Raw genomic sequence first — 144,179 nt, 5'->3', positions numbered from 1 at the left:
CAGAGTGCAGACAGTGTGTTCCTAGAGAAGAGTGAATACAGTGTGTTCCTAGAGCAGAGTGAAGACAGTGTGTTCCAAATGCAGAGTTCCGGTGTATGTGCATGGAGCAGAGTGAAGACAGTATGTTCCTAAAGCAGAGTGAAACAGCATGTTTCTAGACAAGAGTGAAGACAGTGTGTGCCTAGGGCAGAGTGAAGACAGTGTTTTCCTACAGCAGAGTGAAGAATGTGTGTTCCTAGAGCAGAGTGAAGACAGTGTGTCCTAACTCAGAGTGAAGACAGTGTGTTCCTACAGCAGAGTGAAGACAGTGTGTTCCTAATGCAGAGTGAAGACAGTGCGTTCCTAGAGCAGAGTGAAGACAGTGTGTTCCTAATGCAGAGTGAAGACAGTGTGTTCCTAGAGCAGAGTGAAGACAGTGTGTTCCTAATGCAGAGTGAAGACAGTGTATTCCTAAAGCAGAGTGAGGAGAGTGTGTTCCTAAGGCAGAGTTGCGGTGTATGTGCATGGAGCAGAGTTAAGACCCTGTGTTCTTAGAGCAGAGTGAAGACAGTGTGTTCCTAACACAGAGTGAAGACAGTATGTTCCTAGATCAGAGTGAAGACAGTGTGTTCCTAGAGCAGAGTGAAGACAGTGTGTTCCTAATGCAGAGTTGCGGTGTATGTCCATGGAGGAGAGTGAAGACAGTGTGTTTCTAGATCAGAGTGAAGACAGTGTGTTGCTAACGCAGAGTTGCAGTGTATGTGCATGGAGCAGAGTGAAGACAGTATGTTCCTAGATCAGAGTGAAGACAGTGTGTTCCTAGAGCAGAGTGAAGACAGTGTGTTCCTAACGCAGCGTTGCGGTGTATGCGCATGGAGCAGAGTTAAGACAGTGTGTTCCTAATGCAGAGTGAAGACAGTGTGTTCCTAGAGCAGAGTGAAGACTGTGTGTTCCTAGAGCACAGTGAAGACAGTGTGTTCCTAACGCAGAGTGAAGACAGTGTGTTCCTCACGCAGAGTTGCCGTGTATTGCATAGAGCAGAGTGAAGACAGTGTGTTCCTAACACAGAGTGAAGACAGTGTGATTTTAGAGCAGAGTGAAGACAGTGTGTTCCTAATGCAGAGTGAAGACTGTGTGTTCCTAGAGCAGAGTGAAGACATTGTGTTCCTATTGCAGAGTGAAGACAGTGTGTTCCTAAGGCAGAGTGAAGACAGTGTGTTCCTAGAGCAGAGTGAAGACAGTGTGTTCCTAATGAATAGTGAAGACAGTGTGTTCCTAGAGCAGAGTGAAGACAGTGTATTCCTAGAGCAGAGTGAAGAGAGTGTGTTCCTAGAGCAGATTGAAGACAGTGTTCTAATACAGAGTTTCGGTGTATGTGCATGGAGCAGAGTGAAGACAGTGTGTTCCTAACGCAGAGTGAAGACACTGTGTCCCTAGAGCAGAGTGAATACAGTGTGTTACTAGAGCAGAGTGAAGACAGTGTGTTCCAAATGCAGAGTTGCGGTGTATATGCATGGAGCAGATCTAGGACAGTGTGTTCCTAAAGCAGAGTGAAACAGCATGTTCCTAGAGCAGAGTGAAGACAGTGTGTTCCTAGAGCAGAAGGAAGACAGTGTGTTCCTACAGCAGAGTGAAGACAGTGCGTTCCTAGAGCAGAGTGAAGACAGTGTGTTCCTACAGCAGAGTGAAGACAGTGCGTTCCTAGAGCAGAGTGAAAACAGTGTGTTCCTAATGCAGAGTGAAGACAGTGTATTCCTAAAGCAGAGTGAAGACAGTGTGTTCCTAAGGCAGAGTTGCGGTGTAAGTGCATGGAGCAGAATTAAGACCCTGTGTTCTTAGAGCAGAGTGAAGACACTGTGTTCCTAACGCAGAGTGAAGACAGTATGTTCCTAGGGCAGAGTGATGACAGTGTGTTCCTAGAGCAGAGTGAAGACAGTGTGTTCCTAGAGCAGAGTGAAGACAGTGTGTTCCAGAGCAGAGTGAAGACAGTGTGTTCCTAGAGCAGAGTGAAGACAGTGTGTTCCAGAGCAGAGTGAAGACAGTGTGTTCCTAACACAGAGTGAAGACAGTGTGTTCAGAAAGCAGAGTGAAGACAGTGTGTTCCTAGAGCAGAATGAAGACAGTGTGTTCCTAGAGCAGAGTGAAGACAGTGTGTTCCAGAGCAGAGTGAAGACAGTGTGTTCCTAACACAGAGTGAAGACAGTGTGTTCAGAAAGCAGAGTGAAGACAGTGTGTTCTTAATGCAGAGTGAAGACAGTGTGTTCCAAACGAAGAGTGGCGGTGTATGAGCATGGAGCAGAGTGAGACAGTGTGTTCCTAACAAAGAGTGAAACAGCATGTTCCTAGAGCAGAGTGAAGACAGTGTGTTCCTAGCGCAGAGTGAAGACAGTGTGTTCCTACAGCAGAGTGAATACAGTGTGTTCCTAGAGCAGAGTGAAGACAGTGTGTTCCTAAATCAGAATAAAGACAGTGTGTTCGTAGAGCAGAGTGAAGACAGTGTGTTCCTAATACAGAGTGCAGACAGTGTGTTCCTAGAGCATAGTGAAGACAGTGTGTTCCTAATGCAGAGTGTAGACAGTGTGTTCCTAGAGCAGAGTGAAGACATTGTGTTCCTAATGCAGAGTGAAGACAGTGTGTTCCTAGAGCAGAGTGAAGACAGTGTGTTCCTAATGCAAAGTGAAGACAGTGTGTTCCAAATGCAGAGTTTAGACTTTGTGTTTCTAGCATAGAGCTGCGGTGTATATGCTCGTAGCAGAGTGAATACAGTGTGTGCCTAGAGCAGAGTGAAGACATTGTATTCCTAGAGCAGAATGAAAACAGTGTGTTCCTAATGCAGAGAGAAGACATTGTGTTCTAGAGCAGAATGAAAACAGTGTGTTCCTAATTCAGAGTGAAGACAGTGTGTTCCGAGAGCACAGTGAAGACAGTGTGTTCCTAGAGCAGAGTGAAGACAGTGTGTTTCTAGAGCAGAGTGAAGAGAGTGTTTTCCTAGATCAGAGTGAAGACAGTGTGTTCCTAACACAGAGTTGCTGTGTATGTGCATGGAGCAGAGTGAAGACAGTGTGTTCCTAGAGCATAGTGAAGACAGTGTGTTACTAATGCAGAGTTGCTGTGTATGTGCATGGAGCAGAATGAAGACAGGGTGTTTCTAGAGCATAGTGAAGACAGTGTGTTCCTAACGCAGAGTTGCTGTTTATGTGCATGGAGCAGAGTTAAGACAGTGTGTTCCTAATGCAGAGTGAAGACAGGGTGTTCCTAACGCAGAGTGAAGACAGTGCGTTCCTAGAGCAGAATGAAGACAGTGTGTTCCTAATGCAGAGAGAAAACAGTGTGTTCCTAGAGCAGAGTGAAGACAGTGTGTTCCTAATGCAGAGTGAAGACAGTGTGTTCCTATAGCAGAGTGAAGACAGTGTGTTCCTAATGCAGACTTACGGTGTATGTGCATGGTGCAGAGTGATGTTAGTGTGTTCCTAGATCAGAGTGAAGACAGTGTGTTCCTAGAGCAGAGTTAAGACAGTGTGTTCCTACAGTAGAGTGAAGAGAGTGTGTTCATAACGCAGAGTGAAGAGAGTGGGTTCCTAACACAGAGTGAAGACAGTGTGTTCAGAAAGCAGAGTGAAGACAGTGTGTTCTTAATGCAGAGTGAAGACAGTGTGTTCCAAACGAAGAGTGGCGGTGTATGAGCATGGAGCAGAGTGAGACAGTGTGTTCCTAACAAAGAGTGAAACAGCATGTTCCTAGAGCAGAGTGAAGACAGTGTGTTCCTAGCGCAGAGTGAAGACAGTGTGTTCCTACAGCAGAGTGAATACAGTGTGTTCCTAGAGCAGAGTGAAGACAGTGTGTTCCTAAATCAGAATAAAGACAGTGTGTTCGTAGAGCAGAGTGAAGACAGTGTGTTCCTAATACAGAGTGCAGACAGTGTGTTCCTAGAGCATAGTGAAGACAGTGTGTTCCTAATGCAGAGTGTAGACAGTGTGTTCCTAGAGCAGAGTGAAGACATTGTGTTCCTAATGCAGAGTGAAGACAGTGTGTTCCTAGAGCAGAGTGAAGACAGTGTGTTCCTAATGCAAAGTGAAGACAGTGTGTTCCAAATGCAGAGTTTAGACTTTGTGTTTCTAGCATAGAGCTGCGGTGTATATGCTCGTAGCAGAGTGAATACAGTGTGTGCCTAGAGCAGAGTGAAGACATTGTATTCCTAGAGCAGAATGAAAACAGTGTGTTCCTAATGCAGAGAGAAGACATTGTGTTCTAGAGCAGAATGAAAACAGTGTGTTCCTAATTCAGAGTGAAGATAGTGTGTTCCGAGAGCACAGTGAAGACAGTGTGTTCCTAGAGCAGAGTGAAGACAGTGTGTTTCTAGAGCAGAGTGAAGAGAGTGTTTTCCTAGATCAGAGTGAAGACAGTGTGTTCCTAACACAGAGTTGCTGTGTATGTGCATGGAGCAGAGTGAAGACAGTGTGTTCCTAGAGCATAGTGAAGACAGTGTGTTACTAATGCAGAGTTGCTGTGTATGTGCATGGAGCAGAATGAAGACAGGGTGTTTCTAGAGCATAGTGAAGACAGTGTGTTCCTAACGCAGAGTTGCTGTTTATGTGCATGGAGCAGAGTTAAGACAGTGTGTTCCTAATGCAGAGTGAAGACAGGGTGTTCCTAACGCAGAGTGAAGACAGTGCGTTCCTAGAGCAGAATGAAGACAGTGTGTTCCTAATGCAGAGAGAAAACAGTGTGTTCCTAGAGCAGAGTGAAGACAGTGTGTTCCTAATGCAGAGTGAAGACAGTGTGTTCCTATAGCAGAGTGAAGACAGTGTGTTCCTAATGCAGACTTACGGTGTATGTGCATGGTGCAGAGTGATGTTAGTGTGTTCCTAGATCAGAGTGAAGACAGTGTGTTCCTAGAGCAGAGTTAAGACAGTGTGTTCCTACAGTAGAGTGAAGAGAGTGTGTTCATAACGCAGAGTGAAGAGAGTGGGTTCCTAATGCATAGTTAAGACAGTGTGTTCCTAATGCAGAGTGAAGACAGTGTGTTCCTAGAGCAGAGTGAAGACTGTGTGTTCCTAGAGCACAGTGAAGACAGTGTGTTCCTAACGCAGAGTGAAGACAGTGTGTTCCTCACGCAGAGTTGCGGTGTATTGCATAGAGCAGAGTGAAGACAGTGTGTTCCTAACACAGAAGGAAGACAGTGTGATTTTAGAGCAGAGTGAAGACAGTGTGTTCCTAATGCAGAGTGAAGACTGTGTGTTCCTAGAGCAGAGTGAAGACATTGTGTTCCTATTGCAGAGTGAAGACAGTGTGTTCCTAAGGCAGAGTGAAGACAGTGTGTTCCTAGAGCAGAGTGAAGACAGTGTGTTCCTAATGAATAGTGAAGACAGTGTGTTCCTAGAGCAGAGTGAAGACAGTGTATTCCTAGAGCAGAGTGAAGAGAGTTTGTTCCTAGAGCAGTTTGAAGACAGTGTTCTAATGCAGAGTTTCGGTGTATGTGCATGGAGCAGAGTGAAGACAGTGTGTTCCTAACGCAGAGTGAAGACACTGTGTCCCTAGAGCAGAGTGAATACAGTGTGTTCCTAGAGCAGAGTGAAGACAGTGTGTTCCAAATGCAGAGTTGCGGTGTATATGCATGGAGCAGAGTGAGGACAGTGTGTTCCTAAAGCAGAGTGAAACAGCATGTTCCTAGAGCAGAGTGAAGACAGTGTGTTCCTAGAGCAGAGTGAAGACAGTGTGTTCCTACAGCAGAGTGAAGACAGTGCGTTCCTAGAGCAGAGTGAAGACAGTGTGTTCCTAATGCTGAGTGAAGACAGTGCGTTCCTAGAGCAAAGTGAAGACAAGTGTTCCTAATGCAGAGTGAAGACAGTGTGTTCCTAGAGCAGAGTGAAAACAGTGTGTTCCTAATGCAGAGTGAAGACAGTGTATTCCTAAAGCAGAGTGAAGACAGTGTGTTCCTAAGGCAGAGTTGCGGTGTAAGTGCATGGAACAGAATTAAGACCCTGTGTTCTTAGAGCAGAGTGAAGACACTGTGTTCCTAACGCAGAGTGAAGACAGTATGTTCCTAGGGCAGAGTGATGACAGTGTGTTCCTAGAGCAGAGTGAAGACAGTGTGTTCCTAGAGCAGAGTGAAGACAGTGTGTTCCAGAGCAGAGTGAAGACAGTGTGTTCCTAGAGCAGAGTGAAGACAGTGTGTTCCAGAGCAGAGTGAAGACAGTGTGTTCCTAACACAGAGTGAAGACAGTGTGTTCAGAAAGCAGAGTGAAGACAGTGTATTCCTAGAGCAGAATGAAGACAGTGTGTTCCTAGAGCAGAGTGAAGACAGTGTGTTCCAGAGCAGAGTGAAGACAGTGTGTTCCTAACACAGAGTGAAGACAGTGTGTTCAGAAAGCAGAGTGAAGACAGTGTGTTCTTAATGCAGAGTGAAGACAGTGTGTTCCAAACGAAGAGTGGCGGTGTATGAGCATGGAGCAGAGTGAGACAGTGTGTTCCTAACAAAGAGTGAAACAGCATGTTCCTAGAGCAGAGTGAAGACATGTGTTCCTAGCGCAGAGTGAAGACAGTGTGTTCCTACAGCAGAGTGAATACAGTGTGTTCCTAGAGCAGAGTGAAGACAGTGTGTTCCTAACTCAGAGTAAAGACAGTGTGTTCGTAGAGAAGAGTGAAGACAGTGTGTTCCTAATACAGAGTGCAGACAGTGTGTTCCTAGAGCATAGTGAAGACAGTGTGTTCCTAATGCAGAGTGTAGACAGTGTGTTCCTAGAGCAGAGTGAAGACATTGTGTTCCTAATGCAGAGTGAAGACAGTGTGTTCCAAATGCAGAGTTTAGACTTTGTGTTTCTAGAGTAGAGCTGCGGTGTATATGCTCGTAGCAGAGTGAATACAGTGTGTGCCTAGAGCAGAGTGAAGACATTGTGTTCCTAGAGCAGAATGAAAACAGTGTGTTCCTAATGCAGAGAGAAGACAGTGTGTTCTAGAGCAGAATGAAAACAGTGTGTTCCTAATTCAGAGTGAAGACAGTGTGTTCCGAGAGCACAGTGAAGACAGTGTGTTCCTAGAGCAGAGTGAAGACAGTGTGTTTCTAGAGCAGAGTGAAGAGAGTGTTTTCCTAGATCAGAGTGAAGACAGTGTGTTCCTAACACAGAGTTGCTGTGTATGTGCATGGAGCAGAGTGAAGACAGTGTGTTCCTAGAGCATAGTGAAGACAGTGTGTTCCTAATGCAGAGTTGCTGTGTATGTGCATGGAGCAGAATGAAGACAGGGTGTTTCTAGAGCATAGTGAAGACAGTGTGTTCCTAACGCAGAGTTGCTGTTTATGTGCATGGAGCACAGTGAAGACAGTGTGTTCCTAATGCAGAGTGAAGACAGTGTGTTTCTAATGCTGAGTGAAGACAGTGCGTTCCTAGAGCAGAATGAAGACAGTGTGTTCCTAATGCAGAGAGAAAACAGTGTGTTCCTACAGCAGAGTGAAGACAGTGTGTTCCTAATGCAGAGTGAAGACAGTGTGTTCCTATAGCAGAGTGAAGACAGTGTGTTCCTAATGCAGACTTACGGTGTATGTGCATGGTGCAGAGTGAAGTTAGTGTGTTCCTAGATCAGAGTGAAGACAGTGTGTTCCTAGAGCAGAGTCAAGACAGTGTGTTCCTACAGTAGAGTGAAGAGAGTGTCTTCATAACGCAGAGTGAAGAGAGTGGGTTCCTAATGCATAGTGAAGACAGTGTGTTCCTAATGCAGTGTGAAGACTGTGTTCCTATAGCAAGTCAAGACAGTGTGTTCCTAGATCAGAGTGAAGACAGTGTGTTCCTAGAGCAGAGTGAAGACAGTGTATTCTAATGCAGAGTGAAGACAGTGTGTTTCTAATGCAGAGTGAAGACAGTGTGTTCTTAACGCAGAGTGAAGACAGTGTGTTCCTAGAGCAGAGTGAAGACAGTGTGTTCCTAGAGCAGAGTGAAGACAGTGTGTTCCTAGAGCAGAGTGAAGACAGTGTGTTCCCTGAGCAGAGTTTGGACAGTGTGTTCCTAGAGCAGAGTGAAGACAGTGTGTTCCTAGAGCCTAGTGAAGTCAGTGTGCTCCTCATGCAGAGTGAAGACAGTGTGATCCTAGAGCAGAGTGAAGACAGTGTGTTCCAAAGGCAGAGTTGCGCTGTACGTGCATGGAGCAGAGTGAAGACAGTGTGTTCCTAATGCAGAGTGAGACAGTGTGTTCCAAATGCAGAGTGAAGACAGTGTATTCCTAAAGCAGAGTGAAGACAGTGTGTTCCTAGAGCAGAGTGAACACAGTGTATTCCTAGAGCAGAGTGAAAACAGTGTGGTCCTAGAGCAGAATGAAGACAGTGTTCCAAATGCAGCGTTGCTGTGTATGTGCATGGAGCAGAGTTAAGAGAGTGTGTTTCTAGAGCAGAGTGAAGACAGTGTTTTCCTAAGGCAGAGTTGCGGTGCATGTGCATGGAGAAGAGTGAAGACAGTTTGTTCCTAACGCAGAGTGAAGACAGTGTGTTCCTAGAGCAGAGTGAATACAATGTGTTCCTAGAGCAGAGTGAAGACAGTGTGTTCCAAATGCAGAGTTGCGGTGTGTGTGCATGGAGCAGAGTGAAGACAGTGTGTTCCTAAAGCAGAGTGAAACAGCATGTTCCTAGAGCAGAGTGAAGACAGTGTGTTCCTAATGCAGAGTGAAGATAGTGCGTACCTAGAGCAGAGTGAAGACAGTGTGTTCCTAACGCAGAGTGAATACAGTATGTTCCTAGAGCAGAGTGAAGACAGTGTGTTCCTAGAGCAGAGTGAAGACAGTTTGTTCCTAGAGCAGAGTGAAGACAGTGTGTTCCTAGCGCAGAGTGAAGACAGTGTGTTCCTAGCGCAGAGTGAAGACAGTGTGTTCCTACAGCAGAGTGAATACAGTGTGTTCCTAGAGCAGAGTGAAGACAGTGTGTTCCTAAATCAGAATAAAGACAGTGTGTTCGTAGAGCAGAGTGAAGACAGTGTGTTCCTAATACAGAGTGCAGACAGTGTGTTCCTAGAGCATAGTGAAGACAGTGTGTTCCTAATGCAGAGTGTAGACAGTGTGTTCCTAGAGCAGAGTGAAGACATTGTGTTCCTAATGCAGAGTGAAGACAGTGTGTTCCTAGAGCAGAGTGAAGACAGTGTGTTCCTAATGCAAAGTGAAGACAGTGTGTTCCAAATGCAGAGTTTAGACTTTGTGTTTCTAGCATAGAGCTGCGGTGTATATGCTCGTAGCAGAGTGAATACAGTGTGTGCCTAGAGCAGAGTGAAGACATTGTATTCCTAGAGCAGAATGAAAACAGTGTGTTCCTAATGCAGAGAGAAGACATTGTGTTCTAGAGCAGAATGAAAACAGTGTGTTCCTAATTCAGAGTGAAGACAGTGTGTTCCGAGAGCACAGTGAAGACAGTGTGTTCCTAGAGCAGAGTGAAGACAGTGTGTTTCTAGAGCAGAGTGAAGAGAGTGTTTTCCTAGATCAGAGTGAAGACAGTGTGTTCCTAAAGCAGAGTGAAACAGCATGTTCCTAGAGCAGAGTGAAGACAGTGTGTTCCTAATGCAGAGTGAAGATAGTGCGTACCTAGAGCAGAGTGAAGACAGTGTGTTCCTAACGCAGAGTGAATACAGTATGTTCCTAGAGCAGAGTGAAGACAGTGTGTTCCTAGAGCAGAGTGAAGACAGTTTGTTCCTAGAGCAGAGTGAAGAGAGTGAGTTCCTAGATCAGAGTAAAGACAGTGTGTTCCAAACACAGAGTGAAGACAGTGTGTTCCTAAAGCAGAATTGCGGTGTATGTGCATGGAGCAGAGTAAAGACAGTGTGTTCTTATGCAGAGTGAAGACAGTGTGTTCCTAGAGCAGAGTGAAGACAGTGTGTTCCTAGAGCAGAGTGAAGAGAGTGTGTTCCTAGAGCAGAGTGAAGACAGTGTGTTCCAAACACAGAGTGAAGACCGTGTGTTCCTAAAGCAGAGTTGCGGTGTATGTGCATGGAGCAGAGTAAAGACAGTGTGTTCCTAATGCAGAGTGAAGACAGTGTGTTCCTAGAGCAGAGTGAAGACAGTGTGTTCCTAGTGCAGAGTGAAGACTGTGTTTCTAGAGAAGAGTGAAGACAGTGTGTTCCTAATGCAGAGTGAAGACAGTGTGTTCCTAGAGCAGAGTGAATACAGTGGGTTCCTAATGCAGAGTTGCAGTGTTGGTGCATGGTGCAGAGTGAAGACAGTGTGTTTCTAGAGCAGAGTGAAGACAGTGTGTTCCTAGAGCAGAGTGAAGACAGTGTGTTCCTAATGCAGAGTTGCTGTGGATGTGCATGGAGAAGAGTGAAGACAGTGTGTTCCTAATGCAGATAAAGACAGTGTGTTCCTAATGCAGAGTGAAGACAGTGTGTTCCTAATGCAGAGTGAAGACTGTGTTCCTAGAGCATAGTGAAGACAGTGTGTTGCTAACGCAGATTCAAGACAGTGTGTTCCTAGAGCAGAGTGAAGACAGTGTGTTCTTAATGCAGAGTGAAGACAGTGTGTTCCAAACGCAAGTGGCGTTGTTGTGCATGTAGCAGTGTGAGACAGTGTGTTCCTTAAGCAGAGTAAAACAGCATGTTCCTAGAGCAGAATGAAGTCAGTGTGTTCCTAGAGCAGAGTGAAGACAGGGTGTTCTTACAGCAGAGTGAAGACAGTGTGTTCCTAGAGCAGAGTGAAGACAGTGTGTTCCTAACTCAGAGTGAAGACAGTGTGTTCCTAGAGCAGAGTGAAGACAGTGCGTTCCTAATGCAGAGTGCAGACAGTGTTTTCCTAGAGCAGATTGAAGACAGTGTGTTCCGAATGCGGAGTGAAGACAGTGCGTTCCTTGAGCAGAGTGAAGACAGTGTGTTCCTAATGCTGAGTGAAGACAGTGTGTTCCTAGAGCAGAGTGAAGACAGTGTGTTCCTAATGCAGAGTTTCGGAGTATATGCATGGAGCAGAGTGAAGGCAGAATGTTCCTAACGCACAGTGAACACTGTGTGTTACTAGAGCAGAATGACGACAGTGTGGTCCTAACGCAGAGTGAAGACAGTGTGTTCATAACGCAGAGTTCCGGTGTATGTGCATGGAGCAGAGTGAAGAAAGTGTGTTCCTAGAGCAGAGTGAAGACAGTGTGTTCCTAACCCAGAATTGCTGTGGATGTGCATGCAGAAGAGTGAAGACAGTGTGTTCCTAACACAGATGAAGACAGTGTGTTCCTAATGCAGAGTGAAGACAGTGTGTTCCTACTGCAGAGTGAAGACTGTGTTCCTAGAGCATAGTGAAGACAGTGTGTTGCTAACGCAGAGTCAAGTCAGTGTGTTCCTAGAGCAGAATGAAAACAGTGTGTTCCAAATTCAGAGTGAAAACAGTGTGTTCCTAGAGCACAGTGAAGACAGTGTGTTCCTAGAGCAGAGTGAAGACAGTGTGTTCCTAATGCATAGTTGCTGTGTATGTGCATGGAGCAGAATGAAGACAGGGTGTTTCTAGAGCATAGTGAAGACAGTGTGTTCCTAACGCAGAGTTGCTGTTTATGTGCATGGAGCAGAGTGAAGGTAGTGTGTTTCTAGAGCACAGTGAAGACAGTGTATTCCTATGCAGAGTTGCGGTGTATGCGCATGGAGCAGAGTGAAGACAGTGTGTTCCTCATGAAGAGTGAAGACAGTGTGTTCCTAATGCAGAGTGAAGACAGTGCGTTCCTAGAGCAGAATGAAGACAGTGCGTTCCTAATGCAGAGAGAAGACAGTGTGTTCCTAGAGCAGAGTGAAGACAGTGTGTTCCTAATGCAGAGTGAAGACAGTGTGTTCCTATAGCAGAGTGAAGACAGTGTGTTCCTAATGCAGACTTGCGGTGTATGTGCATGGTGCAGTGTGAAGTTAGTGTGTTCCTAGATCAGAGTGAAGACAGTGTGTTCCTAGAGCAGAGTCAATACAGTGTGTTCCTACAGTAGAGTGAAGAGAGTGTGTTCAAAACACAGAGTGAAGAGAGTGGGTTCCTAATGCAGAGTGAAGACTGTGTGTTCCTAATGCAGAGTGAAGACTGTGTTCCTATAGCAAGTCAAGACAGTGTGTTCCTAGATCAGAGTGAAGACAGTGTGTTCCTAGAGCAGAGTGAATACAGTGTGTTCTAATGCAGAGTGAAGACAGTGTGTTTCTAATGCAGAGTGAATACAGTGTGTTCTCAATGCAGAGTGAACACAGTGTGTTCCTAACTCAGAGTGAAGACAGTGTGTTCCTAGAGCAGAGTGAAGACAGTGTGTTCCTAGAGCAGAGTGAACACAGTGTGTTCCCTGAGCAGAGTGAAGACAGTGTGTTCCTAGAGCAGAGTGAAGACAGTGTGTTCCTAGAGCCTAGTGAAGTCAGTGTGCTCCTCATGCAGAGTGAAGACAGTGTGATCCAAGAGCAGAGTGAAGACAGTGTGTTCCAAAGGCAGAGTTGCGCTGTACGTGCATGGAGCAGAATGAAGACAGTGTGTTCCTAATGCAGAGTGAGACAGTGTGTTCCTAATGCAGAGTGAAGACAGTGTATTCCTAAAGCAGTGTGAAGACAGTGTGTTCCTAGAGCAGAATGAAGACAGTGTTCCAAATGCAGAGTTGCTGTGTATGTGCATGGAGCAGAGTGAAGAGAGTGTTTCTAGAGCAGAGTGAAGACAGTGTTTTCCTAAGGCAGAGTTGTGGTGCATGTGCATGGAGCAGAGTGAAGACAGTGTGTTCCTATCGCAGAGTGAAGACAGTGTGTTCCTAGAGCAGAGTGAATACAATGTGTTCCTAGAGCAGAGTGAAGACAGTGTGTTCCAAATGCAGAGTTGCGGTGTGTGTGCATGGAGCAGAGTGAAGACAGTGTCTTCCTAAAGCAGAGTGAAACAGCATGTTCCTAGAGCAGAATGAAGACAGTGTGTTCCTAATGCAGAGTGAAGATAGTGCTTTCCTAGAGCAGAGTGAAGACAGTGTGTTCCTAACGCAGAGTGAATACAGTATGTTCCTAGAGCAGAGTGAAGACAGTGTGTTCCTAGAGCAGAGTGAAGACAGTTTGTTCCTACAGCAGAGTGAAGAGAGTGTGTTCCTAGAGCAGAGTGAAGACAGTGTGTTCCAAACACAGAGTGAAGACAGTGTGTTCCTAAAGCAGAATTGCGGTGTATGTGCTGGAGCAGAGTAAAGACAGTGTGTTCCTATTGCAGAGTGAAGACAGTGTGTTCCTAGAGCAGGGTGAAGACAGTGTGTTCCTAGAGCAGAGTGAAGAGAGTGTGTTCCTAGAGCAGAGTGAAAACAGTGTGTTCCAAACACAGAGTGAAGAAAGTGTGTTCCTAAAGCAGAGTTGCGGTGTATGTGCATGGAGCAGAGTAAAGACAGTGTGTTCCTAATGCAGAGTGAAGACATGTATTCCTAGAGCAGAGTGAAGACAGTGTGTTCCTAGTGTAGAGTGAAGACTGTGTTCCTAGAGAAGAGTGAAGACAGTGTGTTCCTAATGCAGAGTGAAGACAGTGTGTTCCTAGAGCAGAGTGAATACAGTGGGTTCTTAAGGCAGAGTTGCAGTGTAGGTGCATGGTGCAGAGTGAAGACAGTGTGTATCTAGAGCAGAGTGAAGACAGTGTGTTCCTAGAGCAGAGTGAAGACAGTGTGTTCCTAATGCAGAGTTGCTGTGGATGTGCATGGAGAAGAGTGAAGACAGTGTGTTCCTAACGCAGATGAAGACAGTGTGTTCCTAATGCAGAGTGAAGACAGTGTGTTCCTATTGCAGAGTGAAGACTGTGTTCCTAGAGCATAGTGAAGACAGTGTGTTGCTAACGCAGATACAAGACAGTGTGTTCCTAGAGCAGAATGAAAACAGTGTGTTCCTAATGCAGAGAGAAGACAGTATGTTCCTAGAGCAGAGTGAAGACAGTGTGTTCTTAGTGCAGAGTGAAGACAGCATGTTCCAAATGCAAGTGGCGTTGTTGAGCATGTAGCAGTGTGAGACAGTGTGTTCCTAACGCAGAGTGAAACAGCATGTTCCTAGAGCAGAATGAAGTCAGTGTGTTCCTAGAGCAGAGTGAAGACAGGGTGTTCTTACAGCAGAGTGAAGACAGTGTGTTCCTAGAGCAGAGTGAAGACAGTGTGTTCCTAACTCAGAGTGAAGACAGTGTGTTCCTAGAGCAGAGTGAAGACAGTGCGTTCCTAATGCAGAGTGCAGACAGTGTTGTCCTAGAGCAGAGTGAAGACAGTGTGTTCCTAATGCGGAGTGAAGACAGTGCGTTCCTAGAGCAGAGTGAAGACAGTATGTTCCTAATGCTGAGTGAAGACAGTGTGTTCCTAGAGCAAAGTGAAGACAGTGTGTTCCTAACGCAGAGTTGCTGTGTATGTGCATGGTGCAGAGTGAAGTTAGTGTGTTCCTAGATCAGAGTGAAGACAGTGTGTTCCTAGAGCAGAGTCAAGACAGTGTGTTCCTACAGTAGAGTGAAGAGAGTGTGTTCCTAAGGAAGAGTGAAGAGAGTGGGTTCCTAACGCAGAGTGAAGACTGTGTGTTCCTAATGCAGAGTGAAGACTGTGTTCCTAGATCAAGTCAAGACAGTGTGTTCCTAGATCAGAGTGAAGACAGTGTGATCCTAGAGCAGAGTGAAGACAGTGTGTTTCTAATGCAGAGTGAAGACAGTGTGTTTCTAATGCAGAGTGAAGACAGTGTGTTCTTAACGCAGAGTGAAGACAGTGTGTTCCTAATGCAGAGTGAATACAGTGTGTTCCTAGAGCAGAGTGAAGACAGTGTTCCTAGAGCAGAGTGAAGACAGTGTGTTCCCTGCGCAGAGTGAAGACAGTGTGTTCCTAATGCAGAGTGAAGACAGTGTGTTCCTAATGCAGAGTGAAGACAGTGTATTCCTTAAGCAGAGTGAAGACAGGGTGTTCCTAGAGCAGAGTGAACACAGTGTATTCCTAGAGCAGAGTGAAAACAGTGTGTTCCTAGAGCAGAATGAAGACAGTGTTCCAAATGCAGAGTTGCTGTGTATGTGCATGGAGCAGAGTGAAGAGAGTGTGTTTCCAGAGCAGAGTGAAGACAGTGTTTTCCTAAGGCAGAGTTGCGGTGCATGTGCATGGAGTAGAGTGAAGACAGTGTGTTCCTAATGCAGAGTGAAGACAGTGTGTTCCTAGAGCAGAGTGAATACAGTGTGTTCCTCGAGCAGATTGAAGACAGTGTGTTCCAAATGCAGAGCTGCAGTGTGTGTGCATGGAGCAGAGTGACGACAGTGTGTTCCTAAAGCAGAGTGAAACAGCATGTTCCTAGAACAGAGTCAAGACAGTGTTTTCCTAACTCAGAGTGAAGACAGTGTGTTCCTAGAGCAGAGTGAAGACAGTGTGTTCCTAATGCACAATGAAGACAGTGTGTTCCTAGAGCAGAGTGAAGACAGTGTGTTTTTAATGCACAATGAAGACAGTGTATTCCTAAAGCAGAGTGAGGAGAGTGTGTTTCTAATGCAGAGTTGCGGTGTATGTGCATGGAGCAGAGTTAAGACCCTGTGTTCTTAGAGCAGAGTGAAGACAGTGTGTTCCTAACGCAGAGTGAATACAGTATGTTCCTAGAGCAGGGTGAAGACAGTGTGTGCCTAGAGCAGAGTGAAGACAGTTTGTTCCTAATGAAGAGTTGTGGTGTATGTGCATGGTGCAGAGTGAAGACAGTGTGTTCCTAGAGTATAGTGAAGACAGTGTGTTCCTAGAGCAGAGTGAAGAGAGTGTGTTCCTAGAGCAGACTGAAGACACTGTGTTCCTAACACAGAGTGAAGACAGTGTGTTCCTAAAGCAGAGTTGCGGTGTATGTGCATGGAGCAGAGTAAAGACAGTGTGTTCCTAATGCAGAGTGAAGACAGTGTGTTCCTAGAGCAGAGTGAAGACAGTGTGTTCAGAAAGCAGAGTGAAGACAGTGTGTTCTTAATTCAGAGTGAAGACAGTGTGTTCCAAACTCAAGTGGCGGTGTTGTGCATGTAGCAGAGTGAGACAGTGTGTTCCTTACGCAGAGGGAAACAGCATGTTCATAGAGCAGAATGAAGACAGTGTGTTCCTAGAGCACAGTGAAGACAGGGTGTTCTTACAGCAGAGTGAAGACAGTGTGTTCCTAATGCAGAGTGAAGAGAGTGCGTTCCTAGAGCAGAGTGAAGACAGTGTGTTCCTAATGCTGAGTGAAGACAGTGTGTTCCTAGGGCAGAGTGAAGACAGTGTGTTCCTAATGCAGAGTGAAGACAGTGTGTTCCTAATGCAGTGTTTAGACAGTGTGTTCCTAGAGCAGAGCTGCAGTGCATATGCTCGTAGCAGAGTGAAGACAGTGTGTTCTTAGAGCAGAGTGAAGACAGTGTGTTCCTAGAGCAGAGTGAAGACAATATGTTCCTAATGCAGAATGAAGAATGTGTGTTCCTAGAGAAGAGTGAAGTCAGTGTGTTCCAAAAGCAGAGTTGCGGTGTATGTGCATAGAGCAGAGTGAAGACAGTGTGTTCCTAACACAGAGTGAAGACAGTGTGTTCTTAATGCAGAGTGAAGACAGTGTGTTACTAGAGCAGAGTGAAGACAGTGTGTTCCTAATGCAGAGTGAAGACAGTGTGTTCCTAGAGCAGAGTGAAGACAGTGTGTTCCTAACGCAGATGAAGACAGTGTGTTCCTACAGCAGAGTCAAGACAGTGTGTTCCTAGAGAAGAGTGCAGACAGTGTTTTCCTATTTCAGAGTGAAGACAGTGTGTTCCTAGAGCAGAGTGAAGACAGTGTGTTCCTAATGCAGAGTGCAGACAGTGCGTTCCTAATGCAGAGTGAAGACAGTGCGTTCCTAGTGCAGAGTGAAGACAGTGTGTTCCTAATGCAGAGTGAAGACAGTGTGTTCCAAGAGCTTAGTGAAGATAGTGTGTTCCTAATGCAGAGAGAAGACAGTGTGTTCCTAACGCAGATTGAAGACAGTGTGTTCCTAGAGCAGAGTGAAGACAGTGTGTTCCTAATGCAGTGTGAAGACAGTGCGTTCCTAGAGCAGAGTGAAGACAGTGTGTTCCTAATGCACAATGAAGACAGTGTGTTCCTAGAGCAGAGTGAAGACAGTGTGTTCCTAATGCAGACTGAAGACAGTGTGTACCTAATGCAGAGTGAAGACAGTGCGTTCCTAAAGCAGAGTGAGGAGAGTGTGTTCCTAATGCAGTGTTGCGGTGTATGTGCATGGAGCAGAGTTAAGACCCTGTGTTCTTAGAGCAGAGTGAAGACAGTGTGTTCCTAACGCAGAGTTAATACAGTATGTTCCTAGAGCAGAGTGAAGACAGTGTGTGCCTAGAGCAGAGTGAAGAAAGTTTGTTCCTAATGCAGAGTTGTGGTGTATGTGCATGGAGCAGAGTAAAGACAGTGTGTTCCTAATGCAGAGTGAAGACTGTGTGTTCCTAGAGCAGAGTGAAGAGAGTGTGTTCCTAGAGCAGACTGAAGACAGTGTGTTCCCAACACAGAGTGAATTCAGTGTGTTCCTAAAGCAGAGTTGCGGTGTATGTGCATGGAGCAGAGTAAAGACAGTGTGTTCCTAATGCAGAGTGAAGACAGTGTGTTCAGAAAGCAGAGTGAAGACAGTGTGTTCTTAATTCAGAGTGAAGACAGTGTGTTCCAAACTCAAGTGGCGGTGTTGTGCATGTAGCAGAGTGAGACAGTGTGTTCCTTACGCAGAGTGAAACAGCATGTTCATAGAGCAGAATGAAGACAGTGTGTTCCTAGAGCACAGTGAAGACAGGGTGTTCTTACAGCAGAGTGAAGACAGTGTGTTCCTAGGGCAGAGTGAAGACTGTGTGTTCCTAACTCAGAGTGAAGACAGTGTGTTCCTAGAGCAGAGTGAAGACAGTGTGTTCCTAATGCAGAGTGCAGACAGTGTGTTCCTAGAGCAGAGTGAAGACAGTGTGTTCCTAATGCAGTGTTTAGACAGTGTGATCCTAGAGCAGAGCTGCACTGTATATGCTCGTAGCAGAGTGAAGACAGTGTGTTCCTAGAGCAGAGTGAAGACAATATATTCCTAATGCAGAATGAAGACTGTGTGTTCCTAGAGCAGAGTGAAGACAGTGTGTTCCAAAAGCAGAGTTGCGGTGTATGTGCATAGAGCAGAGTGAAGACAGTGTGTTCCTAGAGCAGAGTGAAGACAGTGTGTTCCTAATGCAGAGTGAAGACAGTGTGTTCCTAGAGCAGAGTGAAGACAGTGTGTTTCTAATGCAGAGTGAAGACAGTGTGTTGATAGAGCAGAGTGAAGACAGTGTGTTCCTAAACAAGAGTGAAGACAGTGTGTTTCTAGAGCAGTGTGAAGACAGTGTGTTCCTAATGCAGATTGAAGACAGTGTGTTCCTAAGCAGAGTGAAGAGAGTGTGTTCCTAATGCAGAGTGAAGACAGTGTGTTCTCAATGCAGAGTGAACACAGTGTGTTCCTAACTCAGAGTGAAGACAGTGTGTTCCTAGAGCAGAGTGAAGACAGTGTGTTCCTAGAGCAGAGTGAAGACAGTGTGTTCCTAATGCAGTGTTTAGACAGTGTGATCCTAGAGCAGAGCTGCACTGTATATGCTCGTAGCAGAGTGAAGACAGTGTGTTCTTAGAGCAGAGTGAAGACAGTGTGTTCCTACAGCAGAGTGAAGACAATATATTCCTAATGCAGAATGAAGACTGTGTGTTCCTAGAGCAGAGTCAATACAGTGTGTTCCTACAGTAGAGTGAAGAGAGTGTGTTCATAACACAGAGTGAAGAGAGTCGGTTCCTAATGCAGAGTGAAGACTGTGTGTTCCTAATGCAGAGTTAAGACTGTGTTCCTATAGCAAGTCAAGACAGTGTGTTCCTAGATCAGAGTGAAGACAGTGTGTTCCTAGAGCAGAGTGAATACAGTGTGTTCTAATGCAGAGTGAAGACAGTGTGTTTCTAATGCAGAGTGAAGACAGTGTGTTCTCAATGCAGAGTGAACACAGTGTGTTCCTAACTCAGAGTGAAGACAGTGTGTTCCTAGAGCAGAGTGAAGACAGTGTGTTCCTAGAGCAGAGTGAACACAGTGTGTTCCCTGAGCAGAGTGAAGACAGTGTGTTCCTAGAGCAGAGTGAAGACAGTGTGTTCCTAGAGCCTAGTGAAGTCAGTGTGCTCCTCATGCAGAGTGAAGACAGTGTGATCCTAGAGCAGAGTGAAGACAGTGTGTTCCAAAGGCAGAGTTGCGCTGTACGTGCATGGAGCAGAATGAAGACAGTGTGTTCCTAATGCAGAGTGAGACAGTGTGTTCCTAATGCAGAGTGAAGACAGTGTATTCCTAAAGCAGTGTGAAGACAGTGTGTTCCTAGAGCAGAATGAAGACAGTGTTCCAAATGCAGAGTTGCTGTGTATGTGCATGGAGCAGAGTGAAGAGAGTGTTTCTAGAGCAGAGTGAAGACAGTGTTTTCCTAAGGCAGAGTTGTGGTGCATGTGCATGGAGCAGAGTGAAGACAGTGTGTTCCTATCGCAGAGTGAAGACAGTGTGTTCCTAGAGCAGAGTGAATACAATGTGTTCCTAGAGCAGAGTGAAGACAGTGTGTTCCAAATGCAGAGTTGCGGTGTGTGTGCATGGAGCAGAGTGAAGACAGTGTGTTCCTAAAGCAGAGTGAAACAGCATGTTCCTAGAGCAGAATGAAGACAGTGTGTTCCTAATGCAGAGTGAAGATAGTGCTTTCCTAGAGCAGAGTGAAGACAGTGTGTTCCTAACGCAGAGTGAATACAGTATGTTCCTAGAGCAGAGTGAAGACAGTGTGTTCCTAGAGCAGAGTGAAGACAGTTTGTTCCTACAGCAGAGTGAAGAGAGTGTGTTCCTAGAGCAGAGTGAAGACAGTGTGTTCCAAACACAGAGTGAAGACAGTGTGTTCCTAAAGCAGAATTGCGGTGTATGTGCTGGAGCAGAGTAAAGACAGTGTGTTCCTATTTCAGAGTGAAGACAGTGTGTTCCTAGAGCAGAGTGAAGACAGTGTGTTCCTAGAGCAGAGTGAAGAGAGTGTGTTCCTAGAGCAGAGTGAAAACAGTGTGTTCCAAACACAGAGTGAAGAAAGTGTGTTCCTAAAGCAGAGTTGCGGTGTATGTGCATGGAGCAGAGTAAAGACAGTGTGTTCCTAATGCAGAGTGAAGACATGTATTCCTAGAGCAGAGTGAAGACAGTGTGTTCCTAGTGTAGAGTGAAGACTGTGTTCCTAGAGAAGAGTGAAGACAGTGTGTTCCTAATGCAGAGTGAAGACAGTGTGTTCCTAGAGCAGAGTGAATACAGTGGGTTCTTAAGGCAGAGTTGCAGTGTAGGTGCATGGTGCAGAGTGAAGACAGTGTGTATCTAGAGCAGAGTGAAGACAGTGTGTTCCTAGAGCAGAGTGAAGACAGTGTGTTCCTAACGCAGAGTTGCTGTGGATGTGCAAGGAGAAGAGTGAAGACAGTGTGTTCCTAACGCAGATGAAGACAGTGTGTTCCTAATGCAGAGTGAAGACAGTGTGTTCCTATTGCAGAGTGAAGACTGTGTTCCTAGAGCATAGTGAAGACAGTGTGTTGCTAACGCAGATACAAGACAGTGTGTTCCTAGAGCAGAATGAAAACAGTGTGTTCCTAATGCAGAGAGAAGACAGTATGTTCCTAGAGCAGAGTGAAGACAGTGTGTTCTTAGTGCAGAGTGAAGACAGCATGTTCCAAATGCAAGTGGCGTTGTTGTGCATGTAGCAGTGTGAGACAGTGTGTTCCTAACGCAGAGTGAAACAGCATGTTCCTAGAGCAGAATGAAGTCAGTGTGTTCCTAGAGCAGAGTGAAGACAGGGTGTTCTTACAGCAGAGTGAAGACAGTGTGTTCCTAGAGCAGAGTGAAGACAGTGTGTTCCTAACTCAGAGTGAAGACAGTGTGTTCCTAGAGCAGAGTGAAGACAGTGCGTTCCTAATGCAGAGTGCAGACAGTGTTGTCCTAGAGCAGAGTGAAGACAGTGTGTTCCTAATGCGGAGTGAAGACAGTGCGTTCCTAGAGCAGAGTGAAGACAGTATGTTCCTAATGCTGAGTGAAGACAGTGTGTTCCTAGAGCAAAGTGAAGACAGTGTGTTCCTAACGCAGAGTTGCGGTGTATGTGCATGGTGCAGAGTGAAGTTAGTGTGTTCCTAGATCAGAGTGAAGACAGTGTGTTCCTAGAGCAGAGTCAAGACAGTGTGTTCCTACAGTAGAGTGAAGAGAGTGTGTTCCTAAGGAAGAGTGAAGAGAGTGGGTTCCTAACGCAGAGTGAAGACTGTGTGTTCCTAATGCAGAGTGAAGACTGTGTTCCTAGATCAAGTCAAGACAGTGTGTTCCTAGATCAGAGTGAAGACAGTGTGATCCTAGAGCAGAGTGAAGACAGTGTGTTTCTAATGCAGAGTGAAGACAGTGTGTTTCTAATGCAGAGTGAAGACAGTGTGTTCTTAACGCAGAGTGAAGACAGTGTGTTCCTAATGCAGAGTGAATACAGTGTGTTCCTAGAGCAGAGTGAAGACAGTGTTCCTAGAGCAGAGTGAAGACAGTGTGTTCCCTGCGCAGAGTGAAGACAGTGTGTTCCTAGAGCAGAGTGAAGACAGTGTGTTCCTAGAGCCAAGTGAAGACAGTGTGCTCCTCATGCAGAGTGAAGACAGTGTGATCCTAGAGCAGAGTGAAGACAGTGTTTTCCAAAGACAGAGTTGCGCTGTATGTACATGGAGCAGAGTGAAGACAGTGTGTTCCTAATGCAGAGTGAAGACAGTGTGTTCCTAATGCAGAGTGAAGACAGTGTATTCCTTAAGCAGAGTGAAGACAGGGTGTTCCTAGAGCAGAGTGAACACAGTGTATTCCTAGAGCAGAGTGAAAACAGTGTGTTCCTAGAGCAGAATGAAGACAGTGTTCCAAATGCAGAGTTGCTGTGTATGTGCATGGAGCAGAGTGAAGAGAGTGTGTTTCCAGAGCAGAGTGAAGACAGTGTTTTCCTAAGGCAGAGTTGCGGTGCATGTGCATGGAGTAGAGTGAAGACAGTGTGTTCCTAATGCAGAGTGAAGACAGTGTGTTCCTAGAGCAGAGTGAATACAGTGTGTTCCTCGAGCAGATTGAAGACAGTGTGTTCCAAATGCAGAGCTGCAGTGTGTGTGCATGGAGCAGAGTGACGACAGTGTGTTCCTAAAGCAGAGTGAAACAGCATGTTCCTAGAACAGAGTCAAGACAGTGTTTTCCTAACTCAGAGTGAAGACAGTGTGTTCCTAGAGCAGAGTGAAGACAGTGTGTTCCTAATGCACAATGAAGACAGTGTGTTCCTAGAGCAGAGTGAAGACAGTGTGTTTTTAATGCACAATGAAGACAGTGTATTCCTAAAGCAGAGTGAGGAGAGTGTGTTTCTAATGCAGAGTTGCGGTGTATGTGCATGGAGCAGAGTTAAGACCCTGTGTTCTTAGAGCAGAGTGAAGACAGTGTGTTCCTAACGCAGAGTGAATACAGTATGTTCCTAGAGCAGGGTGAAGACAGTGTGTGCCTAGAGCAGAGTGAAGACAGTTTGTTCCTAATGAAGAGTTGTGGTGTATGTGCATGGTGCAGAGTGAAGACAGTGTGTTCCTAGAGTATAGTGAAGACAGTGTGTTCCTAGAGCAGAGTGAAGAGAGTGTGTTCCTAGAGCAGACTGAAGACAGTGTGTTCCTAACACAGAGTGAAGACAGTGTGTTCCTAAAGCAGAGTTGCGGTGTATGTGCATGGAGCAGAGTAAAGACAGTGTGTTCCTAATGCAGAGTGAAGACAGTGTGTTCCTAGAGCAGAGTGAAGACAGTGTGTTCAGAAAGCAGAGTGAAGACAGTGTGTTCTTAATTCAGAGTGAAGACAGTGTGTTCCAAACTCAAGTGGCGGTGTTGTGCATGTAGCAGAGTGAGACAGTGTGTTCCTTACGCAGAGGGAAACAGCATGTTCATAGAGCAGAATGAAGACAGTGTGTTCCTAGAGCACAGTGAAGACAGGGTGTTCTTACAGCAGAGTGAAGACAGTGTGTTCCTAATGCAGAGTGAAGAGAGTGCGTTCCTAGAGCAGAGTGAAGACAGTGTGTTCCTAATGCTGAGTGAAGACAGTGTGTTCCTAGGGCAGAGTGAAGACAGTGTGTTCCTAATGCAGAGTGAAGACAGTGTGTTCCTAATGCAGTGTTTAGACAGTGTGTTCCTAGAGCAGAGCTGCAGTGCATATGCTCGTAGCAGAGTGAAGACAGTGTGTTCTTAGAGCAGAGTGAAGACAGTGTGTTCCTAGAGCAGAGTGAAGACAATATGTTCCTAATGCAGAATGAAGAATGTGTGTTCCTAGAGAAGAGTGAAGTCAGTGTGTTCCAAAAGCAGAGTTGCGGTGTATGTGCATAGAGCAGAGTGAAGACAGTGTGTTCCTAACACAGAGTGAAGACAGTGTGTTCTTAATGCAGAGTGAAGACAGTGTGTTCCTAGAGCAGAGTGAAGACAGTGTGTTCCTAATGCAGAGTGAAGACAGTGTGTTCCTAGAGCAGAGTGAAGACAGTGTGTTCCTAACGCAGATGAAGACAGTGTGTTCCTACAGCAGAGTCAAGACAGTGTGTTCCTAGAGAAGAGTGCAGACAGTGTTTTCCTATTTCAGAGTGAAGACAGTGTGTTCCTAGAGCAGAGTGAAGACAGTGTGTTCCTAATGCAGAGTGCAGACAGTGCGTTCCTAATGCAGAGTGAAGACAGTGCGTTCCTAGTGCAGAGTGAAGACAGTGTGTTCCTAATGCAGAGTGAAGACAGTGTGTTCCAAGAGCTTAGTGAAGATAGTGTGTTCCTAATGCAGAGAGAAGACAGTGTGTTCCTAACGCAGATTGAAGACAGTGTGTTCCTAGAGCAGAGTGAAGACAGTGTGTTCCTAATGCAGTGTGAAGACAGTGCGTTCCTAGAGCAGAGTGAAGACAGTGTGTTCCTAATGCACAATGAAGACAGTGTGTTCCTAGAGCAGAGTGAAGACAGTGTGTTCCTAATGCAGACTGAAGACAGTGTGTACCTAATGCAGAGTGAAGACAGTGCGTTCCTAAAGCAGAGTGAGGAGAGTGTGTTCCTAATGCAGTGTTGCGGTGTATGTGCATGGAGCTTAGTTAAGACCCTGTGTTCTTAGAGCAGAGTGAAGACAGTGTGTTCCTAACGCAGAGTTAATACAGTATGTTCCTAGAGCAGAGTGAAGACAGTGTGTGCCTAGAGCAGAGTGAAGAAAGTTTGTTCCTAATGCAGAGTTGTGGTGTATGTGCATGGAGCAGAGTAAAGACAGTGTGTTCCTAATGCAGAGTGAAGACTGTGTGTTCCTAGAGCAGAGTGAAGAGAGTGTGTTCCTAGAGCAGACTGAAGACAGTGTGTTCCCAACACAGAGTGAAGACAGTGTGTTCCTAAAGCAGAGTTGCGGTGTATGTGCATGGAGCAGAGTAAAGACAGTGTGTTCCTAATGCAGAGTGAAGACAGTGTGTTCAGAAAGCAGAGTGAAGACAGTGTGTTCTTAATTCAGAGTGAAGACAGTGTGTTCCAAACTCAAGTGGCGGTGTTGTGCATGTAGCAGAGTGAGACAGTGTGTTCCTTACGCAGAGTGAAACAGCATGTTCATAGAGCAGAATGAAGACAGTGTGTTCCTAGAGCACAGTGAAGACAGGGTGTTCTTACAGCAGAGTGAAGACAGTGTGTTCCTAGGGCAGAGTGAAGACTGTGTGTTCCTAACTCAGAGTGAAGACAGTGTGTTCCTAGAGCAGAGTGAAGACAGTGTGTTCCTAATGCAGAGTGCAGACAGTGTGTTCCTAGAGCAGAGTGAAGACAGTGTGTTCCTAATGCAGTGTTTAGACAGTGTGATCCTAGAGCAGAGCTGCACTGTATATGCTCGTAGCAGAGTAAAGACAGTGTGTTCTTAGAGCAGAGTGAAGACAGTGTGTTCCTAGAGCAGAGTGAAGACAATATATTCCTAATGCAGAATGAAGACTGTGTGTTCCTAGAGCAGAGTGAAGACAGTGTGTTCCAAAAGCAGAGTTGCGGTGTATGTGCATAGAGCAGAGTGAAGACAGTGTGTTCCTAGAGCAGAGTGAAGACAGTGTGTTCCTAATGCAGAGTGAAGACAGTGTGTTCCTAGAGCAGAGTGAAGACAGTGTGTTTCTAATGCAGAGTGAAGACAGTGTGTTGATAGAGCAGAGTGAAGACAGTGTGTTCCTAACCAAGAGTGAAGACAGTGTGTTTCTAGAGCAGTGTGAAGACAGTGTGTTCCTAATGCAGATTGAAGACAGTGTGTTCCTAAGCAGAGTGAAGACAGTGTGTTCCTAATGCAGAGTGAAGACAGTAAGTTCCTAGAGCAGAGTGAAAACAGTGTGTTCCAAACGCAGAGTTGCGTTGTATGTGCATGGAGCAGAGTGAAGACAGTTTGTTCCTAACACAGAGTGAAGGCAGTGTGTTCCTAGAGCAGAGTGAAGACAGTTTGTTCCTAAAGCAGAGTGAAGACAGTGTCTTTCTAGAGCTGAATGAAGACAGTGTGTTCCTATGGCAGTGTGAAAACAGTGTGTTCCTAACCCAGAGTTGCTGTGTATGTGCATGGAGCAGAGTGAAGACAGTATGTTCCTAGAACAGAGTGAAGACAGTGTGTGCCTAGAGCAAAGTGAAGACAGTGTGTTCCTAACGCAGAGTGAAGACAGTATGTTGCTAGAGCAGAGTGAAAATAGTGTGTTCCTAACACAGAGTTGTGGTGTATGTCCATGGTGCAGAGTGAAGACTGTGTGTTCCTAGAGCAGAGTGAAGACAGTGTGTTCCTAATGTAGAGTGAAGACAGTGTGTTCCTAGAGCAGAGTGAAGACAGTGTGTTCCTAGTGCAGAGTGAAGACTGTGTTCCTAGAGAAGAGTGAACACAGTGTGTTCCTAATGCAGAGTGAAGACAGTGTGTTCCTAGAGCAGAGTGAAGACAGTGTGTTCAGAAAGCAGAGTGAAGACAATGTGTTCTTAATGCAGAGTGAAGACAGTGTGTTCCAAACGCAGAGTTGCTGTATATGTGCATGGAGCAGAGTGAGACTGTGTGTTTCTAACACAGAGTGAAACAGCATGTTCCTAGAGCAGAGTGAAGACAGTGTGTTCCTAGAGCAGAGTGGAGACCGTGTGTTCCTACAGCAGAGTGAAGACAGTGTGTTCCTAGAGCAGAGTGAAGACAGTATGTTCCTAACTCAGAGTGAAGACAGTGTGTTCCTAGAGCAGAGTGAAGACAGTGTGTTCCTAATGCAGAGTGAAGACAGTGTGTTCTTAATGCAGAGTGAAGACAGTGAGTTCCTAGAGCAGAGTGAAAACAGTGTGTTCCTAACGCAGAGTTGTGGTGTATGTGCAGGGAGCAGAGTGAAGACAGTGTGTTCCTAGAGCTGAGTGAAGACAGTTTGTTCCTAAGCAGAGTGAAGACAGTGTCTTCCTAGAGCAGAATGAAGACAGTGTGTTCCTAGAGCAGTGTGAAGACAGTGTTTTCCTAACGCAGAGATTCTGTGTATATGCATGGAGCAGAGTGAAGACAGTGTGTTCCTAGAACAGAGTGAAAACAGTATGTTCCTAATGCAGAGTGAAGATAGTGTGTTCCTAACACAGAGTTTAGGTGCATGTGCATGTGCATGGAGCAGACTAAAGACACTGTGTTCCTAATGCAGAGTGAAGACAGTGTGTTCCTAGAGCAGAGTGAAGACAGTGTGTTCCTAATGCAGAGTAAAGACTGTGTTCCTAGAGCAGAGTGAAGACAGTGTGTTATTAATGCAGAGTGAAGACAGTGTGTTCCTAGAGCAGAGTGAAGACAGTGTGTTCCAAACGCAGAGTGAAGACAGTGAATTCATAATGCAGAGTGAAGACAGTGTGTTCCCAAGGCAGAGTGAAGACTGTGTGTTCCTAGAGCAGAGTGAAGACTGTGTGTTCCTAGAGCAGAGTGAAGACTGTGTGTCCCTAGAGCAGAGTGACGAGAGTGTGTTCCTAACACAGAGTGAAGACAGTGTGTTCCTAAGGCAGAGTTGCAGTGTATGTGCATGGAGCAGAGTGAAGACAGTGTGTTCCTAGAGCAGAGTGAAGACAGTGTGTTCCTAATGTAGAGTGAAGACAGTGTGTTCCTAGAGCAGAGTGAAGACAGTGTGTTCCTAGTGCAGAGTGAAGACTGTGTTCCTTGAGAAGAGTGAACACAGTGTGTTCCTAATGCAGAGTGAAGACAGAGTGTTCCTAGAGCAGAGTGAAGACAGTGTGTTCAGAAAGCAGAGTGAAGACAGTGTGTTCATAATGCAGAGGGAAGACAGTGTGTTCCAAACACAGAGTGGCTGTATATGTGCATGGAGCAGAGTGAGACTGTGTGTTTCTAACGCAGAGTGAAAGAGCATGTTCCTAGAGCTGAAAGAAGACAGTGTGTTCCTAGAGCAGAGTGAAGAGAGTGTGTTTCTACAGCAGAGTGAAGACAGTGTGTTCCTAGAGCAGAGTGAAGACAGTGTGTTCCTAATGCAGAGCGAAGAAAGTGTGTTCTTAATGCATAGTGAAGACAGTGAGTTCCTAGAGCAGAGTGAAAACAGTGTTTTCCTAACGCAGAGTTGTGGTGTATGTGCAGGGAGCAGAGTGAAGACAGTGTGTTCCTAGAGCAGAGTGAAGACAGTGTCTTCCTAGAGCAGAATGAAGACAGTGCGTTCCTAGAGCAGTGTGAAGACAGTGTGTTCCTAACGCAGAGTCCTCTGTATGTGCATGGAGCAGAGTGAAGACAGTGTGTTCCTAGAACAGAGTGAAGACAGTGTGTTCCTAATGCAGAGTGAAGATAGTGTGTTCCTAAAGCAGAGTTTCGGTGCATGTGCATGGAGCAGACTAAAGACACTGTGTTCCTAATGCAGAGTGAAGACAGTGTCTTTCTAGAGCAGAGTGAAGACAGTGTGTTCCTAATGCAGAGTGAAGACTGTGTTCCTAGAGCAGAGTGAAGACAGTGTGTTCCTAATGCAGAGTGAAGACAGTGTGTTCCTAGACAGAGTGAGGACCGTGTGTTCCTAATGCAGAGTGAAGACAGTGTTTTCCTAGAACAGAGTGAAGACAGTGTGTTCCTAACGCAGAGTTGAAGTATATGTACATGGAGCACAGTGAAGACAGTGAGTTCCTAATGGAGAGTGAAGACACTTTGCTACTAGAGCAGAGTGAAGACACTATGTTCCTAATGTAGAGTGAAGACAGTGTGTTCCTAATGGAGAGTGAAGACACTTTGCTACTAGAGCAGAGTGAAGACACTATGTTCCTAATGCAGAGTGAAGACAGTGTGTTCCTAACACAGAGTTGCGGTGTATATGCATGGAGCAAAGTGAAGACAGTGTGTTCCTAATGCAGAGTGAAGACAGTTGTTCCTAGAGCAGAATGAAGACAGTGTGTTCCTAAAGCAGAGTTGCTGTGTATGTTCATGAAGAAGAGTTAAGACAGTCTGTTCCTAACGCAGATGAAGACAGTGTGTTCCTAGAGCAGTGTGAAGACAGTGTGTTCCTAACGCAGAGTTTCTGTGTATGTGCATGGAGCAGGGTGAAGACAGTGTATTCCTAGAGCAGAGGGAAGACAGTGTGTTCCTAATGCAGAGTGAAGACAGTGTGTTCCTAATGCAGAGTTTAGACAGTGTGTTCCTAGAGCAGAGCTGCGGTGTATATTCTCGGAACAGAGTGAAGACAGTGTGTTCCTTAGGCAGAGTTGCTGTGTATGTGCATGGAGGAGAGTGAAGACAGTGTGTTCCTAGAGCAAAGTGAAGACAGTATGTTCCTAATGCAGTGTGAAGACACTATGTTCATAGAGCAGAGTGAAGACAGTGTATTCCTAAAGCAGAGTTGCGGTGTATGTGCATGGAGCAGATTGAAGACAGTGTGTTCCTAATGCAGAGTGAAGACAGTGTGTTCCTAATGCAGAGTGAAGACAGTGTGTTCCTAGAGCAGAGTGAAGACAGTGTGTTCCTAATGCAGAGTGAAGACAGTGTGTTCCTAGAGCAGAGTGAAAACACTTTGTTCCTAACGCAGAGTGAAGACAGTGTCTTGCTAGAGTAGAATGAAGATAGTGTGTTCCTAGAGCAGTGTGCAGACAGTGTGTTCCTAACGGAGAGTTGCTGTGTATGTGCATGGAGCAGACTGAAGACAGTGTGTTCCTAGACAGAGTGAAGACAGTGTGTTCCTAACGCAGAGTTGAAGTATATGTGCATGGAGCACAGTGAAGACAGTGTGTTCCTAATGGAGAGCGAAGACACTGGGTCCTAGAGCAGAGTGAAGACACTATGTTCCTAATGCAGAGTGAAGACAGTGTGTTCCTATAGCAGAGTGAAGACAGTGTGTTCCTAAGGCAGAGTTGCGGTGTATATGCATGGAGCAAAGTGAAGACAGTGTGTTCCTAGGGCAGAGTGAAGACATTTTTTTCCTAGAGTAGAATGAAGATAGTGTGTTCCTAGCCCAGTGTGAAGACAGTGTGTTTCTAATGCAGAGTGAAGACACTGTGTTCCAAATGCAGAGTGAAAACAGTGTGTTCCAAACGCAGAGTTACGGTGTATGTGCATGGAGCAGAGTGAAGACAGTTTGTTCCTAACACAGAGTGATGACAGTGTCTTCCTAGAGCAGAATGAAGACAGTGTGTTCGTAATGCAGAGTGAAGACAGTGTGTTCCTAACGTAGAGTGAAGACAGTGTGTTCCTAATGCAGAGTGAAGACAGTGAGTTCCTAGAGCAGAGTGAAAACAGTGTGTTCCAAACGCAGAGTTGTGGTGTATGTGCATGGAGCAGAGTTAAGACAGTGTGTTCCTAGAGCAGAGTAAAGACAGTTTGTTCCTAACGCAGAGTGAAGACAGTGTCTTCCTAGTGCAAAATTAAGACAGTGTGTTCCTAGAGCAGAATGAAGACAGTTTGTTCCTAAAGCAGAGTTGCTGTGTATCTGCATGGAGCAGAGTGAAAACAGTGTGTTCCTAAAGCAGAGTTGCGGGGTATGTGCATGGAGCAGAGTGAAGACAGTGTGTTCCTAATGCAGAGTGAAGACAATGTGTTCCTAATGCAGAGTGAAGACAGTGTGTTCCTAGAGCATAGTGAAGACAGTGTGTTCCTAATGCAGAGTGAAAACAGTGTGTTCCTCGAGCAGAGTGAAAACAGTTTGTTCCTAACACAGAGTGAAGACAGTGTCTTCCTAGAGTAGAATGAAGATAGTGTGTTCCTAGAGCAGCGTGAAGACAGTGTGTTCCTAACACAGAGTTGCTGTGTATGTGCATGGAGCAGACTGTAGACAGTGTGTTCCTAGACAGAGTGAAGACAGTGTGTTCCTAATGCAGAGTGAAGACAGTGTGTTCCTAGAGCAGAGTGAAGACAGTGTGTTCCTAAGGCAGATTTGCTGTGTATGTTCATGGAGCAGAGTGAAGACAGTGTGTTCCTAACGCAGATGAAGACAGTGTGTTCCTAGAGCAGAGTGAAGACAGTGGGTTACTAATGCAGAGTGAAGACTGTGTTCCTAGAGCATAGTGAAGACAGTGTTTTCTTAATGCAGAGTCAAGACAGTGTGTTCTTAGAGCAGAGTGAAGACCATGTGTTCCTAATGCAGAGAAAAGACAGTGTGTTCCTAATGCAGATTGAAAACAGTGTGTGCCTAGAGAAGAGTGAAGACAGTGTGTTCCTAGAGCAGAGTGAAGACAGTGTGTTTCTAGATCAGAGTGAGGATAGTGTGTTCCTAGAGCAGAGTGAAGACAGTGTGTTCCTAACGCAGAGTTGCGGTGTATGCGCATGGAGCAGAGTGAAGACAGTGCGTTCCTAATGCAGAGTGAAGAGAGTGTCTTCATAATGCAGAATGAAGACAGTGCGTTCCTAGAGCAGAGTGAAGACATGGTGTTCCTAATGCAGAGAGAAGACAGTGTGTTCCTATAGCAGAGTGAAAACAGTGTGTTCCAAACGCAGAGTTGTGGTGTATGTGCATGGAGCAGATATAAGACAGTGTGTTCCTATAGCAGAGTTAAGACAGTTTGTTCCTAACGCAGAGTGAAGACAGTGTCTTCCTAGTGCAAAATTAAGACAGTGTGTTCCTAGAGCAGAATGAAGACAGTTTGTTCCTAACGCAGAGTTGCTGTGTATCTGCATGGAGGAGAGTGAAAACAGTGTGTTCCTAAAGCAGAGTTGCGGGGTATGTGCATGGAGCAGAGTGAAGACAGTGTGTTCCTAATGCAGAGTGAAGACAGTGTGTTCCTCGAGCAGAGTGAAAACAGTTTGTTCCTAAAGCAGAGTTGCGGGGTATGTGCATGGAGCAGAGTGAAGACAGTGTGTTCCTAGAGCATAGTGAAGACAGTGTGTTCCTAATACAGAGTGAAAACAGTGTGTTCCTCGAGCAGAGTGAAAACAGTTTGTTCCTAACGCAGAGTGAAGACAGTGTCTTCCTAGAGTAGAATGAAGATAGTGTGTTCCTAGAGCAGTGTGAAGACAGTGTGTTCCTAACACAGAGTTGCTGTGTATGTGCATGGAGCAGACTGTAGACAGTGTGTTCCTAGACAGAGTGAAGACAGTGTGTTCCTAAAGCAGAGTTGCGGTATATGTGCATGGAGCAGGTTAAAGTCAGTGTGTTCCTAGAGCAGAGTGAAGACAGTGTTTTCCTAAATCAGAGTTGATGTGTTGTGCATGGAGCAGAGTGAAGACAGTGTGTTCCTAACGCAGAGTCAAGACAGTGTGTTCCTAATGCAGAGTGAAGATAGTGTGTTAATAGAGCAGAGTGAAGACAGTGTGTTCCTAACGCAGAGTGAAGACAGTGTGTTCCTAGAGCAGTGTGAAGACAGTGTGTACCTAATGCAGATTGAAGACAGTGTGTTCCCAAGCAGAGTGAAGACAGTGTGTTCCTAATGCAGAGTGAAGACAGTAAGTTCCTAGAGCAGAGTGAAAACAGTGTGTTCCAAACGCAGAGTTGCGTTGTATGTGCATGGAGCAGAGTGAAGACAGTTTGTTCCTAACACAGAGTGAAGGCAGTGTGTTCCTAGAGCAGAGTGATGACAGTTTGTTCCTAAAGCAGAGTGAAGACAGTGTCTTTCTAGAGCAGAATGAAGACAGTGTGTTCCTAGAGCAGTGTGAAAACAGTGTGTTCCTAACCCAGAGTTGCTGTGTATGTGCATGGAGCAGAGTGAAGACAGTAGGTTCCTAGAGCAGAGTGAAGACAGTGTGTGCCTAGGGCAAAGTGAAGACAGTGTGTTCCTAATGCAGAGTGAAGACAGTATGTTGCTAGAGCAGAGTGAAGATAGTGTGTTCCTAACACAGAGTTGTGGTGTATGTCCATGGTGCAGAGTGAAGACTGTGTGTTCCTAGAGCAGAGTGAAGACAGTGTGTTCCTAATGTAGAGTGAAGACAGTGTGTTCCTAGAGCAGAGTGAAGACAGTGTGTTCCTAGTGCAGAGTGAAGACTGTGTTCCTAGAGAAGAGTGAACACAGTGTGTTCCTAATGCAGAGTGAAGACAGTGTGTTCTAGGAGCAGAGTGAAGACAGTGTGTTAAGAAAGCAGAGTGAAGACAGTGTGTTCTTAATGCAGAGTGAAGACAGTGTGTTCCAAACGCAGAGTGGCTGTATATGTGCATGGAGCAGAGTGAGACTGTTGTTTCTAACGCAGAGTGAAACAGCATGTTCCTAGAGCACAGTGAAGACCGTGTGTTCCTACAGCAGAGTGAAGACAGTGTGTTCCTAGAGCAGAGTGAAGACAGTATGTTCCTAACTCAGAGTGAAGACAGTGTGTTCCTAGAGCAGAGTGAAGACAGTGTGTTCCTAATGCAGAGTGAAGACAGTGTGTTCTTAATGCAGAGTGAAGACAGTGAGTTCCTAGAGCAGAGTGAAAACAGTGTGTTCCTAACGCACAGTTGTGGTGTATGTGCAGGGAGCAGAGTGAGACAGTGTGTTCCTAGAGCAGAATGAAGACAGTGTGTTCCTAGAGCAGTGTGAAGACAGTGTGTTCCTAACGCAGAGATTCTGTGTATATGCATGGAGCAGAGTGAAGACAGTGTGTTCCTAGAACAGAGTGAAAACAGTATGTTCCTAATGCAGAGTGAAGATAGTGTGTTCCTAACGCAGAGTTTCGGTGCATGTGCATGTGCATGGAGCAGACTAAAGACACTGTGTTCCTAATGCAGAGTGAAGACAGTGTGTTCCTAGAGCAGAGTGAAGACAGTGTGTTCCTAATGCAGAGTAAAGACTGTGTTCCTAGAGCAGAGTGAAGACAGTGTGTTATTAATGCAGAGTGAAGACAGTGTGTTCCTAGAGCAGAGTGAAGACAGTGTGTTCCAAACGCAGAGTGAAGACAGTGAATTCATAATGCAGAGTGAAGACAGTGTGTTCCCAAGGCAGTGTGAAGACTGTGTGTTCCTAGAGCAGAGTGAAGACTGTGTGTTCCTAGAGCAGAGTGAAGACTGTGTGTTCCTAGAGCAGAGTGACGAGAGTGTGTTCCTAACACAGAGTGAAGACAGTGTGTTCCTAAGGCAGAGTTGCAGTGTATTTGCATGGAGCAGAGTGAAGACAGTGTGTTCCTAGAGCAGAGTGAAGACAGTGTGTTCCTAATGTAGAGTGAAGACAGTGTGTTCCTAATGCAGAGTGAAGACAGTGTGTTCCTAGAGCAGAGTGAAGACAGTGTGTTCCTAAGGCAGATTTGCTGTGTATGTTCATGGAGCAGAGTGAAGACAGTGTGTTCCTAACGCAGATGAAGACAGTGTGTTCCTAGAGCAGAGTGAAGACAGTGGGTTACTAATGCAGAGTGAAGACTGTGTTCCTAGAGCATAGTGAAGACAGTGTGTTCTTAATGCAGAGTCAAGACAGTGTGTTCTTAGAGCAGAGTGAAGACCATGTGTTCCTAATGCAGAGTAAAGACAGTGTGTTCCTAATGCAGATTGAAAACAGTGTGTGCCTAGAGAAGAGTGAAGACAGTGTGTTCCTAGAGCAGAGTGAAGACAGTGTGTTTCTAGATCAGAGTGAGGATAGTGTGTTCCTAGAGCAGAGTGAAGACAGTGAGTTCCTAACGCAGAGTTGCGGTGTATGCGCATGGAGCAGAGTGAAGACAGTGCGTTCCTAATGCAGAGTGAAGAGAGTGTCTTCATAATGCAGAATGAAGACAGTGCGTTCCTAGAGCAGAGTGAAGACATGGTGTTCCTAATGCAGAGAGAAGACAGTGTGTTCCTATAGCAGAGTGAAAACAGTGTGTTCCAAACGCAGAGTTGTGGTGTATGTGCATGGAGCAGATATAAGACAGTGTGTTCCTATAGCAGAGTTAAGACAGTTTGTTCCTAACGCAGAGTGAAGACAGTGTCTTCCTAGTGCAAAATTAAGACAGTGTGTTCCTAGAGCAGAATGAAGACAGTTTGTTCCTAACGCAGAGTTGCTGTGTATCTGCATGGAGGAGAGTGAAAACAGTGTGTTCCTAAAGCAGAGTTGCGGGGTATGTGCATGGAGCAGAGTGAAGACAGTGTGTTCCTAATGCAGAGTGAAGACAGTGTGTTCCTCGAGCAGAGTGAAAACAGTTTGTTCCTAAAGCAGAGTTGCGGGGTATGTGCATGGAGCAGAGTGAAGACAGTGTGTTCCTAGAGCATAGTGAAGACAGTGTGTTCCTAATACAGAGTGAAAACAGTGTGTTCCTCGAGCAGAGTGAAAACAGTTTGTTCCTAACGCAGAGTGAAGACAGTGTCTTCCTAGAGTAGAATGAAGATAGTGTGTTCCTAGAGCAGTGTGAAGACAGTGTGTTCCTAACACAGAGTTGCTGTGTATGTGCATGGAGCAGACTGTAGACAGTGTGTTCCTAGACAGAGTGAAGACAGTGTGTTCCTAAAGCAGAGTTGCGGTATATGTGCATGGAGCAGGTTAAAGTCAGTGTGTTCCTAGAGCAGAGTGAAGACAGTGTTTTCCTAAATCAGAGTTGATGTGTTGTGCATGGAGCAGAGTGAAGACAGTGTGTTCCTAACGCAGAGTCAAGACAGTGTGTTCCTAATGCAGAGTGAAGATAGTGTGTTAATAGAGCAGAGTGAAGACAGTGTGTTCCTAACGCAGAGTGAAGACAGTGTGTTCCTAGAGCAGTGTGAAGACAGTGTGTACCTAATGCAGATTGAAGACAGTGTGTTCCCAAGCAGAGTGAAGACAGTGTGTTCCTTATGCAGAGTGAAGACAGTAAGTTCCTAGAGCAGAGTGAAAACAGTGTGTTCCAAACGCAGAGTTGCGTTGTATGTGCATGGAGCAGAGTGAAGACAGTTTGTTCCTAACACAGAGTGAAGGCAGTGTGTTCCTAGAGCAGAGTGATGACAGTTTGTTCCTAAAGCAGAGTGAAAACAGTGTCTTTCTAGAGCAGAATGAAGACAGTGTGTTCCTAGAGCAGTGTGAAAACAGTGTGTTCCTAACCCAGAGTTGCTGTGTATGTGCATGGAGCAGAGTGAAGACAGTAGGTTCCTAGAGCAGAGTGAAGACAGTGTGTGCCTAGGGCAAAGTGAAGACAGTGTGTTCCTAACGCAGAGTGAAGACAGTATGTTGCTAGAGCAGAGTGAAGATAGTGTGTTCCTAACACAGAGTTGTGGTGTATGTCCATGGTGCAGAGTGAAGACTGTGTGTTCCTAGAGCAGAGTGAAGACAGTGTGTTCCTAATGTAGAGTGAAGACAGTGTGTTCCTAGAGCAGAGTGAAGACAGTGTGTTCCTAGTGCAGAGTGAAGACTGTGTTCCTAGAGAAGAGTGAACACAGTGTGTTCCTAATGCAGAGTGAAGACAGTGTGTTCCAGGAGCAGAGTGAAGACAGTGTGTTCAGAAAGCAGAGTGAAGACAGTGTGTTCTTAATGCAGAGTGAAGACAGTGTGTTCCAAACGCAGAGTGGCTGTATATGTGCATGGCGCAGAGTGAGACTGTTGTTTCTAACGCAGAGTGAAACAGCATGTTCCTAGAGCACAGTGAAGACCGTGTGTTCCTACAGCAGAGTGAAGACAGTGTGTTCCTAGAGCAGAGTGAAGACAGTATGTTCCTAACTCAGAGTGAAGACAGTGTGTTCCTAGAGCAGAGTGAAGACAGTGTGTTCCTAATGCAGAGTGAAGACAGTGTGTTCTTAATGCAGAGTGAAGACAGTGAGTTCCTAGAGCAGAGTGAAGACAGTGTGTTCCTAGAGCAGTGTGAAGACAGTGTGTTCCTAACGCAGAGATTCTGTGTATATGCATGGAGCAGAGTGAAGACAGTGTGTTCCTAGAACAGAGTGAAAACAGTATGTTCCTAATGCAGAGTGAAGATAGTGTGATCCTAATGCAGAGTTTCGGTGCATGTGCATGTGCATGGAGCAGACTAAAGACACTGTGTTCCTAATGCAGAGTGAAGACAGTGTGTTCCTAGAGCAGAGTGAAGACAGTGTGTTCCTAATGCAGTGTAAAGACTGTGTTCCTAGAGCAGAGTGAAGACAGTGTGTTATTAATGCAGAGTGAAGACAGTGTGTTCCTAGAGCAGAGTGAAGACAGTGTGTTCCAAACGCAGAGTGAAGACAGTGAATTCATAATGCAGAGTGAAGACAGTGTGTTCCCAAGGCAGAGTGAAGACTGTGTGTTCCTAGAGCAGAGTGAAGACTGTGTGTTCCTAGAGCAGAGTGAAGACTGTGTGTTCCTAGAGCAGAGTGACGAGAGTGTGTTCCTAACACAGAGTGAAGACAGTGTGTTCCTAAGGCAGAGTTGCAGTGTATGTGCATGGAGCAGAGTGAAGACAGTGTGTTCCTAGAGCAGAGTGAAGACAGTGTGTTCCTAATGTAGAGTGAAGACAGTATGTTCCTAGAGCAGAGTGAAGACAGTGTGTTCCTAGTGCAGAGTGAAGACTGTGTTCCTTGAGAAGAGTGAACACAGTGTGTTCCTAATGCAGAGTGAAGACAGTGTGTTCCTAGAGCAGAGTGAAGACAGTGTGTTCAGAAAGCAGAGTGAAGACAGTCTGTTCTTAATGCAGAGTGAAGACAGTGTGTTCCAAACACAGAGTGGCTGTATATGTGCATGGAGCAGAGTGAGACTGTGTGTTTCTAACGCAGAGTGAAAGAGCATGTTCCTAGAGCTGAAGGAAGACAGTTTGTTCCTAGAGCAGAGTGAAGAGAGTGTGTTCCTACAGCAGAGTGAAGACAGTGTGTTCCTAGAGCAGAGTGAAGACGGTATGTTCCTAACTCAGAGTGAAGTCAGTGTGTTCCTAGAGCAGAGTGAAGACAGTGTGTTCCTAATGCAGAGTGAAGACAGTGTGTTCTTAATGCAGAGTGAAGACAGTGAGTTCCTAGAGCAGAGTGAAAACAGTGTGTTCCTAACGCAGAGTTGTGGTGTATGTGCAGGGAGCAGAGTGAAGACAGTGTGTTCCTAGAGCAGAGTGAAGACAGTTTGTTCCTAAAGCAGAGTGAAGACAGTGTCTTCCTAGAGCAGAATGAAGACAGTGTGTTCCTAGAGCAGTGTGAAGACAGTGTGTTCCTAACGCAGAGTCCTGTGTATGTGCATGGAGCAGAGTGAAGACAGTGTGTTCCTAGAACAGAGTGAAGACAGTGTGTTCCTAATGCAGAGTGAAGATAGTGTGTTCCTAAACAAGAGTTTCGATGCATGTGCATGGATCAGACTAAAGACACTGTTTTCCTAATACAGAGTGAAGACTGTGTTCCTAGAGCAGAGTGAAAACAGTGTGTCCCTAATGCAGAATGAAGACAGTGTGTTCCTAGACAGAGTGAGGACCGTGTGTTCCTAATGCAGAGTGAAGACAGTGTTTTCCTAGAACAGAGTGAAGACAGTGTGTGCCTAACGCAGAGTTGAAGTATATGTGCATGAAGCACAGTGAAGACAGTGAGTTCCTAATGGAGAGTGAAGACACTTTGCTACTAGAGCAGAGTGAAGACACTATGTTCCTAATGCAGAGTGAAGACAGTGTGTTCCTATAGCAGAGTGAAGACAGTGTGTTCCTAACGCAGAGTTGCGGTGTATATGCATGGAGCAAAGTGAAGACGGTGTGTTCCTAATGCAGAGTGAAGACAGTTGTTCCTAGAGCAGAATGAAGACAGTGTGTTCCTAATGCAGAGTTGCTGTGTATGTTCATGAAGAAGAGTGAAGACAGTGTGTTCCTAACGCAGATGAAGACAGTGTGTTCCTAGAGCAGTGTGAAGACAGTGTGTTCCTAACGCAGAGTTTCTGTGTATGTGCATGGAGCAGAGTGAAGACAGTGTTTTCCTAGAGCAGAGGGAAGACAGTGTGTTCATAATGCAGAGTGAAGACAGTGTGTTCCTAATGCAGAGTTTAGACAGTGTGTTCCTAGTGCAGAGCTGCGGTGTATATTCTCGGAACAGAGTGAAGACAGTGTGTTCCTAAGGCAGAGTTGCTGTGTATGTGCATGGAGGAGAGTGAAGACAGTGTGTTCCTAGAGCAAAGTGAAGACAGTATGTTCCTAATGCAGTGTGAAGACACTATGTTCATAGAGCAGAGTGAAGACAGTGTGTTCCTAAAGCAGAGTTGCGGTGTATGTGCATGGAGCAGATTGAAGACAGTGTGTTCCTAATGCAGAGAGAAGACAGTGTGTTCCTAGAGCAGAGTGAAGACAGTGTGTTCCTAATGCAGAGTGAAGACAGTGTGTTCCAAGCGCAGAGTGAAAACACTTTGTTCCTAACGCAGAGTGAAGACAGTGTCTTGCTAGAGTAGAATGAAGATAGTGTGTTCCTAGAGCAGTGTGCAGACAGTGTGTTTCTAACGCAGAGTTGCTGTGTATGTGCATGGAGCAGACTGAAGACAGTGTGTTCCTAGACAGAGTGAGAACCGTGTGTTCCTAATGCAGTGTGAAGACAGTGTTTTCCTAGAGCAGAGTGAAAACAGTGTGTTCCTAATGCAGAGTTGCGGTGTATGTGCATGGAGCAGAGTGAAGACAGTGGGTTACTAATGCAGAGTGAAGACTGTGTTCCTAGAGCATAGTGAAGACAGTGTGTTCTTAATGCAGAGTCAAGACAGTGTATTCTTAGAGCAGAGTGAAGACCATGTGTTCCTAATGCAGAGTAAACACAGTGTGTTCCTAATGCAGATTGAAAACAGTGTGTGCCTAGAGAAGAGTGAAGACAGTGTGTTCCTAGAGCAGAGTGATGACAGTGTGTTCCTAACGCAGAGGGAATACATTGTGTTCCCTTGCAGATTGAAGACAGTGTGTTACTAATGCAGATTGAAGACAGTGTGTTCCAAATCAGAGTGAAGACAGTGTGTTCCTAATGCAGAGTAAATACAGTATGTTCCTAGAGCAGAGTGAAAACAGTGTGTTCCTAAAGGAGAGTTGCAATGTATGTGCATGGGGCAGAGTGAAGACAGTGTGTTCCTAACGCAGAGTGAAACAGTGTGTTCCTAGAGCAGAGTGAAGACAATGTGTTTCTAGAGCAGAGTGAAGACAATGTGTTCCTAACACAGAGTTGCGGAGTATGTGCATGGATCAGTGTGAAGAAAGTGTGATCGTAATACAGAGTGAAGACAGTGTGTTCCTAGAGCAGAGTCAAGACAGTTTGTTCCTAAAGCAATTGCGGTGTATGTGCATGGAGCAGAGTGAAGACAATGTTTTACTAAGGCCCAGTGAAGACAGGGTGTTCCTAGAGCAGAGTGAAGGCAGTGTGTTCCTAAAGCAGATTGCGGTGTATGTCTTCACTCTGCGTTAGGAGCACACTGTCTTCACTCTGCTCTAAAAACACACTGTCTTCACTCTGCATTAGGAACATGCTGTCTGGACTCTGCATCAGGAACACACTGTCTTCACTCTGCTCTAGGAACAGACTGTCTTCCCTCTGCATTAGGAACACACTGTCTTCATTCTGCTCTAGGAACACACTGTCTTCACTCTCCATTAGGAACACACTGTCTTCACTCTGCTCCATGTGCATACACCGCAACTCTGTTTTAGGAACTCACTGCCTTCACTCTGCTCCATGCACATACACCGCAACTCTGCATTTGGAACACACTGTCTTCACTCTGCTCTAGAAACACACTGTCTGCCCTCTGCATTAGGAACACACTGTCTTCACTCTGCTATAGGAACACAGTCTTCTCTCTGCCTTAGGAACACACTGTCTTCACTCTGCCCTAGTAACACACTGTCTTCACTCTGCGTTACGAACACACTGTCTTCACTCTGCATTAGGAACACAGTGTCTTCATTCTGCATTAGGAACACACTGTCTTCTCTCTGCTCTAGGAACACACTGTCTTCACTCTGCGTTACGATCACAGTGTCTGCACTATGCATTAGGAACACACTGTCTCACTCTGCTCTAGGAACACACTGTCTTCACACTGCATTAGGAACACACAGTCTTCACTCTGCTCTAGGAACACAGTGTCTTCATTCTGCATTAGGAACACACTGTCTTCTCTCTGCTCTAGGAACACACTGTCTTCCCTCTGCATTAGGAACACACTGTCTTCATTCTGCTCTAGGAACACACTGTCTTCACTCTCCATTAGGAACACACTGTCTTCACTCTGCTCCATGTGCATACACCGCAACTCTGCCTTAGGAACACACTGTCTTCACTCTGCTCCATTCACATACACCGCAACTCTGCATTAGGAACACACTGTTTTCACCCTGCTTTAGGAACACACTGTCTTCACTCTGCATTAGGAACACACTGTCTTCACTCTGCTCCATGCACATACTCCGCAACTCTGCGTGAGGAACACACTGTCTTCACTCGGCATTTGGAACACACTGTCTTCACTCTGCTCTATGCAAACACTGCCTTTAATCTGCATTAGGAACTCACTGCCTTCACTCTGCTCCATGCACATACACCGCAACTCTGCATTTGGAACACACTGTCTTCACTCTGCTCTAGAAACACACTGTCTGCCCTCTGCATTAGGAACACACTGTCTTCACTCTGCTATAGGAACACAGTCTTCTCTCTGCCTTAGGAACACACTGTCTTCACTCTGCCCTAGGAACACACTGTATTCACTCTGCGTTATGAACACACTGTCTTCACTCTGCATTAGGAACACACTGTCTTCACTCTGCATTAGGAACACAGTGTCTTCATTCTGCATTAGGAACACACTGTCTTCTCTCTGCTCTAGGAACACACTGTCTTCACTCTGCGTTACGATCACAGTGTCTTCACTCTGCATTAGGAACACACTGTCTTCACTCTGCTCTAGGAACACACTGTCTTCACTCTGCATTAGGAACACACAGTCTTCACTCTGCTCTAGGAACACACTGTCTTCACTCAGCGTTAGGAACACACTGTCTTCACTCTGCTCTAGGAACACACTGTCTTCACTCTGCCTCATGCACATACACCGCAACTCTGCTCTAGGAACATACTGTCTTCAATCTGCTCTAGGAACACACTGTCTTTACTCTGAGTTAGGACACACTGTCTTCCCTCAGCATTAGGAACACACTGTGTTCACTCTGCTCTAGGATCAAACTGTCTTCACACTGCTCTAGGAACACACTGTCTTCACTCTGCTCCATGCATATACTCCACAACTGTGCGTTAGGAACACACTGTCTTCACTCTGCTCCAAGCAAATACACCACAACTCTGCTCTAGGAACACACTGTCTTCACTCTGAATTAAGAACACTCTGTCTTCACTCTGCACTATGAACACACTGTCTTCACTCTGCATCAGGAACACACTGTCTTCACTCTTCATCAGGAACACCCTGTCTTCACTCTGCATCAGGAACACACTGTCTTCACTCTGCTCCATGCACATACTCCGCAACTCTGTTTAGGAACACACTGTCTTCACTCTGCTCTAGGAACACACTGTCTTCTCTCTGCTCTAGGAACACATGTCTTCATTCTGCATTAGGAACACACTGTCTTCACTCTGCTCTAGGAACACACTGTCTTCACTCTGCATTAGGAACACACTGTCTTCACTCTGCTCTAGGAAACCACTGTCTTCACTCTGCATTAGGAACACACTGTCTTCACTCTGCTCTAGGAACACACTGTCTTCTCTCTGCTCTAGGAACACATGTCTTCATTCTGCATTTGGAACACACTGTCTTCACTCTGCTCTAGGCAAACACTGTCTTCAATCTGCATTAGGAACTCACTGCCTTCACTCTGCTCCATGCACATACAACGCAACTCTGCATTTGGAACACACTGTCTTCATCTGCTCTAGGAACACACTGTCTGCCCCCTGCATTAGGAACACACTGTCTTCACTCTGCTATAGTAACACAGTCTTCTCTCTGCCTTAGGAACACACTGTCTTCACTCTGCCCTAGGAACACACTGTCTTCACTCTGCGTTACGAACACACTGTCTTCACTCTGCATTAGGAACACACTGTCTTCACTCTGCATTAGGAACACAGTGTCTTCATTCTGCATTAGGAACACACTGTCTTCTCTCTGCTCTAGGAACACACTGTCTTCACTCTGCCTTACGAACACAGTGTCTTCACTCTGTGTTAGGAACACACTGTCTTCACTCTGCTCTAGGAACACAATGTCTTCACTCTGCATTAGGAACACACAGTCTTCACTCTGCTCTAGGAACACACTGTCTTCACTCAGCGTTAGGAACACACTGTCTTCACTCTGCTCTAGGAACACACTGTCTTCACTCTGCTCCATGCACATACACCGCAACTCTGCTCTAGGAACATACTGTCTTCACTCTGCTCTAGGAACACACTGTCTTTACTCTGAGTTAGGAACAAACTGTCTTCAATCAGCATTAGCAACACACTGTATTCACTCTGCTCTAGGATCACACTGTCTTCACACTGCTCTAGGAACACACTGTCTTCACTCTGCTCCATGCATATACTCCACAACTGTGCGTTAGGAACACACTGTCTTCACTCTGCTCCAAGCAAATACACCACAACTCTGCTCTAGGAACACACTGTCTTCACTCTGAATTAAGAACACTCTGTATTCACTCTGCACTATGAACACACTGTCTTCACTCTGCATCAGGAACACACTGTCTTCACTCTGCTCCATGCACATACTCCGCAACTCTGTTTAGGATCACACTGTTTTCACTCTGCTCTAGGAACACACTGTCTTCTCTCTGCTCTAGGAACACACTGTCTTCATTCTGCATTAGGAACACACTGTCTTCACTCTGCACTAGGAACACACTGTCTTCACTCTGCATTAGGAACACACTGTCTTCACTCTGCTCTAGGAACACACTGTCTTCACTCTGCGTTAGGAACACAGTGTCTTCACTCTGCTCTAGGAACACACTGTCTTCACTCTGCAATAGGAACTCACTCTCTTCACTCTGGGTTATTAATACACTGTCTTCACTCTGCTCCATTCACATACCCCGCAACTCTGCGTTAGGAACACACTGTCTTCACTCTGCTCTAGGAACACACTGTCTTCACTCTGCTCTAGGAACACACAATCTTCACTCTGCATTAGGAACACACTGTCTTCACCCTGTATTAGGAACACACTATCTTCACTCTGCTCCATGCACATACACCGCAACTCTGCTTTAGGAACACATTGTCTTCACTCTGCTCTGAGGAAAGACTGTCTTCACTCTGCATTAGGAACACACTGTCTTCACTCTCCTCTAGGAACACAGTCTTCACTCTGCATTAGGAACACACTGTCTTCACTCTGCCCTAGGAACACACTGTCTTCACTCTGCATTAGGACACACTGTCTTCATTCTGCTCCAGGAACACACCGTCTTCACTCTGCTCTACGAACACTGTCTTCACTCTGCATTAGGAACATACTGGCTTCACTCTGCTCTAGGAAGACACTGTCTTCAATCTGCTTCATGCATATGCACCGCAACTCTGCCTTATGAACACACTGTCTTCACTCTGCATTAGGAACACACTGTCTTCACTCTGCATTAGGAACAAACTGTCTTTTCTCTGCACTAGGAACACACTGTCTTCACTCTGATTTAGAAACACAATGTCTTTACTCTGCTCTAGGAACTAACTGTCTTCACTCTGCATTAATATCACACTGTCTTCACTATCCTCCAGGAACACACCGTCTTCACTCTGCTCTAGGAACACACTGTCTACTCTTTGCATTAGGAATGCACTGTCTTCACTCTGCATTAGGAACACACTGTCTTAACTCTGCTTTAGAGACATACTGTCTTCACACTGCTCTAGGTAGACAGTGTCTTCACTCTGCTCCATGCACATACACTGCAACTCTGCATTAAGAATACACTGTCTTCACTCTGCCTTAGGAACACACTGTCTTCACTCTGCATTAGGAACACACTGTCTTCACTCTGCTCTAGAAACACACTGCCTTCACTCTGCATTAGGAACACAGTGTCTTCACTCTGCTCTAGGAACACACTGTCTTCACTCTGCATTAGGAACTCACTTTATCCACTCTGCGTTATTAACACACTGTCTTCAATCTGCTCCATGCACATACACCACAACTCTGCATTAGGAACACACTGTCTTCACTCTCCTCTAGGAACACACTGTCTTCACACTGCTCTAGGAACACACTGTCTTCACTCTGCTCTAGGAACACACTGTCTTCACTCTGCTCTAGGAACACACTGTCTTCACTCTGCGTTAGGAACACACTGTCTTCACTCTGCTCCATGTACATACACCGCAACTCTGTATTAGGAACACACTGTCTTCATCTGCTTCAGGAACACACTGTCTTCACTCTGCTCTAGGAACACACTATCTCTACTCTGCATTAGGAACACACTGTTTTCACTCTGCTCTAGGAACACACTGTCTTCACTCTTCATAAGGAACACACTGTCTAAACACTGCTCTAGGAACACACTGTCTTCACACTGCTCTAGGAACACACTGTCTTCACACTTCATAAGGAACACACTGTCTTCACACTGCTCCTGGAACACACTGTCTTCACTCTGCGTTAGGAACACACCATCTTCACTCTGCTCAAGGAACATACTGTCTTCACTTTGCGGTAGGAACACACTGTCTTCTCTCTGCTCTAGGAACACGCTGTCTTCACTCTCCATTAGGAACACACTGTGTTCACTCTGCATTAGGAACACACTGTCTTCACTCTGCATAAGGAACACACTGTATTCACTATGCATTAGTAACACACTGTCTTCACTCTGCTCCAGGAACACACCGTCTTTACTCTGCTCTAGAAACACACTGTCTTCACTTTGCATTAGGAACGCACTCTCTTCACGCTATTCTAGGAACACACTGTCTTCATTCTGCCTTAGGAATATACTGTCTTCACTCTGCTCTAGGATGACACTGTCTTCACTCTGCTCCATGCACATAAGCCACAACTCTGTGTTAAGAACACACTGTCTTCACTCTACGTTAGGAACACACTGTCTTCACTCTGCTCTAGGAACACTGTCTTCACTCTGCATAAGGAACATGCTGTCTTCACTCTGCTATAGGAACACAGTCTTCATTCTGCATTAGGAACACACTGTCTTCACTCTCCTCTAAGAACACACTGTGTTCACTCTGCCTTAGGAACACACTGACTTCACTCTCCTCCATGCTCATACACCGCAACTCTGCTTTAGGAACAAATGGTCTTCACTCTGCTCTAGGAACTCATTGTCTTCACACTGCTCTATGAACACACTGTCTTCACTTTGCATTAGGAAAGAACTGTCTTCACTGTGCTCTAGGAACACACTGTCTTCACTCTGCTCCATGCACATACACTGCAAATCTGCGTTAGGAACACACTGTCTTCACTCTGCGTTAGGAACACACTGTCTTCACTCTGCATTAGGAACACACTGTCTTCATTCTGTTCTAAGAACACACTGTTTTCACATTGTGTTTGGAACACAGTGTCTTCACTCTGCTCTAGGAACACACTGTCTTCACTAGGCATTAGGAACTCACTTTTTTCACTCTGCATTTTTAACACACTGTCTTCACTCTGCTCCATGCACATACACCGCAACTCAGCTTTAGGAACACACTGCCTTCACTCTGTTCTTGGAGCACACTCCCTTCACTCTGCTCCATGCACATACACTGCAACTCCGCGTTAGGAACACACTGTCTTCAATCTGCTCTAGGAACATACTGTCTGCACTCTGCATTAAGAACACACTGTCTTCACTCTGCATTAGGAACACACCTTATTCACTCTGCTCTAGGAACACACTGTCTTCACTCTGCATTAGGAACACACTGTCTTCACTCTTCTCTAGGTACACACTGTCTTCACTCTGCTCTAGGAACATACTGTCTTCACTCTGCGTTACGATCACAGTGTCTGCACTATGCATTAGGAACACACTGTCTCACTCTGCTCTAGGAACACACTGTCTTCACTCTGCAATAGGAACTCACTCTCTTCACTCTGGGTTATTAATACACTGTCTTCACTCTGCTCCATTCACATACCCCGCAACTCTGCATTAGGAACACACTGTCTTCACTCTGCTCTAGGAACACACTGTCTTCACTCTGCTCTAGGAACACACTGTCTTCACTCTACTCCATGCATATACTCCGGCACTCTGCCTTTGGAACACACTGTGTTCACTATGCATTAGGAACACACTGTATTCACTTTGTTTTAGGAACGCACTGTCTTCCCTCTGCTCAAGGAAAACACTGTCTTACTTCTGCTCTAGGAAAACACTGTCTTCCCTCTGCTCTAGGAACACACTGTCTTCACTCTGCTCTATGAACACACTGTCTTCACTCTGCATTAGGATCACACTGTCTTCACTCTGCTCTAGGTACACACTGTCGTCACTCTGCGTTAGGAACACACTGTCTTCACTCTGCTCTAGGAACACACTGTCTTCACTCTGCATTAGGATCACACTGTCTTCACTCTGCTCTAGGAACACACTGTCTTCACTCTGCGTAAGGAACACACTGTCTTCACTCTGCTCAATGCACATACACAGCAACTCTGCATTAGGAACACACTGTCTTAACTCTTCGTTAGGAACACACTGTCTTCACTCTCCTCTAGGAACGCACTGTCTTCACTCTGCTCTAGGAACACAATGTCTTCACTCTGCTCCATGCACATGCACTGGAACTCTGCCTTAAGAAAACACTGTCTTCACTCTGCGTTAGGAACACACTGTCTTCATTCTGCTCTAGGAACACACTGTCTTCATTCTGCTCTAGGAAAACACTATCTTCACTCTGCGTTAGGAACATTCTGTCTTCACTCTGCTCTAGGAAGACACTGTCTTCACTCTGCTACATGCATATGCACCGCAACTCTGCCTCAGAAACACACTGTCTTCACTCTGCATTAGGAACACACTGTCTTCACTCTGCTCTAGGAACACACTGTCTTCACTCTGCATTAGGAACACACTGTCTTCACTCTGCATTAGGAACACACTGTTTTCACTCTGCATTAGGAACACGCTGTTTCACTCTGTGTTAGGAAAACACTGTCTTCACTCTGCTTCATGCACATACACCGCAACTCTGCTTTAGGAACAAATGGTCTTCACTCTGCTCTAGGAACACATTGTCTTCACTCGGCTCTAGGAACACCCTGTCTTCACTCTGCATAAGGAACACACTGTCTTCGCTCTTCATTAGGAACCCACTGTCTTCACTCTGCTTTAGGAGCACACTGTCTTCACTCTGCTCTAGGAACATACAGTCGTCACTCTGTTCCATGCACATACACCGCAACTCTGCATTAGGAACACACTGTCTTCACTCTGCTCTAGGAACACATTGTCTGCACTCTGCATAAGAACAACCTGTCTTCACTCTGCTCTAGGAACACACTGTTCACTCTGCATTAGGAACACACTGTCTTCACTCTGCATTAGTAACACACTGTCTTCACTCTGCTCCAGGAACACACCATCTTCACTCTGCTCTAGGAACAGACTGTCTTCACTTTGCGTTAGGAAAGCACTGTCTTCTCTCTGCTCTAGGAACACACTGTCTTCACTCTGCATTAGGAACAAACAGTGTACACTCTGCATTAGGAACACACTGTCTTCACTCTGCATAAGGAACACACTGTACTCACTATGCATTAGTAACACACTCTCTTCACTCTGCTCTAGGAACACACTGTCTTCGCTTTGCATTAGGAAAGCACTGTCTTCACGCTATTCTAGGAACACACTGTCTTCACTCTGCTCTAGGATGACACTGTCTTCACTCTGCTCCATGCACATAAGCCACAACTCTGTGTTAAGAACACACTGTCTTCACTCTGCATTAGGAACACACAGTCTTCAAACTGCTCCATGCACATAAACCGCAATTCTGTGTTAGGAACAAACTGTCTTCACTCTGCTCTAGGAACACTGTCTTCATTCTGCATTAGGAACACACTGTCTTCACTCTGCTCTAGGAACACACTGTCTTCACTCTGCCTTAGGAACACACTGACTTCTCTCTGATCCATGCACATACACCGCAACTCTGCTTTAGGAACAAATGGTCTTCACTCTGCTCTAGGAAAACATTGTCTTCACTCTGCTCTATGAACACACTTTCTTCACTTTGCATTAGGAAAGCACTGTCTTCACTGTGCTCTAGGAACACACTGTCTTCACTCTGCTCCATGCACATACACTGCAACTCTGCGTTAGGAACACACTGTCTTCACTCTGCATTAGGAACACACTGTCTTCACTCTGCTCTAGGAACACACTGTTTTCACACTGTGTTAGGAACACAGTGTCTTCACTCTGCTCTAGGAACACACTGTCTTCACTCTGCATTAGGAACTCACTTTCTTCACTCTGCGTTATTAACACACTGTCTTCACTCTGCTCCATGCACATACACCGCAACTCTGCCTTAGGAACACACTGCCTTCACTCTGCTCTAGGAACACACTGTCTTCACTCTGCTCCATGCACATACACCGTAACTGCGCGTTAGGAACACACTGTCTTCACTCTGCTCTAGGAACATACTGTCTGCACTCTATATTAAGAACACACTGTCTTCACTCTGCATTAGGAACACACTGTATTCACACTGCTCTAGGAACACACTGTCTTCACTGTGCATTTAGAACACACTGTCTTCACTCAACTCTAGGATCACACTGTCTTCACTCTGCTCTAGGAACACACTGTCTTCACTCTGCGTTAGGAACACCCTGTCTTCACTCTGCATTAGGAACACACTGTCTTAACTCTGCTCCATGCACATACACTGCAACTCTGCGTTAAGAACACACTGTCTTCAATCTGCATTAGGAACACAGTGTCTTCACTCTGCATTAGGAACAAACTGTCTTCACTCTGCTCTAGGAACACACTGTCTTCACTCTGTGTTAGGAACACAGTGTCTTCACTCGTCTCTAGGAACACACTGTCTTTACTCTGCATTAGGAAGTCAATTTCTTCACTCTGCATTATTAACACACTGTCTTCACACTGCTCCATGCACATACACCGAAACTCTTCGTTAGGAACACTCTGCCTTCACTCTTCTCTAGGAACACACTGTCCTCACTCTGCTCCAGGAACACACTGTCTTCACTCTGCTCTAGGAACACACTGTCTTCACTCTACTCCATGCATATACTCCGGCACTCTGTCTTAGGAACACACTGTCTTCACTCTGCATTAGGAACACACTGTCTTCACTTTGCATTAGGAACGCACTGTCTTCCCTCTGCTCTAGGAAAACACTGTCCTACTTCTGCTCTAGGAAAACACTGTCTTCCCTCTGCTCTAGGAACACACTGTCGTCACTCTGTTCCATGCACATACACCGCAACCCTGCTTTAGGAAAAAATGGTCTTCACTCTGCTCTAGGAACACATTGTCTTCACTCGGCTCTAGGAACACACTGTCTTCACTCTGCTCCATGCACATACACTGCAACTCTGCGTTAGGAACACACTATCTTCACTCTGCATTAGGAACACACTGTCTTCACTCTGCAATAGGAACACACTGTCTTCATTTGCTCTAAGAACACACTGTCTTCACTCTGTGTTAGGAACACAGTGTCTTCACTCTGCTCTAGGAACACACTGTCTTCACTCTGCATTAGGAACTCACTTTCTTCACTCTGCATTATTAACACACTGTCTTCACTCTGCTCGATGCACATACACAGCAACTCTGCATTAGGAACATACTGCCTTCACTCTGCTCTAGGAAATCACTGTCTTCACTCTGCTCAAGGAACACACTGTCTTCACTCTGCGTTAGGAACACAGTGTCTTCACTCGTCTCTAGGAACACACTGTCTTTACTCTGCATTAGGAAGTCAATTTCTTCACTCTGCATTATTAACACACTGTCTTCACACTGCTACATGCACATACACCGAAACTCTGCTTTAGGAACACACTGCCTTCACTCTGCTCTAGGAACACACTGTCCTCACTCTGCTCCAGGAACACACTGTCTTCCCTCTGCTCTAGGAAAACACTGTCTTACTTCTGCTCTAGGAAAACACTGTCTTCCCTCTGCTATAGGAACACACTGTCTTCACTCTGCTCTAGGAACACACTGTCTTCACTCTGCATTAGGATCACACTGTCTTCACTCTGCTCTAGGAACACACTGTCTTCACTCTGCGTAAGGAACACACTGTCTTCACTCTGCTCAATGCACATACACAGCAACTGTGCATTAGGAACACACTGTCTTAACTCTTCGTTAGGAACACACTGTCTTCACTCTCCTCTAGGAACGCACTGTCTTCACTCTGCTCTACTAACACAATGTCTTCACTCTGCTCCATGGACATACACTGGAACTCTACCTTAGGAAAACACTGTCTTCACTCTGCGTTAGGAACACACTGTCTTCATTCTGCTCTAGGAACACACTGTCTTTACTCTGCGTTAGGAACATACTGTCTTCCCTCTGCTCTAGGAAGACACTGTCTTCACTCTGCTACATGCATATGCACCGCAACTCTGCGTTAGGAACACACTGTTTTCACTCGGCATTAGTAACACATTGTCTTCAGTCAGCATTAGAAACACACTGTCTTCACTCTGCATTAGGAACAATCTGTCTTCACTCTGCTCTAGGAACACACTGTCTTCACTCTGCATTAGGAACACACTGTCTTCACTCTGCATTAGGAACACACTGTTTTCATTCTGCATTAGGAATACGCTGTTTCACTCTTTGTTAGGAAAACACTGTCTTCACTCTGCTTCATGCACATACACCGCAACTCTGCTTTAGGAACATATGGTCTTCACTCTGCTCTAGGAACACATTGTCTTCACTTGGCACTAGGAACACCCTGTCTTCACTCTGCATAAGGAACACACTGTCTTCGCTCTTCATTAGGAACCCACTGTCTTCACTCTGCTTTAGGAACATACAGTCGTCACTCTGTTCCATGCACATACACTGCAACTCTGCATTAGGAACACACTGTCTTCACTCTGCTCTAGGAACACATTGTCTGCACTCTGCATAAGAACAACCTGTCTTCACTCTGCTCTAGGAACACACTGTTCACTCTGCATTAGGAACACACTCTCTTCACTCTGCATTTGTAACACACTGTCTTCACTCTGCTCCAGGAACACACCATCTTCACTCTGCTCTAGGAACAGACTGTCTTCACTTTGCGTTAGGAAAGCACTGTCTTCTCTCTGCTCTAGGAAACACTGTCTTCACTCTGCGTTAGGAACACAGTGTCTTCACTCGTCTCTAGGAACACACTGTCTTTACTCTGCATTAGGAAGTCAATTTCTTCACTCTGCATTATTAACACACTGTCTTCACACTGCTACATGCACATACACCGAAACTCTGCGTTAGGAACACACTGCCTTCACTCTGCTCTAGGAACACACTGTCCTCACTCTGCTCCAGGAACACACTGTCTTCCCTCTGCTCTAGGAAAACACTGTCTTACTTCTGCTCTAGGAAAACACAGTCTTCCCTCTGCTATAGGAACACACTGTCTTCACTCTGCTCTAGGAAAACACTGTCTTCACTCTGCATTAGGATCACACTGTCTTCACTCTGCTCTAGGAACACACTGTCTTCACTCTGCGTAAGGAACACACTGTCTTCACTCTGCTCAATGCACATACACAGCAACTGTGCATTAGGAACACACTGTCTTAACTCTTCGTTAGGAACACACTGTCTCCACTCTCCTCTAGGAACGCACTGTCTTCACTCTGCTCTAGGAACACAATGTCTTCACTCTGCTCCATGCACATACACTGGAACTCTGCCTTAGGAAAACACTGTCTTCACTCTGCTCTAGGAACACACTGTCTTTACTCTGCCTTAGGAACATACTGTCTTCACTCTGCTCTAGGAAGACACTGTCTTCACTCTGCTACATGCATATGCACCGCAACTCTGCGTTAGGAACACACTGTTTTCACTAGGCATTAGTAACACACTGTCTTCAGTCTGCATTAGAAACACACTGTCTTCACTCTGCATTAGGAACAATCTGTCTTCACTCTGCTCTAGGAACACACTGTCTTCACTCTGCATTAGGAACACACTGTCTTCACTCTGCATTAGGAACACACTGTTTTCACTCTGCATTAGGAACACGCTGTTTCACTCTGTGTTAGGAAAACACTGTCTTCACTCTGCTTCATGCACATACACCGCAACTCTGCTTTAGGAACAAATGGTCTTCACTCTGCTCTAGGAACACATTGTCTTCACTCGGCACTAGGAACACCCTGTCTTCACTCTGCATAAGGAACACACTGTCTTCGCTCTTCATTAGGAACCCACTGTCTTCACTCTGCTTTAGGAACATACAGTCGTCACTCTGTTCCATGCACATACACCGCAACTCTGCATTAGGAACACACTGTCTTCACTCTGCTCTAGGAACACATTGTCTGCACTCTGCATAAGAACAACCTGTCTTCACTCTGCTCTAGGAACACACTGTTCACTCTGCATTAGGAACACACTCTCTTCACTCTGCATTTGTAACACACTGTCTTCACTCTGCTCCAGGAACACACCATCTTCACTCTGCTCTAGGAACAGACTGTCTTCACTTTGCGTTAGGAAAGCACTGTCTTCTCTCTGCTCTAGGAACACACTGTCTTCACTCTGCATTAGGAACAAACTGTGTACACTCTGCATTAGGAACACACTGTCTTCACTCTGCATAAGGAACACACTGTATTCACTATGCATTAGTAACACACTGTCTTCACTCTGCTCTAGGAACACACTGTCTTCGCTTTGCATTAGGAAAGCACTGTCTTCACGCTATTCTAGGAACACACTGTCTTCATTCTGCGTTATGAACATACTGTCTTCACTCTGCTCTAGGATGACACTGTCTTCACTCTGCTCCATGCACATAAGCCACAACTCTGTGTTAAGAACACACTGTCTTCAATCTGCATTAGGAACACACAGTCTTCAAACTGCTCCATGCACATAAACCGCAATTCTGCATTAGGAAGAAACTGTCTTCACTCTGCTCTAGGAACACTGTCTTCATTCTGCATAAGGAACACACTGTCTTCACTCTGCTATAGGAACACACTGTCTTCACTCTGCCTTAGGAACACACTGACTTCTCTCTGATACATGCACATACACCGCAACTCTGCTTTAGCAACAAATGGTCTTCACTCTGCTCTAGGAACACATTGTCTTCACTCTGCTCTATGAACACACTTTCTTCACTTTGCATTAGGAAAGCACTGTCTTCACTGTGCTCTAGGAACACACTGTCTTCACTCTGCTCCATGCACATACACTGCAACTCTGCGTTAGGAACACACTGTCTTCACTCTGCATTAGGAACACACTGTCTTCATTCTGCTCTAGGAACACACTGTTTTCACACTGTGTTAGGAACACAGTGTCTTCACTCTGCTCTAGGAACACACTGTCTTCACTCTGAATTAGGAACTCACTTTCTTCGCTCTGCGTTATTAACACACTGTCTTCACTCTGCTCTAGGAACACACTGTCTTCACTCTGCTCCATGCACATACACCGCAATTCCGCGTTAGGAACACACTGTCTTCACTCTGCTCTAGGAACATACTGTCTGCACTCTACATTAAGAACACACTGTCTTCACTCTGCATTAGGAACACACTGTATTCACACTGCTCTAGGAACACACTGTCTTCACTGTGCATTTAGAACACACTGTCTTCACTCTGCTCTAGAGACACACTGTCTTCACTCTGCTCTAGGAACACACTGTCTTCACTCTGCGTTAGGAACACCCTGTCTTCACTCTGCATTAGGAACACAATGTCTTAACTCTGCTCCATGCACATACACTGCAACTCTGCGTTAAGAACACACTGTCTTCACTCGGCTCTAGGAACACACTGTCTTCACTCTGCTCTAGGAACACACTGTCTTCACTGTGCTCTAGGAACACACTGTCTTCACTCTGCGTTAGGAACACAGTGTCTTCACTCGTCTCTAGGAACACACTGTCTTTACTCTGCATTAGGAAGTCAATTTCTTCACTCTGCATTATTCACACACTGTCTTCACACTGCTCCATGCACATACACCGAAACTCTTCGTTACGAACACTCTGCCTTCACTCTGCTCTAGGAACACACTGTCCTCACTCTGCTCCAGAACACACTGTCTTCACTCTGCTCTATGAACACACTTTCTTCACTTTGCATTAGGAAAGCACTGTCTTCACTGTGCTCTAGGAACACACTGTCTTCACTCTGCTCCATGCACATACACTGCAACTCTGCGTTAGGAACACACTGTCTTCACTCTGCATTAGGAACACACTGTCTTCATTCTGCTCTAGGAACACACTGTTTTCACACTGTGTTAGGAACACAGTGTCTTCACTCTGCTCTAGGAACACACTGTCTTCACTCTGAATTAGGAACTCACTTTCTTCGCTCTGCGTTATTAACACACTGTCTTCACTCTGCTCCATGCACATACACCGCAACTCTGCGTTAGGAACACACTGCCTTCACTCTGCTCTAGGAACACACTGTCTTCACTCTGCTCCATGCACATACACCGCAATTCCGCGTTAGGAACACACTGTCTTCACTCTGCTCTAGGAACATACTGTCTGCACTCTACATTAAGAACACACTGTCTTCACTCTGCATTAGGAACACACTGTATTCACACTGCTCTAGGAACACACTGTCTTCACTGTGCACTTAGAACACACTGTCTTCACTCTGCTCTAGAGACACACTGTCTTCACTCTGCTCTAGGAACACACTGTCTTCACTCTGCGTTAGGAACACCCTGTCTTCACTCTGCATTAGGAACACAATGTCTTAACTCTGCTCCATGCACATACACTGCAACTCTGCGTTAAGAACACACTGTCTTCACTCGGCTCTAGGAACATACTGTCTTCACTCTGCTCTAGGAACACACTGTCTTCACTGTGCTCTAGGAACACACTGTCTTCACTCTGCGTTAGGAACACAGTGTCTTCACTCGTCTCTAGGAACACACTATCTTTACTCTGCATTAGGAAGTCAATTTCTTCACTCTGCATTATTCACACACTGTCTTCACACTGCTCCATGCACATACACCGAAACTCTTCGTTAGGAACACTCTGCCTTCACTCTGCTCTAGGAACACACTGTCCTCACTCTGCTCCAGAACACACTGTCTTCACTCTGCTCTAGGAACACACTGTCTTCACTCTACTCCATGCATATACTCCGGCACTCTGTCTTAGGAACACACTGTCTTCACTCTGCATTAGGAACACACTGTCTTCACTTTGCATTAGGAACGCACTGTCTTCCCTCTGCTCTAGGAAAATACTGTCTTACTTCTGCTCTAGGAAAACACTGTCTTCCCTATGCTCTAGGAACACACTGTCATCACTCTGCTATAGGAACACACTGTCTTCACTCTGCATTAGTATCACACTGTCTTCACTCTGCTCTAGGAACACACTGTCTTCACTCTGCGTTAGGAACACACTGTCTTCACTCTGCTCAATGCACATACACAGCAACTCTGCGTTAGGAACACACTGTCTTAACTCTTCGTTAGGAACACACTGTCTTCACACTCCTCTAGGAATGCACTGTCTTCACTCTGCTCTAGGAACACAATGTCTTCACTCTGCTCCATGCACATACACTGGAACTCTGCCTTGGTAAAACACTGTCTTCACTCTGCGTTAGGAACACACTGTCTTCATTCTGCTCTAGGAACACACTGTCTTTACTCTGCGTTAGGAACATACTGTCTTCACTCTGCTCTAGGAAGACACTGTCTTCACTATGCTACATGCATATGCACAGCAACTCTGCCTTAGGAACACACTGTTTTCACTCGGCATTAGTAACACACTCTCTTCAGTCTGCATTAGAAACACACTGTCTTCACTCTGCATTAGGAACACACTGTCTTCACTCTGCTCTAGGAACACACTGTCTTCACTCTGCATTAGGAACACACTGTCTTCACTCTGCTCTAGGAACACACTGTTTTCACTCTGCATTAGGAACACACTGTCTTCACTCTGCTCTAGGAACACACTGTCTGCACTCTGCATTAAGAACAACCTGTCTTCACTCTGTTCCATGCGCATACACCGCAACCCTGCTTTAGGAACACATGGTCTTCACTCTGCTCTAGGAACACATTGTCTTCACTCGGCTCTAGGAACACACTGTCTTCACTCTGCTCCATGCACATACACTGCAACTCTGCGTTAGGAACACACTGTCTTCACTCTGCATTAGGAACACACTGTCTTCACTCTGCAATAGGAACACACTGTATTCATTCTGCTCTAAGAACACACTGTCTTCACTCTGTGTTAGGAACACAGTGTCTTCACTCTGCTCTAGGAACACACTGTCTTCACTCTGCATTAGGAAGTCAATTTCTTCACTCTGCGTTATTAACACACTGTCTTCACTCTGCTCCATGCACATACACCGCAATTCTGCATTAGGAACACACTGCCTTCACTCTGCTCTAGGAACACACTGTCTTCACTCTGCTCGATGCACATACACCGCAACTCTGCATTAGGAACATACTGCCTTCACTCTGCTCTAGGAACACACTGTCATCACTCTGCTCTAGGGACATACTGTCTGCACTCTGCATTAAGAACACACTGTCTTCACTCTGCATTAGGAACACACTGTATTCACTCTGCTCTAGGAACACACTGTCTTCACTCTGCATTAGGAACACACTGTCTTCACTCTGCTCTAGGAACACACTGTCTTCACTCTGCTCTAGGAACACACTGTCTTCACTCTGAGTTAGGAACATCCTATCTTCACTCTGCACTAGGAACACACTGTCTTAACTCTGATCCATGCACATACACCGCAACTCTGCGTTAAGATCACACTGTCTTCAATCTGCATTAGGAACACACTGTCTTCACACTGCATTAGGAACACACTGTCTTCACTCTGCTCTAGGAACACACTGTCTTCACTCTGCATTAGGACGTCAATTTCTTCACTCTGCGTTATTAACACACTGTCTTCACATTGCTCCATGCACATACACCGCAACTCTGCATTAGGAACACACTGCCTTCACTCTGCTCTATGAACACACTGTCCTCAATCTGCTCCATGCACATACACCGCAACTCTGCGTTAGGAACACACTGTCTTCAGTCTGCTCTAGGAACATTCTGTCTGCACACTGCTTTAAGAATACACTGTCTTCACTCTGCATTAGGAACACACTGTCTTCACTCTGCTCCAGAAACACACTGTCTTCACTCTGCTCTAGGAACACACTGTCTTCACTCTACTCCATGCATATACTCCGGCACTCTGCCTTAGGAACACACTGTCTTCACTCTGCATTAGGAACACACTGTCTTCACTTTGCGTTAGGAACGCACTGTCTTCCCACTGCTCTAGGAAAACACTGTCTTACTTCTGCTCTAGGAAAACACTGTCTTTCCTCTGCTCTAGGAACACACTGTCTTCACTCTGCTCTAGGAACACACTGTCTTCACTCTGCATTAGGATCACACTGTCTTCACTCTGCTCTAGGAAAACACTGTCTTCACTCTGCGTTAGGAACACAGTGTCTTCACTCTGCATTAGGAACACACTGTCTTCACTCTGCTCTAGGAACACACTGTCTTCACTCTGCGTTAGGAACACAGTGTCTTCACTCGTCTCTAGGAACACACTGTCTTTACTCTGCATTAGGAAGTCAATTTCTTCACTCTGCATTATTCACACACTGTCTTCACACTGCTACATGCACATACACCGAAACTCTGCGTTAGGTACACACTGCCTTCACTCTGCTCTAGGAACACACTGTCCTCACTCTGCTCCAGGAACACACTGTCTTCACTCTGCTCTAGGAACACACTGTCTTCACTCTACTCCATGCTTATACTCCGGCACTCTGTCTTAGGAACACACTGTCTTCACTCTGCATTAGGAACACACTGTCTTCACTCTACTCCATGCATATACTCCGGCACTCTGTCTTAGGAACACACTGTCTTCACTCTGCATTAGGAACACACTGTCTTCACTTTGCATTAGGAACGCACTGTCTTCCCTCTGCTCTAGGAAAATACTGTCTTACTTCTGCTCTAGGAAAACACTGTCTTCCCTCTGCTCTAGGAACACACTGTCATCACTCTGCTATAGGAACACACTGTCTTCACTCTGCATTAGTATCACACTGTCTTCACTCTGCTCTAGGAACACACTGTCTTCACTCTGCGTGAGGAACACACTGTCTTCACTCTGCTCAATGCACATACACAGCAACTCTGCGTTAGGAACACACTGTCTTAACTCTTCGTTAGGAACACACTGTCTTCACACTCCTCTAGGAATGCACTGTCTTCACTCTGCTCTAGGAACACAATGTCTTCACTCTGCTCCATGCACATACACTGGAACTCTGCCTTAGGAAAACACTGTCTTCACTCTGCGTTAGGAACACACTGTCTTCATTCTGCTCTAGGAACACACTGTCTTTACTCTGCGTTAGGAACATACTGTCTTCACTCTGCTCTAGGAAGACACTGTCTTCACTATGCTACATGCATATGCACAGCAACTCTGCCTTAGGAACACACTGTTTTCACTCTGCTCTAGGAACACACTGTCTTCACTCTGCATTAGGAACACACTGTCTTCACTCTGCTCTAGGAACACACTGTTTTCACTCTGCATTAGGAACACACTGTCTTCACTCTGCTCTAGGAACACACTGTCTGCACTCTGCATTAAGAACAACCTGTCTTCACTCTGTTCCATGCGCATACACCGCAACCCTGCTTTAGGAACACATGGTCTTCACTCTGCTCTAGGAACACATTGTCTTCACTCGGCTCTAGGAACACACTGTCTTCACTCTGCTCCATGCACATACACTGCAACTCTGAGTTAGGAACACACTGTCTTCACTCTGCATTAGGAACACACTGTCTTCACTCTGCAATAGGAACACACTGTATTCATTCTGCTCTAAGAACACACTGTCTTCACTCTGTGTTAGGAACACAGTGTCTTCACTCTGCTCTAGGAACACACTGTCTTCACTCTGCATTAGGAAGTCAATTTCTTCACTCTGCGTTATTAACACACTGTCTTCACTCTGCTCCATGCACATACACCGCAATTCTGCATTAGGAACACACTGCCTTCACTCTGCTCTAGGAACACACTGTCTTCACTCTGCTCGATGCACATACACCGCAACTCTGCATTAGGAACATACTGCCTTCACTCTGCTCTAGGAACACTCTGTCATCACTCTGCTCTAGGGACATACTGTCTGCACTCTGCATTAAGAACACACTGTCTTCACTCTGCATTAGGAACACACTGTATTCACTCTGCTCTAGGAACACACTGTCTTCACTCTGCATTAGGAACACACTGTCTTCACTCTGCTCTAGGAACACACTGTCTTCACTCTGCTCTAGGAACACACTGTCTTCACTCTGAGTTAGGAACATCCTATCTTCACTCTGCACTAGGAACACACTGTCTTAACTCTGATCCATGCACATACACCGCAACTCTGCGTTAAGATCACACTGTCTTCAATCTGCATTAGGAACACACTGTCTTCACACTGCATTAGGAACACACTGTCTTCACTCTGCTCTAGGAACACACTGTCTTCACTCTGCATTAGGACGTCAATTTCTTCACTCTGCGTTATTAACACACTGTCTTCACATTGCTCCATGCACATACACCGCAACTCTGCATTAGGAACACACTGCCTTCACTCTGCTCTAGGAACACACTGTCCTCAATCTGCTCCATGCACATACACCGCAACTCTGCGTTAGGAACACACTGTCTTCAGTCTGCTCTAGGAACATTCTGTCTGCACTCTGCTTTAAGAATACACTGTCTTCACTCTGCATTAGGAACACACTGTCTTCACTCTGCTCCAGAAACACACTGTCTTCACTCTGCTCTAGGAACACACTGTCTTCACTCTACTCCATGCATATACTCCGGCACTCTGCCTTAGGAACACACTGTCTTCACTCTGCATTAGGAACACACTGTCTTCACTTTGCGTTAGGAACGCACTGTCTTCCCACTGCTCTAGGAAAACACTGTCTTACTTCTGCTCTAGGAAAACACTGTCTTTCCTCTGCTCTTGGAACACACTGTCTTCACTCTGCTCTAGGAACACACTGTCTTCACTCTGCATTAGGATCACACTGTCTTCACTCTGCTCTAGGAAAACACTGTCTTCACTCTGCGTTAGGAACACAGTGTCTTCACTCTGCATTAGGAACACACTGTCTTCACTCTGCTCTAGGAACACACTGTCTTCACTCTGCGTTAGGAACACAGTGTCTTCACTCGTCTCTAGGAACACACTGTCTTTACTCTGCATTAGGAAGTCAATTTCTTCACTCTGCATTATTCACACACTGTCTTCACACTGCTACATGCACATACACCGAAACTCTGCGTTAGGTACACACTGCCTTCACTCTGCTCTAGGAACACACTGTCCTCACTCTGCTCCAGGAACACACTGTCTTAACTCTGCTCTAGGAACACACTGTCTTCACTCTACTCCATGCTTATACTCCGGCACTCTGTCTTAGGAACACACTGTCTTCACTCTGCATTAGGAACACACTGTCTTCACTTTGCATTAGGAACACACTGTCTTCCCTCTGCTCTAGGAAAACACTGTCTTACTTCTGCTCTAGGAAAACACTGTCTTCCCTCTGCTCTAGGAACACACTGTCTTCACTCTGCTCTAGGAACACACTGTCTTCACTCTGCATGAGGATCATACTGTGTTCACTCTGCTCTAGGAACACACTATCTTCACTCTGCGTTAGGAACACACTGTCTTCACTCTGCTCAATGCACATACACAGCAAATCTGCGTTACGAACACACTGTCTTAACTCTTCGTTAGGAACACACTGTCTTCACACTCCTCTAGGAATGCACTGTCTTCACTCTGCTCTAGGAACACAATGTCTTCACTCTGCTCCATGCACATACACTGGAACTCTGCCTTAGGAAAACACTGTCTTCACTCTGCGTTAGGAACACACTGTCTTCATTCTGCTCTAGGAACACACTGTCTTTACTCTGCGTTAGGAACATACTGTCTTCACTCTGCTCTAGGAAGACACTGTCTTCACTCTGCTACATGCATATGCACCGCAACTCTGCCTTAGGAACACACTGTTTTCACTCGGCATTAGTAAAACACTGTCTTCAGTCTGCATTAGAAACACACTGTCTTCACTCTGAATTAGGAACACACTGTCTTCACTCTGCTCTAGGAACACACTTTCTGCACTCTGCATTAAGAACAACCTGTTTTCACTCTGCTCCATGCACAAGCATCGCAACTCTGCTTTAGGAACAAATGGTCTTCACTCTGCTCTAGGAACACATTGTCTTCACTCTGCTCTAGGAACACACTGTCTTCACTCTGCTCCATGCACATACACTGCAACTCTGCATTAGGAACACACTGTCTTCACTCTGCATTAGGAACACACTGTCTTCACTCTGCAATAGGAACACACTGTCTTCATTCTGCTCTAAGAACACACTGTCTTCACTCTGTGTTAGGAACACAGTGTCTTCACTCTGCTCTAGGAACACACTGTCTTCACTCTGCATTAGGAACTCACTTTCTTCACTCTGCATTATTAACATACTGTCTTCACTCTGCTCCATGCACATACACAGCAACTCTGCGTTAGGAACACACTGCCTTCACTCTGCTCTAGGAACACACTGTCTTCACTCTGCTCCATGCACATACACCGCAACTCCGCGTTAGGAACACACTGTCTTCACTCTGCTCTAGGAACATACTGTCTGCACTCTGCATTAAGAACACACTGTCTTCACTCTGCATTAGGAACACACTGTATTCACTCTGCTCTAGGAACACACTGTCTTCACTCTGCATTAGGAACACACTGTCTTCACTCTGCTCTAGGAACACACTGTCTTCACTCTGCTCTAGGAACACACTGTCTTCACTCTGAGTTAGGAACATCCTATCTTCACTCTGCATTAGGAAACACTGTCTTAACTCTGATCCATGCACATACACCGCAAATATGCGTTAAGATCACACTGTCTTCAATCTGCATTAGGAACACACTGTCGTCACACTGCATTAGGAACACACTGTCTTCACTCTGCTCTAGGAACACACTGTCTTCACTCTGCATTAGGAAGTCAATTTCTGTACTCTGCGTTATTAACACACTGTCTTCAAACTGCTTATGCACATACACCAAAACTCTGCATTAGGAACACACTGCCTTCACTCTGCTCTAGGAACACACTGTCCTCACTCTGCTCCATGCACATACACCGCAACTCTGCTTTAGGAACACACTGTCTTCACTCTGCTCTAGGAACATACTGTCTGCACTCTGCTTTAAGAACACACTGTCTTCACTCTGTAATAGGAACACACTGTCTTCACTCTGCTCTAGGAACACACTGTCTTCACTCTGCTCTAGGAACACACTGTCTTCACTTTACTCCATGCATATACTCCGGCACTCTGCCTTAGGAACACACTGTCTTCACTCTGCATTAGGAACACACTGTCTTCACTTTGCGTTAGGAACGCACTGTCTTCCCTGTGCTCTAGGAAAACACTGTCTTACTTCTGCTCTAGGAAAACACTGTCTTCCCTCTGCTCTAGGAACACACTGTCTTCACTCTGCTCTAGGAACACACTGTCTTCACTCTGCATTAGGATCACACTGTCTTCACTCTGCTCTAGGAACACACTGTCTTCAATCTGCGTTAGGAACACACTGTCTTCACTCTGCTCCATGCACATACACCGCAACTCTGCGTTAGGAACACACTGTCTTCACTGTGCTCTAGGAACACATTGTCTTCACTCTGCTCTATGAACACACTGTCTTCACTTTGCATTAGGAAAGCACTGTCTTCACTGTGCTCTATGAACACACTGACTTCACTCTGCTCCATGCACATACACCACAACTCTGCGTTAAGAACACACTGTCTTTACTCCTCTCTAGGAACACACTGTCTTCACTCTGCGTTAGGAACATACTGTCTTCATTCTCCTCTAGGAAGGCACTGTCTTCACTCTGCGTTAGGAACACTGTCTTCACTCTGCTCTAGGAACACACTGTCTTCACTCTGCATAAGGAACACACTGTCTTCACTCTGCTCTAGGAACACACTGTCTTAACTCTGCTCTAGGAACAAACTGTCTTCACTGTGCTCTAGGAACACACTGTCTTTACTCTGCGTTAGGAACATACTGTCTTCACTCTGCATTAGGAACACACTGTTTTCACTATGCATTAGGAACACACAGTCTTCACTCTGCTCCATGCACATATACCGCAACTCTGCATTAGGAACACACTGTCTTCACTCTGCTCTAGGAACACACTGTCTTCACTCTGTTCCATGCACATAGATCGCAACTCTGCATTAGGAACACACTGTCTTCACTCTGCTCTAGGAACACACTGTCTGCACTCTGCATTAAGAACAAACTGTCTTCACTCTGCTCTAGGAACACACTGTCTTCACTCTGCATAAGGAACACACTGTATTCACTATGCATTAGTAACACACTGTCTTCACTCTGTTCTAGGAACACACTGTCTTCACTTTGCATTAGGAACACACTGTCTTCACTCCGCTCTAGGAACATACTGTCTTCATTCTGCTCTAGGATGGCACTGTCTTCACTCTGCTCCATGCACATACGCCACAACTCTGTGTTAGGAACACACTGTCTTCACTCTGCGTTAGGAACACACTGTCTTCAAACTGCTCCATGAACATAAACCGCAATTCTGCCTTAGGAACACACTGTCTTCACTCTGCTCTATTAATAAACAGTCTTCACTCTGCTCTAAAAACAAATTGTCTTCACTCTGCTATAGGAACACAGTCTTCATTCTTCATTAGGAACACACTGTCTAAACTCTGTTCTAGGAACACACTGTCTTCACTCTGCCTTAGGGACACATTGGCTTCACTCTGCTCCATGCACATACACCGCAACTCTGCCTTAGGAACAAACGGTATTCACTCTGCTCTAGGAACACATTGTATTCACTCTGCTCTATGAAGACACTGTCTTCACTTTGCGATAGGAAAGCACTGTCTTCACTGTGCTCTAGGAACACACTGTCTTCACTCTGCTCCATGCACATACACTGCAACCCTGCATTAGGAACACACTGTCTTCACTCTGCCTTAGGAACACAGTGTCTTCACTCTGCTCTAGGAACACACTGTCTACACTCTCAATTAGAACTCACTTTCTTCACTCTGCGTTATTAACACACTGTCTTCAATCTGCTCCATGTACATACACCGCAACTCTGCCTTAGGAACACACTGCCTTCACTCTGCTCTCGGAACACACTGTCATCACTCTGCTCCATGCACATACACTGCAACTCCGCATTAGGAACACACTGTCTTCACTCTGCTCTAGGAACATTCTGTCTGCACTCTGCATTAAGAACACACTGTCTTCACTCTGCATTAGGAACACACTGTATTCACTCTTCTCTAGGAACACACTGTCTTCACTCTGCATTAGGAACACACTGTCTTCACTCTGCTCTAGGAACACACTGTCTTCACTCTGCTCTAGGAACACACTGTCTTAACTCTGCTTCATGCATATACACCACAACTCTTCGTTAAGAACACACTGTCTTCAATCTGCCTTAGGAACACACAGTCTTCACTCTGCATTAGGAACACAATGTCTTTACTCTGCTCTAGGAACACACTGTCTTCACTCTGGGTTAGGAAGTCAATTTCTTCACTCTGCATTATTAACACACAGTCCTCACTCTGCTCCATGCACATACACCGCAACTCTGCGTTAGGAACACACTGCCTTCACTCTGCTCTAGGAACACACTGTCTTCACTCTGCTCTAGGAACACACTGTCTTCACTCTGCTCCATGCACATACACCGCAACTCTGCCTTAGAAACACACTGTCTTCACTCTGCATTAGTAACACACTGTGTTCACTTTGCTTTAGGAAAGCACGGTCTTCCCTCTGCTCTAGGAAAACACTGTCTTACCTCTGCTCTATGAAAACACTGTCTTCCCTCTGCTCTAGGAACACACTGTCTTCATTCTGCTCTAGGAAGACACTGTCTTCACTCTGCATTAGGATCACACTGTCTTCACTCTGCTCTAGGAACACACTGTCTTCACTCTGCGTTAGGAACACACTGCCTTCACTCTGCTCAAGGCACATACACAGCAACTCTTCGTTAGGAACACACTGTCTTAACTCTTCGTTAGGAACACACTGTTTTCACTCTCCTCTAGGAACGCATTGTTTTCACTCTGCTCTAGGAACACAATGTCTTCACTCTGCTCCATGCACATACACTGGAACTCTGCCTTAGGAAAACACTGTCTTCACTCTGCGTTAAAAACACACTGTCTTCATTCTGCTCTAGGAACACACTATCTTCACTCTGCGTTAGGAACATACTGTCTTCACTCTGCTCTAGGAAGACACTGTCTTCACTCTGCTACATGCATATGCACCGCAACTCTACGTTAGGAACACACTGTCTTCACTCTGCATTAGGAAAACACTGTCTTAACTCTGCTCCATGCACATACACTGCAACTCTGCGTTAAGAACACACTGTCTTCAATATGCATTAGGAACACACTGTCTTCATTCTGCTCCAGGAACACACCGTCTTCACTCTGCTCTAGGAACACACTGTCTTCACTTTGTCTTAGGAACGCACTGTCTTCACTCCGCTCTAGGAACACACTGTCTTCATTCTGCGTTAGGAACATACTGTCTTCACTCTGCTCTAGGATGACACTGTCTTCACTCTGCTCCATGCACATACACCACAACTCTGTGTTAGGAACACACTATCTTCACTCTGCGTTAGGAACACAGTGTCTTCACTCTGCTCTAGGAACACACTGTCTTCACTCTGCATTAGGAACTCACTTTCTACACTCTGCTTTATTAACACACTGTCTTCAATCTGCTCCATGTACATACACAGCAACTCCTCGTTAGGAACACACTGCCTTCACTCTGCTCTAGGAACACACTGTCTTCACTCTGCTCTAGGAACATACTGTCTGCACTCTGCAATAAGAACACACTGTCTTCACTCTGCCTTAGGAACACACTGTATTCACTCTGCAATAGGAACACACTGTCTTCACTCTTCTTCATGCATATACTCCGCAACTCTGTGTTAGGAACACACTGTCTTCACTCTGCTCCATGCAAATACACCGCAACTCTGCTCTAGGAACACACTGTCTACACTCTGCATTAAGAACACACTGTCTTCACTCTGCATTAGGAACACAATGTCTTCACTCTGCATCAGGAACACACTGTCTTCACTCTGCATTAGGAACACACTGTCTTCACTCTGCTCCATGCACATACTCCGCAACTCTGCATTAGGAACACACTGTCTTCACTCTGCTCCAGGAACATACAGCTTTAACTCTGCTCTAGGCAAACACTGTATTCAATCTGCATCAGGAACACACTGTCTTCACTCTGTATTAGGAACACAATATCTTCACTCTGCTCCATGCACATACTCTGCAACTCTGCGTTAGGAACACACTGTCTTCCATCTGCTCTAGGAACACACTTTCTTAACTCTGCTCTAGGAATACACTGTCTTCACTCTGCTCCAGCAACACACTGTCTTCACTCTGCATAAGAACCACACTGTCTTCACTCTGCTCTAGGAACACACATTCTTCACTCTGCTCTAGGAACACACTATCTTCATTCTGTGTTAGGAACATACTGTCTTCATTCTGCTCTAGGATGACACTGTCTTCACTCTGCTCCATGCACATACGCCACAACTCTGTGTTAAAAACACACTGTCTTCACTCTGCGTTAGGAACACACTGTCTTCAAACTGCTCCATGCACATAAACCGCAATTCTGCATTAGAAACACACTGGCTTCACTCTGCTCCATGCACATATACCGCAACTCTGCCTTAGGAACAAACGGTCTTCACTCTGCTCTAGGAACACATTGTATTCACTCTGCTCTATGAAGACACTGTCTTCACTCTGCTTTAGGAAAGCACTGTCTTCAGTGTGCTCTAGGAACATACTGTCTTCACTCTGCTCCATGCACATACACCGCAACTCTGCGTTAGGAACACACTATCTTCACTCTGCGTTAGGAACAGATTGTCTTCACTCTGCTCTAGGAACACACTGTCTTCACTCTGCATTAGGATCTCACTTTCTACACTCTGCGTTATTAACACACTGTCTTCAATCTGCTCCATGTACATACACAGCAACTCTGCGTTAGGAACACACTGCCTTCACTCTGCTCTAGGAACACACTGTCTTCACTCTGCTCTAGGAACATACTGTCTGCACTCTGCATTAAGAACACACTGTCTTCACTCTGCCTTAGGAACACACTGTATTCACTCTGCTCTAGGAACACACTGTCTTCCCTCTGCATTAGGAACACACTGTCTTCACTCTGCTCTAGGAACACACTGTCTTCACTCTGCTCTAGGAACACACTGTCTTCACTCTGCGTTAGGAACACACTGTCTTCACTCTGCGTTAGGAACACACTGTCTTAACTCTCTTCCATGCATATACACCGCAACTCTGCGTTAAGAACACACTGTCTTCAATTTGCGTTAGGATCACACTGTCTTCATTCTGCATTAGGAACACAATGTCTTCACTCTGCTCAAGGAACACACTGTCTTCACTCTGGGTTAGGAACACAGTGTTTTCACTCTGCTCTAGGAACACACTGTCTTCACTCTGCATTAGGAAGTCAATTTCTTCACTCTGCGTTATTAACACACAGTCCTCACTCTGCTCCATGCACATACACTGCAACTCTGCGTTAGGAACACACTGCCTTCACTCTGCACTATGAACAAAATATCTTCACTCTGCTCCATGGACATACACCGCAACTCTGCCTTAGGAACACACTGTCTTCACTCTGCTCTAGGAACATACTGTCTGCACTCTGCTTTAAGAACACACTGTCTTCACTCTGCAATAGGAACACACTGTCTTCACTCTGCTCCAGAAACACACTGTCTTCACTCTGCTCTAGGAACACACTGTCTTCACTCTACTCCATGCATATACTCCGGCACTCTGCCTTAGGAACACACTGTCTTCACTCTGCATTAGGAACACACTGTCTTCACTTTGCGTTAGGAACGCACTGTCTTCCCACTGCTCTAGGAAAACACTGTCTTACTTCTGCTCTAGGAAAACACTGTCTTTCCTCTGCTCTAGGAACACACTGTCTTCACTCTGCTCTAGGAACACACTGTCTTCACTCTACTCCATGCATATACTCCGGCACTCTGCCTTAGGAACACACTGTCTTCACTCTGCATTAGGAACACACTGTCTTCACTCTGCATTAGGATCACACTGTCTTCACTCTGCTCTAGGAAAACACTGTCTTCACTCTGCGTTAGGAACACAGTGTCTTCACTCTGCATTAGGAACACACTGTCTTCACTCTGCTCTAGGAACACACTGTCTTCACTCTGCGTTAGGAACACAGTGTCTTCACTCGTCTCTAGGAACACACTGTCTTTACTCTGCATTAGGAAGTCAATTTCTTCACTCTGCATTATTCACACACTGTCTTCACACTGCTACATGCACATACACCGAAACTCTGCGTTAGGTACACACTGCCTTCACTCTGCTCTAGGAACACACTGTCCTCACTCTGCTCCAGGAACACACTGTCTTCACTCTGCTCTAGGAACACACTGTCTTCACTCTACTCCATGCTTATACTCCGGCACTCTGTCTTAGGAACACACTGTCTTCACTCTGCATTAGGAACACACTGTCTTCACTTTGCATTAGGAACACACTGTCTTCCCTCTGCTCTAGGAAAACACTGTCTTACTTCTGCTCTAGGAAAACACTGTCTTCCCTCTGCTCTAGGAACACACTGTCTTCACTCTGCTCTAGGAACACACTGTCTTCACTCTGCATGAGGATCATACTGTCTTCACTCTGCTCTAGGAACACACTATCTTCACTCTGCGTTAGGAACACACTGTCTTCACTCTGCTCAATGCACATACACAGCAAATCTGCGTTACGAACACACTGTCTTAACTCTTCGTTAGGAACACACTGTCTTCACACTCCTCTAGGAATGCACTGTCTTCACTCTGCTCTAGGAACACAATGTCTTCACTCTGCTCCATGCACATACACTGGAACTCTGCCTTAGGAAAGCACTGTCTTCACTCTGCGTTAGGAACACACTGTCTTCATTCTGCTCTAGGAACACACTGTCTTTACTCTGCGTTAGGAACATACTGTCTTCACTCTGCTCTAGGAAGACACTGTCTTCACTCTGCTACATGCATATGCACCGCAACTCTGCCTTAGGAACACACTGTTTTCACTCGGCATTAGTAAAACACTGTCTTCAGTCTGCATTAGAAACACACTGTCTTCACTCTGAATTAGGAACACACTGTCTTCACTCTGCTCTAGGAACACACTTTCTGCACTCTGCATTAAGAACAACCTGTTTTCACTCTGCTCCATGCACAAGCATCGCAACTCTGCTTTAGGAACAAATGGTCTTCACTCTGCTCTAGGAACACATTGTCTTCACTCTGCTCTAGGAACACACTGTCTTCACTCTGCTCCATGCACATACACTGCAACTCTGCATTAGGAACACACTGTCTTCACTCTGCATTAGGAACACACTGTCTTCACTCTGCAATAGGAACACACTGTCTTCATTCTGCTCTAAGAACACACTGTCTTCACTCTGTGTTAGGAACACAGTGTCTTCACTCTGCTCTAGGAACACACTGTCTTCACTCTGCATTAGGAACTCACTTTCTTCACTCTGCATTATTAACATACTGTCTTCACTCTGCTCCATGCACATACACAGCAACTCTGCGTTAGGAACACACTGCCTTCACTCTGCTCTAGGAACACACTGTCTTCACTCTGCTCCATGCACATACACCGCAACTCCGCGTTAGGAACACACTGTCTTCACTCTGCTCTAGGAACATACTGTCTGCACTCTGCATTAAGAACACACTGTCTTCACTCTGCATTAGGAACACACTGTATTCACTCTGCTCTAGGAACACACTGTCTTCACTCTGCATTAGGAAACACTGTCTTAACTCTGATCCATGCACATACACCGCAAATATGCCTTAAGATCACACTGTCTTCAATCTGCATTAGGAACACACTGTCGTCACACTGCATTAGGAACACACTGTCTTCACTCTGCTCTAGGAACACACTGTCTTCACTCTGCATTAGGAAGTCAATTTCTGCACTCTGCGTTATTAACACACTGTCTTCAAACTGCTTATGCACATACACCAAAACTCTGCATTAGGAACACACTGCCTTCACTCTGCTCTAGGAACACACTGTCCTCACTCTGCTCCATGCACATACACCGCAACTCTGCTTTAGGAACACACTGTCTTCACTCTGCTCTAGGAACATACTGTCTGCACTCTGCTTTAAGAACACACTGTCTTCACTCTGTAATAGGAACACACTGTCTTCACTCTGCTCTAGGAACACACTGTCTTCACTCTGCTCTAGGAACACACTGTCTTCACTCTGCTCTAGGAACACACTGTCTTCACTTTACTCCATGCTTATACTCCGGCACTCTGCCTTAGGAACACACTGTCTTCACTCTGCATTAGGAACACACTGTCTTCACTTTGCGTTAGGAACGCACTGTCTTCCCTGTGCTCTAGGAAAACACTGTCTTACTTCTGCTCTAGGAAAACACTGTCTTCCCTCTGCTCTAGGAACACACTGTCTTCACTCTGCTCTAGGAACACACTGTCTTCACTCTGCATTAGGATCACACTGTCTTCACTCTGCTCTAGGAACACACTGTCTTCAATCTGCGTTAGGAACACACTGTCTTCACTCTGCTCTAGGAACACACGGTCTTCACTCTGCATTAGGATCACACTGTCTTCACTCTGCTCTAGGAACACACTGTCTTCACTCTGCATTAGGAACACACTGTCTTCACTATGCTCAATGCACATACACAGCAACTCTGCGTTAGGAACACACTGTCTTAACTCTTCGTTAGAAACACACTGTCTTCACTCTCCTCTAGGAACGCAATGTCTTCACACTGCTATAGGAACACAATGTTTTCACTCTGCTCCATGCACATACACTGGAACTCTTCCTTAGGAAAACACTGTCTTCACTCTGCGTTAGGAACACACTGTCTTCATTCTGCTCTAGGAACACACTGTCTTTACTCTGCTTTAGGAAAGCACTGTCTTCACTCTGCGTTAGGACCATACTGTCTTTACTCTGCTCTAGGAACACACTGTCTTCAATCTGAGTTAGGAACACACAGTCTTCACTCTGCATTAGGAACACACTGTCTTTACTCTGCTCTAGGAACACACTGTCTTCAATCTGAGTTAGGAACACACAGTCTTCACTCTGCATTAGGAACACACTGTCTTCACTCTGCTCTAGGAACACACTGTCTTCACTCTGCTCTAGGAACACACTGTCTTCACTCTTCTTCATGCATATACTCCGCAACTCTGTGTCAGGAACACACTGTCTTCACTCTGCTCCATGCAAATACACCGCAACTCTGCTCTAGGAACACACTGTCTTCACTCTGCATTAAGAACACACTGTCTTCACTCTGCATTAGGAACACAATGTCTTCACTCTGCATCAGGAACACACTGTCTTCACTCTGCATTAGGAACACACTGTCTTCACTCTGCTCCATGCACATACTCCGCAACTCTGCTTTAGGAACACACTGTCTTCACTCTGCTCCAGGAACACACAGCTTTAACTCCGCTCTAGGCAAACACTGTATTCAATCTGCATCAGGAACACACTGTCTTCACTCTGTATTAGGAACACACTGTCTTCACTCTGCTCCATGCACATACTCTGCAACTCTGTGTTAGGAACACACTGTCTTCACTCTGCTCTAGGAACACACTTTCTTAACTCTACTTTAGGCATACACTGTCTTCATTCTGCATTAGGAACACACTGTCTTCACTCTGCTATAGGAATAAAGGCTTCACTCTGCATTAGGAACACACTGTTTTCACTCTGCTCTAGGAACAAATTGTCTTCACTCTGCGTTTGGAACACACTGGCTTCACTCTCCTCCATGCACATACACTGCAACTCTGCGTTAGGAACACACGATCTTCACTCTGTGTTAGGAACACACTGTCTTCTCTCTGCTCTAGGAACACACTGTCTTCTCTCTGCCCTAGGAACGCACTGTCTTCACTCTGCATTAGGAACACACTGTCTTTCCTCTGCTATAGGAATACACTGTCTTCACTCTGCTCCAGCAACACACTGTCTTCACTCTGCATAAGAAACACACTGTCTTCACTCTGCTCTAGGAACACACATTCTTCACTCTGCTCTAGGAACACACTGTCTTGATTCTGCGTTAGGAACATACTGTCTTCACTCTGCTCTAGGATGACACTGTCTTCACTCTGCTCCATGCACATACGCCACAACTCTGTTTTAGGAACACACTGTCTTCACTCTGCATTAGGAACACACTGTCTTCAAACTGCTCCATGCACATAAACCGCAATTCTGCATTAGAAACACACTGTATTCACTCTGCTCTAGGAACACACTGTCTTCACTCTGCTCTAAAAACAAATTGTCTTCACTCTGCTATAGGAACACAGTCTTCATTCTTCATTAGGAACACACTGTCTTCACTCTGCTCTAGGAACACACTGTCTTCACTCTGCCTTAGGAACACACTGGCTTCACTCTGCTCCATGCACATACACCGCAACTCTGCATTAGGAACAAACGGTCTTCACTCTGCTCTAGGAACACATTGTCTTCACTCTGCTCTATGAAGACACTGTCTTCACTCTGCGTTAGGAAAGCACTGTCTTCACTGTGCTCTAGGAACACACATTCTTCACTCTGCTCTAGGAACACACTGTCTTGATTCTGCGTTAGGAACATACTGTCTTCACTCTGCTCTAGGATGACACTGTCTTCACTCTGCTCCATGCACATACGCCACAACTCTGTTTTAGGAACACACTGTCTTCACTCTGCATTAGGAACACACTGTCTTCAAACTGCTCCATGCACATAAACCGCAATTCTGCATTAGAAACACACTGTATTCACTCTGCTCTAGGAACACACTGTCTTCACTCTGCTCTAAAAATAAATTGTCTTCACTCTGCTATAGGAACACAGTCTTCATTCTTCATTAGGAACACACTGTCTTCACTCTGCTCTAGGAACACACTGTCTTCACTCTGCCTTAGGAACACACTGGCTTCACTCTGCTCCATGCACATACACTGCAACTCTGCATTAGGAACAAACGGTCTTCACTCTGCTCTAGGAACACATTGTCTTCACTCTGCTCTATGAAGACACTGTCTTCACTCTGCGTTAGGAAAGCACTGTCTTCACTGTGCTCTAGGAACATACAGTCTTCACTCTGCTCCAAGCACATACACCGCAACTCTGCCTTAGGAACACACTATCTTCACTCTGCGTTAGGAACACAGTGTCTTCACTCTGCTCTAGGAACACACTGCCTTCACTCTGCATTAGGAACTCACTTTCTTCACTCTGCGTTATTAACACACTGTCTTCAATCTGCTCCATGTACATACACCTCAACTCTGCGTTAGGAACACACTGCCTTCACTCTGCTCTAGGAACACACTGTCTTCACTCTGCTCCATGCACATACACCGCAACTCTGCGTTAGGAACACACTATCTTCACTCTGCGTTAGGAACAGAGTGTCTTCACTCTGCTCTAGGAACACACTGTCTTCACTCTGCATTAGGATCTCACTTTCTACACTCTGCGTTATTAACACACTGTCTTCAATCTGCTCCATGTACATACACAGCAACTCTGCGATAGGAACACACTGCCTTCACTCTGCTCTAGGAACACACTGTCTTCACTCTGCTCTAGGAACATACTGTCTGCACTCTGCATTAAGAACACACTGTCTTCACTCTGCCTTAGGAACACACTGTATTCACTCTGCTCTAGGAACACACTGTCTTCACTCTGCATTAGGAACACACTGTCTTCACTCTGCTCTAGGAACACACTGTCTTCACTCTGCTCTAGGAACACACTGTCTTCACTCTGCGTTAGGAACACACTGTCTTCACTCTGCGTTAGGAACACACAGTCTTAACTCTCCTCCATGCATATACACCACAACTCTGCGTTAAGAACACACTGTCTTCAATCTGCGTTAGGAACACACTGTCTACATTCTGCATTAGGAACACAATGTCTTCACTCTGCTCAAGGAACACACTGTCTTCACTCTGCGTTAGGAACACAGTGTCTTCACTCTGCTCTAGGAACACACTGTCTTCACTCTGCATTAGGAAGTCAATTTCTTCACTCTGCGTTATTAACACACAGTCCTCACTCTGCTACATGCACATACACCGCAACTCTGCGTTAGGAATACACTGCCTTCACTCTGCTCTAGGAACACACTGTCTTCACTCTGCTCTAGGAACATAGTGTCTGCACTCTGCTTTAAGAACACACTGTCTTCACTCTGCAATAGGAACACACTGTCTTCACTCTGCTCTAGGAACACACTGTCTTCACTCTGCTCTAGGAACACACTGTCTTCACTCTACTCCATGCATATACTCCGCAACTCTGCCTTAGGAACACACTGTCTTCACTCTGCATTAGGAACACACTGTCTTCACTTTGCTTTAGGAAAGCACTGTCTTCCCTCTGCTCTAGGAAAACACTGTCTTACCTCTGCTCTATGAAAACACTGTCTTCCCTCTTCTCTAGGAACACACTGTCTTCATTCTGCTCTAGGAACACACTGTCTTCACTCTGCATTAGGATCACACTGTCTTCATTCTGCTCTAGGAACATACTGTTTTCACTCTGTCTTAGGAACACACTGTCTTAACTCTTCGTTAGCAACACACTGTCTTCACTCTCCTCTAGGAACGCACTGTCTTCACTCTGCTCTAGGAACACAATGTCTTCACTCTGCTCCATGCACATACACTGGAACTCTGCCTTAGGAAAACACTGTCTTCCCTCTGCTCTAGGAACACACTGTCTTCACTCTGCTCTAGGAACACACTGTCTTCACTCTGCATTAGGAAAACACTGTCTTCACTCTGCTCTAGGAACACACTGTCTTCACTCTGCTTTAGGAACACACTGTCTTCACTCTGCTCCATGCACACACACAGCAACTCTGTGTTAGGAACACACTGTCTTCACTCTTCGTTAGGAACACATTGTCTTCACTCTGCTCTAGGAACACACTGTCTTTAGTCTGCATTAGGAACATACTGTCTTCACTCTGCTCTAGGAAGACACTGTCTTCAGTCTGCAGTAGGAACACACTGTCTACATTCTGCATTAGGAACACACTGTCTTCACTCTGCATTAGGAACACACAGTCTTAACTCTGCTCTAGGAACACACTGTCTTCACTCTGTGTTAGGAACACACAGTCTTCACTCTGCTCTAGGAACACACTGTCTTCACTCTGCATTAGGATCACACTGTCTTCACTCTGCATTAGTAACACACTGTTTTCACTCTGCTCAAGCAACACACTGTCTTCACTCTGCTCTAGGAACACATTGTCTTCACTTTGCGTTAGGAACGCACTGTCTTCACTCTGCTCTAGGAACACACTGTCTTCACTCTGCGTTAGGAACATACTGTATTCATTCTGCTCTAGGAAGACATTGTCTTCACTATGCTCCATGCTCATAGGCCACAACTCTGCGTTAGGAACACACTGTCTTAACTCTGCGTTAGGAACACACTGTCTTCACTCTGCTCTAGGAACACACTGTCTTCCATCTACTCTGGGAAAACACTGTCTTCACTCTGCCTTAGGAACACACTGTCTTCACTCTGCTCTAGGGACACACTGTCTTCACTCTACTTTAAGAACACACTGTCTTCACTCTGCTCCATGCACACACACAGCAACTCTGTGTTAGGAACACACTGTCTTCACTCTTCGTTAGGAACACACTGTTTTCACTCTGCTCTAGGAACACACTGTCTTCAGTCTGCATTAGGAACATACTGTTTTCACTCTGCTCTAGGAAGACACTGTCTTCACTCGGCAGTAGGAACACACTGTCTACATTCTGCATTAGGAACACACTGTCTTCACTCTGCATTAGGAACACACTGTCTTAACTCTGCTCCAGGAACACACTGTCTTCACTCTGCATTAGGATCACACTGTCTTCACTCTGCATTAGTAACACACTGTTTTCACTCTGCTCCAGCAACACACTGTCTTCACTCTGCTCTAGGAACATATTGTCTTCACTTTGCGTTAGGAACGCACTGTCTTCACTCTGCTCTAGGAACACACTGTCTTCACTCTGCCTTAGGAACATACTGTCTTCATTCTGCTCTAGGAAGACATTGTCTTCACTCTGGTACATGCTCATATGCCACAACTCTGCGTTAGGAACACACTGTCTTAACTCTGCGTTAGGAACACTCTGTCTTCACTTTGCTCTAGGAACACACTCTCTTCACTCTGCATAAGAAACACACTGTCTTCACTCTGCTCTAGGAACACACTGTCTTCACTCTGCTCTAGGAACACACTGTCTTCACTCTACTCCATGCATATACTTCGCAACTCTGCCTTATGAACACACTGTCTTCACTCTGCATTAGGAAAACTGTCTTCACTTTTCGTTAAGAACGCACTGTCTTCCCTCTGCTCTAGGAACACACTGTCTTCCCTCTGCTGTAGGAACCCACTGTCTTCACTCTGCTCTGGGAACATACTGTCTGCACTCTGCATTAAGAACACACTGTCTTCACTCTGCCTTAGGAACACACTGTATTCACTCTGCTCTAGGAACACACTGTCTTCACTCTGCATTAGGAACACACTGTCTTCACTCTGCTCTAGGAACACACTGTCTTCACTCTGCTCTAGGAACACACTGTCTTCACTCTGCGTTAGGAACACACTGTCTTCACTCTGCGTTAGGAACACACAGTCTTAACTCTCCTCCATGCTTATACACCACAACTCTGCGTTAAGAACACACTGTCTTCAATCTGCGTTAGGAACACACTGTCTACATTCTGCATTAGGAACACAATGTCTTCACTCTGCTCAAAAAACACAATGTCTTCACTCTGCGTTAGGAACACAGTGTCTTCACTCTGCTCTAGGAACACACTGTCTTCACTCTGCATTAGGAAGTCAATTTCTTCACTCTGCGTTATTAACACACAGTCCTCACTCTGCTCCATGCACATACACTGCAACTCTGCGTTAGGAATACACTGCCTTCACTCTGCTCTAGGAACACACTGTCTTCACTCTGCTAGATGCACATACACCGCAACTCTGCGTTAGGAACACACTGTCTTCACTATGCTCTAGGAACATAGTGTCTGCACTCTGCTTTAAGAACACACTGTCTTCACTCTGCAATAGGAACACACTGTCTTCACTCTGCTCCATGCACACACACAGCAACTCTGTGTTAGGAACACACTGTCTTCACTCTTCGTTAGGAACACACTGTCTTCACTCTGCTCTAGGAACACACTGTCTTCAGTCTGCATTAGGAACATACTGTTTTCACTCTGCTCTAGGAAGACACTGTCTTCACTCTGCAGTAGGAACACACTGTCTACATTCTGCATTAGGAACACACTGTCTTCACTCTGCATTAGGAACACACAGTCTTAACTCTGCTCTAGGAACACACTGTCTTCACTCTGTGTTAGGAACACACAGTCTTCACTCTGCTCTAGGAACACACTGTCTTCACTCTGCATTAGGATCACACTGTCTTCACTCTGCATTAGTAACACACTGTTTTCACTCTGCTCAAGCAACACACTGTCTTCACTCTGCTCTAGGAACACATTGTCTTCACTTTGCGTTAGGAACGCACTGTCTTCACTCTGCTCTAGGAACACACTGTCTTCACTCTGCGTTAGGAACATACTGTCTTCATTCTGCTCTAGGAAGACATTGTCTTCACTCTGCTCCATGCTCATAGGCCACAACTCTGCGTTAGGAACACACTGTCTTAACTCTGCGTTAGGAACACACTGTCTTCACTTTTCTCTAGGAACACACTCTCTTCATTATGCATAAGAAACACAGTGTCTTCACTCTGCTCTAGGAACACACTGTCTTCACTCTGCATTAGGAACACACTGTCTTCACTCTGCTCTAGGAACACACTGTCTTCCATCTACTCTAGGAAAACACTGTCTTCACTCTGCTCTAGGAACACACTGTCTTCACTCTGCCTTAGGAACACACTGTCTTCACTCTGCTCTAGGGACACACTGTCTTCACTCTACTTTAAGAACACACTGTCTTCACTCTGCTCCATGCACACACACAGTAACTCTGTGTTAGGAACACACTGTCTTCACTCTTCGTTAGGAACACACTGTTTTCACTCTGCTCTAGGAACACACTGTCTTCAGTCTGCATTAGGAACATACTGTTTTCACTCTGCTCTAGGAAGACACTGTCTTCACTCGGCAGTAGGAACACACTGTCTACATTCTGCATTAGGAACACACTGTCTTCACTCTGCATTAGGAACACACTGTCTTAACTCTGCTCCAGGAACACACTGTCTTCACTCTGCGTTAGGAACACACTGTCTTCACTCTGCTCTAGGAACACACTGTCTTCACTCTGCATTAGGATCACACTGTCTTCACTCTGCATTAGTAACACACTGTTTTCACTCTGCTCCAGCAACACACTGTCTTCACTCTGCTCTAGGAACATATTGTCTTCACTTTGCGTTAGGAACGCACTGTCTTCACTCTGCTCTAGGAACACACTGTCTTCACTCTGCCTTAGGAACATACTGTCTTCATTCTGCTCTAGGAAGACATTGTCTTCACTCTGGTACATGCTCATATGCCACAACTCTGCGTTAGGAACACACTGTCTTAACTCTGCGTTAGGAACACTCTGTCTTCACTTTGCTCTAGGAACACACTCTCTTCACTCTGCATAAGAAACACACTGTCTTCACTCTGCTCTAGGAACACACTGTCTTCACTCTGCTCTAGGAACACACTGTCTTCACTCTACTCCATGCATATACTTCGCAACTCTGCCTTATGAACACACTGTCTTCACTCTGCATTAGGAAAACTGTCTTCACTTTTCGTTAAGAACGCACTGTCTTCCCTCTGCTCTAGGAACACACTGTCTTCCCTCTGCTGTAGGAACCCACTGTCTTCACTCTGCTCTTGGAACACACTGTCTTCACTCTGCATTAGGAACACACTGTCTTCACTCTGCTCTGGGAACATACTGTCTGCACTCTGCATTAAGAACACACTGTCTTCACTCTGCCTTAGGAACACACTGTATTCACTCTGCTCTAGGAACACACTGTCTTCACTCTGCATTAGGAACACACTGTCTTCACTCTGCTCTAGGAACACACTGTCTTCACTCTGCTCTAGGAACACACTGTCTTCACTCTGCGTTAGGAACACACTGTCTTCACTCTGCGTTAGGAACACACAGTCTTAACTCTCCTCCATGCTTATACACCACAACTCTGCGTTAAGAACACACTGTCTTCAATCTGCGTTAGGAACACACTGTCTACATTCTGCATTAGGAACACAATGTCTTCACTCTGCTCAAAAAACACAATGTCTTCACTCTGCTTTAGGAACACAGTGTCTTCACTCTGCTCTAGGAACACACTGTCTTCACTCTGCATTAGGAAGTCAATTTCTTCACTCTGCGTTATTAACACACAGTCCTCACTCTGCTCCATGCACATACACTGCAACTCTGCATTAGGAATACACTGCCTTCACTCTGCTCTAGGAACACACTGTCTTCACTCTGCTAGATGCACATACACCGCAACTCTGCGTTAGGAACACACTGTCTTCACTCTGCTCTAGGAACATAGTGTCTGCACTCTGCTTTAAGAACACACTGTCTTCACTCTGCAATAGGAACACACTGTCTTCACTCTGCTCCATGCACACACACAGCAACTCTGTGTTAGGAACACACTGTCTTCACTCTTCGTTAGGAACACACTGTCTTCACTCTGCTCTAGGAACACACTGTCTTCAGTCTGCATTAGGAACATACTGTTTTCACTCTGCTCTAGGAAGACACTGTCTTCACTCTGCAGTAGGAACACACTGTCTACATTCTGCATTAGGAACACACTGTCTTCACTCTGCATTAGGAACACACTGTCTTAACTCTGCTCTAGGAACACACTGTCTTCACTCTGCGTTAGGAACACACTGTCTTCACTCTGCTCTAGGAACACACTGTCTTCACTCTGCATTAGGATCACACTGTCTTCACTCTTCATTAGTAACACACTGTTTTCACTCTGCTCCAGCAACACACTGTCTTCACTCTGCTCTAGGAACATATTGTCTTCACTTTGCGTTAGGAACGCACTGTCTTCACTCTGCTCTAGGAACACACTGTCTTCACTCTGCATTAGTAACATACTGTCTTCATTCTGCTCTAGGAAGACATTGTCTTAACTCTGCTACATGCTCATATGCCACAACTCTGCGTTAGGAACACACTGTCTTCACTTTGCTCTAGGAACACACTCTCTTCACTCTGCATAAGAAACACACTGTCTTCACTCTGCTCTAGGAACACACTGTCTTCACTCTGCTCTAGGAACACACTGTCTTCACTCTACTCCATGCATATACTTCGCAACTCTGCCTTATGAACACACTGTCTTCACTCTGCATTAGGAAAACTGTCTTCACTTTGCGTTAAGAAAGCACTGTCTTCCCTCTGCTCTAGGAACACACTGTCTTCCCTCTGCTGTAGGAACCCACTGTCTTCACTCTGCTCCTGGAACACACTGTCTTCACTCTGCATTAGGAACACACTGTCTTCACTCTGCTCTGGGAACATACTGTCTGCACTCTTCATTAAGAACACACTGTCTTCACTCTGCCTTAGGAACACACTTATTCACTCTGCTCTAGGAACACACTGTCTTCACTCTGCATTAGGAACACACTGTCTTCACTCTGCTCTAGGAACACACTGTCTTCACTCTGCTCTAGGAACACACTGTCTTCACTCTGAGTTAGGAACATCCTATCTTCACTCTGCATTAGGAAACACTGTCTTAACTCTGATCCATGCACATACACCGCAAATATGCGTTAAGATCACACTGTCTTCAATCTGCATTAGGAACACACTGTCGTCACACTGCATTAGGAACACACTGTCTTCACTCTGCTCTAGGAACACACTGTCTTCACTCTGCATTAGGAAGTCAATTTCTGTACTCTGCGTTATTAACACACTGTCTTCAAACTGCTTATGCACATACACCAAAACTCTGCATTAGGAACACACTGCCTTCACTCTGCTCTAGGAACACACTGTCCTCACTCTGCTCCATGCACATACACCGCAACTCTGCTTTAGGAACACACTGTCTTCACTCTGCTCTAGGAACATACTGTCTGCACTCTGCTTTAAGAACACACTGTCTTCACTCTGTAATAGGAACACACTGTCTTCACTCTGCTCTAGGAACACACTGTCTTCACTCTGCTCTAGGAACACACTGTCTTCACTTTACTCCATGCATATACTCCGGCACTCTGCCTTAGGAACACACTGTCTTCACTCTGCATTAGGAACACACTGTCTTCACTTTGCGTTAGGAACGCACTGTCTTCCCTGTGCTCTAGGAAAACACTGTCTTACTTCTGCTCTAGGAAAACACTGTCTTCCCTCTGCTCTAGGAACACACTGTCTTCACTCTGCTCTAGGAACACACTGTCTTCACTCTGCATTAGGATCACACTGTCTTCACTCTGCTCTAGGAACACACTGTCTTCAATCTGCGTTAGGAACACACTGTCTTCACTCTGCTCCATGCACATACACCGCAACTCTGCGTTAGGAACACACTGTCTTCACTGTGCTCTAGGAACACATTGTCTTCACTCTGCTCTATGAACACACTGTCTTCACTTTGCATTAGGAAAGCACTGTCTTCACTGTGCTCTATGAACACACTGACTTCACTCTGCTCCATGCACATACACCACAACTCTGCGTTAAGAACACACTGTCTTTACTCCTCTCTAGGAACACACTGTCTTCACTCTGCGTTAGGAACATACTGTCTTCATTCTCCTCTAGGAAGGCACTGTCTTCACTCTGCGTTAGGAACACTGTCTTCACTCTGCTCTAGGAACACACTGTCTTCACTCTGCATAAGGAACACACTGTCTTCACTCTGCTCTAGGAACACACTGTCTTAACTCTGCTCTAGGAACAAACTGTCTTCACTGTGCTCTAGGAACACACTGTCTTTACTCTGCGTTAGGAACATACTGTCTTCACTCTGCATTAGGAACACACTGTTTTCACTATGCATTAGGAACACACAGTCTTCACTCTGCTCCATGCACATATACCGCAACTCTGCATTAGGAACACACTGTCTTCACTCTGCTCTAGGAACACACTGTCTTCACTCTGTTCCATGCACATAGATCGCAACTCTGCATTAGGAACACACTGTCTTCACTCTGCTCTAGGAACACACTGTCTGCACTCTGCATTAAGAACAAACTGTCTTCACTCTGCTCTAGGAACACACTGTCTTCACTCTGCATAAGGAACACACTGTATTCACTATGCATTAGTAACACACTGTCTTCACTCTGTTCTAGGAACACACTGTCTTCACTTTGCATTAGGAACACACTGTCTTCACTCCGCTCTAGGAACATACTGTCTTCATTCTGCTCTAGGATGGCACTGTCTTCACTCTGCTCCATGCACATACGCCACAACTCTGTGTTAGGAACACACTGTCTTCACTCTGCGTTAGGAACACACTGTCTTCAAACTGCTCCATGAACATAAACCGCAATTCTGCCTTAGGAACACACTGTCTTCACTCTGCTCTATTAATAAACAGTCTTCACTCTGCTCTAAAAACAAATTGTCTTCACTCTGCTATAGGAACACAGTCTTCATTCTTCATTAGGAACACACTGTCTAAACTCTGTTCTAGGAACACACTGTCTTCACTCTGCCTTAGGGACACATTGGCTTCACTCTGCTCCATGCACATACACCGCAACTCTGCCTTAGGAACAAACGGTATTCACTCTGCTCTAGGAACACATTGTATTCACTCTGCTCTATGAAGACACTGTCTTCACTTTGCGATAGGAAAGCACTGTCTTCACTGTGCTCTAGGAACACACTGTCTTCACTCTGCTCCATGCACATACACTGCAACCCTGCATTAGGAACACACTGTCTTCACTCTGCCTTAGGAACACAGTGTCTTCACTCTGCTCTAGGAACACACTGTCTACACTCTCAATTAGAACTCACTTTCTTCACTCTGCGTTATTAACACACTGTCTTCAATCTGCTCCATGTACATACACCGCAACTCTGCCTTAGGAACACACTGCCTTCACTCTGCTCTCGGAACACACTGTCATCACTCTGCTCCATGCACATACACTGCAACTCCGCATTAGGAACACACTGTCTTCACTCTGCTCTAGGAACATTCTGTCTGCACTCTGCATTAAGAACACACTGTCTTCACTCTGCATTAGGAACACACTGTATTCACTCTTCTCTAGGAACACACTGTCTTCACTCTGCATTAGGAACACACTGTCTTCACTCTGCTCTAGGAACACACTGTCTTCACTCTGCTCTAGGAACACACTGTCTTAACTCTGCTTCATGCATATACACCACAACTCTTCGTTAAGAACACACTGTCTTCAATCTGCCTTAGGAACACACAGTCTTCACTCTGCATTAGGAACACAATGTCTTTACTCTGCTCTAGGAACACACTGTCTTCACTCTGGGTTAGGAAGTCAATTTCTTCACTCTGCATTATTAACACACAGTCCTCACTCTGCTCCATGCACATACACCGCAACTCTGCGTTAGGAACACACTGCCTTCACTCTGCTCTAGGAACACACTGTCTTCACTCTGCTCTAGGAACACACTGTCTTCACTCTGCTCCATGCACATACACCGCAACTCTGCCTTAGAAACACACTGTCTTCACTCTGCATTAGTAACACACTGTGTTCACTTTGCTTTAGGAAAGCACGGTCTTCCCTCTGCTCTAGGAAAACACTGTCTTACCTCTGCTCTATGAAAACACTGTCTTCCCTCTGCTCTAGGAACACACTGTCTTCATTCTGCTCTAGGAAGACACTGTCTTCACTCTGCATTAGGATCACACTGTCTTCACTCTGCTCTAGGAACACACTGTCTTCACTCTGCGTTAGGAACACACTGCCTTCACTCTGCTCAAGGCACATACACAGCAACTCTTCGTTAGGAACACACTGTCTTAACTCTTCGTTAGGAACACACTGTTTTCACTCTCCTCTAGGAACGCATTGTTTTCACTCTGCTCTAGGAACACAATGTCTTCACTCTGCTCCATGCACATACACTGGAACTCTGCCTTAGGAAAACACTGTCTTCACTCTGCGTTAAAAACACACTGTCTTCATTCTGCTCTAGGAACACACTATCTTCACTCTGCGTTAGGAACATACTGTCTTCACTCTGCTCTAGGAAGACACTGTCTTCACTCTGCTACATGCATATGCACCGCAACTCTACGTTAGGAACACACTGTCTTCACTCTGCATTAGGAAAACACTGTCTTAACTCTGCTCCATGCACATACACTGCAACTCTGCGTTAAGAACACACTGTCTTCAATATGCATTAGGAACACACTGTCTTCATTCTGCTCCAGGAACACACCGTCTTCACTCTGCTCTAGGAACACACTGTCTTCACTTTGTCTTAGGAACGCACTGTCTTCACTCCGCTCTAGGAACACACTGTCTTCATTCTGCGTTAGGAACATACTGTCTTCACTCTGCTCTAGGATGACACTGTCTTCACTCTGCTCCATGCACATACACCACAACTCTGTGTTAGGAACACACTATCTTCACTCTGCGTTAGGAACACAGTGTCTTCACTCTGCTCTAGGAACACACTGTCTTCACTCTGCATTAGGAACTCACTTTCTACACTCTGCTTTATTAACACACTGTCTTCAATCTGCTCCATGTACATACACAGCAACTCCTCGTTAGGAACACACTGCCTTCACTCTGCTCTAGGAACACACTGTCTTCACTCTGCTCTAGGAACATACTGTCTGCACTCTGCAATAAGAACACACTGTCTTCACTCTGCCTTAGGAACACACTGTATTCACTCTGCAATAGGAACACACTGTCTTCACTCTTCTTCATGCATATACTCCGCAACTCTGTGTTAGGAACACACTGTCTTCACTCTGCTCCATGCAAATACACCGCAACTCTGCTCTAGGAACACACTGTCTACACTCTGCATTAAGAACACACTGTCTTCACTCTGCATTAGGAACACAATGTCTTCACTCTGCATCAGGAACACACTGTCTTCACTCTGCATTAGGAACACACTGTCTTCACTCTGCTCCATGCACATACTCCGCAACTCTGCATTAGGAACACACTGTCTTCACTCTGCTCCAGGAACATACAGCTTTAACTCTGCTCTAGGCAAACACTGTATTCAATCTGCATCAGGAACACACTGTCTTCACTCTGTATTAGGAACACAATATCTTCACTCTGCTCCATGCACATACTCTGCAACTCTGCGTTAGGAACACACTGTCTTCCATCTGCTCTAGGAACACACTTTCTTAACTCTGCTCTAGGAATACACTGTCTTCACTCTGCTCCAGCAACACACTGTCTTCACTCTGCATAAGAACCACACTGTCTTCACTCTGCTCTAGGAACACACATTCTTCACTCTGCTCTAGGAACACACTATCTTCATTCTGTGTTAGGAACATACTGTCTTCATTCTGCTCTAGGATGACACTGTCTTCACTCTGCTCCATGCACATACGCCACAACTCTGTGTTAAAAACACACTGTCTTCACTCTGCGTTAGGAACACACTGTCTTCAAACTGCTCCATGCACATAAACCGCAATTCTGCATTAGAAACACACTGGCTTCACTCTGCTCCATGCACATATACCGCAACTCTGCCTTAGGAACAAACGGTCTTCACTCTGCTCTAGGAACACATTGTATTCACTCTGCTCTATGAAGACACTGTCTTCACTCTGCTTTAGGAAAGCACTGTCTTCAGTGTGCTCTAGGAACATACTGTCTTCACTCTGCTCCATGCACATACACCGCAACTCTGCGTTAGGAACACACTATCTTCACTCTGCGTTAGGAACAGATTGTCTTCACTCTGCTCTAGGAACACACTGTCTTCACTCTGCATTAGGATCTCACTTTCTACACTCTGCGTTATTAACACACTGTCTTCAATCTGCTCCATGTACATACACAGCAACTCTGCGTTAGGAACACACTGCCTTCACTCTGCTCTAGGAACACACTGTCTTCACTCTGCTCTAGGAACATACTGTCTGCACTCTGCATTAAGAACACACTGTCTTCACTCTGCCTTAGGAACACACTGTATTCACTCTGCTCTAGGAACACACTGTCTTCCCTCTGCATTAGGAACACACTGTCTTCACTCTGCTCTAGGAACACACTGTCTTCACTCTGCTCTAGGAACACACTGTCTTCACTCTGCGTTAGGAACACACTGTCTTCACTCTGCGTTAGGAACACACTGTCTTAACTCTCTTCCATGCATATACACCGCAACTCTGCGTTAAGAACACACTGTCTTCAATTTGCGTTAGGATCACACTGTCTTCATTCTGCATTAGGAACACAATGTCTTCACTCTGCTCAAGGAACACACTGTCTTCACTCTGGGTTAGGAACACAGTGTTTTCACTCTGCTCTAGGAACACACTGTCTTCACTCTGCATTAGGAAGTCAATTTCTTCACTCTGCGTTATTAACACACAGTCCTCACTCTGCTCCATGCACATACACTGCAACTCTGCGTTAGGAACACACTGCCTTCACTCTGCACTATGAACAAAATATCTTCACTCTGCTCCATGGACATACACCGCAACTCTGCCTTAGGAACACACTGTCTTCACTCTGCTCTAGGAACATACTGTCTGCACTCTGCTTTAAGAACACACTGTCTTCACTCTGCAATAGGAACACACTGTCTTCACTCTGCTCCAGAAACACACTGTCTTCACTCTGCTCTAGGAACACACTGTCTTCACTCTACTCCATGCATATACTCCGGCACTCTGCCTTAGGAACACACTGTCTTCACTCTGCATTAGGAACACACTGTCTTCACTTTGCGTTAGGAACGCACTGTCTTCCCACTGCTCTAGGAAAACACTGTCTTACTTCTGCTCTAGGAAAACACTGTCTTTCCTCTGCTCTAGGAACACACTGTCTTCACTCTGCTCTAGGAACACACTGTCTTCACTCTACTCCATGCATATACTCCGGCACTCTGCCTTAGGAACACACTGTCTTCACTCTGCATTAGGAACACACTGTCTTCACTCTGCATTAGGATCACACTGTCTTCACTCTGCTCTAGGAAAACACTGTCTTCACTCTGCGTTAGGAACACAGTGTCTTCACTCTGCATTAGGAACACACTGTCTTCACTCTGCTCTAGGAACACACTGTCTTCACTCTGCGTTAGGAACACAGTGTCTTCACTCGTCTCTAGGAACACACTGTCTTTACTCTGCATTAGGAAGTCAATTTCTTCACTCTGCATTATTCACACACTGTCTTCACACTGCTACATGCACATACACCGAAACTCTGCGTTAGGTACACACTGCCTTCACTCTGCTCTAGGAACACACTGTCCTCACTCTGCTCCAGGAACACACTGTCTTCACTCTGCTCTAGGAACACACTGTCTTCACTCTACTCCATGCTTATACTCCGGCACTCTGTCTTAGGAACACACTGTCTTCACTCTGCATTAGGAACACACTGTCTTCACTTTGCATTAGGAACACACTGTCTTCCCTCTGCTCTAGGAAAACACTGTCTTACTTCTGCTCTAGGAAAACACTGTCTTCCCTCTGCTCTAGGAACACACTGTCTTCACTCTGCTCTAGGAACACACTGTCTTCACTCTGCATGAGGATCATACTGTCTTCACTCTGCTCTAGGAACACACTATCTTCACTCTGCGTTAGGAACACACTGTCTTCACTCTGCTCAATGCACATACACAGCAAATCTGCGTTACGAACACACTGTCTTAACTCTTCGTTAGGAACACACTGTCTTCACACTCCTCTAGGAATGCACTGTCTTCACTCTGCTCTAGGAACACAATGTCTTCACTCTGCTCCATGCACATACACTGGAACTCTGCCTTAGGAAAGCACTGTCTTCACTCTGCGTTAGGAACACACTGTCTTCATTCTGCTCTAGGAACACACTGTCTTTACTCTGCGTTAGGAACATACTGTCTTCACTCTGCTCTAGGAAGACACTGTCTTCACTCTGCTACATGCATATGCACCGCAACTCTGCCTTAGGAACACACTGTTTTCACTCGGCATTAGTAAAACACTGTCTTCAGTCTGCATTAGAAACACACTGTCTTCACTCTGAATTAGGAACACACTGTCTTCACTCTGCTCTAGGAACACACTTTCTGCACTCTGCATTAAGAACAACCTGTTTTCACTCTGCTCCATGCACAAGCATCGCAACTCTGCTTTAGGAACAAATGGTCTTCACTCTGCTCTAGGAACACATTGTCTTCACTCTGCTCTAGGAACACACTGTCTTCACTCTGCTCCATGCACATACACTGCAACTCTGCATTAGGAACACACTGTCTTCACTCTGCATTAGGAACACACTGTCTTCACTCTGCAATAGGAACACACTGTCTTCATTCTGCTCTAAGAACACACTGTCTTCACTCTGTGTTAGGAACACAGTGTCTTCACTCTGCTCTAGGAACACACTGTCTTCACTCTGCATTAGGAACTCACTTTCTTCACTCTGCATTATTAACATACTGTCTTCACTCTGCTCCATGCACATACACAGCAACTCTGCGTTAGGAACACACTGCCTTCACTCTGCTCTAGGAACACACTGTCTTCACTCTGCTCCATGCACATACACCGCAACTCCGCGTTAGGAACACACTGTCTTCACTCTGCTCTAGGAACATACTGTCTGCACTCTGCATTAAGAACACACTGTCTTCACTCTGCATTAGGAACACACTGTATTCACTCTGCTCTAGGAACACACTGTCTTCACTCTGCATTAGGAAACACTGTCTTAACTCTGATCCATGCACATACACCGCAAATATGCCTTAAGATCACACTGTCTTCAATCTGCATTAGGAACACACTGTCGTCACACTGCATTAGGAACACACTGTCTTCACTCTGCTCTAGGAACACACTGTCTTCACTCTGCATTAGGAAGTCAATTTCTGCACTCTGCGTTATTAACACACTGTCTTCAAACTGCTTATGCACATACACCAAAACTCTGCATTAGGAACACACTGCCTTCACTCTGCTCTAGGAACACACTGTCCTCACTCTGCTCCATGCACATACACCGCAACTCTGCTTTAGGAACACACTGTCTTCACTCTGCTCTAGGAACATACTGTCTGCACTCTGCTTTAAGAACACACTGTCTTCACTCTGTAATAGGAACACACTGTCTTCACTCTGCTCTAGGAACACACTGTCTTCACTCTGCTCTAGGAACACACTGTCTTCACTCTGCTCTAGGAACACACTGTCTTCACTTTACTCCATGCTTATACTCCGGCACTCTGCCTTAGGAACACACTGTCTTCACTCTGCATTAGGAACACACTGTCTTCACTTTGCGTTAGGAACGCACTGTCTTCCCTGTGCTCTAGGAAAACACTGTCTTACTTCTGCTCTAGGAAAACACTGTCTTCCCTCTGCTCTAGGAACACACTGTCTTCACTCTGCTCTAGGAACACACTGTCTTCACTCTGCATTAGGATCACACTGTCTTCACTCTGCTCTAGGAACACACTGTCTTCAATCTGCGTTAGGAACACACTGTCTTCACTCTGCTCTAGGAACACACGGTCTTCACTCTGCATTAGGATCACACTGTCTTCACTCTGCTCTAGGAACACACTGTCTTCACTCTGCATTAGGAACACACTGTCTTCACTATGCTCAATGCACATACACAGCAACTCTGCGTTAGGAACACACTGTCTTAACTCTTCGTTAGAAACACACTGTCTTCACTCTCCTCTAGGAACGCAATGTCTTCACACTGCTATAGGAACACAATGTTTTCACTCTGCTCCATGCACATACACTGGAACTCTTCCTTAGGAAAACACTGTCTTCACTCTGCGTTAGGAACACACTGTCTTCATTCTGCTCTAGGAACACACTGTCTTTACTCTGCTTTAGGAAAGCACTGTCTTCACTCTGCGTTAGGACCATACTGTCTTTACTCTGCTCTAGGAACACACTGTCTTCAATCTGAGTTAGGAACACACAGTCTTCACTCTGCATTAGGAACACACTGTCTTTACTCTGCTCTAGGAACACACTGTCTTCAATCTGAGTTAGGAACACACAGTCTTCACTCTGCATTAGGAACACACTGTCTTCACTCTGCTCTAGGAACACACTGTCTTCACTCTGCTCTAGGAACACACTGTCTTCACTCTTCTTCATGCATATACTCCGCAACTCTGTGTCAGGAACACACTGTCTTCACTCTGCTCCATGCAAATACACCGCAACTCTGCTCTAGGAACACACTGTCTTCACTCTGCATTAAGAACACACTGTCTTCACTCTGCATTAGGAACACAATGTCTTCACTCTGCATCAGGAACACACTGTCTTCACTCTGCATTAGGAACACACTGTCTTCACTCTGCTCCATGCACATACTCCGCAACTCTGCTTTAGGAACACACTGTCTTCACTCTGCTCCAGGAACACACAGCTTTAACTCCGCTCTAGGCAAACACTGTATTCAATCTGCATCAGGAACACACTGTCTTCACTCTGTATTAGGAACACACTGTCTTCACTCTGCTCCATGCACATACTCTGCAACTCTGTGTTAGGAACACACTGTCTTCACTCTGCTCTAGGAACACACTTTCTTAACTCTACTTTAGGCATACACTGTCTTCATTCTGCATTAGGAACACACTGTCTTCACTCTGCTATAGGAATAAAGGCTTCACTCTGCATTAGGAACACACTGTTTTCACTCTGCTCTAGGAACAAATTGTCTTCACTCTGCGTTTGGAACACACTGGCTTCACTCTCCTCCATGCACATACACTGCAACTCTGCGTTAGGAACACACGATCTTCACTCTGTGTTAGGAACACACTGTCTTCTCTCTGCTCTAGGAACACACTGTCTTCTCTCTGCCCTAGGAACGCACTGTCTTCACTCTGCATTAGGAACACACTGTCTTTCCTCTGCTATAGGAATACACTGTCTTCACTCTGCTCCAGCAACACACTGTCTTCACTCTGCATAAGAAACACACTGTCTTCACTCTGCTCTAGGAACACACATTCTTCACTCTGCTCTAGGAACACACTGTCTTGATTCTGCGTTAGGAACATACTGTCTTCACTCTGCTCTAGGATGACACTGTCTTCACTCTGCTCCATGCACATACGCCACAACTCTGTTTTAGGAACACACTGTCTTCACTCTGCATTAGGAACACACTGTCTTCAAACTGCTCCATGCACATAAACCGCAATTCTGCATTAGAAACACACTGTATTCACTCTGCTCTAGGAACACACTGTCTTCACTCTGCTCTAAAAACAAATTGTCTTCACTCTGCTATAGGAACACAGTCTTCATTCTTCATTAGGAACACACTGTCTTCACTCTGCTCTAGGAACACACTGTCTTCACTCTGCCTTAGGAACACACTGGCTTCACTCTGCTCCATGCACATACACCGCAACTCTGCATTAGGAACAAACGGTCTTCACTCTGCTCTAGGAACACATTGTCTTCACTCTGCTCTATGAAGACACTGTCTTCACTCTGCGTTAGGAAAGCACTGTCTTCACTGTGCTCTAGGAACACACATTCTTCACTCTGCTCTAGGAACACACTGTCTTGATTCTGCGTTAGGAACATACTGTCTTCACTCTGCTCTAGGATGACACTGTCTTCACTCTGCTCCATGCACATACGCCACAACTCTGTTTTAGGAACACACTGTCTTCACTCTGCATTAGGAACACACTGTCTTCAAACTGCTCCATGCACATAAACCGCAATTCTGCATTAGAAACACACTGTATTCACTCTGCTCTAGGAACACACTGTCTTCACTCTGCTCTAAAAATAAATTGTCTTCACTCTGCTATAGGAACACAGTCTTCATTCTTCATTAGGAACACACTGTCTTCACTCTGCTCTAGGAACACACTGTCTTCACTCTGCCTTAGGAACACACTGGCTTCACTCTGCTCCATGCACATACACTGCAACTCTGCATTAGGAACAAACGGTCTTCACTCTGCTCTAGGAACACATTGTCTTCACTCTGCTCTATGAAGACACTGTCTTCACTCTGCGTTAGGAAAGCACTGTCTTCACTGTGCTCTAGGAACATACAGTCTTCACTCTGCTCCAAGCACATACACCGCAACTCTGCCTTAGGAACACACTATCTTCACTCTGCGTTAGGAACACAGTGTCTTCACTCTGCTCTAGGAACACACTGCCTTCACTCTGCATTAGGAACTCACTTTCTTCACTCTGCGTTATTAACACACTGTCTTCAATCTGCTCCATGTACATACACCTCAACTCTGCGTTAGGAACACACTGCCTTCACTCTGCTCTAGGAACACACTGTCTTCACTCTGCTCCATGCACATACACCGCAACTCTGCGTTAGGAACACACTATCTTCACTCTGCGTTAGGAACAGAGTGTCTTCACTCTGCTCTAGGAACACACTGTCTTCACTCTGCATTAGGATCTCACTTTCTACACTCTGCGTTATTAACACACTGTCTTCAATCTGCTCCATGTACATACACAGCAACTCTGCGATAGGAACACACTGCCTTCACTCTGCTCTAGGAACACACTGTCTTCACTCTGCTCTAGGAACATACTGTCTGCACTCTGCATTAAGAACACACTGTCTTCACTCTGCCTTAGGAACACACTGTATTCACTCTGCTCTAGGAACACACTGTCTTCACTCTGCATTAGGAACACACTGTCTTCACTCTGCTCTAGGAACACACTGTCTTCACTCTGCTCTAGGAACACACTGTCTTCACTCTGCGTTAGGAACACACTGTCTTCACTCTGCGTTAGGAACACACAGTCTTAACTCTCCTCCATGCATATACACCACAACTCTGCGTTAAGAACACACTGTCTTCAATCTGCGTTAGGAACACACTGTCTACATTCTGCATTAGGAACACAATGTCTTCACTCTGCTCAAGGAACACACTGTCTTCACTCTGCGTTAGGAACACAGTGTCTTCACTCTGCTCTAGGAACACACTGTCTTCACTCTGCATTAGGAAGTCAATTTCTTCACTCTGCGTTATTAACACACAGTCCTCACTCTGCTACATGCACATACACCGCAACTCTGCGTTAGGAATACACTGCCTTCACTCTGCTCTAGGAACACACTGTCTTCACTCTGCTCTAGGAACATAGTGTCTGCACTCTGCTTTAAGAACACACTGTCTTCACTCTGCAATAGGAACACACTGTCTTCACTCTGCTCTAGGAACACACTGTCTTCACTCTGCTCTAGGAACACACTGTCTTCACTCTACTCCATGCATATACTCCGCAACTCTGCCTTAGGAACACACTGTCTTCACTCTGCATTAGGAACACACTGTCTTCACTTTGCTTTAGGAAAGCACTGTCTTCCCTCTGCTCTAGGAAAACACTGTCTTACCTCTGCTCTATGAAAACACTGTCTTCCCTCTTCTCTAGGAACACACTGTCTTCATTCTGCTCTAGGAACACACTGTCTTCACTCTGCATTAGGATCACACTGTCTTCATTCTGCTCTAGGAACATACTGTTTTCACTCTGTCTTAGGAACACACTGTCTTAACTCTTCGTTAGCAACACACTGTCTTCACTCTCCTCTAGGAACGCACTGTCTTCACTCTGCTCTAGGAACACAATGTCTTCACTCTGCTCCATGCACATACACTGGAACTCTGCCTTAGGAAAACACTGTCTTCCCTCTGCTCTAGGAACACACTGTCTTCACTCTGCTCTAGGAACACACTGTCTTCACTCTGCATTAGGAAAACACTGTCTTCACTCTGCTCTAGGAACACACTGTCTTCACTCTGCTTTAGGAACACACTGTCTTCACTCTGCTCCATGCACACACACAGCAACTCTGTGTTAGGAACACACTGTCTTCACTCTTCGTTAGGAACACATTGTCTTCACTCTGCTCTAGGAACACACTGTCTTTAGTCTGCATTAGGAACATACTGTCTTCACTCTGCTCTAGGAAGACACTGTCTTCAGTCTGCAGTAGGAACACACTGTCTACATTCTGCATTAGGAACACACTGTCTTCACTCTGCATTAGGAACACACAGTCTTAACTCTGCTCTAGGAACACACTGTCTTCACTCTGTGTTAGGAACACACAGTCTTCACTCTGCTCTAGGAACACACTGTCTTCACTCTGCATTAGGATCACACTGTCTTCACTCTGCATTAGTAACACACTGTTTTCACTCTGCTCAAGCAACACACTGTCTTCACTCTGCTCTAGGAACACATTGTCTTCACTTTGCGTTAGGAACGCACTGTCTTCACTCTGCTCTAGGAACACACTGTCTTCACTCTGCGTTAGGAACATACTGTATTCATTCTGCTCTAGGAAGACATTGTCTTCACTATGCTCCATGCTCATAGGCCACAACTCTGCGTTAGGAACACACTGTCTTAACTCTGCGTTAGGAACACACTGTCTTCACTCTGCTCTAGGAACACACTGTCTTCCATCTACTCTGGGAAAACACTGTCTTCACTCTGCCTTAGGAACACACTGTCTTCACTCTGCTCTAGGGACACACTGTCTTCACTCTACTTTAAGAACACACTGTCTTCACTCTGCTCCATGCACACACACAGCAACTCTGTGTTAGGAACACACTGTCTTCACTCTTCGTTAGGAACACACTGTTTTCACTCTGCTCTAGGAACACACTGTCTTCAGTCTGCATTAGGAACATACTGTTTTCACTCTGCTCTAGGAAGACACTGTCTTCACTCGGCAGTAGGAACACACTGTCTACATTCTGCATTAGGAACACACTGTCTTCACTCTGCATTAGGAACACACTGTCTTAACTCTGCTCCAGGAACACACTGTCTTCACTCTGCATTAGGATCACACTGTCTTCACTCTGCATTAGTAACACACTGTTTTCACTCTGCTCCAGCAACACACTGTCTTCACTCTGCTCTAGGAACATATTGTCTTCACTTTGCGTTAGGAACGCACTGTCTTCACTCTGCTCTAGGAACACACTGTCTTCACTCTGCCTTAGGAACATACTGTCTTCATTCTGCTCTAGGAAGACATTGTCTTCACTCTGGTACATGCTCATATGCCACAACTCTGCGTTAGGAACACACTGTCTTAACTCTGCGTTAGGAACACTCTGTCTTCACTTTGCTCTAGGAACACACTCTCTTCACTCTGCATAAGAAACACACTGTCTTCACTCTGCTCTAGGAACACACTGTCTTCACTCTGCTCTAGGAACACACTGTCTTCACTCTACTCCATGCATATACTTCGCAACTCTGCCTTATGAACACACTGTCTTCACTCTGCATTAGGAAAACTGTCTTCACTTTTCGTTAAGAACGCACTGTCTTCCCTCTGCTCTAGGAACACACTGTCTTCCCTCTGCTGTAGGAACCCACTGTCTTCACTCTGCTCTGGGAACATACTGTCTGCACTCTGCATTAAGAACACACTGTCTTCACTCTGCCTTAGGAACACACTGTATTCACTCTGCTCTAGGAACACACTGTCTTCACTCTGCATTAGGAACACACTGTCTTCACTCTGCTCTAGGAACACACTGTCTTCACTCTGCTCTAGGAACACACTGTCTTCACTCTGCGTTAGGAACACACTGTCTTCACTCTGCGTTAGGAACACACAGTCTTAACTCTCCTCCATGCTTATACACCACAACTCTGCGTTAAGAACACACTGTCTTCAATCTGCGTTAGGAACACACTGTCTACATTCTGCATTAGGAACACAATGTCTTCACTCTGCTCAAAAAACACAATGTCTTCACTCTGCGTTAGGAACACAGTGTCTTCACTCTGCTCTAGGAACACACTGTCTTCACTCTGCATTAGGAAGTCAATTTCTTCACTCTGCGTTATTAACACACAGTCCTCACTCTGCTCCATGCACATACACTGCAACTCTGCGTTAGGAATACACTGCCTTCACTCTGCTCTAGGAACACACTGTCTTCACTCTGCTAGATGCACATACACCGCAACTCTGCGTTAGGAACACACTGTCTTCACTATGCTCTAGGAACATAGTGTCTGCACTCTGCTTTAAGAACACACTGTCTTCACTCTGCAATAGGAACACACTGTCTTCACTCTGCTCCATGCACACACACAGCAACTCTGTGTTAGGAACACACTGTCTTCACTCTTCGTTAGGAACACACTGTCTTCACTCTGCTCTAGGAACACACTGTCTTCAGTCTGCATTAGGAACATACTGTTTTCACTCTGCTCTAGGAAGACACTGTCTTCACTCTGCAGTAGGAACACACTGTCTACATTCTGCATTAGGAACACACTGTCTTCACTCTGCATTAGGAACACACAGTCTTAACTCTGCTCTAGGAACACACTGTCTTCACTCTGTGTTAGGAACACACAGTCTTCACTCTGCTCTAGGAACACACTGTCTTCACTCTGCATTAGGATCACACTGTCTTCACTCTGCATTAGTAACACACTGTTTTCACTCTGCTCAAGCAACACACTGTCTTCACTCTGCTCTAGGAACACATTGTCTTCACTTTGCGTTAGGAACGCACTGTCTTCACTCTGCTCTAGGAACACACTGTCTTCACTCTGCGTTAGGAACATACTGTCTTCATTCTGCTCTAGGAAGACATTGTCTTCACTCTGCTCCATGCTCATAGGCCACAACTCTGCGTTAGGAACACACTGTCTTAACTCTGCGTTAGGAACACACTGTCTTCACTTTTCTCTAGGAACACACTCTCTTCATTATGCATAAGAAACACAGTGTCTTCACTCTGCTCTAGGAACACACTGTCTTCACTCTGCATTAGGAACACACTGTCTTCACTCTGCTCTAGGAACACACTGTCTTCCATCTACTCTAGGAAAACACTGTCTTCACTCTGCTCTAGGAACACACTGTCTTCACTCTGCCTTAGGAACACACTGTCTTCACTCTGCTCTAGGGACACACTGTCTTCACTCTACTTTAAGAACACACTGTCTTCACTCTGCTCCATGCACACACACAGTAACTCTGTGTTAGGAACACACTGTCTTCACTCTTCGTTAGGAACACACTGTTTTCACTCTGCTCTAGGAACACACTGTCTTCAGTCTGCATTAGGAACATACTGTTTTCACTCTGCTCTAGGAAGACACTGTCTTCACTCGGCAGTAGGAACACACTGTCTACATTCTGCATTAGGAACACACTGTCTTCACTCTGCATTAGGAACACACTGTCTTAACTCTGCTCCAGGAACACACTGTCTTCACTCTGCGTTAGGAACACACTGTCTTCACTCTGCTCTAGGAACACACTGTCTTCACTCTGCATTAGGATCACACTGTCTTCACTCTGCATTAGTAACACACTGTTTTCACTCTGCTCCAGCAACACACTGTCTTCACTCTGCTCTAGGAACATATTGTCTTCACTTTGCGTTAGGAACGCACTGTCTTCACTCTGCTCTAGGAACACACTGTCTTCACTCTGCCTTAGGAACATACTGTCTTCATTCTGCTCTAGGAAGACATTGTCTTCACTCTGGTACATGCTCATATGCCACAACTCTGCGTTAGGAACACACTGTCTTAACTCTGCGTTAGGAACACTCTGTCTTCACTTTGCTCTAGGAACACACTCTCTTCACTCTGCATAAGAAACACACTGTCTTCACTCTGCTCTAGGAACACACTGTCTTCACTCTGCTCTAGGAACACACTGTCTTCACTCTACTCCATGCATATACTTCGCAACTCTGCCTTATGAACACACTGTCTTCACTCTGCATTAGGAAAACTGTCTTCACTTTTCGTTAAGAACGCACTGTCTTCCCTCTGCTCTAGGAACACACTGTCTTCCCTCTGCTGTAGGAACCCACTGTCTTCACTCTGCTCTTGGAACACACTGTCTTCACTCTGCATTAGGAACACACTGTCTTCACTCTGCTCTGGGAACATACTGTCTGCACTCTGCATTAAGAACACACTGTCTTCACTCTGCCTTAGGAACACACTGTATTCACTCTGCTCTAGGAACACACTGTCTTCACTCTGCATTAGGAACACACTGTCTTCACTCTGCTCTAGGAACACACTGTCTTCACTCTGCTCTAGGAACACACTGTCTTCACTCTGCGTTAGGAACACACTGTCTTCACTCTGCGTTAGGAACACACAGTCTTAACTCTCCTCCATGCTTATACACCACAACTCTGCGTTAAGAACACACTGTCTTCAATCTGCGTTAGGAACACACTGTCTACATTCTGCATTAGGAACACAATGTCTTCACTCTGCTCAAAAAACACAATGTCTTCACTCTGCTTTAGGAACACAGTGTCTTCACTCTGCTCTAGGAACACACTGTCTTCACTCTGCATTAGGAAGTCAATTTCTTCACTCTGCGTTATTAACACACAGTCCTCACTCTGCTCCATGCACATACACTGCAACTCTGCATTAGGAATACACTGCCTTCACTCTGCTCTAGGAACACACTGTCTTCACTCTGCTAGATGCACATACACCGCAACTCTGCGTTAGGAACACACTGTCTTCACTCTGCTCTAGGAACATAGTGTCTGCACTCTGCTTTAAGAACACACTGTCTTCACTCTGCAATAGGAACACACTGTCTTCACTCTGCTCCATGCACACACACAGCAACTCTGTGTTAGGAACACACTGTCTTCACTCTTCGTTAGGAACACACTGTCTTCACTCTGCTCTAGGAACACACTGTCTTCAGTCTGCATTAGGAACATACTGTTTTCACTCTGCTCTAGGAAGACACTGTCTTCACTCTGCAGTAGGAACACACTGTCTACATTCTGCATTAGGAACACACTGTCTTCACTCTGCATTAGGAACACACTGTCTTAACTCTGCTCTAGGAACACACTGTCTTCACTCTGCGTTAGGAACACACTGTCTTCACTCTGCTCTAGGAACACACTGTCTTCACTCTGCATTAGGATCACACTGTCTTCACTCTTCATTAGTAACACACTGTTTTCACTCTGCTCCAGCAACACACTGTCTTCACTCTGCTCTAGGAACATATTGTCTTCACTTTGCGTTAGGAACGCACTGTCTTCACTCTGCTCTAGGAACACACTGTCTTCACTCTGCATTAGTAACATACTGTCTTCATTCTGCTCTAGGAAGACATTGTCTTAACTCTGCTACATGCTCATATGCCACAACTCTGCGTTAGGAACACACTGTCTTCACTTTGCTCTAGGAACACACTCTCTTCACTCTGCATAAGAAACACACTGTCTTCACTCTGCTCTAGGAACACACTGTCTTCACTCTGCTCTAGGAACACACTGTCTTCACTCTACTCCATGCATATACTTCGCAACTCTGCCTTATGAACACACTGTCTTCACTCTGCATTAGGAAAACTGTCTTCACTTTGCGTTAAGAAAGCACTGTCTTCCCTCTGCTCTAGGAACACACTGTCTTCCCTCTGCTGTAGGAACCCACTGTCTTCACTCTGCTCCTGGAACACACTGTCTTCACTCTGCATTAGGAACACACTGTCTTCACTCTGCTCTGGGAACATACTGTCTGCACTCTTCATTAAGAACACACTGTCTTCACTCTGCCTTAGGAACACACTTATTCACTCTGCTCTAGGAACACACTGTCTTCACTCTGCATTAGGAACACACTGTCTTCACTCTGCTCTAGGAACACACTGTCTTCACTCTGCTCTAGGAACACACTGTTTTCACTCTGCGTTAGGAACACACTGTCTTCACTCTGCGTTAGGAACACACAGTCTTAACTCTCCTCCATTCATATACACCACAACTCTGCGTTAAGAACACACTGTCTTCAATCTGCGTTAGGAACACACTGTCTACATTCTGCATTAGGAACACAATGTCTTCACTCTGCTCAAGGAACACACTGTCTTCACTCTGCGTTAGGAACACAGTGTCTTCACTCTGCTCTAGGAACACACTGTCTTCACTCTGCATTAGGAAGTCAATTTCTTCACTCTGCGTTATTAACACACAGTCCTCACTCTGCTCCATGCACATACACTGCAACTCTGCGTTAGGAATACACTGCCTTCACTCTGCTCTAGGAACACACTGTGTTCACTCTGCTAGATGCACATACACCGCAACTCTGCGTTAGGAACACACTGTCTTCACTCTGCTCTAGGAACATAGTGTCTGCACTCTGCTTTAAGAACACACTGTCTTCACTCTGCAATAGGAACACACTGTCTTCACTCTGCTCTAGGAACATACTGTCTTCACTCTGCGTTAGGAACACACTGTCTTAACTCTTCGTTAGCAACACACTTTCTTCACTCTCCTCTAGGAACGCACTGTCTTCACTCTGCTATAGGAACACAATGTCTTCACTCTGCTCCATGCACATACACTGGAACTCTGCCTTAGGAAAACACTGTATTACTCTGCGTTAGGAACATACTGTCTTCACTCTGCACTTGGAAGACACTGTCTTCACTCTGCTACATGCATATGCACGGCAACTCTGCGTTTGGAACACACTGTCTTCACTCTGCATTAGGAAAACACTGTCTTCCCTCTGCTATAGGAACACACTGTCTTCACTCTGCTTTAGGAACACACTGTCTTCACTCTGCATTAGGAAAACACTGTCTTCACTCTCCTCTAGGAACACACTGTCTTCACTCTGCTTTAGGAACACACTGTCTTCACTCTGCTCCATGCACACACACAGCAACTCTGTGTTAGGAACACACTGTCTTCACTCTTCGTTAGGAACACATTGTCTTCACTCTGCTCTAGGAACACACTGTCTTCAGTCTGCATTAGGAACATACTGTCTTCACTCTGCTCTAGGAAGACACTGTCTTCAGTCTGCAGTAGGAACACACTGTCTACATTCTGCATTAGGAACACACTGTCTACATTCTGCATTAGGAACACAAAGTCTTAACTCTGCTCTAGGAACACACTGTCTTCACTCTGCATTAGGAACACACAGTCTTCACTCTGATCTAGGAACACACTGTCTTCACTCTGCATTAGGATCACACTGTCTTCACTCTGCATTAGTAACACACTGTTTTCAATCTGCTCAATCAACACACTGTCTTCACTCTGCTCTAGGAACACATTGTCTTCACTTTGCGTTAGGAACGCACTGTCTTCACTCTGCTCTAGGAACACACTGTCTTCACTCTGCCTTACGAACATACTGTCTTCATTCTGCTCTAGGAAGACATTGTCTTCACTCTGCTAAATGCTCATATGCCACAACTCTGCGTTAGGAACACACTGTCTTAACTCTGCGTTAGGAACACACTGTCTTCACTCTTCGTTAGGAACACATTGTCTTCACTCTGCATAAGAAACACACTGTCTTCACTCTGCTCTAGGAACACACTGTCTTCACTCTGTGTTAGGAACACACTGTCTTCACTCTGCTCTAGGAACACACTGTCTTACATCTACTCTAGGAAAACACTGTCTTCACTCTGCTCTAGGAACACACTGTCTTCACTCTGCTCTAGGAACACACTGTCTTCACTCTGCCTTAGGAACACACTGTCTTCACTCTGCTCTAGGGACACACTGTCTTCACTCTGCTTTAAGAACACAATGTCTTCACTCTGCTCCATGCACACACACAGCAACTCTGTGTTAGGAACACACTGTCTTCACTCTTCGTTAGGAACACACTGTCTTCACTCTGCTCTAGGAACACACTGTCTTCAGTCTGCATTAGGAACATACTGTTTTCACTCTGCTCTAGGAAGACACTGTCTTCACTCTGCAGTACGAACACACTGTCTACATCTGCATTAGGAACACACTGTCTTCACTCTGCATTAGGAACACACTGTCTTAACTCTGCTCTAGGAACACACTGTCTTCACTCTGCGTTAGGAACACACTGTCTTCACTCTGCTCTAGGAACACACTGTCTTCACTCTGCATTAGGATCACACTGTCTTCACTCTGCATTAGTAACACACTGTTTTCACTCTGCTCCAGCAACACACTGTCTTCACTCTGCTCTAGGAACATATTGTCTTCACTTTGCGTTAGGAACGCACTGTCTTCACTCTGCTCTAGGAACACACTGTCTTCACTCTGCCTTAGGAACATAATGTCTTCATTCTGCTCTAGGAAGACATTTTCTTCACTCTGCTACATGCTCATATGCCACAACTCTGCGTTAGGAACACACTGTCTTAACTCTGCGTTAGGAACACACTGTCTTCACTTTGCTCTAGGAACACACTCTCTTCACTCTGCATAAGAAACACACTGTGTTCACTCTGCTCTAGGAAGACATTGTCTTAACTCTGCTACATGCTCATATGCCACAACTCTGCGTTAGGAACACACTGTCTTAACTCTGCGTTAGGAACACACTGTCTTCACTTTGCTCTAGGAACACACTCTCTTCACTCTGCATAAGAAACACACTGTCTTCACTCTGCTCTAGGAACACACTGTCTTCACTCTGCTCTAGGAACACACTGTCTTCACTCTACTCCATGCATATACTTCGCAACTCTGCCTTATGAACACACTGTCTTCACTCTGCATTAGGAAAACTGTCTTCACTTTGCGTTAAGAAAGCACTGTCTTCCCTCTGCTCTAGGAACACACTGTCTTCCCTCTGCTGTAGGAACCCACTGTCTTCACTCTGCTCCTGGAACACACTGTCTTCACTCTGCATTAGGAACACACTGTCTTCACTCTGCTCTGGGAACATACTGTCTGCACTCTTCATTAAGAACACACTGTCTTCACTCTGCCTTAGGAACACACTGTATTCACTCTGCTCTAGGAACACACTGTCTTCACTCTGCATTAGGAACACACTGTCTTCACTCTGCTCTAGGAACACACTGTCTTCACTCTGCTCTAGGAACACACTGTTTTCACTCTGCGTTAGGAACACACTGTCTTCACTCTGCGTTAGGAACACACAGTCTTAACTCTCCTCCATTCATATACACCACAACTCTGCGTTAAGAACACACTGTCTTCAATCTGCGTTAGGAACACACTGTCTACATTCTGCATTAGGAACACAATGTCTTCACTCTGCTCAAGGAACACACTGTCTTCACTCTGCGTTAGGAACACAGTGTCTTCACTCTGCTCTAGGAACACACTGTCTTCACTCTGCATTAGGAAGTCAATTTCTTCACTCTGCGTTATTAACACACAGTCCTCACTCTGCTCCATGCACATACACTGCAACTCTGCGTTAGGAATACACTGCCTTCACTCTGCTCTAGGAACACACTGTGTTCACTCTGCTAGATGCACATACACCGCAACTCTGCGTTAGGAACACACTGTCTTCACTCTGCTCTAGGAACATAGTGTCTGCACTCTGCTTTAAGAACACACTGTCTTCACTCTGCAATAGGAACACACTGTCTTCACTCTGCTCTAGGAACATACTGTCTTCACTCTGCGTTAGGAACACACTGTCTTAACTCTTCGTTAGCAACACACTTTCTTCACTCTCCTCTAGGAACGCACTGTCTTCACTCTGCTCTAGGAACACAATGTCTTCACTCTGCTCCATGCACATACACTGGAACTCTGCCTTAGGAAAACACTGTATTACTCTGCGTTAGGAACATACTGTCTTCACTCTGCACTAGGAAGACACTGTCTTCACTCTGCTACAAGCATATGCACGGCAACTCTGCGTTAGGAACACACTGTCTTCACTCTGCATTAGGAAAACACTGTCTTCCCTCTGCTATAGGAACACACTGTCTTCACTCTGCTTTAGGAACACACTGTCTTCACTCTGCATTAGGAAAACACTGTCTTCACTCTCCTCTAGGAACACACTGTCTTCACTCTGCTTTAGGAACACACTGTCTTCATTCTGCTCCATGCACACACACAGCAACTCTGTGTTAGGAACACACTGTCTTCACTCTTCGTTAGGAACACATTGTCTTCACTCTGCTCTAGGAACACACTGTCTTCAGTCTGCATTAGGAACATACTGTCTTCACTCTGCTCTAGGAAGACACTGTCTTCAGTCTGCAGTAGGAACACACTGTCTACATTCTGCATTAGGAACACACTGTCTTCACTCTGCATTAGGAACACAAAGTCTTAACTCTGCTCTAGGAACACACTGTCTTCACTCTGCATTAGGAACACACAGTCTTCACTCTGATCTAGGAACACACTGTCTTCACTCTGCATTAGGATCACACTGTCTTCACTCTGCATTAGTAACACACTGTTTTCACTCTGCTCAAGCAACACACTGTCTTCACTCTGCTCTAGGAACACATTGTCTTCACTTTGCCTTAGGAACGCACTGTCTTCACTCTGCTCTAGGAACACACTGTCTTCACTCTGCCTTACGAACATACTGTCTTCATTCTGCTCTAGGAAGACATTGTCTTCACTCTGCTAAATGCTCATATGCCACAACTCTGCGTTAGGAACACACTGTCTTAACTCTGCGTTAGGAACACACTGTCTTCACTCTTCGTTAGGAACACATTGTCTTCACTCTGCATAAGAAACACACTGTCTTCACTCTGCTCTAGGAACACACTGTCTTCACTCTGTGTTAGGAACACACTGTCTTCACTCTGCTCTAGGAACACACTGTCTTACATCTACTCTAGGAAAACACTGTCTTCACTCTGCTCTAGGAACACACTGTCTTCACTCTGCTCTAGGAACACACTGTCTTCACTCTGCCTTAGGAACACACTGTCTTCACTCTGCTCTAGGGACACACTGTCTTCACTCTGCTTTAAGAACACAATGTCTTCACTCTGCTCCATGCACACACACAGCAACTCTGTGTTAGGAACACACTGTCTTCACTCTTCGTTAGGAACACACTGTCTTCACTCTGCTCTAGGAACACACTGTCTTCAGTCTGCATTAGGAACATACTGTTTTCACTCTGCTCTAGGAAGACACTGTCTTCACTCTGCAGTAGGAACACACTGTCTACATCTGCATTAGGAACACACTGTCTTCACTCTGCATTAGGAACACACTGTCTTAACTCTGCTCTAGGAACACACTGTCTTCACTCTGCGTTAGGAACACACTGTCTTCACTCTGCTCTAGGAACACACTGTCTTCACTCTGCATTAGGATCACACTGTCTTCACTCTGCATTAGTAACACACTGTTTTCACTCTGCTCCAGCAACACACTGTCTTCACTCTGCTCTAGGAACATATTGTCTTCACTTTGCGTTAGGAACGCACTGTCTTCACTCTGCTCTAGGAACACACTGTCTTCACTCTGCCTTAGGAACATAATGTCTTCATTCTGCTCTAGGAAGACATTTTCTTCACTCTGCTACATGCTCATATGCCACAACTCTGCGTTAGGAACACACTGTCTTAACTCTGCGTTAGGAACACACTGTCTTCACTTTGCTCTAGGAACAAACTCTCTTCACTCTGCATAAGAAACACACTGTGTTCACTCTGCTCTAGGAACACACTGTCTTCACTCTGCTCTAGGAACACAATGTCTTCACTCTACTCCATGCATATACTTCGCAACTCTGCCTTATGAACACACTGTCTTCACTCTGCATTAGGAACACTGTCTTCACTTTGCGTTAAGAACGCACTGTCTTCCCTCTGCTCTAGGAACACACTGTCTTCCCTCTGCTGTAGGAACCCACTGTCTTCACTCTGCTCTTGGAACACACTGTCTTCACTCTGCATTAGGATCACACTGTCTTCACTCGGCTCTAGGAACACACTGTCTTCGCTCTGTATTAGGAACACCCTGTCTTCACTCTGCTCCATGCACATACACAGCAACTCTGCGTTAGGAACACACTGTCTTCACTCTGCATTAGGAACACACTGTCTTCACTCTGCTTTAGGAACACACTGTCTTCACTCTGCTCCATGCACATACACAGCAACTCTGCGTTAGGAACCACTGTCTTCACTCTGCTCTAGGAACACACTGTCTTCACTCTACTCCATGCATATACTTCTCAACTCTGCCTTATGAACACACTGTCTTCACTCTGCTCTAGGAACACTGTCTTCACTTTGCGTTAAGAACACACTGTCTTCCCTCTGCTCTAGGAACACACTGTCTTCCCTCTGCTGTAGGAACCCACTGTCTTCACTCTGCTCTTGGAACACACTTTCTTCACTCTGCATTAGGATCACACTGTCTTCACTCGGCTTTAGGAACACACTGTCTTCACTCTGTATTAGGAACACACTGTCTTCACTCTGCTCCATGCACATACATCAGCAACTCTGCGTTAGGAACACACTGTCTTCACTCTGCATTAGGAACACACTGTCTTCACTCTGCTTTAGGAACACACTGTCTTCACTCTGCTCTAGGAACACGCTGCCTTCACTCTGCTGCATGCACATACATGCCAACTCTGCGTTAGGAACACACTGTCTTCACTCTGCTCTAGGAACACACTGTCTGCACTCTGCATTAAGAACACACTGTCTTCCCTCTGCTCTAGGAACACACTGTCTTCACTCTGAGTTAGGAACACACAGTCTTCACTCTGCATTAGGAACACACTGTTTTCTCTCTGCTCTAGGAACACACTGTCTTCACTCTGCTCTAGGAACACACACTCTTCACTCTTCTTCATGCATATACTCTGCAACTCTGTGTTAGGAACACACTGTCTTCACTCTGCTCCATGCAAATACACCGCAACTCTGCTCTACGAACACACTGTGTTCACACTGCATTAGGAACACACTGTCTTCACTCTGCATTAGGAACACAATGTATTCACTGTGCATCAGGAACACACTGTCTTCACTCTGCATCAGGAACACACTGTCTTCACTCTTCATTTGGAACACACTGTCTTCACTCTGCTCCAGGAACACACTGTCTTCACTCTGCATTAGGAACACACTGTCTTCACTCTTCTCCATGAACATACTCTGGAACTTTGCGTTAGGAACACACTGTCTTCACTCTGCTCTTGGAACACACTTTCTTAACTCTGCTATAGGAACACAGTCTTCAATCTGCATTAGGAACACACTGTCTTCACTCTGCTCTAGGAACAAACAGTCTTCAATCTGCATTAGGAACACACTGTCTGCACTCTGCATTAAGAACACACTGTCTTCACTCTGCTCTAGGAACACACTGTCTTCACTCTGCTCTAGGAAAACATTGTCTTCACTCTGCTTCATGCATATGCACTGTAGGAGTGAAGACAGTGTGTTCTTAATGCAGAGTGCAGACAGTATGTTCCTAGAGCAGAGTGAAGACAGTGTGTTCCTAATGCGGAGTTGCGGTGTATGTGCATGGAGCAGAGTAAAGACAGTGTGTTCCTAGAGCAGAGTGAAGGCAGTGTGTTCCTAAGGCAGAGTTGCGGTGTATGTACATGGAGCAGATTGAAGACAGTGTGTTAATAACGCAGAGTGAAGAAAGTGAGTTCCTAATGGAGAGTGAAGACAGTGTGTTCCTAGAGCAGAGTGAAGACACTGTGTTCCTAACGCAGAGTGAAGACAGTGTGTTCCTATTGCAGGGTTGCAGTGTATGTGCATGGGGCAGAGTGAATACAGTGTGTTCCTAGAGCACAGTGAAGACAGTGATTTCCTATCGCAAAGTGAAGACAGTGTCTTCATAGAGCAGAGTGAATACAATGTATTCCTAGAGCAGAGTGAAGACCGTTTGTTCCTAAGGCAGAGTTGCGGTGTATGTGCATGGAGCAGAGTGAAGCCAGTGTGTCCCTAAGGCAGAGTGAAGACAGTGTGTTCCTAGAACAGAGTTTAGACAGTGTGTTCCTAATGAAGAATGAAGACTGTGTTCCTATAGCAGAGTGAAGACAATTTGTTTTTAGAGCAGAGTGAAGACTTTGTTAATAGAGCAGAGTGAAGACAGTGTGTTCCTAACGCAGAGTGAAGAGAGTGTGTTCCTAGAGCAGAGTGAAGACAGTGTGATACTAATGCAGAGTGAAGACAGTGTGTTCCTAGAGCAGAGTGAAGACAGTGTGTTCCTAGAGCAGAGGGAATACAGTGTTTTCCTTGAGCAGAAGTAAGATAGTGTTTTCCTAGAGCAGAGGGAATACAGTGCGTTCCTAATGCAAAGTGAAGACAGTGTGTTCCTAATGCAGAGTGAAGACAGTGTGTTCCTAAGACAGAGTGCCGGAGTATATGCATGGAGTAGAGTGAAGACAGTGTGTTCCTAGAGCAGAGTGAAGACAGTGTGTTCCTGGAGCAGAGTGAGGACAGTGTGTTCCTAGAGCAGAGTGAAGTCATTGTGTTCCTAACGAAGAGTTTCAGTGTATGTGCATGGAGCAGTGTGAAGACAGTGTTTTAATAATGCAGAGTGAAGAAATTGACTTCCTAATGCAGAGTAAAGACAGTGTGTTCCTAGAGACGAGTGAAGACACTGTGTTCCTAATGCAGAGTGAAGACAGTGTGTTCCTAGAGCAGAGTGAAGACAGTGTGTTCCTAATGCAGAGTGAAGACACTGTGTTCCTAACGCAGAGTGAAGACAGTGTGTTCCTAGAGCAGAGTGAAGACAGTGTGATCCTAATGCAGAGTGAAGACAGTGTGTTCCTAGAGCAGAGTGAAGACAGTGTGTTCCTAGAGCAGAGGGAAGACAGTGTTATCCTAGAGCAGAAGTAAGACAGTGTTTTTCTAGAGCAGAGGGAAGACAGTGCGTTCCTAATGCAGAGTGAAGACAGTGTGTTCCTAAGGCAGAGTGCCGGAGTATATGCATGGAGCAGAGTGAAGACAGTGTGTTCCTAGAGCAGAGTGAAGACAGTGTGTTCCTAGAGCAGAGTGAAAACAGTGTGTTCCTATTGCAGAGTGAAGACAGTGTGTTCTTAAAGCAGAGTGCAGACAGTATGTTCCTAGAGCAGAGTGAAGACAGTGTGTTCCTAATGCAGAGTTGCAGTGTATGTGCATGGAGCAGTGTGAAGACAGTGTGTTAATAACGCAGAGTGAAGAAATTGACTTCCTAATGCAGAGTGAAGACAGTGTGTTCCTATAGCAGAGTGAAGACAGTGTGTTCCTAATGCAGTGTGAAGACAGTGTGTTCCTAATGCAAAGTGAAGACAGTGTGTTCCTAGAGCAGAGTGAAGACAGTGTGTTACTAATGCATAGTGAATACAGTGTGTTCTTTATGCAGAGTGAAGACAGTGTGTTCCTAGAGCTGCGTGAAGTCATTTTGTTCTAGAGAAGATTGAAGACAGTGTGTTCCTAACGCAGAGTGAAGAGAGTGTGTTCCAAATGCAGAGTGAAGACAGTGTGTTCCTAGACCAGAGTGAAGACAGTGTGTTCCTAATGCAGAGTCTAGACAGTGTGTTCCTAGAGCAGAGTTGCGTTTTATATGCATGGAGCAGAGTGAAGACAGTGTGTTCCTAAGGCAGAGTTGCGGAGTATATGCGTGGAGTAGAGTGAAGACAGGGTTTTCTTAGGGCAGAGTGAAGACAGTGTGTTCCTAGAGAAAAGTGAAGACAGTGTGTTCCTTATGCAGAGTGAAGACAGTGTGTTCCTAGTGCAGAGTGAAGACAGTTTGTTCCTAGAGAAGATTGAAGACAGTGTGTTCCTAATGCAGAGTGAAGACAGTGTGTTCCTTATGCAGAGTGAAGACAGTGTGTTCCTAATGCAGAGTGAAGACAGTGTGTTCCTAATGCAGAGTGAAGACAGTGTGTTAATAATGCAGTGTGAAGACAGTGTGTTCCTAATGCAGAGTGAAGACAGTGTGTTCCTAGAGCAGCGTGAATACAGTGTTTTCTTAGATCAGAGTGAAGACAGTGTGTTCCCAATGCAGAGGGAAGACAGTGTGTTCCTAAGGCAGAGTGAAAACAGTGTGTTCCTAATGCTGAGTGAACAGTGAGTTCCTAATGCAGAGTGAACACAGTGTGTTCCTAATGCAGAGTGAAGGCAGTGTGTTCCTAGAAGAGAGTGAAGACAGTTTGTTCCTAATACAGAGTGAAGAAAGTGTGTTCCTAACGCAGAGTGAAGACAGTGTGCTCCTAGAGCAGAGTGAAAACAGTGTTTTCTTAATGCAGAGTGACGACAGTTTGTTCCTAGAGCAGAGTGAAGACAGTGTGCTCCTAAAGCAGAGTGAAGATAGTGAGTTCCTAATGAAGAGTGAAGACAGTGTGTTTCTACCACAGAGTAAAGACGGTGTGTTCCTAGAGCAGAGTTAAGACAGTGTGTTCCTAAAGCAGAGTGAAGACAGTGTGTTTCTAATGCAGAGTGAAGACAGTGTGTTCCTAGAGCAGAGTGAAGACAGTGTGTTCCTAACACAGAGTTACGGTGTATGTGCATGGAGCAGAGTGAAGACAGTGTGTTATTAGAGCAGAGTGAAGACAGTGTGTTACTAATGCAGAGTTGCGTTGTATGTGCATTGAGCAGAGTGAAGATAGTGTATTCGTAACGCAGAGTGAAAGAGCGTGTTCCTAATGCAGACTGAAGACAGTGTATTCCTAGAGGAGAGTGAAGACAGTGTGTTCCTAATGCAGAGTGAAGACAGTATGTTCCTAGAGTAGAGTGAAAACAGTGTGTTCCTAAAGCAGAGTTGCGGTGTATGTGCATGGGGCAGAGTGAAGACAGTGAGTTCCTAAAGCAGAGTGAAGTCAGTGTGTTCCTAGAGCAGAGTGAAGACAATCTGTTCCTAGAGCAGAGTGAAGGCAATGTATTCCTAGAGCAGAGTAAAGACAGTGTGTTCCTAGAGCAGAGTGAAGACAGTGTGTTCCTAATGCAGAGTTGCTGTGTATGTGCATGGAGCAGAGTGAAGACAGTGTGTTCCTAATGCAGAGTGAAGACAGTATGTTCCTAGAGCAGAGTGAAGAGACTGTGATCCTAATACAGAGTGCAGACAGTGTGTTCCTAATGCAGAGTTGCAGTGTATGTGCATGGAACAGAGTGAAGACAGTGTGTTCCTAGAGCAGAGTGAAGACAGTGTGTTCCTAATGCAGAGTTGCGGTGTATGTGCATGGAACAGAGTGAAGACACTGTGTTCCTAATGCAGAGAGAAAACAGTGTGTTCCTAATGCAGAGTGAAGACAGTGTGTTCCTAGAGCAGAGTGAAGACTGTGTGTCCTAACGCAGATTGAAGACAGTGTGTTCCTACAGTAGAGTGAAGACATTGTGTTCCTAATTCAGAGTGAAGACAGTGTGTTCCTATTGCAGAATGTAGATAGTGTGTTCCTAATGCAGAGTGAAGACAGTGTGTTCCTAACGCAGAGTTGTGGTGCATATGCATGAAGCAGAGTGAAGACAGTGTCTTTCTAGTGCAGAATGAAGACAGTATGTTCCTAATGCAGACTGAAGACAGTGTGTTCCTAGAGCAGAGTGAAGACAGTTTTTTCCTATAGAAGATTGAAGACAGTGTGTTCCTAATGCAGAGTGAAGACAGTGTGTTCCAAATGCAGAGTGAAGACAGTGTGTTCCTAGAGCAGAGTGAAGACAGTGTGTTCCTAACGAAGAGTGAAGACAGTGTGTTCCTAATGCAGAGTGAAGACAGTGTGTTCCTAATGCAGAGTGAAGACAGTGTGTTCCTAATGCAGAGTCTAGACATGTGTTCCTAGAGCAGAGTTGCGTTGTATATGCATGGAATAGAGTGAAGACAGTGTGTTCCTAACGCAGAGTGAAGACAGTGTGTTCCTAATGCAGAGTGAAGACAGTGTGTTCCTAGAGCAGAGTGAAGACAGTGTGTTCCTAATGCAGAGTGAAGACAGTGTGTTCCTAGAGCAGAGTGAAGACATTGTGATACTAATGCAGAGTGAAGACAGTGTGTTCCTAGAGCAGAGTGAAGATAGTGTGTTCCTAACGCAGAGTTGCTGTGTATGTGCATGGAGCAGAGTGAAGACAGTGTGTTCCTAGAGGAGAGTGAAGACAGTTTGTTCCTTGAGCAGAGGGAAGACAGTGTTTTCCTAGAGCATAGGAAAGATAGTGTGTTCCTAGAGCAGAGTGAAGACAGTGGGTTCCTAACACAGAGTGAAGACAGTGTTTTCCTATAGCAGAGTAAAGACAGTGTTTTCCTAATGCAGAGTGAAGACAGTGTGTTCCTAATGCAGAGTGAAGACAGTGTGTTAATAATGCAGTGTGAAGACAGTGTGTTCCTAATGCAGAGTGAAGACAGTGTGTTCCTAGAGCAGAGTGAATACAGTGTTTTCTTAGATCAGAGTGAAGACAGTGTGTTCCCAATGCAGAGGGAAGACAGTGTGTTCCTAATGCAGAGTGAAAACAGTGTGTTCCTAATGCTGAGTGAACAGTGAGTTCCTAATGCAGAGTGAAGACAGTGTGTTCCTAATGCAGAGTGAAGGAAGTGTGTTCCTAGAAGAGAGTGAAGACAGTTTGTTCCTAATACAGAGTGAAGAAAGTGTGTTCATAACGCAGAGTGAAGACAGTGTGCTCCTAAAGCAGAGTGAAGATAGTGAGTTCCTAATGAAGAGTGAAGACAGTGTGTTTCTAAGGCAGAGTAAAGACAGTGTGTTCCTAGAGCAGAGTTAAGACAGTGTGTTCCTAAAACAGAGTGAAGACAGTTTGTTCCTAATGCAGAGTGAAGACAGTGTGTTCCTAGAGCAGAGTGAAGACAGTGTGTTCCTAACACAGAGTTACGGTGTATGTGCATGGAGCAGAGTGAAGACAGTGTGTTATTAGAGCAGAGTGAAGACAGTGTGTTACTAATGCAGAGTTGCATTGTATGTGCATTGAGCAGAGTGAAGAAGTGTATTCGTAACGCAGAGTGAAAGAGCGTGTTCCTAATGCAGAGTGAAGACAGTGTGTTCCTAGAGCAGAGTGAAGACATTGTGATACTAATGCAGAGTGAAGACAGTGTGTTCCTAGAGCAGAGTGAAGATAGTATGTTCCTAACGCAGAGTTGCTGTGTATGTGCATGGAGCAGAGTGAAGACAGTGTGTTCCTAGAGCAGAGTGAGACAGTGTGTTCCTACAGCAGAGTGAATACAGTGTGATCCTAATGCAGAGGGAAGACAGTGTGTTCCTAGACGAGAGTGAAGACAGTGAGTTCCTAGAGCAGAGGGAAGACAGTGTTTTCCTAGAGCATAGGAAAGATAGTGTGTTCCTAGAGCAGAGTGAAGACAGTGGGTTCCTAACACAGAGTGAAGACAGTGTTTTCCTATAGCAGAGTGAAGACAGTGTGTTCCTAATGCAGAGTGAATACAGGTGTTCCTAATGCAGAGTGAAGACAGTGTGTTCCTAACGCAGAGTAGCATTAGGAACACACTGTATTCACTCTGCTCTAGGAACACACTGTCTTCACTCTGCATTAGGAACACACTGTCTTCACTCTGCTCTAGGAACACACTGTCTTCACTCTGTTCTAGGAACACACTGTCTTCACTCTGCATTAGGAACACACTGTCTTAACTCTGCTTCATGCATATACACCACAACTCTTCTTAAGAACACACTGTCTTCAATCTGCGTTAGGAACACACAGTCTTCACTCTGCGTTAGGAACACACTACCTTCACTCTGCTCTAGGAACACACTGTCTTCACTCTGCTCCATGCACATACACCGCAACTCTGCCTTAGGAACACACTGTCTTCACTCTGCTCTAGGAACATACTGTCTGCACTCTGCTTTAAGAACACACTGTATTCACTCTGCAATAGGAACACACTGTCTTAACTCTGCTCTAGGAACACACTGTCTTCACTCTGCTCTAGGAACACACTGTCTTCACTCTACTCCATGCATATACTCCGCAACTCTGCCTTAGGAACACACTGTCTTCACTCTGCATTAGGAACACACTGTCTTCACTTTGCGTTAGGAAAGCACTGTCTTCCCTCTGCTCTAGGAACACACTGTCTTCACTCTGCGTTAAAAACACACTACCTTCACTCTGCTCAATGCACATACACAGCAACTCTGCGTTAGGAACACATTGTCTTAACTCTTCGTTAGGAACACACTGTTTTCACTCTCCTCTAGGAACGCATTGTCTTCACTCTGCTCTAAGAACACAATGTCTTCACTCTGCTCCATGCACATACACTGGCACTCTGCCTGAGGAAAACACTGTCTTCACTCTGCTTTAGGAACACACTGTCTTCATTCTGCTCTAGGAACACACTATCTTCTCTCTGCGTTAGGAACATACAGTCTTCACTCTGCTCTAGGAAGACACTTTCTTCACTCTGCTACATGCATATGCACCGCAACTCTGCGTTAAGAACACACTGTCTTCACTCTGCATTAGGAAAACACTGTCTTAACTCTGCTCCATGCACATACACTGCAACTCTGCGTTAAGAACACACTGTCTTCAATCTGCATTAGGAACACACTGTCTTCACTCTGCTCCAGGAACACACCGTCTTCACTCTGCTCTAGGAACACACTGTCTTCACTCTGCTGTAGGATGACACTGTCTTCACTCTGCTCCATGCACATATGCCACAACTCTGTATTAGGAACACACTGTCTTCACTCTGCATTAGGAACACACTGTCTTCAAATTGCTCCATGCACATAAACCGCAATTCTGCCTTAAGAACACACTGTCTTCACTCTGCTCTAGGAACACACTGTTTTCACTCTGCTCTAAAAACACATTGTCTTCACACTGCTCCATGCACATACATACACCGCAACTCTGCGTTAGGAACACACTGTATTCACTCTGCTCTAGGAACACACTGTCTTCACTCTGCATTAGGAACACACTGTCTTCACTCTGCTCTAGGAACACACTGTCTTCACTCTGCTCTAGGAACACACTGTCTTCACTCTGCTTTAGGAACACACTGTCTTCACTCTGCATCAGGAACACACTGTCTTAACTCTGCTCCATGCACATACACTGCAACTCTGCGTTAAGAACACACTGTCTTCAATCTGCGTTAGGAACACACTGTCTTCACTCTGAATTAGGAACACACTGTCTTCACTCTGCCCTAGGTACACACTGTCTTCACTCTGCGTTAGGAACACAGTGTCTTCACTCTGCTCTAGGAAAACACTGTCTTCACTCTGCATTACGAAGTCAATTTCTTCACTCTGCGTTATTAACACACAGTCCTCACTCTACTCCATGCACATACACCGCAACTCTGCCTTAGGAACACACTGCCTTCACTCTGCTCTAGGAACACACTGTCTTCACTCTGCTCCATGCATATACACTGCAACTCTGCGTTAGGAACACACTGTCTTCACTCTGCTCTAGGAAGATACTGTCTGCACTCTGCTTTAAGAACACACTGTCTTCACTCTGCAATAGGAACACGCTGTCTTCACTCTGCTCTAGGAACACACTGTCTTCACTCTGCTCTAGGAACACACTGTCTTCACTCTACTCCATGCATATACTCCGCAACTCTGCCTTAGGAACACACTCTTCTTCACTCTGCATTAGGAACACACTGCCTTCACTTTGCGTGAGGATCGCACTGTCTTCCCTCTGTTCTAGGAAAACATTGTCTTACCTCTGCTCTATGAAAACACTGTCTTCCCTCTGCTGTAGGAACACACTGTCTTCACTCTGCTCTAGGAACACACTGTCTTCACTCTGCATTAGTATCGCATTGTCTTAACTCTGCTCTAGGAACACACTGTCTTCACTCTGCATTAGGAACACACTGTCTTCACTCTGCTCAATGCACATACACAGCAACTCTGCGTTAGGAACACACTGTCTTCATTCTGCTCTAGGATCACACTGTCTTCACTCTGCGTTAGGAACATACTGTCTTCACTCTGCTCTAGGAACACACTGTCTTCAATCTGAGTTACGAACACACAGTCTTCACTCTGCATTAGGAACACACTGTCTTCACTCTGCTCTAGGAACACACTGTCTTCACTCTGCTCTAGGAACACACTGTCTTCACTCTGCTTTAGGAACACACTGTCTTCACTCTGCATTAGGAACACACTGTCTTAACTCTGCTCCATGCACATACACTGCAACTCTGCGTTAAGAACACACTGTCTTCAATCTGCGTTAGGAACACACTGTCTTCACTCTGAATTAGGAACACACTGTCTTCACTCTGCCCTAGGTACACACTGTCTTCACTCTGCCTTAGGAACACAGTGTCTGCACTCTGCTCTAGGAACACACTGTCTTCACTCTGCATTAGGAAGTCAATTTCTTCACTCTGCATTATTAACACACAGTCCTCACTCTACTCCATGCACATACACCGCAACTCTGCCTTAGGAACACACTGCCTTCACTCTGCTCTAGGAACACACTGTCTTCACTCTGCTCCATGCACATACACTGCAACTCTGTGTTAGGAACACACTGTCTTCACTCTGCTCTAGGAAGATACTGTCTGCACTCTGCTTTAAGAACACACTGTCTTCACTCTGCAATAGGAACACACTGTCTTCACTCTGCTCTAGGAACACACTGTCTTCACTCTGCTCTAGGAACACACTGTCTTCACTCTACTCCATGCATATACTCCGCAACTCTGCCTTAGGAACACACTCTTCTTCACTCTGCATTAGGAACACACTGTCTTCACTTTGCGTGAGGATCGCACTGTCTTCCCTCTGTTCTAGGAAAACATTGTCTTACCTCTGCTCTATGAAAACACTGTCTTCCCTCTGCTGCAGGAACACACTGTCTTCACTCTGCTCTAGAAAAACACTGTCTTCACTCTGCTCTAGGAACACACTGTCTTCACTCTTCTTCATGCATATACTCCCCAACTCTGTGTTAGGAACACACTGTCTTCCCTCTGCTCCATGCAAATACACCGCAACTCTGCTCTAGGAACAGGCTGTCTTCACTCTGCATTAAGAACACACTGTCTTCACTCTGCATTAGGAACACACTGTCTTCACTCTGTGTTAGGAACACACTGTCTTCACTCTGCTCTAGGAACACACTGTCTTCACTCTGCATTAGGAACACACTGTCTTCAATCTGCTCCAGCAACACACTGTCTTCACTCTGCTCTAGGAACACACTGTCTTCACTCTGCTCCATGCACATACACTGCAACTCTGCATTAGGAACACACTGTCTTCACTCTGCATTAGGAACACACTGTCTTCACTCTGCAATAGGAACACACTGTCTTCATTCTGCTCTAAGAACACACTGTCTTCACTCTGTGTTAGGAACACAGTGTCTTCACTCTGCTCTAGGAACACACTGTCTTCACTCTGCATTAGGAACTCACTTTCTTCACTCTGCATTATTAACATACTGTCTTCACTCTGCTCCATGCACATACACAGCAACTCTGCGTTAGGAACACACTGCCTTCACTCTGCTCTAGGAACACACTGTCTTCACTCTGCTCCATGCACATACACCGCAACTCCGCGTTAGGAACACACTGTCTTCACTCTGCTCTAGGAACATACTGTCTGCACTCTGCATTAAGAACACACTGTCTTCACTCTGCTCTAGGAACACACTGTTTTCACTCTGCTCTAAAAACACATTGTCTTCACACTGCTCCATGCACATACATACACCGCAACTCTGCGTTAGGAACACACTGTATTCACTCTGCTCTAGGAACACACTGTCTTCACTCTGCATTAGGAACACACTGTCTTCACTCTGCTCTAGGAACACACTGTCTTCACTCTGCTCTAGGAACACACTGTCTTCACTCTGCTTTAGGAACACACTGTCTTCACTCTGCATCAGGAACACACTGTCTTAACTCTGCTCCATGCACATACACTGCAACTCTGCGTTAAGAACACACTGTCTTCAATCTGCGTTAGGAACACACTGTCTTCACTCTGAATTAGGAACACACTGTCTTCACTCTGCCCTAGGTACACACTGTCTTCACTCTGCGTTAGGAACACAGTGTCTTCACTCTGCTCTAGGAAAACACTGTCTTCACTCTGCATTACGAAGTCAATTTCTTCACTCTGCATTATTAACACACAGTCCTCACTCTACTCCATGCACATACACCGCAACTCTGCCTTAGGAACACACTGCCTTCACTCTGCTCTAGGAACACACTGTCTTCACTCTGCTCCATGCACATACACTGCAACTCTGCGTTAGGAACACACTGTCTTCACTCTGCTCTAGGAAGATACTGTCTGCACTCTGCTTTAAGAACACACTGTCTTCACTCTGCAATAGGAACACGCTGTCTTCACTCTGCTCTAGGAACACACTGTCTTCACTCTGCTCTAGGAACACACTGTCTTCACTCTACTCCATGCATATACTCCGCAACTCTGCCTTAGGAACACACTCTTCTTCACTCTGCATTAGGAACACACTGCCTTCACTTTGCGTGAGGATCGCACTGTCTTCCCTCTGTTCTAGGAAAACATTGTCTTACCTCTGCTCTATGAAAACACTGTCTTCCCTCTGCTGTAGGAACACACTGTCTTCACTCTGCTCTAGAAAAACACTGTCTTCACTCTGCTCTAGGAACACACTGTCTTCACTCTTCTTCATGCATATACTCCCCAACTCTGTGTTAGGAACACACTGTCTTCCCTCTGCTCCATGCAAATACACCGCAACTCTGCTCTAGGAACAGGCTGTCTTCACTCTGCATTAAGAACACACTGTCTTCACTCTGCATTAGGAACACACTGTCTTCACTCTGTGTTAGGAACACACTGTCTTCACTCTGCTCTAGGAACACACTGTCTTCACTCTGCATTAGGAACACACTGTCTTCACTCTGCTCCAGCAACACACTGTCTTCACTCTGCATAAGAAACACACTGTCTTCACTCTGCTCTAGGAACACACATTCTTCACTCTGCTCTAGGAACACACTGTCTTCATTCTGCGTTAGGAACATACTGTCTTCACTCTGCTCTAGGATGACACTGTCTTCACTCTGCTCCATTCACATACGCCACAACTCTGTGTTAGGAACACACTGTCTTCACTCTGCGTTAGGAACACACTGTCTTCAAACTGCTCCATGCTCATAAACCGCAATGCTGCATTAGGAACACACTGTATTCACTCTGCTCTAGGAACACACTGTCTTCACTCTGCTCTAAAAACAAATTGTCTTCACTCTGCTATAGGAACACAGTCTTCATTCTTCATTAGGAACACACTGTCTTCACTCTGCCTTAGGAACACACTGGCTTCACTCTGCTCCATGCACATACACCGCAACTCTGCCTTAGGAACAAAAGGTCTTCACTCTGCTCTAGGAACACATTGTATTCACTCTGCTCTATGAAGACACTGTCTTCACTTTGCGTTAGGAAATCACTGTCTTCACTGTGCTCTAGGAACACACTCCTCTTCACTCTGCTCCATGCACATACACCGCAACTCTGCGTAAGGAACACATTATCTTCACTCTGCTTTAGGAACACAGTGTCTTCACTCTGCATTAGGAACTCACTTTCTTCACTCTGCTCTAGGAACACACTGTCTTCACTCTGCATTAGGATCACACTGTGTTCACTCAGCTCTAGGAACATACTGTCTTCACTCTGCGTTAGGAACACACTGCCTTCACTCTGCTCAATGCACATACACAGCAACTCTGCCTTAGGAACACACTGTCTTAACTCTTCGTTAGCAACATGCTGTCTTTACTCTCCTCTAGGAACGCACTGTCTTCACTCTGCTCTAGGAACACAATGTCTTCACTCTGCTCCATGCACATACACTGGAACTGTGCCTTAGGAAAACACTGTCTTCACTCTGCGTTAGTAACAAACTGTCTTCATTCTTCTCTAGGAACACACTGTCTTCACTCTGCGTTAGGAACATACTGTCTTCACTCTGCTCAAGGAAAACAATGTCTTCACTGTGCTACATTCATATGCACGGCAACTCTGCATTAAGAACACACTGTCTTCACTCTATATTAGGAAAACACTGTCTTCCCTCTGCTCTAGGAACACACTGTCTTCACTCTGCTCTAGGAACACACTGTCTTCACTCTGCATTAGGATCACAATGTCTTCACTCTGCCCTAGGACCACACTGTCTTCACTCTGCGTTAGGAACACACTGTCTTCACTCTGCTCCATGCACATACACGGCAACTCTGTGTTAGGAACACACTGTCTTCACTCTTCGTGAGGAACACACTGTCTTCACTCTGCTCTAGGAACACACTGTCTTCACTCTGCTTCATGCATATGCACCGCAACTCTGCCTTAGGAACACAATGTCTTCACTCTGCATTAGGAACACACTGTCTTCACTCTGCTCTAGGAACACACTATCTGCACTCTGCATTAAGAACAACCTGTCTTCACTCTGCTCTAGGAACACACTGTTCACTCTGCATTAGGAACACACTGTCTTAACTCTTCGTTAGCAACACACTGTCTTCACTCTCCTCTAGGAACGCACTGTCTTCACTCTGCTCTAGGAACACAATATCTTCACTCTGCTCCATGCACATACACTTTAATTCTGCCTTAGGAAAACACTGTCTTCACTCTGCGATAGGAACATACTGTCTTCACTCTGCTCTAGGAAGACACTGTCTTCACTCTGCTACATGCATATGCACCGCAACTCTGCATTAGGAACACACTGTCTTCACTCTGCATTAGGAAAACACTGTCTTAACTCTGCTCCATGCACATACACTGCAACTCTGCGTTAAGAACACACTGTCTTCAATCTGCGTTAGGAACACACTGTCTTCACTCTGAATTAGGAACACACTGTCTTCACTCTGCTCTAGGAACACACTCTCTTCACTCTGCGTTAGGAACACAGTGTCTTCACTCTGCTCTAGGAAAACACTCTCTTCACTCTGCATTAGGAAGTCAATTTCTTCACTCTGCTTTATTAACACACAGTCCTCAGTCTACTCCATGCACATACACTGCAACTCTGCGTTAGGAACACACTGTCTTCACTCTGCATTAGGAACATACTGTCTTCATTCTGCTCTAGGAAGACATTGTCTTCACTCTGCTACATGCTCATATGCCACAACTCTGCATTAGGAACACACTGTCTTAACTCTGCGTTAGGAACACACTGTCTTCACTTTGCTATAAGAACACACTCTCTTCACTCTACTCCATGCATATACTTCGCAACTCTGCCTTATGAACACACTGTCTTCACTCTGCATTAGGAACACACTGTCTTCACTTTGCTTTAGGAAAGCACTGTCTTCCCTCTGCTCTAGGAAAACACTGTCTTCCCTCTGCTCTAGGAACACACTGTCTTCACTCTGCTTTAGGAACACACTGTCTTCACTCTGCTCCATGCACACACACAGCAACTCTGTGTTAGGAACACACTGTCTTCACTCTTCGTTAGGAACACATTGTCTTCACTCTGCTCTAGAAACACACTGTCTTCACTCTGCGTTAGGACCATACTGTCTTCACTCTGCTCTAGGAACACACTGTCTTCAATCTGAGTTAGGAACACACAGTCTTCACTCTGCATTAGGAACACACTGTCTTCACTCTGCTCTAGGAACACACTGTCTTCACTCTGCTCTAGGAACACACTGTCTTCACTCTTCTTCATGCATATACTCCGCAACTCTGTGTCAGGAACACACTGTCTTCACTCTGCTCCATGCAAATACACCGCAACTCTGCTCGAGGGACACACTGTCTTCACTCTGCATTAAGAACACACTGTCTTCACTCTGCATTAGGAACACAATGTCTTCACTCTGCATCAGGAACACACTGTCTTCACTCTGCATTAGGAACACACTGTCTTCACTTTGCTCCATGCACATTCTCCGCAAATCTGCGTTAGGAACACACTGTCTTCACTCTGCTCCAGGAACACACAGCTTTAACTCTGCTCTAGGCAAACACTGTATTCAATCTGCATCAGGAACACACTGTCTTCACTCTGTATTAGGAACACACTGTCTTCACTCTGCTCCATGCACATACTCTGCAACTCTGCGTTAGGAACACACTGTCTTCACTCTGCTCTAGGAACATACTTTCTTAACTCTGCTTTAGGCACACACTGTCTTCATTCTGCATTAGGAACACACTGTCTTCCCTCTGCTCTAGGAAAACACTGTCTTCCCTCTGCTCTAGGAACACACTGTCTTCACTCTGCTCTAGGAACACACTGTCTTCACTCTGCATTAGGAAAACACTGTCTTCACTCTGCTCTAGGAACACACTGTCTTCACTCTGCTTTAGGAACACACTGTCTTCACTCTGCTCCATGCACACACACAGCAACTCTGTGTTAGGAACACACTGTCTTCACTCTTCGTTAGGAACACATTGTCTTCACTCTGCTCTAGGAACACACTGTCTTCAGTCTGCATTAGGAACATACTGTCTTCACTCTGCTCTAGGAAGACACTGTCTTCAGTCTGCAGTAGGAACACACTGTCTACATTCTGCATTAGGAACACACTGTCTTCACTCTGCATTAGGAACACACAGTCTTAACTCTGCTCTAGGAACACACTGTCTTCACTCTGCGTTAGGAACACACAGTCTTCACTCTCCTCTAGGAACACACTGTCTTCACTCTGCATTAGGATCACACTGTATTCACTCTGCATTAGTAACACACTGTTTTCACTCTGCTCAAGCAACACACTGTCTTCACTCTGCTCTAGGAACACATTGTCTTCACTTTGCATTAGGAACGCACTGTCTTCACTCTGCTCTAGGAACACACTGTCTTCACTCTGCGTTAGGAACATACTGTCTTCATTCTGCTCTAGGAAGACATTGTCTTCACTCTGCTCCATGCTCATACGCCACAACTCTGCGTTAGGAACACACTGTCTTAACTCTGCGTTAGGAACACACTGTCTTCACTTTGCTCTAGGAACACATTCTCTTCACTCTGCATAAGAAACACTCTGTCTTCACTCTGCTCTAGGAACACACTGTCTTCACTCTGCGTTAGGAACACACTGTCTTCACTCTGCTGTAGGAACACACTGTCTTCCATCTACTCTAGGAAAACACTGTCTTCACTCTGCTCTAGGAACACACTGTCTTCACTCTGCTCTAGGAACACACTGTCTTCACTCTGACTAGGAACACACTGTCTTCAGTCTGCATTAGGAACATACTGTTTTCACTCTGCTCTAGGAAGACACTGTCTTCACTCTGCAGTAGGAACACACTGTCTACATTCTGCATTAGGAACACACTGTCTTCACTCTGCATTAGGAACACACTGTCTTAACTCTGCTCTAGGAACACACTGTCTTCACTCTGCGTTAGGAACACACTGTCTTCACTCTGCTCTAGGAACACACTGTCTTCACTCTGCATTAGGATCACACTGTCTTCACTCTGCATTAGTAACACACTGTTTGCACTCTGCTCGAGCAACACACTGTCTTCACTCAGCTCTAGGAACATATTGTCTTCACTTTGCATTAGGAACGCACTGTCTTCACTCTGCTCTAGGAACACACTGTCTTCACTCTGCGTTAGGAACATACTGTCTTCATTCTGCTCTAGGAAGACATTGTCTTCACTCTGCTACATGCATATGCACCGCAACTCTGCATTAGGAACACACTGTCTTCACTCTGCATTAGGAAAACACTGTCTTAACTCTGCTCCATGCACATACACTGCAACTCTGCGTTAAGAACACACTGTCTTCAATCTGCGTTAGGAACACACTGTCTTCACTCTGAATTAGGAACACACTGTCTTCACTCTGCTCTAGGAACACACTCTCTTCACTCTGCGTTAGGAACACAGTGTCTTCACTCTGCTCTAGGAAAACACTCTCTTCACTCTGCATTAGGAAGTCAATTTCTTCACTCTGCTTTATTAACACACAGTCCTCAGTCTACTCCATGCACATACACTGCAACTCTGCGTTAGGAACACACTGTCTTCACTCTGCATTAGGAACATACTGTCTTCATTCTGCTCTAGGAAGACATTGTCTTCACTCTGCCACATGCTCATATGCCACAACTCTGCATTAGGAACACACTGTCTTAACTCTGCGTTAGGAACACACTGTCTTCACTTTGCTATAAGAACACACTGTCTTCACTCTACTCCATGCATATACTTCGCAACTCTGCCTTATGAACACACTGTCTTCACTCTGCATTAGGAACACACTGTCTTCACTTTGCTTTAGGAAAGCACTGTCTTCCCTCTGCTCTAGGAAAACACTGTCTTCCCTCTGCTCTAGGAACACACTGTCTTCACTCTGCTTTAGGAACACACTGTCTTCACTCTGCTCCATGCACACACACAGCAACTCTGTGTTAGGAACACACTGTCTTCACTCTTCGTTAGGAACACATTGTCTGCACTCTGCTCTAGGAACACACTGTCTTCACTCTGCGTTAGGACCATACTGTCTTCACTCTGCTCTAGGAACACACTGTCTTCAATCTGAGTTAGGAACACACAGTCTTCACTCTGCATTACGAACACACTGTCTTCACTCTGCTCTAGGAACACACTGTCTTTTCTCTGCTCTAGGAACACACTGTCTTCACTCTTCTTCATGCATATACTCCGCAACTCTGTGTCAGGAACACACTGTCTTCACTCTGCTCCATGCAAATACACCGCAACTCTGCTCTAGGGACACACTGTCTTCACTCTGCATTAAGAACACACTGTCTTCACTCTGCATTAGGAACACAATGTCTTCACTCTGCATCAGGAACACACTGTCTTCACTCTGCATTAGGAACACACTGTCTTCACTTTGCTCCATGCACATTCTCCGCAAATCTGCGTTAGGAACACACTGTCTTCACTCTGCTCCAGGAACACACAGCTTTAACTCTGCTCTAGGCAAACACTGTATTCAATCTGCATCAGGAACACACTGTCTTCACTCTGTATTAGGAACACACTGTCTTCACTCTGCTCCATGCACATACTCTGCAACTCTGCGTTAGGAACACACTGTCTTCACTGTGCTCTAGGAACATACTTTCTTAACTCTGCTTTAGGCACACACTGTCTTCATTCTGCATTAGGAACACACTGTCTTCCCTCTGCTCTAGGAAAACACTGTCTTCCCTCTGCTCTAGGAACACACTGTCTTCACTCTGCTCTAGGAACACACTGTCTTCACTCTGCATTAGGAAAACACTGTCTTCACTCTGCTCTAGGAACACACTGTCTTCACTCTGCTTTAGGAACACACTGTCTTCACTCTGCTCCATGCACACACACAGCAACTCTGTGTTAGGAACACACTGTCTTCACTCTTCGTTAGGAACACATTGTCTTCACTCTGCTCTAGGAACACACTGTCTTCAGTCTGCATTAGGAACATACTGTCTTCACTCTGCTCTAGGAAGACACTGTCTTCAGTCTGCAGTAGGAACACACTGTCTACATTCTGCATTAGGAACACACTGTCTTCACTCTGCATTAGGAACACACAGTCTTAACTCTGCTCTAGGAACACACTGTCTTCACTCTGCGTAGGAACACACAGTCTTCACTCTCCTCTAGGAACACACTGTCTTCACTCTGCATTAGGATCACACTGTATTCACTCTGCATTAGTAACACACTGTTTTCACTCTGCTCAAGCAACACACTGTCTTCACTCTGCTCTAGGAACACATTGTCTTCACTTTGCATTAGGAACGCACTGTCTTCACTCTGCTCTAGGAACACACTGTTTTCACTCTGCGTTAGGAACATACTGTCTTCATTCTGCTCTAGGAAGACATTGTCTTCACTCTGCTCCATGCTCATACGCCACAACTCTGCGTTAGGAACACACTGTCTTAACTCTGCGTTAGGAACACACTGTCTTCACTTTGCTCTAGGAACACATTCTCTTCACTCTGCATAAGAAACACTCTGTCTTCACTCTGCTCTAGGAACACACTGTCTTCACTCTGCGTTAGGAACACACTGTCTTCACTCTGCTGTAGGAACACACTGTCTTCCATCTACTCTAGGAAAACACTGTCTTCACTCTGCTCTAGGAACACACTGTCTTCACTCTGCTCTAGGAACACACTGTCTTCACTCTGACTAGGAACACACTGTCTTCAGTCTGCATTAGGAACATACTGTTTTCACTCTGCTCTAGGAAGACACTGTCTTCACTCTGCAGTAGGAACACACTGTCTACATTCTGCATTAGGAACACACTGTCTTCACTCTGCATTAGGAACACACTGTCTTAACTCTGCTCTAGGAACACACTGTCTTCACTCTGCGTTAGGAACACACTGTCTTCACTCTGCTCTAGGAACACACTGTCTTCACTCTGCATTAGGATCACACTGTCTTCACTCTGCATTAGTAACACACTGTTTGCACTCTGCTCGAGCAACACACTGTCTTCACTCAGCTCTAGGAACATATTGTCTTCACTTTGCATTAGGAACGCACTGTCTTCACTCTGCTCTAGGAATACACTGTCTTCACTCTGCGTTAGGAACATACTGTCTTCATTCTGCTCTAGGAAGACATTGTCTTCACTCTGCTACATGCTCATATGCCACAACTCTGAGTTAGGTACACACTGTCTTAACTCTGCGTTAGGAACACACTGTCTTCACTTTGCTCTAGGAACACACTCTCTTCACACTGCATAAGAAACACACTGTCTTCACTCTGCTCTAGGAACCCACTGTCTTCATCTGCTCTTGGAACACACTGTCTTCACTCTGCATTAGGATCACACTGTCTTCACTCGGCTATAGGAACACACTGTCTTCACTCTGTATTAGGAACACACTGTCTTCACTCTGCATTAGGAACACACTGTCTTCACTCTGCTTTAGGAACACACTGTCTTCACTCTGCTCCATGCACATACACAGCAACTCTGCGTTAGGAACCACTGTCTTCACTCTGCTCTAGGAACACACTGTCTTCACTCTACTCCATGCATATACTTCGCAACTCTGCCTTATGAACACACTGTCTTCACTCTGCATTAGGAACTCTGTCTTCACTTTGCGTTAAGAACGCACTGTCTTCCCTCTGCTCTAGGAACACACTGTCTTCCCTCTGCTGTAGGAACCCACTGTCTTCACTCTGCTCTTGGAACACACTGTCTTCACTCTGCATTAGGATCACACTGTCTTCACTCGGCTTTAGGAACACACTGTCTTCACTCTGTATTAGGAACACACTGTCTTCACTCTGCTCTAGGAACTCACTGTATTCACTCTGCGTTAGAAACACACTGTCTTCAATCTTCATTAAGAACTCATTGTCTTCAATCTGCTTTAGGAGCACACTCTCTTCACTCTGCTCTAGGAACACACTGTCTTCACTCTGCTCTAGGAACACGCTGCCTTCACTCTGCTGCATGCACATACATGCCAACTCTGCGTTAGGAACACACTGTCTTCACTCTGCTCTAGGAACACACTGTCTGCACTCTGCATTAAGAACACACTGTCTTCACTCTGCTCTAGGAACACACTGTCTTCACTCTGAGTTAGGAACACACAGTCTTCACTCTGCATTAGGAACACACTGTTTTCTCTCTGCTCTAGGAACACACTGTCTTCACTCTGCTCTAGGAACACACACTCTTCACTCTTCTTCATGCATATACTCTGCAACTCTGTGTTAGGAACACACTGTCTTCACTCTGCTCCATGCAAATACACCGCAACTCTGCTCTACGAACACACTGTGTTCACACTGCATTAGGAACACACTGTCTTCACTCTGCATTAGGAACACAATGTATTCACTCTGCATCAGGAACACACTGTCTTCACTCTGCATCAGGAACACACTGTCTTCACTCTGCATTTGGAACACACAGTCTTCACTCTGCTCCAGGAACACACAGTTTTAACTCTGCTCTAGGCAAACACTGTATTCAATCTGCATCAGAAACACACTGTCTTCACTCTGTATTAGGAACACACTGTCTTCAGTCTGCTCCATGCACATACTCTGCAACTTTGCGTTAGGAACACACTGTCTTCACTCTGCTCTTGGAACACACTTTCTTAACTCTGCTATAGGAACACAGTCTTCAATCTGCATTAGGAACACACTGTCTTCACTCTGCTCTAGGAACAAACAGTTTTCATTCTGCATTAGGAACATACTGTCTTCACTCTGCTTTAGGAACACACTGTCTTCACTCTGCTCTAGGAACACACTGTCTTCACTCTGCGTTAGGAACACACTGTCTTCACTCTACTCCATGCATATACACTGCAACTCTGCGTTAGGAACACATGGCTAGACTCTGCATAAGGAACACACTGCCTTCACTCTGCATTAGGAACACACTGTCTTCACTCTGCATTAGGAACACACTGTCTTCACTCTGCTCTAGGAACACACTGTCTTCACTCTGCATTAGGAACACACTGTCTTCACTCTGCTTTAGGAAAACACTGTCTTCACTCTGCTCTAGGAACACACTGTCTTCACTCTGCGTTAGGAACACACTGTCTTCACTCTACTCCATGCATATACAACGCAACTCTGCTCTAGGAACACATGTCTAGACTCTGCATTAGGAACACACTGTCTTCACTCTGCATTAGGAACACACTGTCTTCACTCTGCATTAGGAACACACTGTCTTCACTCTTCGTTAGGAACACACTGTCTTCACTCTGCTCTAGGAACACACTGTCTTCACTCTGCATTTGGAACACACTGTCTTCACTCTGCATTAGGAACACACTGTCTTCAATCTTCTATAGGAAAAAACTGTCTTCACTCTGCTCTAGGAACACACTGTCTTCAGTCTGCATTAGGAACATACTCTCTTCATTCTGCACTAGAAAGACACTGTCTTCACTCTGCTTCATGCATATGCACCACAACTCTGCATTAGGAACACACTGTCTTCACTCTGCATTAGGAACACACTATCTACATTCTGCATTAGGAACACACTGTCTTCACTCTGCATTAGGAACACAATGTCTTCACTCTACTGTAGGAACACACTGTCTTCAATCTGCGTTAGGACACACAGTCTTCACTCTGCTCTAGGAACACACTGTCTTCACTCTGCATTAGGAACACACTGTTTTCTCTCTGCATTAGGAACACAGTGTCTTCACTCTGTTCCATGCACATACACCGCAACTCTGCTTTAGGAACACACTGTCTTCACTCTGTTCCATGCACATACACTGCAACTCTGCATTAGGAACACACTGTCTTCACTCTGCACTAGGAACACACTGTCTGCACTCTGTATTAAGAACCATTTGTCTTAACTCTGCTGGAGGGACACACTGTCTTCACTCTGCATTAGGATCACACTGTCTTCACTCTGCATTAGTAACACACTGTCTTCACTCTGCTCCAGCAACACACTGTCTTCACTCTTCTCTAGGAACACACTGTCTTCACTCTGCTCTAGGAACTCACTGTCTTCACTCTGCATTAGGATCACAGTCTCTTCACTCTGCTCAAGGAACATACTGTCTTCACTCTGCATTAGGAACACACTGTCTTTACTCTGCTCCATGCACATACACAGCAACTCTGCATTAGGAACACACTGTCTTCACTCTGCTCTAGGAACACACTGTCTTCACTCTGCTCTAGGAACACATTGTCTTCACTCTGCTTTAGGAACAGATTGTCTTCACTCTGCTCTAGGAACACACTGACTTCACTCTGCTTTAGGAACTCACTGTCTTCACTCTGCCCCATGCACATACACCGCAACTCTGCTTTAGGAACACACTGTTTTCACTCTGCTCTAGGAACACACTGTCTTCACTCTGCTCCATGCACATACACCGTAACTCTGTGTTAGGAACACACTGTCTTCACTCTGCTCTAGGAACACACTGTCTTCACTCTGCATTAGGAACACACTTTCTTCACTCTTCTTTAGGAACACACTGTCTTAACTCTGCTCTAGGAACACACTCTCTTTACTCTGCGTCAGAAACACACTGTCTTCACTCTTCATTAGGAACTCACTATCTTCACTCTGCTTTAGGAGCACACTGTCTTCACTCTGCTCTAGGAACAAACTGTCGTCACTCTGCGTTAAGAAAACACTGTTATCACTCTGCTCTAGGAGCACACTGTCTTCACTCTGCGTTAGGAACACACTTTCTTCACTCTGCATTAGGAACACACTGCCTTCACTCTGCATTAGGAACACACTGTCTTCACTCTGCATTAGGAACTCACTGTTCACTCAGCATTAGGAACACACGGTTTTCACTCTGCATTAGGAACACACTGTCTTCCCTCTGCATTGGGAACACACTGTCTTCACTCTGATCTAAGAAAACACTGTATTCACTCTGCTCTAGGAACACACTGTCTTCACTCTGCATTAGGAACACACTGTCTTCACACTGCATTATTAACACACTGTCTTCACTCTGCATTAGGAACACACTGTCTTCACTCTGCATTAGGAACACACTGTCTTCACTCTGCATAAGGAACTCACTGTCTTCACTCTGCATTAGGAACACACTGTCTTCAATCTTCTCTAGGAACAAACTGTCTTCACTCTGCACTAGGAACACACTGTCTTCACTCTGCATAAGGAACACACTGTCTTCACTTTTCTCTAGGAACACACTGTCTTCACTCTGCCCTAGGAACACACTGTCTTTACTCTACTCCACGCATATACTCCGCAACTCTGCCTTAGGAACACACTGTCTTCACTCTGCTCCATGCATATAAAACGCAACTCTGCTCTAGGAACACACTGTCTAGACTCTGCATTAGGAACACACTGTCTTCATTCTGCATTAGGAACACACTGTCTTCACTCTGCATTAGAAACACACTTTCTCACTCTTTGTTAGGAACACACTGTCTTCACTCTGGTCTAGGAACACACTGTCTTCACTCTGCATTTGGAACACACTGTCTTCACTCTGCGTTAGGAACACACTGTATTCAATCTTCTCTAGAAACAAACTGTCTTCACTCAGCTCTAGGAACACACTGTCTCCACTCTGCTCTAGGAACACACTGTCTTCACTCTCCTCTAGGAACACACTGTCTTCAATCTGTATTAGGATCACACTGTCTTCACTCTGCTTTAGGAACACACTGTCTTCACTCTGCGTTAGGAACACACTGTCATCACTCTGCACCATGCACATACACAGCAACTCTGCATTAGGAACCACTGTCTTCACTCTACTCTAGGAACACACTGTCTGCACTCTGCTCTAGAAAGACACTGTCTTCACTCTGCTTCACGCATATGCACGGCAACTCTGCGTTAGGAACACACTGTCTTCATTCTGCATTAGGAACACACTGTCTACATTCTGCATTAGGAACACACTGTCTTCACTCTACTGTAGGAACACACTGTCTTCAATCTGCGTTAGGACACACTGTCTTCACTCTGCTCTAGGAAAACACTGTCTTCACTCTGCATTAGGTACACACTGTTTTCTCTCTGCTTTAGGAACACACAGTCTTCACTCTGTTCCATGCACATACACCGCAACTCTGCATTAGGAACACACTGTCTTCACTCTGCTCTAGGAACACACTGTCTTCACTCTGTTCCATGCACATACACTGCAACTCTGCATTAGGAACACACTGTCTTCACTCTGCACTAGGAACACACTGTCTGCACTCTGCATTAAGAACCAACTGTCTTAACTCTGCTGTAGGAACACACAGTCTTGACTCTGCATTAGGATCACACTGTCTTCACTCTGCATTAGTAACACACTGTCTTCACTCTGCTCCAGCAACACACTGTCTTCACTCTTCTCTAGGAACAAACTGTCTTCACTTTGCGTTAGGAACACACTGTCTTCACTCTGCATTAGGAACACACTGTCTACATTCTGCATTAGGAACACACTGTCTTCACTCTGCATTAGGAACACAATGTCTTCACTCTACTGAAGGAACACACTGTCTTCAATCTGCGTTAGGACACACTGTCTTGATTCTGCTCTAGGAACACTCTGTCTTCACTCTGCATTAGGAACACACTGTTTTCTCTCTTCATTAGGAACACACTGTCTTCACTCTATTCCATGCACATACACCGCAACTCTGCATTAGGGACACACTGTCTTCACTCTGCTCTAGGAACACACTGTCTTCACTCTGTTCCATGCATATACACTGCAACTCTGCATTAGGAACACACTGTCTTCACTCTGCACTAGGAACACACTGTCTGCACTCTGCATTAGATCCAACTGTCTTAACTCTGCTGAAGGAACACACTGTCTTCACTCTGCATTAGGATCACACTGTCTTCACTCTGCATTAATAACACACTGTCTTCACTCTGCTCCAGCAACACACTGTCTTCACTCTTCTCTAGGAACAAACTGTCTTCACTCTGCATAAGGAACACACTGTCTTCACTCTGCTCTAGGAACACACTGTCTTCACTCTGCTCTAGGAACAAACTGTCTTCACTCTGCATAAGGAACACACTGTCTTCACTCTGCTCTAGGAACACACTGTCTTCACTCTGCTCTAGGAATACACTGTCATCACTCTACTCCATGCATATACTCTGCAACTCTGCCATATGAACACACTGTCTTCACTCTGCATTAGGAACACACTGTCTTCACTTTGCGTTAGGAACGCACTGTCTTCCCTCTGCTCTAGGAACACACTGTCTTCACTCTGCTCTAGGAACACACTGTCTTCACTCTGCATTAGGATCACAGTCTCTTCACTCTGCTCTAGGAACACACTGTCTTCACTCTGCATTAGGAACACACTGTCTTCACTCTGCTCCATGCACATACACAGCAACTCTACATTAGGAACACACTGTCTTCAGTCTGCTCTAGGAACACACTGTCTTCACTCTCTCTAGGAACACATTGTCTTCACTCTGCTCTAGGAACAGATTGTCTTCACTCTGCTCTAGGAACACACTGTCTTCACTCTGCGTTAGGAACTCACTGTCTTCACTCTTCCCCATGCACATATACCGCACCTCTGCTTTAGGAACACACTGCTTTCACTCTACTCTAGGAACATACTGTCTTCACTCTGCATTAGGAATACAGTGTCTTCACTCTCCTCTAGGAACACACTGTCTTCACTCTGCATTAGGAACACGCTCATTCACTCTGCTTTACGAACACACTATCTTCCCTCTGCTCCATGCACATACACTGCAACTCTGCATTATTAACACACTGTCTTCACTCTGTTCTAGGAACACACTGTCTTCACTCTGCTCCATGCACATACACCGTAACTCTGTGTTAGGAACACACTGTCTTCACTCTGCTCTAGGAACACACTGTCTTCACTCTGCCTTAGGAACACACTGTCTTCACTCTGCTTTAGGAACACACTGTCTTCACTCTGCTCTAGGAACACACTGTCTTCACTCTGCGTTAGAAACACACTGTCTCCACTCTTCATATGGAACTCACTATCTTCACTCTGCTTTAGTAGCACACTGTCTTCACTCTGCTCTAGGAACAAACTGTCGTTACTCTGCGTTAAGAAAACACTGTTTTCACTCTGCTCTAGGAGCACAATGCCTTCACTCTGCATTAGGAACACACTGTCTTCACTCTGCATTAGGAACTCACTGTCTTCACTCAGCATTAAGAACACACTGTTTTCACTCTGCATTAGGAACACACTGTCTTCCCTCTGCATTGGGAACACACTGTCTTCACTCTGATCTAAGAAAACACTGTATTCACTCTGCTCTAGGAACACACTGTCTTCACTCTGCATTAGGAACACACTGTCTTCACACTGCATTAGTAACACACTGTCTTCACTCTACATTAGGAACACACTGTCTTCACTCTGCATTAGGAACACATTGTCTTCACTCTGCATAAGGAACAAACTGTCTTCACTCTGCTCTAGGAACACACTGTCTTCACTCTGCTCTAGGAACACACTATCTTCACTCTGCGTTATGAACATACTGTCTTCACTCTGATCTAGGAAGACACTGTCTTCCCTCTGCTCCATGCACAAACCCCAAACTCTGCGTTAGGAACACACTGTCCTCACTCTGAATTAGGAACACACTGTCTTCACTCTGCTCTATGAACACACTGTCTTCACTCTTCTCTAGGAACACACTGTCTTCACTTTGCATTAGGAACGCACTGTCTTCACTCAGCATTAGGAACACACTTTCTTCACTCTGCGTTAGGAACATACTGTCTTCATTCTGCTCTAGGAAGAAACTGTCTTCACTCTGCTCCATCTCTTACACCACAACTCTGAATTAGGAGTACACTGTCTTCACTCTGCGTTAGGAACACACTGTCTTCACTCTGCTCTAGGAACAAACGGTCTTCACTCTGCATAAGGAACACACTGTCTTCACTCTGCTCTAAGAACACACTGTCTTCACTCTGCTCTAGGAACACACTGTCTTCACTCTACTCCATTCATATACTCTGCAACTCTGCCTTATGGACACCCTGTCTTCACTCTGCATTAGGAACACACTGTCTTCACTTTGCGTTAGGAACGCACTGTCTTCCCTCTGCCCTAGAAACACACTGTCTTCACTCTGCTCTAGGAACACACTGTCTTCTCTCTGCATTAGGATCTCAGTCTCTTCACTCTGCTCTAGGAACACACTGTCTTCACTCTGCGTTAGGAACACACTGTCTTCACTCTGCTCCATGCACATACACAGCAACTCTGCATTAGGAACACACTGTCTTCACTCTGCTCTAGGAACACACTGTCTTCACTCTCTCCAGGAACACATTGTCTTCACTCTGCTCTAGGAACCGATTGTCTTCACTCTGCTCTAGGAACACACTGTCGTAACTCTGCTTTAGGAACTCACTGTCTTCACTCTGCCCCATGCACATACGCCGCATCTCTGCTTTAGGAACATACTCTTTTCACTATACTCTAGGAACATATTGTCTTCACTCTGCATTAGGAACACACTGTCTTCACTCTCCTATAGGAACACACTGTATTCACTCTGCATTAGGAACACGCTCTTTCACTCTGCCTTACGAACTCACTATCTTCACTCTGCTCCATGCACATACACTGCAACTCTGCATTAGGAACACACTCTCTTCACTCTGCTCTAGGAACACACTGTCTTCAATCTGCTCCATGCACATACACCGTAACTCTGTGTTAGGAACACACTGTCTTCACTCTGCTCTAGGAACACACTGTCTTCACTCTGCCTTAGGAACACACTGTCTTCACTCTGCATTAGGAACACACTGTCTTCACTCTGCTCTAGGAACACACTGTCTTCACTCTGCCTTAGAAACACACTGTCTTCACTCTTCATTAGGAACTCACTATCTTCACTCTGCTTTAGGAGCACACTGTCTTCACTCTGCTCTAGGAACAAACTGTCATCACTCTGAGTTAAGAAAACACTGTTTTCACTCTGCTCTGGGAGTACACTGTCTTCACTCTGCATTAGGAACACACTTTCTTCACTCTGCATTAGGAACAAACTGTCTTCACTCTCCTCTAGGAACACACTGCCTTCACTCTGCATTAGGAACACACTGTCTTCACTCTGCATTAGGAACTCACTGTCTTCACTCTGCATTAGGAACACACTGTTTTCACTCTGCATTAGGTACACACTGTCTTCCCTCTGCATTGGGAACACACTGTCTTCACTCTGATCTAAAAAAACACTGTATTCACTCTGCTCTAGGAACACACTGTCTTCACTCTGCATTAGGAACACACTGTCTTCACCCTGCATTAGTAACACACTGTCTTCACTCTGCATTAGGAACACACTGTCTTCACTCTGCATTAGCAACACACTGTCTTCACTCTGCATAAGGAACACACTGTCTTCACTCTGCATTAGGAACACACTGTCTTCAATCTTCTCTAGGAACAAACTGTCTTCACTCTGCTCTAGGAACATACTGTCTTCACTCTGCCCTAGGAACACACTGTCTTCACTCTGCGTTAGGAACATACTGTCTTCATTCTGCTCTAGGAAGACACTGTCTTCCCTCTGCTCCATGCACATACCCCAAACTCTGCGTTAGGAACACACTGTCCTCACTCTGCATTAGGAACACACTGTCTTCACTCTGCATAAGGAACACACTCTCTTCACTTTGCTCTAGGAACACACCGTCTTCACTCTGCCCTAGGAACACACTGTCTTCACTCTACTCCACGCATATACTCCGCAACTCTGCCTTAGGAACACACTGTCTTCACTCTGCTCCAAAGAACTCAAGACATCGGTCATTTCAAGAACAAATAATCCAATTCACAACATGGAGGTACAGACCTAAACAGAGAACTCTCAACCGAGAAATCTAAAATGGCTGAAAGACACTTAAGGAGATGTTCAACACCCTTAGTCATCAGAGATATGTAAATCAAAACAGCTCTGAGATTCCACTTTATACCTGTAAGAATGGCCAAGATCTAAAACACTGATGACAACTTATGCTGGAGAGGATGTGGGGAAAAGGGAACACTCCTGCATCGCTGGTGGGAATGCAAGCTGGTACCGCCCCCTTTGGATGTCAGTGTGGCGATTTCTCAGAAAATTAGGAAACAACCTTCCTCAAGACCCAGCAATACCACGTTTAGGTATATATGTAAAGGATGCCCAATTGTGCCACGAGGACATGGGCTCAACTATGCTCATAGCAGCATTGTTTGTCATAGCCAGAACCTGGAAACAGCCTAAATGCCCTCTGACTGAAGAATGGATGAGGAAAACGTGGTATACTTACACAATGGAGTACTTACTACACTACAGAGCAGAAAAGAATAATGACATCTTGAATTTTGCAGGCAAATGGATGAAGCTAGGAAACATCATTTTGAGGAAAGTAACCCAGACGCTAAAAGACAATTACCACATATACTCACTCATAAGTGATTTTTAAACATAAAGCTCACAAATCACAATCCCAGAGAACCTAGACAACAATGAGGACCCTAAGAGAGACATACATAGATCTAAAATACATGAGTAGTAGAAAAAGACAAGATGTCCTGAGAGCATGGGAACCTTGGGAGAGGGTGGAAGGGGAGGCATGGAAAGAGAGGAAAGAAAAACGTAGAGCTTAACAAAAATAAATAAAAGAAACAAAGGCGGGTAGTGGTGGCACATTCCTTTAATCCCAGCACTTGGGAGGCAAAGGCAGGTGGATCTTTGTGAATTTGAGGCCAGCCTGGTCTACAAGGGTTAGTTCCAAAGCTACAGAGAAACCCTGTCATGAAAAACCAAAAATAAATAAATAAGTAGGCATGGATTGTTTAAAAAAAAATCAAACGCAAACCAAGTAGAAATAACTACTTTCAGTATGCCATTCAAGAATTAGGGAACCCTTTATCCCAGCATGTGGGAGACACAGGCAGAAGGACATCTGTGAGTTAAAATCCAGACTCATCTACCAAGTGAGATCACAAGACTCGTGTACTGTCTCATAGGTCCTAAATTCCCATGATCCAGTTTCTAGGACCAAGGAGACAGTTTATAATGTCTCCTTCTTCTTTCCTTCCTTCCTTCCTTTTTTTTGGGGGGGGGTTGTGTTTGGTCAAACTTTTATATATGTTTTTTTTTATTTGGGTTGGGGGCCTCTCTATAAAGCCTGGGAATTCACAGAGGTCCACCTGCCTCTGTCTCTTTGATGATAGAATAAAAGATGTGCACCACAATAACCAGGCTCAGTTTCTTGTACATTTAGTTTAATTTCAAATTTTGTTTGTATCTCTTGGTCTGCACCAAGTGTGTCCCTGTGGGGGTGGGGGGGCAGGGAAGTTGTCCTATTTTAGAACATTTTATTTTACTTTTATTTGAGACAGTCTTTCCGGTTGTGTAGAACTTATTTTAATTTCAAATTTTTAAAGAATTTTTTATGATTTATTTAACTTTATTTTATGTGCAGTTGTGTGAAACTGGATTTACAATCACTTATGAGCTGCTGCCTTGTGGGGGTTACATCTCAGGAGCACAAGAACCCAATCTGTGCTGTACTCCCTGTCACCAAAAGAGGTCACTAGATCCCCACCATGTGGTTTCTGGACATTCCAGAAATTCCATCTCTCCAGTTCTCATTCTTTCATTGTTCCTCCTGCATGCCTGCATCTAGTGAGAGAGTGGGCACCGTTCCTCCCTGCTTCTGTATATCTGTGTCTGTCACGTCCTGGATAGCCAGAGTGCCCGCCACCTACGCCTGAGAGATAGATGTACGCCTGAGAGATAGATGTGGCCGGCAGCCCTGGGGCTGGGGGAAAGGGAGAGAGTGGGTTCCCTGGAGAGCCTTGGGCAGAGGCTCTGTGGATTCCCTGCAGGAGGCCGCACCGCCTCTGAGGAGCCCATGGGGGAGGGGAAAAGGGAAGGTCAACCAGACAGTCCTGCCTGGCTTTTGCTTTGCTTTGTTTTTGTTTTTGTTTGTTTGTTTTATTTTATTTTCCGGTACAGCTGTGACCAGGTCTGGATCCAGGACAGACTCCAAAGCTAGAGAGAAATCCTGTCTCAGAAAACAACAAGAACAACGAAAAATAAATAAATACATAAACTAATAAATGAATGGATAGATAGCTAGATAGCCAGACACACACACACACAGAGAGAGAGAGAGAGAGAGAGAGAGAGAGAGAGAGAGAGAGAGAGGATAAAAACACCTCCAAGATCAGGGAGACCAAGGCAGGCAGATCACTGTGAGTTTAAGGCTCCCTTGTTCTGCAGATTGAGATTCAAGGCCAGGCAAAGTGACACAGAGAAACCCCGTTTTCAAAAAAAAAAAAAAAGGTGAGGGCTGGAGAGAGATGGCTCTGTGGTTAAGAGTTCTGACTGCTCTTCCAGAGGACCCAGGTTCAATTCCTTACCACCCACATGGCAGTCAACAGCTGTCGGTAACTCCAAGATCGGACACCCTCAGATAGACATACATGCAGGCAAAACACCAATGACAATAAAATGAAAATAAATAAATTATTAGGAAAATAAATATATAGAAAAGGTGTTTAGTGCATGCCTTTAATCTCAGCACTAGGAGGCAGAGGCAGATGACTCTCTGTGAGTCTGAGGCCAGTCTTGTCTACAAAGTGAGTCCCAGGGCATACAAGGGTACACAACGAAACCTTATGTTGAACAACCACAAATAAGCAAACAAATAGAGAGATAATAACAATAAAAATATTTGAGAGTTCAAATAATTGACTTCATCCACAATAAAAGAATATAAAAATAAAAATATCAAATGCACTTGAACACATTGGCACAGGAGAACGCTTGCTAAATAGAACCCCAGTAGCACAGACACTGAGAGAAAAAGAAAAAAAAGAAAAAAGAAAAACAAAACAAAAAAAAAGAACAAAGAAAAAAACTAAAGAGAGAAAAAAAGAAAAAAAGAAAAGAAGAAGAAGAAAAAAAAGAAAAAAAGAAAAAAAGAAAAAAAAGAAAAAAAAGAAAGAAAAAAGAAAAAAAAAGAAAAAAAAACAGACACTGAGAGAAACAATTAATAAGTGAGACCTCCTGAAACTGAAAAGCTTCTGTAAAGCAAAGAACATGGCCAACAAGACAAAACGACGGCCTTACAGAATGGGAAAAGATCTTCACTAATCTCCAAAATACACAAAGAAGTCGAGAAATTGGTCATCCAAAGAACAAATAATCCAATTTTAAAAAATGGAGTACAGACCTAAACAGAGAACTCTCAACAGAGGGATCTAAAATGGTTGAAAGACACTTAAATGTATTTAGTGATTATATTTCTTTTCCCTTAGGGATAAAGAAATGGAGAAGTTCTTTGAAGCAGTAAGTCACAAAAACACCAGGCCGTTAAACTTCAGCTACAGGGAAACCCTGTCTCGTGGAAAAACAAAACAACAACAACAAAAAAAAAAAAAATCCTGAAGCCAGTGATCATTGCAAACATCTGTATGTTCAGATACTGAGCCTGAGCAAGTTAGAGTGTCACAGATTTGCTGCAATTCATTGCAAATTTCATGTGGATCACAAATCCTGCTCAAGTTACAGCTGTTAGTGTCAGTGTGAACCTTGACACCATCTCTACTGGATTCCTGTCAGCTGGGCTCCGGTCTGCTAGAAAAGCAGAAGAACTAAGGTACCGTAATTAACCTCTTCTGTGCCCCACCTGCAAGAACACTCTGTAAGCTACAGTTCTGAAAACAGCCTGGTCCTGGCATAAGAACAGACAGGAGGACCAATGGAACCGAATAGAAGACCCGGATATCGATCCACACATCTTCGAACACCTGATCTTTGATAAAGAAGTCAAAAATATCCAATAGAAAAAAAAAGAAAGCATGTGAGTTCAAGACCAGCCTGGTCTACAAGAGCTAGTTCCAGGACAGGCTCCAAAAAAAAAAAACTACAGAACAACCCTGTCTCGAAAAAAAAAAAAAGAAAGAAAGAAAGAAAGAAAGAAAGGAAGAAAGAAAGAAAGAAAGAAAGAAGAAAAAGAAAACAGTGCTGTCCTCGAAAATGCCCTCTCCCTTTGAACACGGCCCCTCCTTTGGGCTGAGTTTCCCACACAGCTCTGATGATGCAGGAGGATGCCGAGGGCCCAGTTGGTGCCTGTATCTGTGCCTTGGCAGCAGCTATTCATGTCTTGCCACTCAGAGTCAAATTCCCTTAAGTTTAGCCTTCCCTAAGTGCTTGTTCACTTCAGAAGACTCAACCCTCATCTTCCATGTCCTCCTGGCCTAATTTCTCATATTACTGTTTTACTGAGTATGAATCAGTAATATGAGATGTTCAGGAGAGGGAGGAAGGGTCATTCATGAAAAAAGTGAGTGTTCAACTAACTAACTCCCCATGGGTTCAGGAAGTAGTGAGAAGATATTAATGAAGCAGAGAGAAATTTCTGGTTTTGGAAGGAGGAAATCCTGAATGGCTCCCTCTGTGTCGGAGGAGAGACTCCTGGAAAGGAAACCTCAGGTTCCGGTTGGTCGGTCGGTCGGTCGGTCGGTCAGTTCGGGGAGAAATATCAGCAAGGAGGTAAAGGCCGTGCCTCACGACACCAGCAGTCCCTTCTCTGGAAATTCCACGGTATCCCAGAGAGCTCTCGGAATTTTGTGATGTCACTCGTGTCCTAGAAACGCCAACTGCCCTCAAGACACACTCTCTCGGTGCCTATAAGACTCGGTTCTAGACATGTTGTCTAGAGAATGGAGATCGTTCGTGGAGAGGCCAGAGGGAGGAAGAAGAAAGCTGGCCTCAGATCTCACAGGAAAACATGGAGAAATAATTAGTGGTCCTGGGGAAGACGAAGTGAGTTCACCACTAGCAGGGACTAGAGAGATTTCTGGATGTGATGGCTTTGAGACTTCCAGGGCTAGGGCTCAGGAACTGGGAGGTTTCTGGGATGAAACAGGCCTGTCTGTCTTGTTTCTCTGAGTTCCTAAAGGGCCAACCCACATCAAAGATTCACGATAGTTGATTTGACAAAGTCGGGAATTGACAAGGAGTGCGGAAGGAGTCAGTGAGATTTCAATACCAGCACTGACTGCACATCATCACCACCCCGCCCCGGTCCTTTTCGTTGTGTAGCAATAATAATAGAGAAAGGGGAGTAGCGCTCTGCCAAAGCCCGTATTTTACCATGCCTTATATCACAGCCATTAGCAGGGTTGAGGCATCAAGTGCTGCAGTCAGTCCGACTCCTGTGACCCCCCTAAGGTTTCTGGCTTCCCAGTTTTGAGTGACACCATGGTCTCCAGTTCAGCTTGAGAGCTCTTTAAGAGCCAATGGAGGAGAGAGTGGAAAGAGACTGCCATTTTTTTCTTTTTCCTTTTCTTTCTTTCTTTTGCTGTTTTGCTTTGTTTTTCAAGAAAGGGTTTCTTTTTGTATCTTGGGCTGTCCTAAAACTCACTCTGTAAATCAGGCCATCTTTGAATTCACAGAGATCTGTGTGTGTGCTGTGATTAAAGCCCGGCTGAGACTGCAATTTCTTGTTAGCTCTGGGTGTCCTGAGCTGTTAGTAAGTGACAATGGCTCTGTGTTGTGAATCTCTGTGAATCCAGACTATGTTATGTCCTTCAATGACATGAGTCTGAAGCATCAAGCACCCACCCACCCCTATACTCCCTGAGGTCTCTGAAGTCACACACAACGCAGCCTCTATGGGTCTGAATAAGGCTTAGAAAGCTTTTCCCTGGTTCACCTGGTGCAGAGGAAACCAGGTAAGTTCTGAGAGACATGCACCACCTTCCTACAGAAAGAAGGGAGGACTGATTAGCTAATACCCACAGAGGGGGAAACTCAAGTCTGGTATTTCAGACAGAACCTGCTTGGACAAAGTCTCATCTGTCAGTCACTTCCTGAGGGAAGGAGGGAGGGAGGGAGGGAGGGAGGAAGGAAGGACCACAATTATCTCTCCTCTGTGTCCTTTTTACGCTCTTTTCATGCTCTGATGAATATTGTGATTCAAGTTGGCCATGTCCCCTTTTCCACAGCATGTGCACTGTGGCTCTAGATCAAGGAATCAGTTTGTGTGTTTTGCTCTATCTAGGAGAAGCACCATAGCAGTTGCATACTGACTGAGAAATTTGATTTTTAGGAAATGATTTTTCATATCTGTGAGTGGTCTCTCCATAGATAGCCACTCATCTTTCTTTAAACTTGAGTATAGGAATGAATGATCCCTCCCTCCCTCCCTCCCTCCCACCCTCTCTCCTTCTTCATGGGAATGAGTGTCTGCTCTTGCATTGAGGGCTCCCCAGTTCTCAGCATCTCCAGCCCAACCTGTCACAAGCTGATCACACATTTGCAAACTTGGGATATATTCTGCTGAAGTTTTGGGATAATGAATTTCATCAACTATGGGACTAACTTTGTTCTGACAGGACACTCACTCACAATCTCTCCTCATCACACCCACATAGTGTAACAACTTTGTGTTTCCTCCACGATGTGCTCATTTCTGTCAGGGAACTGAAAGCCAGCCAGCCAGCCAACACTATTTTTCCTTGTTTCTCATTTTGTTCTTATATTCTGTCTCTCCCCCCCCCGCCTGGAAAACTTTCAGAGTTCACTCTGCCCCCTGAGTAAAGGTGTTATGCTTCCTTTTATTGTATATTTAGTGTGTGTGTGTGTGTGTGTGAGAGAGAGAGAGAGAGAGAGAGAGAGAGAGAGAGAGAGAGAGAGAGAGATTCATTATGAAATCAAAAGTCAGTCAACAACAGCAAACTTTGTATTTATTTGTCCATCCACGTATTTGCTTGTTTACTTACTTACTTACTTACTCACTCACTCACTCACTCACTCACCCACTTCATTTATTATTTATTTATTTATTTATTTGCAGTGGAAGACTTAATTCAGTAAGAATGATCAGAAGGGTAGGTAGGGTATCCTTGGGAAAAGAGTAAGATATCACGATGACTTTCCCTTCCAAGAGGGAGCTTTCTAGTAAGACGTGAAACCACAGTTTCAAGGGCCCGCTTTCCACAAGTCCTTTTCCAAGGTCAGGCATTTCTTAGGTAAGCAAGGGTCTCCATTCATT

Source organism: Microtus pennsylvanicus, chromosome 5 (genome assembly GCF_037038515.1).
Source record: "Microtus pennsylvanicus isolate mMicPen1 chromosome 5, mMicPen1.hap1, whole genome shotgun sequence".
Classification (NCBI taxonomy): Eukaryota; Metazoa; Chordata; class Mammalia; order Rodentia; family Cricetidae; genus Microtus; species Microtus pennsylvanicus.
This window is presented reverse-complemented; position numbering follows the sequence as displayed.